This window comes from Eumetopias jubatus, unplaced genomic scaffold (assembly GCF_037043125.1).
Source record: "Eumetopias jubatus isolate StellerSeaLion01/CBP00866 unplaced genomic scaffold, mEumJub1_p1.0 scaffold_4, whole genome shotgun sequence".
In the NCBI taxonomy this organism is placed as follows: Eukaryota; Metazoa; Chordata; class Mammalia; order Carnivora; family Otariidae; genus Eumetopias; species Eumetopias jubatus.
In genome coordinates this window covers 28,662,062-28,802,728 of record NW_028274810.1, presented here as the reverse complement: position 1 = coordinate 28,802,728, position 140,667 = coordinate 28,662,062, and the positions used below count along the sequence as shown (strand labels likewise).

Genomic DNA, 140,667 nt, shown 5'->3' with positions numbered 1-140,667 from the left:
TGTGTTCCCTCTCTCACTATCTCTCTCTGTCAAATAAATAAAATCTTTAAAAAAAAAGTAATAGATACATATAGTATTTTACTTTATTTATGAAACTTTATATCTTAGGCATAATGTAGTAGATGTGGAAAACAATATAGTCCATGGCTATTCTCTTTCAATTTCATATTATCTAGTATGTTTCCTATGTATACTTCTTATGAATAGTACTCACATGTCACTGACGTGAAATACAGTAGTGGAGCCAGAAGGAGATTTTCCAGAAAAAAATTTTAGTGTGATGGAGGGGTTTTGTACTGGGGACTGGGAGTGGGGGGGAGGTGCTAGTATTAGAAAAGATGCATCTGGTGATGGAAGAAGAAACTATGCTTGCTGTTAAGGCAGCTTAAGATCCTCTGACTACTGAAGGAAAATGTGGCAGACTCAAAATTGTTTGGTTATGCAAGATGCTTTTCATAAGTTGTTTCCTTTATTGTGCCTATAAAAGATACCATTAACATCATATTTATGTCATTAATAAACTTCAGGATCCATGTAGTAGGGTGTAGTAGTAGAGTTAAGATACAAGAGACAACAATGGTACTTACTTCAGAAACATTTATTTGGTGTATTACACTGGATAGGGTGTATTCTATAAGCCCAAGGTTTACATATGCAGTTGAATCATACATTCAATAGTAGCCAAATTTTGGTCTGTCTTTAGTATAAACATTTTATAAATAAGGGAACTAAATTTAAAAGAAATTAAGTAATATGATAATATGTAGCAAGTGGAGGCATCAGAATTTCAACCCCAATCTAAGTAGTTCTAAGGATTATGTTTCTTCCACTAGATCATTCTGCTTTCCCTCTAAAATACTGGGACGAATCTATCTTTATTTGAAGTTATTTAAAAATTATAACCCTTCCTGAGGATAGCAAAATTGTGTGCTTTTGCAAGATAATTACAGAGCACATAGTAAGGAAGCAGAGGTAATGTCTGGTAATGTTTTTGGCTCCCTTTTTCTGCGTATGGTTGTCCAAATGATTCAGTGTTATGCAGAATATGAAATATTGTTAGAGAAGCTATTTCAGAAAGTTGACTTACTGTATAGGTTTCTTTTTGTTTTGTTTGCCTTTTTTTTTTTAGAGAGAGAGAGAGAGAGAGAGAGTGTGAGCAGGGGGAGGGGCAAAGGGAGAGGGAGAGAATCTTAACTCTCAGGGCATGGGGCTCGATCTCATGACCCTGAGATCTTGACCTGAGCCAAAATCAAGAGTCAGAAGTTTAACCTACTGAGACACCCAGGTGCTTGCTTTTTTTTTTTTTTGCCAGTACTATTCATAAGTATACGTAGGAAACATACTAGATAATATGAAATTGAAAGGAAATAGCCATGGACCTTTTTTTTTAAGTAGGCCACACACCCAACATGGGGCCCAATGCAGGGCTTGAACTCACAACCCTGAGATCAAGAACTGAGGTGAGATCAAGAGTCAGATGTTAGCCAACAGAGCCACCCAGGCACCCCTATTGGATAGGTTTTATATAAAACTTTTCTTCTGGTCAAAATACTTCAAAGATTATAGGAAAATATGACCTGGAATCAGGTTTCTAGAATTTCTTCTTATCCAAATATAGAAATTCGGAATTCTTTGGAGTAAGCTGTCAATCAAGGCCAAATTAAAAAATTTAATTGCAAGGCCCCTATTTGTTTATATACCAATAACAAGCTTACTGTTATATAAATAGGAAATAAGATCTGGTAGCTGGCCATTATTTAGAATTTTGAAATTAAGGATTTTGTTCTTAAGGGTACTGATAAATCAACAGCTTTTAATATATGATAGGGACACCTGGGTGGCTCAGTTGGTTGAGCATCTGCCTTTGGCTCAGGTCATGATCCCAGGGTCCTGGGATCGAGTTCTGCATCAGGATCCCTGCTCAACAGGGAGCCTGCTTCTCCCTCTGCTGCTCCCCCTGCTTGTGCTCTCTCTCTCTCTCTCTCTCTCTCTCTCTGACAGATAAATAAATAAGATCTTTTTAAAAATGTGTGTGTGTATATATATATATATATATATATATATATATGAGAATAAGCCTTGGAGAAGGTGCTGCCTCCACCTTTATTTATTTATTTATTTTAAAGATTTTATTTATTTATTTGACAGAGAGAGACACAACGAGAGAGGGAACACAAGCAGGGGGAGTGGGAGAGGGAGAAGCAAACTTCCCGCTGAGCAGGGAGCCCGATGTAGGGCTCGATCCCAGGACCCTGGGATCATGACCTGAGCCGAAGGCAGATGCTTAATGACTGAGCCACCCAGGTGCCCCCTGCCTCCACCTTTAATGTAGCAATTGTTTCATAGTATTCCAGTAATGCTGTTTTGGAGGTTGGGCAGCTATAAATCCTTACTTCACAGCCTCTTGATGTTCTCAGCTGAATCTTGCCGTAGCCTCCTAACTGGCCTTGCTGCCAGTCTCTCCTTGTTCTGATCTCTCCTTCACATTGCTAACAGTGTTATTTCTGAAAATACAAATAAGAGTATGAGACTCCTCTGCTCCTAAGTGATCATAGTATTAAGTCCAAACTTCTAAGCATTACATAAGGTATGTTTTGTAACATGATTCAACCTTTTCTACACTCTCAATTGAGCTGGAATATGGGCTGAATAATGCCATCTCTTTTACACTTTACTTCCTTTGCGTGTGCTTCTTCCCTAATCTGGATTGACCTTTCCTTCACCTGGCAAATGTCTAACCATTCAGTAAGATCCAGCTTAAATTTTAGCTCCTATGTAAAGTTTTCCCAAATGCCTCAATGCCTAGATACTCTTTCTCTGCCTATCTGCACCTATGATACATATTTCTTTTTTTTTTTTAAAGATTTTATTTATTTATTTGAGAGAGAATGAGAGAGAGAGAGCACATGAGAGGAGGGAGGGTCAGAGGGAGAAGCAGACTCCCTGCTGAGCAGGGAGCCCGATGCGGAACTTGATCCTGGAACTCCAGGATCATGACCTGAGCCGAAGGCAGTCGCTTAACCAACTGAGCCACCCAGGCGCCCACATATTTCTATTTTCAAATCCATAATACCATACTATAATTTGTTTACAAATTATTTTTTTTTAAGATTTTATTTATTTGACAGAGAGAGACAGTGAGAGAGGGAACACAAGCAGGGGGAGTGGGAGAGGGAGAAGCAAACTTCCCGCTGAGTAGGGAGCCCAATGTGGGGCTCGATCCCAGGACCCTGAGATCATGACCTGAGCCAAAGGCAGATGCTTAATGACTGAGTCACCCAGGCGCCCCTTTACAAATTATTTGTATTACAGTGGGAGCTGCTAGAGAACAGGGACCATATCATCATTATTTCAGTATCCCTAGCAACTGATATAGTGAAGTTTTTTGCAGTTGAACTTATAGATATCTGCTTGTGGTCAGCCCTCCTTTCACCTGATGTTCCATACCGTTTGCTCCTAGAGCTATAATACAATATACAGGTCACTCAGTAAATATTTGATGGTGATGATAACGGAAAAGAAGAAAAATTACAGGGGCGGCTGGGTGGCTCAGTCGTTGGGCGTCTGCCTTTGGCTCGGGTCGTGATCCTGGTGTCCTGGGATCGGGCCCCGCGTCGGGCTCCCTGCTCAGTGGGGAGTCTGCTTCTCCCTCTCCCTCTGTCTCTGCTTGTGTTCCCTCTCTCACTGTGTCTCTCTCTGTCAAATAAATAAATAAAATATTAAAAAAATAAAAGTAAGCTCACCCCTTTAAAAAAAAAAGAAGAAAAATTACATTTCATGTACTATGTTTAAGAAGAAAGGTCCTTTTATTTAAGAAAAACTGTCAGGAAGGGGCCCCTGGGTGGTTCAGTCAGTTAAGTGTCAGACTCCTGATTTCAGCTCAGGTCATGATATTAGGGTTGTGAGATCTAGCCCCCAGTCGGGGCTCAGCAGGAAGTCTGCTTGAGATTCTCTCCCTTTGCCCCTCCCCCTGCTCTCTCTCAAATAAATAAATAAATGTTTAGGATTTTATTTATTTATTTGATAGAGAGCACAAGCAGGGGGAGCAGCAGAGGGAGAGGGAGAAGCAGACTCCCCACTGAGCAGGGAGCCCAACACAGGGCTCGATCCCAGGACCCCTGAGCCAAAGGCAGATGTTTAACCGACTGAGCCACCAAGGTGCCCCTAAATAAATCTAAAAAAAAAAAAAAAAAAAAAGAAAGAAAGAAAAAGAAAAACTGTCAGGAATATGGTATTTCAATACCAAAAGGGTTGAAATTATCAGAAGCACCCCCATACCTGCCCCAGGTACAGCACATTCTCTGGTCCTAGGAATATAAGATAACAAAATGTTATACCATGTAATTAACTAGAAAAACAGAGGGCACTCAAGGTATTTCAAGCAAAGAGTGTTATAGTACAAGGAATTAAGTAATAAATTATTGGAAGAACTAGAAGAGCAAAAAGGAAAGTCAGACCATATTGCCCAGTGAGGAGGAATTATGAGAACTCCCTCAGAGCCTCCACTCATCTACCGACTTTCACTCATGCAGGGAGCCCTGTTACTGCATAAGAAATCACTTAAAACTCAGCAGCTTAAAACGGCAATCATATTATTAATCACAGTTCTGTGAATTGGCTGGACTCAGCTGAGTGGTTCTGCTGTTTGAAGCTGCAGTCATCTGAGGGCTCAACTGGAATGAAATATCCAAGATAACTCATTCACATGGCTGGTAGTTGGCACTGTCAGGTGGGATCTCATCTGGAGGGGTCATTTGCAATTCCTTGATTCTGCATGTGACTTGAACTTAGAGTATGGTAGGATTCTAAGGAGTGTCTCAAGAGTGTTCCCAAGGGAAGAAAATAGAAACTGCCAGTCCTCTCAAGCCCTGGGCTCAGAAGTCCCAGAACATTACTTCCACCACATTCTATTGCTCAGAGCAATTTCAGGGCCAATCTAGATTCAAAGGGAAAAGATACAGGTATCTCTCACTTTTTCAAAAGTTCAAGTTACACCACTCACTTAAGAAAGACCTACATTGGGGCACATGGGAGGCTCAGTCAGTTAAGCATCTGCCTTCGGCTCAGGTCATGATCCCAGGACCCTGGGATCAAGCCGCACGTCGGGCTCCCTGCTCAGGGGCGAGCCTGCTTCTCCCTCTCCCTCTGTGATCTCTCTCATTCTCTCTCTCAAATAAAATTTTTTTAAAAAGACCTACATTCGTACCTATTTTCACTAACCAAAAGAAATCTGAAGGGGCTTTTTGCTTTTACAAAAAAAGGTGAAAAGGGAAAGTAACATTCAGGGTTTGTTTGGCAGAGAGCCCTTATAGAGGCAGTGTGCACGCTGAGCAGCAGAGTAGCATCGCTAACTCCTTCCCGGGGAACTACACTTATAGCCTCTCAGCATCAAGCTGCCATAGCTTTGAACTGAGTCTGTGAGCATCTCTGCTTTATCGTGATTTATTTTGTTCATCTGTTAGCAAGATGTGTCCCAAGATGTCAGAAAAGCCTAAGAGAGGTTATTTTTTCAGTCTGGGAATGCTCAAAAATTTTTTTCATCTAAATTAATAGTAATTGCTTCTTTGCCTCATGCCCTTTCAGTTTACAAGTTTTCATGGGACTGCTCTACTTTTGGATAGCAGGGGAGACCTGTATAAGCATACAGGAAGAGGATGAATTGTTGAGAGCTGGTGTCTTTAGAGACTCACTGCCATACTTGTCTTTGCACATGCTTCTTGTTTGCTCTGAAATGCCTTCTTTTTTTTCTTTTCCTGGCAAACATTCAAACTGCAAGACCCAGCTTACATTTCAGCCCACATCTAGAGCCTTCCCAGATATCTTCAATGCACAGTCAGTAGCCACTTCCTCCGTATAGTCTGTGCCTGTAGTATATATTTCTATTTTTGTATCTGTCATTCCTTATTATGATTTGTTTGCTTACATATTTTTCTGTGAGAGTGTCTAGGGGACAGTAATCATGTCATCATCATCTCCCTATCTCTAGTAACTCTCACAGTAAAGGTTTTTGCAATTGAACTTATACATATCTGCTTGTGGTTAGTACTAATTTAGTCTGGTGTCCTACACCATCTATTCTTGGTGCTTCAATGTTGGGCCTAAAGGGAGATACTCAGTGAATATTCAATGATGATAATAATGGAAAAGGAAAAAATTGCCTTTTAAATATTCTGTTTAGGAAGAAAGGACCATGTATGAATCATTTAATAAAAAACTTCAGGAAAATTGGTATTTTAGTCCTGAAAGGACTATTCTGGACAAAGGAACACCAGATTAAATGTTATACCACATAATCAGAAAATGGAAGCTAATCCATCAAAATCCTAGAAGAGAACACAGGCAGCAACGTCTTTGACCTCGGCCATAGCAACTTCTTGCTAGACATGTCTCTAGAGGCAAGGGAAACAAAAGCAAAAATGAATCATTGGGACTTCATCAAAATAAAAAGCTTTTGTACGGCAAAGGAAACAATCAAACTAAAACACAACCTACAGAATGGGAGAAGATATTCACAAATGTCTTATCAGATAAAGGGCTAGTATCCAAAATCTATAAAGAACTTATCAAACTTAACACCCAAGAAACAAAAAATTCAGTCAAGAAATGGGCAGAAGACATGAACAGACATTTCTCCAAAGAAAACATATAAATGGCTGACAGACATATGGAAAAATGTTCAACATCTCTTGGCATCAGGGAAGTACAAATCAAAACCACAACGAGATACCGCCTCACACCGGTCAGAATGGCTAAAATGAACAACTCAGGAAACAACAAATGTTGACAAGGATGTGGAGAAATGGGAACCCTCTTATACTGTCAGTAGGTATGTGAGCTGGTGCAGCCACTCTGGAAAACAGTATGGAGGTTCCTCAAAAAGTTAAAAATAGAATTATCCTACAATCTAGCAATTACACTACTAGCTATTTATCTAAAGGATACAAACATAGTGATTTGTAAGGACACATGCACCCCAATGTTCATAGCATCAATGTCCCCAATAGCCAAAATATGGAAAAAGTCCAGATGTCCACCAACAGACGAATGGATAAAGAAGATGTGGTATTTATATACAATGGAATATTACTCAGCCACCAAAAAGAATGAAATCTTGCCATTTGCAATGACGTGGTTGGAATTAGAGTGTATTTCCTAAGCGAAATAAATCAGAGAAAGATAAATACCATATGATTTCACTCATATGTGAAATTTAAGAAACAAAACAGGTGAACATAGGGGAAGGGAAGGAAAATAAGATAAAACAGAGGGAGGCAAACCATGAAAGCCTCTTTACTGTAGGAAAGAAACTGAGGGTTGCTGGAAGGGAGGTGGTGGGGGGATGGGGTAATTCGGTGATGGGCATTAAGGAGAGCATTTAATGTAATGAGCACTGGGTGTTGTATGCAACTGATGAATCACTTAATTCTACCTCTGAAACTAATAATACACTACTATGTTAACTAAATTGAATATAAATAAAAAATTTCAAAAAGTGGGAGCTACTTGAGGTATTTTAAGCGGGAGGGATTTAATATGGAAATTAGATAACAAAATTGTTGGAAAGGCTGGAGGAGCTAAAGGAGGTCCATGTTGCCCAGTGATGAAGAACTATAGGAAGCTATATAATATATTATGTGGCAAAAAGATACTGTTCGAGAAAATGGAATTTTATTTTTGCCACCCAGTGACAGTATGACTTTGGTGGAGTACTGCCCAAAAGTTTAAATATAGCTCCACTAACGTTTATTGGGCATTGGCACTGTGCTTGGCACTAGGAACACAAAGATGCATATTATACATTCCAGTTCAGTGAATATTTATTAAATATCTATCCACTGAATATTTAGGTCTTGGGTCTACCAAGATAAACAAGGCCAGATTTTTTTTCCTAGGAGGTATTCATAATCCATGGGAAAAGACTGATAAGCAAATGATTGCAGAATTGTGCTAAGTGTGTTGGTAAGAAATTGGAAGTATTACCAAAAATGATCGAATGGTGAAATTTTAAAATTTATTTGACAATAAGAAACTTGGCATTTACTTAAAATTACTCAAGAAGATGCCATGTCTCAGGTAAAAAATACTGGCTCTGGAATGAAAACATCTTAGGCAGTTAAATTGAAGGTTTCTTGGTCTTTAAATGTGTGTAAAATGCTCACTTTGGGAAATACTGAAAAATATTTTCTTAAAGTCATGTAAATTCACCACAGAGATAGCCACTGGTAACATTTTGATGTATTCCTTTCTAATCCAAGGGCATCTTTTTTAAAACAAGTAAAATAAAACCAAAAATGAGGCCTATAAGTCCATAAGGCATAATAGATTGCATGTAAATTAGAAGGCAAGTAAAAGAGAGCGAAAGTGAGAGTGAGAGAAAGAGAGAAGGGTCCATTTGGGACTGGTATTTCAAACTTCAAAACACACAACTCAACTCGGTATCTTTTTCCCAATTCTCATTCCTCCACTTGTACTTGCCCTTTTTAGGAAGGGCATGACCATCTATCCAGTAATGTAGTCAGATACATCCACCTACTGTCAGAATAATCCTAAAACAGTCTAATTTGATAGTTCCTTTGATTAAAACCCTTCAATAACTCCCCATAGACTTTGGTATCAAGTGTCATCTTATTTTAGCATCCTCTTCATCTAGCTCCCACCCATCTTACTAGCTTGACCTGCCTTCCTGCTACCTACACAGTTCTCCACTCTAACCATGGTAAAAATTTCATAGTTCCACAAAGGTGTAGCAGTGTTCTCCAATCATCTTTTTCTTTCTACATGCTCTTTTCTCTCTCTAAAGTACCATTACTCACCTCCATCTTTTCTCTGTTTAATTGCTTCTCAAAAACTCAAGGGTTGCCTTTCCAGATGCAGCAACCTATTCTGTCCCCCTACTGTACCATGCACATATCTTGAACACTGCATTTGTCATGCTGTCCTGGAATTATTGGTGTTTTTATCTCTTACTCAACTCAACCAAGGGCTCTTTGATGATCTTGAGACTCCTGCTTCTATCACGGTACCCAACATATAGTAGATGTTACCAGTTTGAGGGAATTTATGTAAATTGGTAGATAAAAGGATTGGTGAATTTTTTTATTAGTAATCTTCAGGAAACACATTTAGAAATTGTAGCAAATGTTGTTAGTTGCTTATGCAGTAGCCGCCTCCCCTTTTTTATTATCAAAACTCAAGTTTCAATATGGCAGTGTACCCCAAGGCATGTATCCTGATAGATCAAGGCAGTCATGGCATCTCCATCCCCCTTTGCTAATAGTACATTTCGGTTGAGCATGATAAGTCATAGAGGGAAGCTGCGGAGGCTTCAGGGAGAGGTCTTTTTACTTTCTCTTCTTTTTTCCCTTCCTGCTATATTTACTGTTCTGTAAGGGATGTGAAGCCTGTAGTTGGGCCAGCTGTCCCCTGTAATCATAAGGCAAAAGGTTTGAGAACAAAAAATAACATGCTGAGAATTGTGGAGGGGGAAAGACAAGAGTCTGGGTCTTTGATGAGATCATTGAGCCTTACCAATCCTAAATTGCCTATCACATATAGACTTCCTTTTATGTAAGATAATTGAAATAGCTTCATTGTTTAATCCACTGTGTGGTTGAATGGTGACCCCAAAAAGATATGTCTATGTCCTAACCCCCAGAATCTATGAATGTGACCTTATTTGGAGAAAAGGTCTTTGCAGATGTAATTAAATTAAGGATTTTGAGATAAGATCATCCCGGATTATCTGGGTGGGTCCTTAATCCAATGACAAGTGTCCTCATGAAAGACACACAGAGGTGGGGTGCCTGGGGGTGGCTCAGTCGGTTAAGTGTCTGACTCTTGGTTTCAGCTCAGGTCATGATCTCAGGTCATGATCTCAGGTTTGTGGGATCAAGCCCTGCATCAGGCTCCGTTCCCCGGGGGGGGGGGGGTCTGCTTCTCTCCCTCTCCCTCTGCCTCTCCCCCTGCTCACATGCTTGCTCTCTCTAAAGTAAATAAATAGATCTTTTTTTAAAGAGATTTTTATTTATTTGAGAGAGAAAGCGAGCACGAGAGAGCATGCATGCATGTGCATGATGGGGGGAGGGGCACAGGAAAAGGGAAAGAACAAGCAGACTCTTCACTGAGCACGGAGCCCAAGATTCGAGGCTCTGTCACAGGACCCCGAAATCATGACCTGAGCCAAAATCAGACGCTTGACTGACTGAGCCACCCAAGGGCCCCAGTAAATAAATAAATCTTTAAAAACAAACCACACACACACAGAGGAGAAAACAGAAGCACTGGAGAAGGCAATGTGAACCCAGAGTCAGAAACTGGAATTATGCAGTGACAATCCAAGGAATGCCTGGAGCCACCAGAAGCTGGAAGAGGTAAGGAAGGATTCTCCTCTAGAGCCTCTGGAGGGAGAATGACTGCTGACACATTGATTTTGGGCTTTTGACCTGAAGAACTGTGAGAAAATTAATTTCTGTTGTTTTAAGCCATCCAGTTTGTGGTAATTTGTTATGGCAGCCTCAGGAAATAATACAAACTGTGGGTCAATTCTCTGTTGGTTTGCAGCCAAAGATATCTTAATTAATATAATGATTATTTTTAAGTTCAAGCTAAACATATGAAAAAAAGGTATTGGTAGTAATTCAGGGAAAGATCCTGGAGTCCCTGAAAATTCTTTCCATAGGATTTCAAACTAAGATTGATATCAGTGTTGTCAGATCTGGGATTTAAGCATATCTCTGACTCCACTTCACTCTCCCTCAGGAACTAATGGGTGGTAGCAGAGATGAAAGTTATACCCTCCTTAAGACCTTTTTTTTTTTTAGAAACTTTATTTTCCATCAACCTTCTTTCCATTTTGTTTGCCTTTGTGGAAGAGGAAGACCACTCATGGTTATTCCCACCCATTCTGTGGCCTGAGCAGTGGGAGCTGCAGACCAGTCTTCTACCGCCAGCTGGACGCTCCAGTCCTCAGTGGGGAACTGCTGAATAGGCACAGAGGGCACCTGCACGCCATCAGACCAGTCTGTGACTTCAGGTTGAATAGCAGTGAACTCAAGAACTGGAACAGTCCATTCACCCTGAAGGTCCTCCTCCGTCACAGAATTCTCAGCAGCGACCTGCCCTTCCTTTTCAGTCTCTTCAGGATCTCTGTAGAAGTAGAGATCAGGCATGACCTCCACTGGGTGCTCATGGGAAATGGTGCGACGCATGCACGGAACTTCCCAGGCCCACTGAGTGAGCTCCCTTGTTGTTGCAAGGGATGGCGATGTCCACGTAGTGCAGAGGAGAGTCTGTTACCCAGGGCGATGATAGGCAGGTTAATATAAGACGCCTCTGTAAGAGGCTGGTGGTCAGCCCTGGGCTCAGTAACCACCAGCAGTCTCGGCTCCCGGAAGGCTGCCTGGATCTAGGTAGTGAAGGTTCCAGGAGTGAAGCGGCCGGCAGTAGGAGTGGCTCCGGCAGCAGCAGCAGACCTCAGCACAGCTCCTGGCCAGTATTCCTGGATGATGATACTGACATCAGCCAGATTTTTAGCGGCAACCATGGCATAAGGCTGCCAGCAGAAGCTTCTCCCAGGTTCTCTTCAGATTTATGATGTAGATACCATCACTTTCCCTTTTGTAGATGTACGCTTGCATTTGGAAGTCAAGGTTGGTGCTACCTAAGTGGGTTCCTGCTGCAGGGAATTTGAGGACATCCTCCTCCTTCATTTGCAGGACGTCAAGGGCTCTAGACATTGTGAAAATTTCCCTTTAATTTATGACGGGAATGCAGAACAATGCCATATGGACCCCTCCCTGGGTAGCTCCTTGAGACTATTTTTTGATGAAGTTAGAGTCATCCGTGGTCCAGGTCAATATGGGATTTTTTTTTGTTCCTGTTTTTTTTTTTAAGATTTTATTTATTTATTTGACAGAGAGAGAGACAGCGAGAGAGGGAACACAAGCAGGGGGAGTGGGAGAGGGAGAAGCAGGCTTCCCGCAGAGCAGGGAGCCCGATGCGGGGCTCGATTCCAGGACCCTGGGATCATGACCTGAGCCGAAGGCAGATGCTTAACAACTGAGCCACCCAGGTGCCCTTGTTCTTGTTTTTAAATATAAGCAAAAGAGACTGAGATTTGAGGTAGCTTCAAAAACATGTATAATTTGGAACAGAAAAATAACATATAAACATTTAAAAATCAGGAAAAGAATAGAAAGAAAATCAAGACCAGGAAACATTTGCAATAAAGAGATGTAAACTATCAGGTCCTACCTAATTAAAGTTAAGCTGCAAAGTTGAAATTTTTAGGGGTCAAAGCAAAAAGAGTTAACAACATGATTCATGGTTTCCTCAAGAAAAAACATATTCGTTTCAAGAAAAGGAAAGCTTTGCTTTTCCTGGCGCTTACTGTTTAAGAAATAACCATGTAGGTCTCAATTTAGATATCATTTCCTCTAAGAAGAGAAGAAGAGTTTCCTAATGACATCCTCCCTCCACTGCTATGTGCTTAACCATTGTATCACTAGTAAGATCCCTACAAGACTAAATTCTGGGGCGCCTGGGTGGCTCAGTCATTAAACGTCTGCCTTCGGCTCAGGTCATGATCCCAGGGTCCCGGGATTGATCCCCGCATCGAGCCCCACATGGAGCTCCCTGCTCCGCAGGAAGCCTGCTTCTCCCTCTCCCACTCCCCCTGCTTGTGTTCCCTCTCTCGCTGTGTCTCTCTCTGTCAAATAAATAATAAAATCTTAAAAAAAAAAAAGACTAAATTCTTTGAGTACAAAGACTGATTAGCTTACTCTTGTATCCTTGGTACCTATTACATTGTCTGGCACGTTGCAATATTCGGTATTTGTTGAGTAAGTGGGTTAATGAGACTTCATGAGGGGTGGGTCTAGTTCTCATTTTTTATTATTTTTTTTAAATGACAGAGAGAATGAGAGAGGGAAGGGTCGGAGGGAAAATCAGACTCCCTGCTGAGCAGGGAGCCCGATGCAGGACTTGATCCCGGGACTCCAGGATCATGACCTGAGCCGAAGGCAGTCGCTTAACCAACTGAGCCATCCAGGCGCCCCATCTAGTTCCCATTTTAATGGTGCATTAAGTTATGATTCAAGCTGTGAGTGGGACTAGAATTTTCCTTAGAAAATAGCTTGGAGTATGTTCTAAGACATGAAGCAGTTAACAGTTTAAAGCCTGTTTAAAATTATTTAACACTACAAAACATTCCCTGTGAACTTAGCAGCTGTCCTCTGAAGTCACAGAACAGTGTTAGTAATGCCACATGGAACATGGTTTTTTAAGCAGCGCAGCTTCCTGTTAAACTCTCTGAGATGAACCGGCTGAACCCACTTATCAGTCTTAGTATCACTTCAAGCAGGACAGCCAGGCAGTATGTGTCTCCTAAAGGGATTGATATGAGGCTGACAACACTGCCTGTGAAGTATTCTTGCTCCCCCCAAAAATGGAATCTTCAAGTCTCTTTTTTTTAAAGATGTATTTATTTATTTATTTGAGAGAAAGAGAGTATGAGGGGAGGGGAGAGGGAGAGAGGATCTCAAGCAGACTCCCCACTCCATGTGGACCCTGAGATCATGACCTGAGCTGAAACCAAGAGTCAGACACGCAGGCGCCCCTGAATCTGCAAGTTTCTAAAAGCTAACTTTCATTATAGGAAATAGAGGAGATAAAGGAACAAGAAAGAAGCAAATAGACAAATCCAGAATGTGGTAACTTCAATAGGACAACTGATCTGGTTTCTGCAATCAAGTCAATGTTGTCAAAAAGAGGTGAGGAGGAAGAGACTGCTCTAGATTAAAGAGGCTTAAGAAACAACCAAATGCAATTAGTTTAAAAATCTGATTTTAACAAACCAATTATAAAAAGATAATTTTGATATAATCAGGAAAATCTCAATAAGATCTGGGTATTAGATGATACCAAAGAATTATTGTAAGTCTGGTTAGGTGAGTTTCTCCGTTTGGATTCTCCCAGACCCAGAGATAAAGATTCAAATACAAGTAGTATATTTGAGAAAGGATCGCAGGAAACATTGGAAGAGGAAGAGGAAGTGAGATGAGGAAGGAATAGAAGCCAATAAAAGCTGCACTATTAAGCAACTTGACCACTGTGGGCCCGTGGAACTTAATCTCACTGATGTGCTTGGGGAAATAGTGTGGACTATACCTCGGAGCTAATCCCCACCTCCAGACCAAGGGACATGGGTTCCTTATATACCAGCTCCTATCAGGCGTTGGTTCAGCTGTGCCCATGGGAGAGGGAGGCAGAGTGGGCTCTTCAGTGGCCAGAGAAAGCCCTCAGGCCAAAAAGGTACGCTGGAATGGCAAGGGCCAAAGTGATGTGGGGAAACGCACCAACACTATTTGCTACAATGTGATAATAGCGTGGTGGTAGTGTAAAAACATGTCCTTTCTTAAAAATGTATACTGAAATATGTGAGGGTGAAATGATGTCCGAATTTGCCTTAAAATACTATAAATCTTTTTTGTTTTTAAGATTTCATTTATTTATTTGAGAGAGAGAGCACGAGCGGGGGAGGGCCAGAAGGGCTCCATACCAGGACCCCGAAAGGTCATGACCTGAGCTGAAGTCAGACACTTACCTGACTGAGCTACCCAGGTGCCCCCTTAAAATACTTTAATAACAAGAAAATAAAATGGACAGATGAGGAGCGCCTGGCTGGCTCAGTCAGTGGAGCATGCGACTCTGGATCTAGGGATTGTGAGTTGGGGCCCCACGCTGGATGTAGAGATTGCTTAAAAATAAAATCTTTAAAAAATAAATTACTTAAAAAACATAAAAGAGACAGATAAAACAAATATGGTAAAACGTGATAATTATTTAGATCAGTCATGGGTACGTGGAAGTTAATTATGCTAACCTCTCTACTTCTGTGTTTATGAGAGTTTTTTGCTATAAAAGTACTTTTAATGTACATTTAGGTAATGAAGATATGTCAGTTGGGCTGCCTACAGTAATTGGATATAAATCATTTCATTTAGAGAACATCTGTCAAAAATAATGTTTTTAGTTTTAAAGATTTTATTTATTTATTTGAGAGGGAGGGAGGGAGCCTGAGCGGGAGGAGGAGCAGAGGGAGAGGGAGAAGCCGACTCCCCTCTGAGCAGGGAGCCTGACATGGACTCGATCCCGGGACTCTAGGATCATGACCTGAGCTGAAGGCAGCTGCTTAATCAACTGAGCCACCCAGGCGCCCCAATAATGTTTTTAGTTTTAAAATAGTGTACTTTAAGCTATTCTTTCTAGTCATAGGTTTGGCCTAAAATGTTTTCACAGTAGTACAAGCTGGCTGGGATCTGGTAGCTACCTTTTAATTGCTCTTTTGGGATGGAGTCAATCAATCACTGAACCAGACCAAACACATTTTACAGTTGGTCCAGCAGCTCAGGGCTGCTGTGGCCTTACCAGGCTGGTGTGTCAGGAGTCCCCCACCCTCTGTAATTGGGTTTTCTAGCATCTGTGAGGCACTCCCTTTTCTCAGCTGCACACACAAAACTGCCTGCTTACACACAAAAGGAAACCCAATACCAGCCCAACAGCAGAAGCCTTTGGTTCTCCTTGCCTTCATTGACACTCTTGGATTTAGACTCTTCTTGCCTTCCTGGACTTCTGACACTCATGTGCACAGATCTGATGATAGAATATTCAAACACTTTTCCCTGTGTCAAGAAGTCACTGAGCCTCAGAGTTTGCTTGCCTACATCAGCACTATTCACTATGCCCAACAACTTCATTAGACTTTTAGGTTTGGCCTTTTTACATGCTCCCCAGTACCACTTGGCACTGTTTTTAATTATTTCTTCATATCTGTTATGTTAATCCTTTGAGAAAGGATTATTAGTAGATGGCATTTTCTGTAGGTGACAAAACCCTGACATGACTACCTTAGGCAAAAAGAAGAATCTATTGACTCATGAAACTAAATCACGATGACAGAGGAATTGTTAGCAATATGAACAGAGGGAACTAGGATTTTTTTATTTGTTATTCTTGGAATCAAGATCTGGGGATTAACAGCCTAGCTTGCCTTTTACCATCATACCAGAATCACTTCCCCCAGTACCTCTACACTACCCTCACTGGCAGCCCTGATCAGGTACAGCCCAGCTCCATAGGCTGCTCTTGAAGACTAGATTTTCTTTCTTTTTTTAAGATTTTATTTTATTATTTATTTTATTATTTATTATTTCTTTTAGAGAGAAAGGAGAAAGAGAGAGAGTGCGAGCAGGGGGTGGGAGAGGAAAAATCTCAAGCAGACTCCACACTGAGTGCAGAGCCTGATCCCACAACCCCAAGATCCTGACCTGAGCCGAACTCGAGTCGGCCACTTAACCGACAGCCACCCAGATGCCCCCCTGCTTTTCTCAATTTAATTTTTAAAAACATTTTATTTATTTATTTGAGAGAGAGAGAGCAGGAGAGGGGCAGAGGGAGAGAGAGAATCTCAAGCGTGGAGCCTGACTTGGGGCTAGATCTCACAGTCTTGAGGCCATGACGTAGACCAAAATCAAGAGCTGGGCACTTTAACCAACTGAGACTAGATTTTCAGGTGAGCAACTGCGTTCAGCTGTAGCCAATACTTCAAATACTTACCATGTGCCTCTTACATGTCAGGCACTATTAGGTTCTGTAGTGAGAATATATAAAGGTTGTGGTCCCTGTTCTCAATGGGAACCTCAACATTATTATCACCTCAGCTACCACTTTAGGGAGACACTTCATCTGTCCTCAACAATCCCACTCCACCTTGGCTCTGCAAACTAGGGATCATAGTTATTTTCTTAAAGATTTTTCATTTATTTATTTGAGAGAGAGAGCATGCATGCACAAGCAGGGGGAGCCACAGAGGGAGAGGGAGAAGCAGGCTCCCCACTAAGCAAGGAGCCCGATGCGGGACTCAACTCCAGGACCCTGGGATCATGACCCAAGCCGAAGGCAGATACTTAACCAACTGAGCCACCCAGGCGCCCCTGGATCATGGTTAGTTTTAATATGTTTTGCAGTACAGTGTAATTCTAGCCAGGCTATATTAAGATTATGAAGTTTCTTTAAACATTCATTACAAACTCTAAGGGCTAAAATGAACAGAAGGTTTCCTAATTTTCTGCTAGGCATTGATTGTGTTTCCAGCCAAATTTTAAAAACAAATTTATTTTAAAGATTGTCATTTTTAGATTTTATTATTTTAAGATAATATGCGTTTCTTTTTTTTTTCAGTTTAGGCAAGCTGTTTTCTTTTTTTGTTTGTTTTGTTTGTTTGTGTCTGTGTTAGGCTAGCTTATTTTTCAATAACATCCTCAAAATCTTGGTGGCTTAAAACAGCAAGAGTGTATTTCTTACTCATGTTATATGTCCATCTTAGGTCAGTAGGGGCTCTGCTCCACGTTGTTCTCACTAAAAGATGCAGATTCACAGAGGCTTCACTATCTGAAAACATCCCTGGGAACCACGACAAGGGGAGGGAGAAGGGCAAATTGTGTAACATCTCTTAAAGTCTTCCTCTTGGGACTGGTGCTCATGACTTCTATTCAGTTTTATTGGCCAAAAAAAATCACATGGCCACTTATAGTTTCAAAGGGGCAGGGAAGCGTAGTCCTACCATGTGCCTGCAAGGAAAAAACTCAGAAATATTGGGGAGTAGCAATATTTTCTTCTGGTCACCAAATATTAATTTAATTCTCTCTCATGCATGCAAAATATGCTCACCCTCTTCCCAAGGTAGACATCCTCAAAGCTCTATCTAGCCAGGGCATCCAGATCAAAACCCAGAATCTCTGAGTGATGTGCAGTCACCTCTACAATTGGTACAGATGTGGTTCCTTTTGGCATAAAAACCTATGCCTGAAAACTCAAGGTATCTGTCCCATGGAAAAGATAACCACCGTAAAGATTCCCTTCAGGAAGGAGACATGGAGCAGAGACAGGCACCGATCTGTGGCAGTTCTGAAATTCTGTTTGGCAGCTCTTTTGAGGATCTTATATCACCCTGGGGAATGAGGAATATTTCTTCATGAGCCCTGACTCTGCCCCCTGGCAGTGACCCCCTTGTTCATTGTTCTCCATTACTCCTGATTCTTTCTGTGGATGACCTTTTCCATTATTATCCTTGGCCACATCTGGAATGGGTGTTGGGGGGGATATGCCCTCCTCCTTTCTTCCCAGAGATATTGGAGTTCTAAGGGTGAATAGTCATGATCTCTTTTATTTAGTCCAGTGTAGTAATTATTTTGAAACTGCAACTCTCTCAGAAACTTAATGAAAAGGGAAAGAAACCGAAACTAGTCATTTTCATCAGCTTCACATGGCAATAGTCACCTTCACGCTTCCTTCCGAGGCATAACTCTCATTTGGTATAATTCTTTGTTTTCTAGCCCCTATCCATATTCTATCTCTCTCCCTCCTTCTCTCCCTCCCTTTCCCTCTCTCTCTCATAGTGATTACATAGGTTTATCAGACTTGTGAGAGTCCCTTCCCCCCCTTAGTCTCTTTTCTCTGAGCCATATATAACCTTAGTTGGTTGGACTTTTGATCTGGGACCTATTCATCCATTCAGAGTTTTAAAAAAGTGGTGAACCGGCCATTCTCTTAATTTGATGCACTGCCTTCAGGCTGAGTTCTAGTTATCCTTTGTCATTGCAAGCATTTCTCGGTTTTCTCTTTAACTATTTGAGGTTGAGAAGTAGTTGCCTATTTCAACCCCATGAGTCCTCAAATTGGTGATTCTTTATTCTCTTCATTCTTGCTTGCAATCAATTCTTTTTTTCACCTCATATCTTCTTTGGAATGTCTTGTCAAATGCAAGCCAACAGGAATAAACACAAAACATTCCTTTTTTTTTTTCTATCTGCTGCTTAAGCTACAAATTTCTTATATGACCTGTCTCCCAAATCAACTGTAGGAAACAGTTTTATGGAATGGTTTTATCACCTCATAACATGGATTGCTATCTTTCCCTCCTCTGAAAATGGTTTTCCTGCTACCTGTCATCTGTCTCTTAAATATTTTAGGTTCTTGGCGTGACAGCACCTCCCTTTAGATAACAATTTCTACCTTCTATCTGTGATCTAGATTTTGCTGCAGTAACAACTCTTGAGCTCCCAGTGGTTCAAAATTATAAAGATTTATCTATCACTCGTGCTACCTGTTTTCACAGTATGGAGCAGAGCCGCTCAAATAGACATGTAGCCTACCTCTAAGTGTTCCCAAAGACATGATGCTTACCCTATGAGATACCTAAGACTTTCCCAAGGTACACAGGAAGGATAACTTTTAAGGAATCAATTTCTACATCTTCAACTAATATACACACTCTTTTTAAAGATTGATCTGCCTGAATATGAGCTTGTGATATAAGTGTAGATTCTCTTTTCTCACATCGCCTTTCACAATTTTTCTCTTAGTCTATAAAAATAAACCTTCCTCACATCCCAAATTCTTCTAGATGCATTTCCCGAGGTATTAAAAACTTCCATGCCATAGGGGCACCTGAGGGGCACAGTGGGTTAAGCTTCTGACTCCTGGTTTTGGCTCAGGTAGTGATCTCAGTGTTGTGATCTCAGGGTTGTGAGATCAAGCCCTTCTTCAGCCTCCACGCTCAGCTTGGAGTCTGTTTAAGATGGTCTCTCCCTCTCCCTCTGCCCTTCACCTTCACGCTGTCTCTCTAAAATAAATAAATAAATCTTTAAAAAAAAAAAACCCAAACAAACAAACAAAAAAAACTTCCATTCCATAGAAAGGGAAAACTTGAATATGGTTGTTGAGAAAGTGAATGACAGGGGAGCAAATCCTTTAAAAGTCAGGTGGTTTCAATTTTTTTTCTTTCCAGAAATTTAGAGGAGAACTTAATTGAGTTGTCAGTGGAGAAATCAGCAGAAATTATTATTAGTAGTAGTGGTAAAGATTTTATTTATTTATTTTGAGAGAGAGAGAGAGAGAGAGAGAGAGTGTGACGGGGAGGAGGGGCAGGGGCAGAGGGAGAGACAGAGAATCTCAAGCAGACTCTGCACTCAGCATGAAGCTGGATGGGGGGCTGGATCCCACAACCCTGAGATCATGACCTGAGCCAAAATCAAACTGACTGAGCCAATCAGGCGCCCCATGTACAAATTATTATTTTTTAGAATTTTTATTTTAGTTGGGGGGGCGGGGCTGGAGAGGAGCAGAGAAAGAAGAGAATCCCAAGCAGGTTCCACACCCAGTATGGAGCCCAACACGGAGCTCAATCCCATGACCCTGATATTATGACCTGAGGTGAAATCAAGAGTTGGAAGCCTAACTGACTGAGCCACCCAGGCACCCCTAAAAATTATTTTTGATGATAGATTATTATATGATTTTTTTTTTTGCCTGTAACTCAAGTTCAAAGAATTGAGTGGCATTACTCTGACAAAACTTCTTCCATTCCCAGCTACTTCTTTATGTAAACAGGTTTCTCAGTGCTTACATCTATTAAAACAGAAAGCTAAGAATAGAACTAAGGCTGAGGGGCGCCTGAGTGGCTCAGTTGGTTAAGCGTCTGCCTTTGGCTCAGGTCATGATCCCAGGGTCCTGGGATTGAGCCCCACGTCAGGCTCCCTGCTCAGTGGGGAGCCTGCTTCTCCCTCTGCCTCTGCCTGCCACTCCCCCTGATTGTGCTCTCTCTCTCTCAAAGAAATAAATAAAATAAAAATCTTAAAAAAAAAAACTGATGCTGAATCCTCTCTCATTATAGTAATAAGTTATATTCATCCATATAAAAAATTAAAATGGCCCATTCAACTCATTAAGAAATGCATTTCCAATAAAATTGGACTTGTATGTTCAATACTTATCAAAATGTATACTATATTTTCACTGTCTTCATAAGTTTAATACTATTGATCATTGGAATTATAAATATATACAAAAGAATTTTTTTCAACATTTAGAGCCTTACAATCAGAGGAAACATGACTTTTGTAATGAAAGTTTTCATGCTTATTTTGATTGCAAAGTAGTATGGAAAGACAAGCAATGAAAGGGGTGCCTGGCTGGCTCAGTCAGGAGAGCATGCGACTCTTGATCTCGGGGTTACGAGTTCAAGCCCCACACTGGGTGTAGAGATTACTTAAAAATAAATCAATCAACTTAAACAACAAGAGCAAAAAGAACATCCTTACTCTTAGAACATGCTTGCCCAACTATTTAGGAGTAAAGTGTCATGATTTCTGCAACCTATTTTTAAATGATTCAGAAAAAATATAAACTACACCCACGCAAAGAAAGTATGACAAAATGTTGACAAATGTTAAGTCTAATTCCAGGTAGATGCTAATGGAAGGTATATGGTGTTGAATTGGTTTTTTTTTTTTTCATTTTTCTGTATACAGTTTTTCCTAATAAAGTGTTAATAAAAATGATAAATACCCATAGTTATAACTTGCAAATTGGAGGCATTATAACCCTATGTAATAGTTTTCTGCAGGTTAACAACACCATAGTTGTATGCAGGTGTCACTGATTGCCACAATATGCCATTTCAATGGTAGGTAGCTCGACTATACATATTGCAATAGCTAGATATCATAAATACAGAGAACAAGCTGATGGTTGCTGGGGTGGGGGAGAAAAGGGAAATAGGGAAATGGGTGAGGGGGGGTGTAGGCTTCCACTATGGAATGAATAAGTCACAGGAATAAAAAGCACTACATTAGGAATATACTCAATGATACTGTAATAGTGATATATCAGGACAAATGGTAGCTACACTTGTGGTAAACATAGCATAATGTACAAACTTGTTGAATCACTATGTTGTACAGCTGGAACTAATATAACACTGAGTGTCAACTATACTCAAATTTTTAAAAAAATGGAAAAAAGAGAAAAAAGAAAATACAACAAAATAATTATTGAAATATATGAGAAAATTTTAAATAATACTTAAAATAGCAATATTAAGATTATTTTGCCCTTAAAATTGCACTTACAATGAATAAATTATATTACCTAGAAAAATTATGTGAAATTTGTAATTCTACTACGATATTGAACAAATGAGATTCCTTTCCATTTTCTTATGTATTAGACTGTCAAATTGGGCATGACAAAGTTATGCATTAGAGGCATGTTTATTTTTTGTACAAACTATGAATAAAAATATGTTTTTACATTAAAAATAAGCTAGATATTACATGTCTGGAATATAGTAAATGCCCAATCTATGTTTGCTGAGCTGGTACGATAATGGAAAGAATGCTAGATTGGGCGTAAGGAGTGCAGAATTTTCTAATCCTGGACCTGTCCCTATTTAGCAATAAGACCTAGAGGAAATCACTTATCTTTTCTAGATCCTACTTTCCTTAATAAAAAAGGAGAGATTTAGATAAGATGGTCTCTATGGTGTCTTTATTTTTTGTTTATTTTTATTTTTTTTAAAGATTTTATTTATTTATCCATGAGATACAGAGAGAGAGATAGTCAGAGGCAGAGGGAGAAGCAGGATCCCTGCAGAGCAGGGAGCCTCATGCGGGGCTAAATCCCAGGACCGTGGGATCACGACTTGAGCCGAAAGCAGACGCTTAACCAACTGAGCCACCCAGGCGCCCCTCTATTGGTGTCTTTAAATATTTAAGCACATGAAAATAAATTCCCTTAAAACTTGGGAAAGTTTTCATTTCTATAAGATGTCAGAAATTTGAAATTTTTTATCCTAAAAAGAAAGCTGGGCTTAACGAAAAACCTGGAGCAATATAGTAATGCCTTATAGTTAATCATAGCTGACACTTACATAGTACTTCCCAGTTTACCAACTGTTTTCACACATATGATCTCAGAATCTATCTGACAACTCAGACACTGATAATAAATGTCTTGGTATTATATGTAATTTATGAATTTATAAACTGAAATTATCTGACCAAATGTTCTCCAGAATAGGATAAAGATCTGTAGTCAACTAGTGTAAAGGGGGGAATGTGTCATGTATGATAGAAAAAAGAGTCAGGCTCTCATTCCATTGTGTGTAGGAAAGCTTATTATGGATATATCTATTATTTAACAGAATGGCAGCCTTCAAATGGACACTTAAATGGAAATAAAAATTATAAACCTAAAAGCTCTGATTCAGGAAGAAAACTATAGGTCAAAATAGCATTTGATGAAAAGGTTTGCTGGGAGGCAGCACAAGGCAATAATTAAGAACTTGGATTCTAAAACCAAGCCTACCTGTATCTAAATCTGTCCTTTGTTGGCCAAGTGACTTTTCGAGACTTACTTGACTTTTTTTTTTTTTAAAGATTTGTATTTATTTATTTGACAGAGAAAGAGACAGAGAGGGAATACAAGCAGGGAGAGTGGGGGAGAGGGAGAAGCAGGCTTCCCGCTGAGCAGGAAGTCTGTTGCAGGGCTCAATCCCAGGGCCCTGGGATCATGACCCGAGCCGAAGGCAGACGCTTAATGACTGTGCCACCCAGGCACCCCGAAACTTACTTGACTTCTATGTGACTCACTTTCCTCATTTATAAAATGGGGATAAAAATAATACCTACTTCTTAGAATTGTTAGGCAGATTAAAGTACTTAATATTTGTAAAATGTCTAGGATAGTGATTACATAAAATATAACTTGTGTTTGTTAAATAAAAATTTTAAATATAAGTACCTTCTCATTCAGCAGCACATTTTTTTTAAAGATTTTATTTATTTGTTTGACAGAGAGAGAGAGATAGAGCAGGAACACAAGCAGGGGGAGTGGGAGAAGGAGAAGCAAGCTTCCCGCCTAGCAGGGAGCCTGATGCAGGGCTCCATCCCAGGACCCTGGGATCATGACCTGAGCCGAAGGCAGAGGCTTAATGACTGAGCCACCCAGGAGCCCCTCATTCAGCAGCATATTAATAGAGGTATATGCCATTATCAAGTGGGATATATTCCCGGAATGTAAGGATCCTTAAAAATATGAAAACCGATTGGGTAATAATGCCACAGTGACAAAACGAAAGAAAAAAAAACATATGATCATCTCAACTGATGCAGAAAAAACATTCATCAACACCCTTTCACAATAAAACTAGTAATAAAAGAAAATTACCTCAACATAATGAAAGCCATACATGAAAAACTCACAGCAAATACACTCAATAGTGAAAGACTGAAAGTTTCTCCTTTAAGATCAGAAATAAGATAAGGATGTCCCATCCACCACTTCTACTCAAAATAGTACTGGAGGTTCTATCCAAGAAAAAAAATAACAGGCATCCAAATTAAAAAGGAATAAATAAATTTATCTCTGTATAAAGATGATATGATCTTATACGTGGAAACCCCTAAAGATTCCACAAAAAAACTATGAGAAATAATAAACATTCAGCAAAGTAGCAGGATACAGAGTCAAAACATAAAAATCTGTTGCATTTCTATACACTAAAGACAATGTGAAATGGAGATTAAGAAAGCAATTGCATTTACAATGACATAAAAAATACTTAGGAATTCACTTAACCAAGGAGGTGAAAGATCTGTATAATGAAAATTACAAATTATTGCTCAAAGAATTTAAAGAAAACATAAATAAGCCAAAAATACTCATGTTGATGGATTGGAAGACTTAATATTGTTAAGCCATCAATACTACCGAAAGTGATTTACAGATTTAGTGCAATCCCTACCAAGATTCCAATGAGATTTTTTTTTTTTTTTTTTTTTTTTTTTGTAGAAAGAGAAAAACCTGGGGCACCTGGGTGGCTCAGTCAGTTAAGCATCTGCCTTCAGCTAGAGTCTTGATCACAGGGTCCTGGGATCAAGTCCCACATCGGGCTCCTTGCTCATCAGGGAGTCTGCTTCTCCCTCTGTCTGCCGCTCCCCCGCTTGTACTCTCTCTCTGACAAATAAATAAAATCTTTTTAAAAAAGAAAATAAAAAGCTGTACCTTAAAACAAAATATCTTCCATGAAGTCACTCCAAGCCAAGGGAATATTTTCACATAGTGACTGTGACCTGCTCTATATAGGATGAGAGAGGATTGCTTAAAGTGTGGGTTCAGAAAAGACCCCTCAAATCGAGAACCAATATAAATGTTTTATCCATTCTCCTTGTTTGTTTTCTTTAGAGTTATCCCCTAGAAAGCCCATAGAAATATCTACTTCAAAAGATTCAGGAACAGGAATGTCTTGACTACATACTTTATACACTACAGTTCTGTCTATCCACTATATGTGCATTTTAATAGTTACATAGTAAAGGTAAATAAAGAAGACACAAGTCATCAATTTTAAGAAGGAGAGGAACAGGGCACCTGGGTGGCTCAGTCAGTTGAGCATCTGCCTTCAGCTCTGGTCATGATCCCAGGGTGCTGGAATCGAGTTCTACATCGGGCTGCTTGCTCAGTGGGCAGTCTGCTTCTCCCTCTCTCTCTGCCCTTCCCCCCTGCTCATGCTCTCTCTCTCTCTCTCACTGTCTCTCTCTCTCTCACAAATAAATAAAATCTTAAAAAAAAACCCGAGAGGAACAACACTATAGAGTCTATAAACATTGAAAATATAACAAGGAAGTATTAGGAATAGTTTTATACCAATAATTTCAACAACTTAGATGAAATATACAAACTACCAAAGCTTACTCAAAAAGATAATATTAAAAGTTTCATAGCTACTAAATCAAATTTTTAGTTAAAAACTTTCCCAGAGGGGTGCCTGGTGGCTCAGTCGGTTAAGCATCTGCCTTCAGCTCAGGTCATGATTCCAGGGTCCTGGGATTGAGCCCCACATTGGGCACCTGCTCAGTGGGGAGCCTGCTTCTCCCTCTCCCTCTGCCTGCAGTTCCCCTTGTTTGTGCTCACTCTCTCTCTCTCTATCAAATAAATAAATAAATAAAATCTTAAAAAAAAAACTTTCCCATAAAGAAAATTCTAGGCCCAGAGTGCTTCATGGTTGAAGTCTATAAAAATGTAAAAGCAAAATATTTAAAATTGTATAAAAATTCCTTCCAATAATTGAAGAGGAAGGAATACTTCTTAATTAATTGTATGAGACCAGCATTAACCTGGTACCAGACCAAAACAATAGAAGAAAAAAAGTGCATTCTAATATTCCTCATAAACATAAAAGCAAAATATCTTTAGACAATTTTGGCAAAATAAATCCAATAATAGATACAAAGGATAATACATTATGATTAAAGTAGTTTATCCTAGGAAAGTAAGACTGGTGTAACATTTGAAAATCACACACAACACTCACACATTCATCCCAATTGATAGAAATCATTTGACAAACCTTACATTCATTTTCCATGAAACCTTCCAGCAAAGTAGGAATAGAAGAGAACTTCCTCAACCTGACAAAGTCCATAGAAAAACCAAACCAAACCAAATCAAACCAACAACAACAACAAACAAAATGACAGCTAACCTCATGGCTAATCATAAAAGACTGACTACTTTCCCTCAAAGATTCCAAACATGGCAAAAAATGTCCATGCTCATTTTTTTATTCAACATTGTATTAAGGCCATAAAAAGAAACAAAAACCATGTAAATTGTAGAAGAACGTAAAATATATTTATACCAGCATAGTCATCTTTGAGAAAATCCTAAGGAACTAGAGTGCCTGGCTGGCTTGGTTGCTAGAGCATGCAACTCTCTCTCTCTTTTTTTAAAATATTTTATTTATTTATTTGACAGAGAGAGACACAGCTAGAGAGGGAACACAAGCAGAGGGAGTGGGAGAGGGAGAAGCAGGCCTCCTGCCGAGCAGGGAGCCTGATGCGGGGCTCCATGCGGGGCTCCATATGGGGCTCCATACGGGGCTCCATACGGGGCTTGATCTCAGGACCCCGGGATCATGACCTGAGCCAAAGGCAGATGCTTAATGACTGAGCCACCCAGGCGCCCCTAGAGCATGTGACTCTCGATCTTGGGTTTGTAAGTTCAAGTCCCACATTGAGTAGAGAATACTTAAAAAATAAAATTAAAAAAGAAAAGAAAACCCTAAGGAACTCTTTTAAAGACTTTATTATTTGACAGAGAGAGACAGGGAGAGAGAGAGAAAGAGAGAGGGAGAGAGAACACAAGCAGGGGGAGCAGCAGGCAGAGGGAGAAGCAGGCTCCCCGCTGAGCAGGGAGTCTGACATGGGACTCGATCCCAGGACCCTGGGATCATGACCTGAGCCAAAGGCAGATGCTTAACTGACTAAGCCACCCAGGTGCTCTAAGGAACTATTTTTAAAAAAACTACTATACCTAGGAAGTGAATTATCATCATTGAAATATACAAGGTCAATATAGAAAAAATATAAAAATACTAGCCATAGTAAGGATTCAAAATTTAAAAATCTCTACCAGTCTTAATAGCATTAAAAATATGAAGTATTTAGAAATAAATCTGATGAAAGATGTTGAAAGCTGATAAGGATAAAACATGGCTAAGAGAAATTAAGGAAGACCTAAATAAATGGGGAGATATAGCCTATTTATGGATCAAAGACTCAATATTGTTAAGATGGCAATTCTCCCCTTATAGACTCAGTACAAGCCCAATAAAAAAAGGCCAAAAAAATTGTTTTTGTAGAAATTGAGAAGCTGATTCTAAAATGTATATGAAAATAAAAAGAATCTAAAACAGTCAAAACAACTTTGAAAAAGAGTAAAGTTGGGGAAGATTTACACTATTTAATTTCCAGCCTTATAAAGCTACAGTAATCAAGTTGCTTTGGTATTGGTATAAATATAGATAATAGGATAGTGTAGAGAGTTTGTAATTAGAGCCAAACATAATATGGTCAATTGATTTTCACAAAGGATTAATGCAATTCACTGGGGAAAGGGTGATCTTTCAAACAAATGATGCTGAAACAATTGGATAGCCATATGTGACAAAATGAGCCTCACACTATACACATGCTGTACACTGTTATGTCACACTGTATACACACTATATACAAAAATTAACTCAAAATGAATCATAGACTTAAACATAAGAACTAACACTTTAGGAGTGCCTGGATGGTGCAGTCAGTTAAGCATTGACTCTTGGTTTCAGCTTGGGTCATGATCTCAGGGTCATGAGATCAAGCCCCACATCAGACTCCACTCAGCTTGGTGTCTGCTTGGGACTCTCTCTCCCTCTCCCTTTGCCCTTCCCCCTGCTTGCTATCTCTCTAAATAAATAAATAAATAAATAAATAAATAGCTAACACTTTAAATTTCTAAAAGCAAACATAGGAGAAAATCTTCATGACTTTGTGTTTGGCAAAGATTTCTTAAATGGGGCGTAAAAAACAAAAAGAAAAAACCCTACTGTATTATTTATTTGCTATTATGTAAGAATTACCTCCAATCTTAGTGATTTAAAACAATACACATTATGACTTTTGTGGGTCAGGAATCCAGGCATGACTTAGCTGAGCCTTCTGCTTCAGAGTCTCTCATAAGACTACAATAAAGCTGTCCTTGTGGCTGTGGTCTCATCTGAAGGCCCATCTGGGTAAGGATTCACTTTCAAGCTCACTGATATGGTTGTTGTCAGGATTCGGTTTCTCAAGTGTTGTTGGAAAAGTCTTAGTTCCTTGCTGGTTATTGGCCAGAGGCCAACCTCAGGCCACATGGACTTCTCAATAGGGCAGTCCACAACAGAGCACCCTGTTTCATCAAAGAATGAGAAAAAAGCCAGAGAGAGGCTACACGCAAGAAGGAAGTCAAGGAGTTTTGTAGCAGAATCTTGAAAGTGACGTTCCATCACTTTCCCCACAAGCTTTTCATTAGAAATAAATCACTAGGTCCAGCTCACACTCAAGAGGAGTGTATTACACAAATGCCAGAAGATGGAGATCATTAGAAGACATTTCAGAAACTGACTATCATAAAGAACAAATTGGATTTTGCAACAATTAAGAAATTTTGCTCTTCAAGAGACACTCTTATGGACTGGGAAAAAAATTGCAAAACATATATCCAATAAAGAATTGGTATCTAAAATATATAAAGAACACATACAACTCAATAAGAAGAAGATAAACCAATTTTTTAAAATAGGCAAGAGAGATTTTAATTATTACTTCACCAAAAAAGATATATGGATGGCAAATAAGTACATGAGATAATGCTCAACATCATTGTTCATCAGGGAAATGCAAACTTAAAATGCAACAAGATACCACCATACACCCACTAGAATGTTAAAAGTAGGAAGACCAATTATACTAAGTATCAGTGAACATGTGAAGCACCTGGAATTCTCATACACTGCCAGTGGGAACTTAAAATGGTACAATTTCTTTTGAAAACAATTGGGAACTTCTTAAAAAGTTTATCATAGACCTACTATATGACCTAGCAATTATATTCTATTACATTATTTCTATTGCTGCTGTAACAATTTATCACAAACTCAGTGACTTAAAACTATATACATTTATTATCTTACAGTCTTGGAGGTCAAAAGTCTAAAGTCACTCTCACTGGGCTAACTCAAGGTGTTGGCAGGTCTGGTTCCTTCTGGAGGCTCCAGGGGAGAATTAGTTTCTTTGCCTTCTAGCTTCTTCCTTGGCTCATGATCCCATCCTCCATCCTCAAAGCCAACAGCAGAGACTCTTTTTCCATTTACTTTCTCTGTCCTCTGCTCCACTATCACTTCATCTTCTGACTAACTCTACTGCCTACCTCTGGTAAAGATGTTTGTGATTACATTGGGCTTACTTGGATAATCAGGATGATTTCCTCATTTTAAATTCCTTAACTTAATCACATCTTCCAAGTAACTTTTGCCATGTAAGGTAACATATTCACAGGTTCTGGGGATTAGGACATGAACATCTTTGGCAAGTCATTATTCAGCCTGCCGAAACCTTCTAGGTAATCACTACAAAGAAAAAAATGAAAGTATATATTCACACACAAGCTTTTACATAAATGTTCATAGCAGCTTTATTAGTAATATTTACAAGTAGTTTATTTGTAAAACAAAAAACCTGTCAATCAACATAAATGGATAAACAAATTGTAGTATACCCACACAATAGAACAGCACTCAACAATAAAGAGGAATTAACAATATATATAGTAACAATATAGATGTATTCAAAATAATTACAGAGTAAAAGGAGTATGACAGTAAAGAGTACATACATCATGATTCCGTTTATGGAAAACTCTAGAAAATACAAATTTATTTATAACGATCAGAAGCAAATGAATGGATGCTTAAGGACAGAGCAGAATAGAGGGAGGAGGGTTTGGATTACGAAGGGTCATGAGGGAACTTTTAGAGGTGATGGATATATTTATTAACTTGATTGTTATAATGGTTATATATATCCCTTTTAAAAATGTACAGTTTATAATATTCCATTATACTTCAATAAAACTGTTAATATAAGCAAACAAAAAACCAATTTATTACTTCTACTTGGATTAAACATAGTATAAGGGGTTGGGGCATTTTGCTTGAGGTGAAACTGTGTTCATTTGGTTTCTTAGTAATCAAACTGGATTTGATCAGGAGCAGGGTGCCAAAGAAATATAACCCAAACTTCCTCTTTTCCAATTTCTATTTTTCAGTTTTCCATGGAAGTTGTTGAAATCCACCAAAAGGGTGGTAGTTATCTTAAGGCTTCTTTCAGAAGACTCTGCCTAGGGAAATTCTTTGCTTTCAAAAATATCTAGTTAATGCTTGAGGTTCAAAAGTGCTTATTCTCCCTAGAAATCTCACTGAAGCATTCTCTACCTTTTTCTTTTAGTCATAGTTTTTGTCACGGTACATGTTAGATGAAGAGTGACATGCCACATAGGCCTCTGCTTTCAAAATCCAACTGAAAAGCTAGAGTGCAAGTAGGATGCTTTAAGCAGTACATTAATCCAGTGTTTTGTACTGAGCACTGCTTATATTCAAAGAACTGAATTACTCATAGTCTATTTCTCCTTTTGGATTTTCATGGTAGCAGAAATACATGTTGTATTGCTGCCTGATATTTGCTGTACTAAGTGGGCTGTAATCTGTGAGGACTCTATAGTCTGGTCAAGAGACAGAATAAAAATTATAATAGGGTCATGAAGTTCTTACACAAAGAAATGAAAAATTCAGTTTTATTTCAGATTTAACAATCTTAAATGAATGTCATAATATTTACATAGTGTCCTAATATCTACATGTCCTAATATCACACCTAAATATTTACATCATGTCCAAATATTTGCCTAATATTTGCAGGTAATAAATTGCACAGAAAAGTAGGCCTGCAAACTGTAGCTGAAGTCAATGTTCTTTTGCTCACTGCAGGGACAGGTTCTTTTTGTTTCTAGATAATGCAGCATTCTCGCCATTAGATGGCAGTCAAAACTAATGTAATGATTAAACTCCCCTACCTTACGTTTAATGATTTGCATAAGTGTGGGTTAATGTTGTTCGGTGGACAAGTTTCTGAAAAGTTCAGTGAAAATTGTAAGACATTGTAAATGATCCAGCATTCCTTTTGGAAAGCAGAATTATTTTGCAAGGTAAATAAGTATCCCCTTAAAGAGGTCAGCTTTTTTCTTTTAAAAATTAACTTTCTAAAAATTGATATGTAACACAAATACAAAATGCACAAATCTAAGTGCCTCCAGTTTGAAGCTCATCACAAAGTGAAAACACCTGTATAAACATCCCCCATCTCAAGTGAAAGAACATTGCCAGCATCTCAAAAGACCCTCTCATTCTTCCTCCTAATCATCACCCTCTTCCTTCTCCCCAGAGATAAACATTACCCTGACTTCTGACATTATAATTTAGGTTTTCCTGTTTTGAGAAATTTTATGAGTATAATTATGTATTATAGATTCTTTGTGTCTGGCTTCCTTCACTTAACATTTTTGTTACTTTTGCTTATAGATGTACTTCATTCTTTTTCTTTGTGGTAATGTATTTTATTATATGAATATACCTCTATTTATCCATTCTACTACTGAAGGAAATTTGGAGTGTTTCCAGCATTTAGCTGAATAATTGCTGCTATGAACATCCTTGTACATGCCTTTTGGCCTGCATATGAATGTATTCATTTTGAATATATATCTAGGAGTAGAAATTTTGTTTCATATAGTATGTCATATTGCCAAATATTTCCTCAAAGTTGTAGCAATTCACATTTCCACCAGTGTGTGAGAATTTCCATTGTTCCATTTTTCACCGACACTTGGTATTGTCAGTCTTTCAAATTTTAGCCATTCTGATAGACATGTAGTAATATTTCCTGGGGTTTTTTAATGTGTTCTCTGATATCTAATAAGACTAAACACTTTAATACATTTGTAGACTATTTGAATATTTTCTTTTTTTTTTCTTGAGTAATCTCTATGCCCAACATGGGGCTCAGACTCATGACCCCAAGATTCAAGAGTCAGATGCTCTACCAACTGAGCCAATCAGGCACCCCTGAATATTTTATGTGAAGTGCTTATCCAGGTATTTTGCCAATTTTTTTATCATGTGGTTTATCTTACTGCTTTGTGGTTCTTCTCATATTCTTGATATGAGTCCTATGTTGGATTTATGTATTTCTAATATAGTTCTCCTGTTCTGGGCTTGTTTTTTCATTCTCTCAAAAGCATTTTTTGATAAATACTAATGAACACTAATTTGGCAATTTTTTCCTTTATGGCTAGTGCTTTTTTGTATCCCATTTAACACATTTCTGCCTATATCACATCATGAAGATAATCTCTTATAATATGTTCTAGAAGCTTCACCAGATTAATTTTGACAGAGCTAAAATCTACCTGGGATTGAATTTTTATGTATTATATGAGATAGAGGTCAAGATTTATTCCATACGGGTATCCATACAGGTATCCAGTTGATTGAGCACCATTTGATAAAGAGGCTATAGCTTTCCTACTCTTCAGTGCCAACATGGGTGTTTTATGTTCAGATTTTTAAAAGCTATATCAGGTTTGTTTAAAGTAGAACATATCCATATTTAGCAAAGTTCATCATTGGTAGAGTTTTTCTGGAAAAAGAAAGTCATTAGAAAACCCCATTAAAATCCTTTAATATGTAGACAGTTGCATGGTTTTGACAAAACCTAAACACATTTGATTATAATAGGGGATAATTTCATCATTATCCAAAAGGCATTGAATTTTCTGAGAGTTTAAAACTCTCCTTCTTGAGGGAATTTAAAGTAAAAGATAAACAAATTGTTTCAAGTGAAGCATATTATATAGGCTTAAAGATGATCCTGGTGACACTTTAAAAATCAATTAATCAACCTCAAAGCTAGTATTAATCTGCCTTGTGACTGATCTGATCCAAACCTGAGAAGGTGTTACCATCAAGCTGGGGAAACATGAACACATTCAACGGTTAGAAAACAAACACAATAATAAAAATCAAATGTTTTGTCTTTTACCTCTTCATAGTTGGCTTAGTAAAAGATGAAAAAAAAACCCCAAACAAACCATGAATACTGTTCCCAGAAATTCAAAAGATTTGTAATTTAAAAAATTTGTGTGGTTTTAAATAAGAGGTGTTGTATTCTAAAATTATTTCGGTACTTTATAACTTTTATACTTGAATGTAGATTAACTTGTTTACTACTTTTTGAAGTTTATGATTATATATTTTCACAGATGGCCTTATCTGGCTGTCTTTCTATTTAAGTCTTGCCAAATTATCTCTTGTATTTAAATACATTAAAATGTGTTGTTTGATTAATTATATATCTGCAAGCATAATTCTTTAGGAAAACAACAAAATAGAAAAAGATAAAATCTTTAGAAGTTTGGGAGTCATAATTGAATTGACTTTCTCCATACTTCAAAAAAAGCCTTAAGCTCACTTCCTTTTTGTAGATTATTCACTCTTTAATAAACACTTAGGAATGCCTAGCTGGCTCAGTTGGTTAAGCGTCTGCCTTCGGCTCAGGTCATGATCCCAGGGTCCTGGGATCCAGCCCTGCATTGGGCTCCCTGCTCAGTGTGGAGCCTGCTTCTCCCTCTGCCACTCCCCCTGCTTGTGTTCCCTCTCTTGCTGTGTCTCTTTCTGTCAAATAAATAAATAAAATCTTTAAAAAAACAAAAACATTGTCTTATAAATAATTTTCATTTTAAAATTTCTTTTGAATCACATTTTAATTCTAGTTTATTGGCAATTTGGAAGCAAATAAGAATGGGATATAGGCATTTGATGCAGAAGAATCTGAAAATCCTAGAAATATGATTTACTTTACATCTATTGTCAACCTTAAAGCTCTGTAGAAAGTGAATTTTGTTTTATTATTTGAGAACCTTTCATTTTCATTTATTAAATATAAATTGAGTACGTCAGGAATAGTCCTGAGCTCAGAGGAGACAGACAAGTTAGACTTATTTGAATTATCTGTTTAGATGTAGGTACTGAGAACAATAAGAACATACCAAGGAGCACCAAATACAATGTCAGGAAAGGAAAGAAGAGGAAAAGGAAGATTCGCAAAAGGCTTTTCAGTCCCATCACATGTGAGGTGAATCTTTGAGAATGTGCGTTAACCAGATGGAGAGGAACACGTGCACCAAGGCATGATGGGGTACCCAGGCAGTGGTGGAACTAAGTGCATTTGGATATGGCTGGAGTTTAGGAGTGAGGGCAGAGTGACGGGAGTCAGGGGATGAGATAGTATGAAGCCGTATCGTGAAGGTTCTTGCATGCTGACAAAATTCACAGTTCTGTAATATTTCTTTTTATTAAAAAAGAATTTTAACATGATCATCTGGATCCTTGTAGCCAACAAAATATTTAGTATTATCAGGGAAAATTTTGGATCACCCTCTTCCAAAGAATAAGTGAAATAGCCGTAACGACCTCAGAAAGTACCCAATTTGGAGGCTGAAGAAGAATCTCCAAGAAGCCCCAGGACTACTCTCAATGGAAGAACACCAGGCACCCTTTTCTACAATATGAGTTTATAGTAATGGCTAGAGTTGTATTTGTGAATGAAATCAAATGCTTTGCATAAATTGTAATGCAGTCTCGTAATTTGTGGCATTCCTTTTCTCTGAACACAATGGACCAGAAATAGAACCAGTAAAAATGGGAAGTAAAGTTTTTCCCCTCAGATTATATATTTGCTTATGAAAAAATTCTTTGCTGCCCATTTTGCTGAAATGGAGAGGAAGCATGATCAGAGAGGTGACACCTCAGGAGAACAACTCAGGCAGTGCTCTGGCACACTCAGCTGGGGGCAATAGATTGAATCCTGAAGAATTGTAGTCAGTCCACGAACACTGAAGGACGTTTGCTGGGTAATGGGTAGGATGAGGTAAATTGTGAACAGGTGGGACTGTCTCTTTGCACCAGGCTGGGCAAACTCCTACCATGCCAGGAAGAGTTTCTGGGAGTGGCAGGTCCTTGCTACTCCTGGCCTCACCCATTAGAAGTGCAGAAAAGGCAGGTTACTTAATAGAGGTATAAGCAGCTGCTCAATTACCCCCATTGCGTACTCTAGGGGCCAAAAACATTAATTAGGAGTCCATTTTCCTGAGCCTTCAACTTAAACACTGAGCAGTTTCCTGTCTCCCCACCCCTGAGTGTGGGCTGGTTTGATTCACTCCCTATCAGTTCTAAACAGAATCTCTCCAGCATAGCTTGAGGTGAGTCATTCATTTTCTGGGTCTTTCCTGAGAGATATAAAGGATGGTATTTGTGTGAGTGTGGGGTGTGTATGTTTGTGTTTGTTCTTTTTTTGGCAAATGCCATAGAACAGTATGTGCATGATTTTGATAAATAATCAGGGGTGCCTGGGTGGCTCAGTTGGTTAAGAGTGGGCCTTTGGCTCAGGTCATGGATCCTGGGGATCAAGCCCGGCATCGGGTCCCTGCTCAGTGGGGAGCCTGTTTCTCCCTCTCCCTCTGCACACCCCCAACTCCGGCTCATGCTTTTTCTCGCGCTCTATTTCAAATAAATAAATACAATCTTTAAAAAAATAATCAAAATACGTTGTGGAATTTAAAAATAGCAGACACAACTACATACAAATATCATGGCCCAACCACTGGAAATTAGAAATCTTGACTTAACAGGCTTCAGGTAAGGCCTAGCCACTGTTATTTTTTGATTCCAAACTCTATTTTTAAATACGTAAAACATGGGTAATGTAATAAAATTAAGTGGAAATTGTGCAAGAGTGATGAAAAGTGAGACTTCTCACTCCGGTCTCCCCCTTTCCCCCCTGCAGAGGAAACCCCTCCCTCCAGTTTTTTGTGTGTCCTTTCAGAGGTATTCTGTGCATATAAACACACAGCAAAAAGTTCCTTTCTTTATTAAACAAAAGTGATAGCATCTTCTACCAACTGTTCTGAACCTTCTAAGGCACACATTTTTCAAAACTCTCTAAGAAGCAAATTCTTCATGAAAAGCCACAGATAAAAGCTATGTCTCTGTTCTGAAGAAATGCTACAGACACATCTATTAAAAATCTTTTTTTAAAAAAAGATTTTATTTGTGAGAGAGAGTACACAAGCAGGAGGAGCAGAAGGCAGAAGCAGGCTCCCCGTTGAGCAAGGAGCCCGATGCTGCGGGACAGGATCCCAGGACCCTGGGATCGTGACCCGAGCCAAAGGCAGACACTTAACCAAGTGAATCACCCAGGCATCCCTAAAAATTTCTTACAGCCAATTTTAGGTGTTTATGAATTCCCTCAGACCCATGGCCAAAATTCATGGTTAAGAGTTTCTAATTGCTGGTGTTTAAGATTATCCTGAATAGTTAGTGTTGCCAGATAAAATACAGGATGTTCAGTTGAATTCAAATTTCAAATTTGATAGACAACAAATAAATAATTTTTAGTATAAGTATGTCCCATTTAATATTAGCTATATCAGAAATTCAAATTTAACTGGGAGTCCTGTATTTTTATTTGCTAAATCTGGCAACCCTACAGAAAATTTTGATTTATAGGAAGCTACTCCAACTAATTCTCTCTAGAACACCCTGTATTAGAGAGATGACCTAGATTATAGCTATACCACCAGGCTCTTCAGGATAAAGTCAAATTCTAATAGTTTAACCAGAAATTGGTTATCTGTTGGCTTATTTCAAAATAAGTGGCTTTAACTTGCTGCTTTATTTAAGGGATAAAATGTATTGTTACAATGCAATGGTCATTAAAATAAAAACTTACATTGAGTTTACATATAGTAGTTTATCTTACTTTCAAAGAACTTAAGATATCTAAAATCTGGGCTATTTTGGTCCTTAAAATGAGTACTAAAATTTTAGCTAATTGGGTTTGGACAAGGATGAAGAGAATCAGCCTAGAGGTAAGTTTTCATTATTGATTATTTAAATCATCTTTATTATCAACAAAAATAATACTAAGCATTGACTCATAGGTAGCATAATATCCTGACATGGAGGATGCAAAATTGTTACTTATGACTTTTTAGTAAATCAATAACATGTTATAGTAAATATCAAATGACGAAGACTTTAGAATCCGAATAGGTAAACAGTAGAAACAAGGATTACCATGATAGGTAGGATTCCGTTACACAGGAAATGAAGGAAAAATTATGTTAGAAACTGGTATCCCAAATGCATCTAAATGGAGTCAATAAAATTAAAATTTATCATTCCATTTCAGAATTGTTCTCCTTAGTATTTAAATTTTCATTTCCTTCAATGTTAACCTGTATCAGATTTCAACAGCAGTGTGCTGATGTTTAACGATTCCTTCTTCAAGGGAAAAGACAGCCCTGATTTGTAGCATTGGCCAATTCCATGGTGGAAATACTTTCACTATGACTGCTATCAAGTTAACATTTTTAACAATCTGTTTGCAAAACTCCTGAAAACTTAACAGTTGGCTCTTGTGAGCCTGAAAAGGCTAGTTTTATTTCTATAAGTGCATATGGTACACCTGACTGGATTTCATAAAAAGAAAATAGAGAACGAGGTGCTCTTTTTTGTTAATTGATGTGTGTGTTTTTAAATTTGTCAACACAGGCAAAAATCCCCACAAAAAACAAACAGACAAAAACAAATGAATACTTTAAGAGTTTAATTAATGGAAATTTTGAATGGATTTGGGAAGGTGCAATAATCAGCTGAAGAAAACTCTATGTAACTTTTGTTCTACTAGGTCTCCTGACTCTAAAGAGAATTTTATCTAAATAAATACCTAAATGCTTTTAAAGTCACATGGTTCTGTAATAACCAGTGGGAAAGAATCAATCATAGAAAACTGGCAATGAGTTACCTCTTTAAACAAATCTATTCCATTTGATTTACATAAGATTTTCTGTCTTTTGTTTTTTTACTTTTTTCTTTTTGCTAAGTTTCATTAGAGCAATTATATAAAATGCTTCAACTAGATTCAGTAACGCAGAGCAGAATCCCCAGAGACAAAATAGTAGGTGGTTTTCTTTCTTTCTTTTTCTTCAGTGAGCCACTTTTAAACTATCCTCTTGAAGTTTTGAATTTCTTCCAACTCTTGGTTAGGAAAATCGGCAGTGCAGGAAGCAGTGATGACTATTAACTCCCCAGTGCCATTCTTCACTTGGCTGGCATGGATCTGTATTCTGGCATGATCCTGTTTCTGCTGTGATGCTCCATTCGAAGCATTAAAATGGAGGTGCCAAGTACATCGTCTTGGTATTCCTCCTAAAATAGTGCTAGCTTGATTGTTCTGGCTTACCTATGTTGATAATGATTCTATCTGTGGACACTTGCTATAATTTTAAGACATAATCTTAAGATACTTAAATGGCAAGAAAGGAGTTCCTATTGTTTATACTAGAGATTTCCTTTCAATAGTGGAAATTCTTTATGATTGGTAACTGTATATCGGTGGAACATTGATACATGTGTGTTGAGAAAAGCTTTCCATATTCGAGGTGTTTAGATATAAAGTTTTGTTTTTTTCTTTGAAGACAATTTACATTACTAACTTTATTTTTTTTAAAGATTTTATTTATTTATTTATTTGAGAGAGAGAGAATGAGAGACAGAGAGCACGAGAGGGAAGAGGGTCAGAGGGAGAAGCAGACTCCCTCCTGAGCAGGGAGCCCGATGTGGGACTCGATCCCGGGACTCCAGGATCATGACCTGAGCCGTAGGCAGTCGCTTAACCAACTGAGCCACCCAGGCGTCCCTATTTATTTTTTTAAAGATTTTATTTATTTATTTGACACAGAGAGACACAGGGAGAGAGGGAACACAGCAGGGGGAGTGGGAGAGGGAGAAGCAGGCTTCCTGCTGAGCAGGGAGCCCGATGTGGGGTTCAATCCCAGGACCCCGGGATCATGCCGTGAGCTGAAGGCAGATGCTTAACCGACTGAGCCACCCAGGTGCCCCATACATTACTAACTTTATATATGGAATAAACTTTTGCAAAAATTTAGTTTTAAGACAAGAGATTGGTTTATGGTTGAAGGTTGATGTATTTGGGCTAGTAAATTATTCTATATTCCAGAATGCAGCAGTGAACAGTTATCTTTTATAATCTGACTTAATAAGGAAATTCATGCGGGGAAAATTTGGAACTAGAAAGGGCATTAGCTAAGTGTTTATAACCAAGAGACTGTAAAAGGAACTTACATTCGAATTAATACAAGATAAAAATACGCAAACGAAAATGTAACACTTCAATGGCTTATCATAGAGCAGAATTCAAATATATGCCTGAAGAGAAAATGGATTCAATAAAAATTATTTTTCATAATTAATAAAAAGTGTAATAATTTTTAAAATTGCTAATGAATCTGTGTAATTTGAGCTCTGTCAAATTTACTCAGTAGAGTGGCTGCATTGTAAAAATATGTGGAGAAACCTAAAATAATATTATTTCCTCAATTCCTTCTTAGTGTTGATTACTTTATAAAATATGTAAAAGAAACAGAAACTCTTTGGTAATGGATTATCAAAATAGGTCAAATAGCAAAAAGGTATAAGATAATTGGTTTGATGGAATTTTGTATCCCTTAATGATGCAAAATATGACTTGGGGGTAGTAGCATCTGAAATAATAGATTGCTGTTATGCAAAATCACTAAAGTGATTTTGCTTTCAAGATGCAAAGTTATGGGGTTTTTTTAGAGAGAAAAATGATGTTTGAACTGCCCACAAAGTGCCTTGTCATGGATCCATAAAGAATAAATCTTATATATATGAATAATTTAAAACCCAGTGGATTCTGATTATGTAAAAAATCAACATTCTTGGGTGCTTGGGTGGCTCAGTCAGTTAAATGTTCAACTCTTGATTTCAGCCCAGATCATGATCTCAGGGTCCTGAGATCTAGGCGGCTGGCTCTGTGCTGAGCATGGAGCCTGCTTAAGTTTCTCTCTCTTCCTCTCCCTCTGCTCTTCCGCCCACCCCCTGCCCGCCCTGCCCCCACACTCTCTCTTTCCAAAAAAAAAATCAACATTTTTAAGAACTGCCATGCTAATAATATATATTTGTGTGTGACTATATATATGTGTGTAAAACACCTCTGGATGTTTGTTAGCTAAAATGTGCCTATACTATTTTACAGATTGGTCATAGAAAGGAATACTTTGGAAGCTGATTAATCTTTATTATTTCTGTAACAAAATATAAAACAAAACATTCTTTTGTTGTGATAGTTTTCACTTTTTAAACATTTTTGCCTAAAGACTTTGAAGTAGTGAATTTTAATATAAAATTTTGCAAGTTACAAATACTTATCAATATTATCAAGGTAAGTTGGTTATATGAATTATATTTAAATTTTATAGCAATGTAGGATAACGGAAATTTTCCCTGAATTTGTTGGCCAAAAATCTAACCTTTTGAAGAGAAATGAATTGTTCTAAGTGTGGAGTTCTGTTCAGAAACTTCGGGAGAAGAAAAATGTTCATCTAGCAGATAAGACTTCATGTTCATTTGGGAAATTATGTAAACAGTATGGTTAAGGATAATCTTCAATGTGAATGGTAGATTATTTTACTTTTTAAAGGGAAAGCATGAAATTTTGGCTTAAATTTTGCTCCACATGTCTTAACTTTTATGACAATACTTAGTTACAGTAAACCTTAGTATTGGAATGGTTCTGAATAACGAGACATCCATTTAATAAATATACTTTCCATTACTAATCTTACTTGTAATTGCTAAATGCATTCATGATGTCTAGGGGGTTAAGAGGAAGGCAGAGGAGAAATGGATAGCTGCATTAGGTGATACAAGTAACACTGAAAGAATTCTATTTGAAATAGAGGCAGTATAGAAAAATATTGGAAAGAGAAAGCGTTCAGTCAGTGCTTTACAGACTTTTCACTGCACGGCATACTTAAGCATTTAAAATCGGCCATTGGAGGAGAGTATTTGTATACTTCAAGCTGGACTCAGAGAAAGGAGGCAAAGAATTCAGCAAGAATGGCGGCCTGTCAGGAAGGGACAGGTTATTTGCCTTAACCCCAAGAGGGATCACAGCCTGGCAGGGACAAGGACTGAAGCAGAAGAGATTAGGGCACCAGAGCAGGCCGTATAAGGGAGGAGTTTCAAATGCTGACACTCCGGTTTGGAGAACTTCTTAAGTTCAGCTGTCATAACACTGAGGAGTACTGTGCTAGTGACTGGACTGAACTGTGTGTGTGTTTGGGAGACAAGCAATTAATGCTAAAGCGTATGTTAGGAGTTGCTAAGTGTATCTGGTATCTAATTGTATCCGCCAAACCGGCTGATTGCTGTTAATGATTGCTCAGAAAGCCCGGGAATAACTCCACAGAGAAAAAAGGAAATGGTGGACCTGCCTCCAAGATTCGCATATTCTGAGTGAGAGGTGTCTGAAGTTGCAGTGGGCTCTTTGCACTACCGGAGAGGAATGCCGCGTCCAGCCCCCACAGACCAGGTGCCCATTCCTCCGCTGGGGCAACCTAGGTTCTCGTTTCCTGCAGGTGACAGCTCGGCTCACACTGGTCCGCCTCTTTCATCTCTTGTTACGGCAACATCCCAAAATGAATGCTGAAAGATCTGCCTCTTTTTATGATTTCCTGACAGCACTTATAAAATTAATAGAATCGGGGCACGTTGCATTCACATTTGACGTTCAAGCTCTACACATTTTGGTTATTCCCACGATCACCTTACCAATCAAGACTTTAAAAAAAAAATAAACACAAATCTCCGACTACGTAAACCCAAGGATTTTTAAGAGGCATCTGCCAGGATTTCTCCCAGGTGGAGGACGCAAAGGGCAGGAAGGGATGGTGACTGGAGTTGCCTCATCTAAGGGGTCTCAGGGCAGAGAAGGGTGGTGGGCGTCTTTCCCTTCTCTCCCTTTCCACCTTGGACACGGAGATGCGAGTGGCGGCCGCGGTGGGATTGTCCGAGCCCCAACCGGCAAGCGGGAAGAGACCTAGCGGGTGGACCAGCGGGGTGGGAGACCCTTCCGCGAGGGGACTCGCCCGCGGAGGCCCAGCGAGCGCGGGTCCGCCGCGATCCCAGGGTGCACCGCGCCCCGCCCCCTCCCCTCTCCGCGTCCCGCCTCCCCTCGGCCGGGGTCCCCTCCCTGCCGGCTCGGGGAGGCGGGGACGCGGCGTCGGCGGCGGCTTCTCCAGTCGCGTCTTTCTCACTCACTGGGGAGCCCGGCGGTGGCGGCACCTTCGGAGGCAGAGCGGCGGAGCTGCGAGCCCGTCGGTCAGCCAGTGGGAGGTCGGACAGACTAAGGGCAGATCAGACAGACGGACGGACAGCGGAGCGGCCAGACGCCCCGAGTCGCCTCAAGTTCCGCCATGAGCTGGGGCACAGAGCTGTGGGTGAGTCCGAGTGAGGGGCGCCCCGCGCGGACTCCGGCCCGCGAGCCGGGCAGGCGCCGCTGACCGTCGGCGGCCAGAGTGCTTTGGGTCATCCCCGCCCCTGGCGCTAGCGGAGGGCGGGGGTTCCACTCTTCTTTGTGTGCAGACCTCTCATCCCTCTCGGCCGGGGTTGAGTGGGCTGCTGGTCTGCGCTCCCGCCTCTGCCGCCGCGGCGGGGCTGAGGGCAGCGCCTTGGACGGCGGGGAGGAGCGGCCCCTGGGGCTCGCGCGTCCGCCGCCATCCTCTCCCTTTCCCTGTCTCTCCTTCGTCTTCACTTTCCGGACGCCTGGCTCGTTGCCGGGCCGCCCTCCTCTCCCTTTGTATCTCTTCGCCTGGAGGCGGGGGAGGGGGTCCATTGTCCCGAAGGGGCGCTGTTCGCGGGCGGGGAGGGGGCCCCGCTGTGGCCCCCAGCCCGGGCGAGGGTCCCCGGGGCGAGGGCGTCGCCGGGCCAGGACGGCGCGGGGAGCCTCGAGGCGCCTCCCACCGCCCTCGCCCCAGGTAGGGGGAGCCGCGCGGCTTTGTTCCGAGCCCGGCCTCCGGCCAGCCAGGCCCAGCCCACAAACCCATTTCCCTCTCCCAGTCTGTGTGCCCTGAACCCGCGCGTGGCTGCGGGGACTCCGGCTGGGCTATCCCCGGCTGCTACCTTGGGCTGGGGGGGAGGGGGGTTGGCTTTTGGAATCTGAATTAAATTGATGGATCGACGGGGAAGCCAATTTTGCCGAAAGGAGCGTAGGGCTTCCCGATTGCTTTACTTCCCCTTCCGCTGTTCTTTATTCCCACTCGTTCTCCCTGTTTTCTTTCTTTCCTCCTTGCCTTTCTTGGGCGCTGAAGGTTTGAGACAATGCCCAGTGTCTGGCCAAGGTGCGGGTGGACTGAAATAGGTTGGAGAATTTGCTCGCGACGCGGCTTCACAAGGGTGGAGGTGTGGAGGGTAGTGATTTCTCAGGTGCAGCCGAGGGACCCGGGGCGTGGGGGCGCTGTCCCGAGAGCTGCCTGGCTTCAGCCACTCCCCTTTTTATCCCACCTGTGCACATTTTCCGTGCCTTTTGTTAACGAGGGTCTTGTGAAACCACTGCAGAGAAAGGGGAGAAAGAACTTTTTTGTCTCGGTAGGAGCATGTAGGTTGCGAATGAAGGTAGATTAGTTAATTGAAGGGCAAAATGTTTTCTTTGGTTATTTTTCACCTCTTAACCACAGATTGGGAATCTTAGAACTGAAAGAGACTTTAGAGTTCATCTAGGAGAACACTTAGCCCAGCCCAGGAATCTCCTGCAACATTCAGGACAAGTTTGCCCAGTCTGTAAACACACCACCCAAGAGAAAATACCTCAGACATTCGTTTCTTAGATAGCATTAATTGTTCTTATATTAGAGGGGATTATGTAGTAAATGAATTATATAAAACTTAACCCTTTAGATTCTCAGGCGTTATTGGTCTTTTCCCTTTGATTTTGTACATTTTTATAATTGATTATAGTGCGTCGTCAATTAAGGTAGATGGATATGGTTTTTCCATTTTTATAATTAGAAAATATTTTTATTTTTACACACTTAAATGATTCACGTTTCAGAGGAAGCAAAAATGTACTGAGAATATTTTCTTACAGTACACATAGGAAGAATAGAGTAATATTTAGATTTAACTTTTAGATTTAAAAAGCACTTTCATACTGCAGAAAAACAGTTTTAAGGAGAAACAGTATTTTAGTGAAGATTAAAATGCGATTTTTAAAAGTTTTTTTAAGTTATAATTTAAGAATATAATGCATTCAGAAGTGATTAGCAATCCCACATTGTCTCCCATAATTTGGTTAGTTACTTTCAGCATTTGAATAGTTTCTCAGCAGTTTGGAAAGGTAAACTGTAGAAGAGATGGGAATTTCTGTTAACTAAAAATTGTTTTGTAGCCTTTTGGAAATTATGAAAAAAAGATTTTAAATTAAGTTTCCTCTTAAAATTTAATGCACCATATTTCAAACTTTTTAGTGGTTTTAGGATTTGAGGGAGAGATTTATTAGAAACTAAATGATAATCAACCAGTATCATCTGGATGTTTAAACCTTAGATAAGTAGAAGTTGGTGTAGAGGGCTATTGTTAGGACCAGAAGAGACCTTAGAAAAATTTGATTGGACTTCCTGTTTTTACTGTTCTGTTTTGAATAAGGATATTGTGCTTCCAGTGGATTGTAACAAACACCTATACTGTGCTCTTGTCATTGAGGAATTTGAGGTTGGGAGAATTCTCTTGAAATTCTGAGTTTAGAAACCAGTTCTGTTATTTCATGTTTAGGATCACATTACTATCTCAAAGGTTTAATTATTGGAACATGTTTTTAAAAAATATGATGAATGCAGTTATGCACTGAAGCTTAAGTTTTTTCCTTATATTCTTTGGAGTTTCATTGCTATTTTAATGCTTCTTAAGTCTTATGTTAAATTTGAAAATAAACTAATAAAATAGAGAACCACTTTAGTACTGACTCTGGGGGACAGAATTAATAGTGATAGGCTAAGTAGGTTATGTCAGACTTTGTTGTGTGTGGTTGTGAGGGGATATGAATTAACTGGTACTAGATTTGAGCTGTGCTTCAAGGTATTTCAAGTGTTCCAAATGAGCATTTAAGTAAGCATTGAATATATGCTAGAGATTTGGTTCTGTGTTCTGGGTAGTATCAAACAGAGATGACACTGTCTTCATTTCTTCAGGCTGCAACATAATTATAAGATAGCATCTTAAGTATTGTTTATTGTGTTGATTTTTTTATTATCACAGGAAGAATGGTTGGATCAAAAAGAGTCCAAGTATAAATCAATGATTTCACAAATCAGATTTTGTAATTAGCTCTTTTTACAAGGAAGAAAATTAGAGTTGGAGAAGTTATGTGTTTAGTCAATAAGTTTTATTTATTAGGAGATACTTTTTTGGTGTTTTGAGGCGCCAAATTTTGCCAGAAAAAAAAATCTGTATATGGATTATGAACGTGTATATAGATATGAAAAAAAAATGGCTGAGCACGTTATATTCATATCATGATTTATTCAGAAATTTGCTCCCCAAGGGAAATGAGGTGACTCTTCTGGAAGTTAGAAGGTAGCTTCCAATATCTGACTTAATTTATTGGGTCTTATAAACCTATTTTATTTATTTATTTAAAAGTTTTTTTATTTTTAAAAGATTTTATTTATTTATTTGACAGAGAGAGACACAGTGAGAGAGGGAACACAAGCAGGGGGAGTGGGAGAGGGAGAAGCAGGCTTCCTGCCGAGCAGGGAGCCCGATGGGGGCTTGATCCCAGGACTCTGGGATCATGACCTGAGCCAAAGGCAGAAGCTTAAGGACTGAGCCACCCAGGTGCCCCCTTATAAACCTTTTTTATGCCTTAGTTTCCTGGTCTATGTGATTTTTGGCCCTTAGTTTTAAGAGTGTATAATTTAAAAGCCATTGTTATTTTCATTAAATTATTAGTTAAGTGCATTTGACAAAGCCCGTGCCCTTTTTTCTTTTTAAGATTTTATTTATTTGTTTGAGAGAGAGAGAAAGAGTACAAGCAGGGAGAGGGGTAGAGAGAAAAGCGGACTCCCAGCTGAGTGGGGAGCCCTACTCAGGGTTCGATCCGGGGACTCTAGTCTCATGACTTGAGCTGAAGGTAGATGCTCAACTGACGGAGTCACCTGGGCATCCCGCTCATGCTCTTGACTCAGTGGATACCCCCAGTCTTAACCCTTAATGCTTCTTTATCTTTGTCCTTATAGCATTTATTTAATATCTTTGCTGTAAGTGTACTAGACTTTTGAGTCTTGGGAGTATAGAACTGGATTAATCTCTTTGTTTTCACTGACTAAAACAATGCCTGTAGCTGATCACGCATGTTTTGCCCAATTGAATTCATAGTTCATTACCTAGAATATTGATTACTGATTAAAAAATGCATCCTGGAGGAAGTCTTTATGGTTCTGAAGGCCTTTGTAGGTGATGATAGATTAAGTGGTCTACATAACAGTTCAAGAATGTCTAAATAAGTTGAAACCAAGATTATGAAGTTAAGGTTTAGTGTTTGGGTTAAAAACTTTTACAGTTGGGGGAAAACTGACCTAAAGGTAGTTCTTGTGACTTTACCTGACTTACAGCTCTGTGATGTGACTGTAAAAATAGCTGATGAAATAAATCTTAGACCACATTAATACATTGTCTAGAAGATAGCAGTGTAGTTCCATTGTAGTCCATAGTGGTTAGACTATCTCTGTAATATTGACTTGAGTATTACTTCACATTTTTTAGAAAATCTGTGCACCCGTGTAGAGGAGGTTGACAATGAAGACTCCTTGTTAATTAAAGTTAATGGTATTGCTTTTTTCAAAGGCCATGAAATTGCTGTAGGAATTTAGTTTAAACAATAAAGTAATTATTGAGTGTTATGGGGAAGCACTGTGAATGTATGGTGAAATTTATGAAAGTTTATAATATGGTCCTGCTATGAGGAAACTTAGAGTCATTTTGAGGTGATAATTCTTTCCTAGCTCCAAAATACTCCTCTGTGTTGGTCTCGCTGTCCAGAATGTCTTCAGCTGACCAGTTCCTCTGAACCCCCCTTTTTTCCAGAGTACACATTCTGGATAACATGTTTCTTATGGGACTACCACCTTATGTTACAGTTATTTCTTTTGTACATTCAAACCTTTGGAAAATGGTCATGGTATAAATATTTGTATCTTATGTTCCATTTTGTTGATAGGAATTGTTGTGTTCAATATTGTATTACAGCTATTGTTCTTAGTTAAGGAGGCTGAGAGTTAATCAAGACACCTATTTATGCCACCATTCTATCCTGACTGTATTAAGGTGAAAGCTGGAGAATGGCCTCTAACCAATATCTCTCCTCTGCTATTTGCTGCTTGCTTAAACCACTCAGTTCCACTCCCCTTCCCTGCCTTTATTTTGGAACACTTAAGCTGTTTCTCCTTCCCCCAGTCTATAATTGTGAATTGGGCTGGACACTTAAAAACCTATTTTACGGGAGAGCCTGGGTAGCTCAGTCAGTTGAGCGTCTGCTTTGGCTCAGGTTGTGGTCCTGGGAACAGGATACATGGGACTCCTTGCTCAGCGGGGAGTTTGCTTCTCTCTCCCTCTGCTCCTCCCCCCGCTCGTGCTCTCTCTCTCAAATAAATGAGTAAAATCCTTAAAAAAATTTTTTTTACCTACTTTTTCCTATCCATGAGCCCCTATTTGCAGGCAGAAAATCAGAAAATAGTAATGATTTATAATTATGGCACTTGTAGGTGCTATCTTATTTATTAGTCTTCAGTCCTTAAACATTTTTAGCTCAAGCAAAAAAGAAAAATTCTGTTTTGGGAACATAGTCCTACCTACAGCGTATTAAAAACTAGTGGGAAAAGATTATGTAAAGGTTTTGTTGTATAGGAAACAAAAGCTGTTCCATGTATTAGTCCAGGCTATGTAAATCAGATATAACATAAAGATGCTTGGCACGGGCTTTGAAATAAGGAAGATTTTGCATATAGGTGCCTAAGTTCCTAGAGGGCAGAGGTCATGTCTTATTCATTGCTTAATCATTGTCTGATTCATTGCTGTATTTTCCCGTGTCAGCACACCCCCTGGCATAGAGCCTGATGCTACTCAGATCTTTAGTAACTGTTTGCTGGATTGACCTGAGTGTGTAGTGGTTAGGTTTGGCTTGAATTTTGAGTATGGGATGGCTGAAAGTAGTGATGCAGGGTAGATTGGGACCAGGCTAAGAGGTTGATTTGGCTGAATGCTTGATTTACATTTTTTTTAAAGATTTTATTTATTTATTTTAAAGAGACACAGCGAGAGAACACAAGCAGGGGGAGTGGGAGAGGGAGAAGCAGGCTTCCCGCTGAGCAGGGAGCCTGATGCGGGGCTGGATCCCAGGACCCTGAGATCATGACCTGAGCTGAAGACAGACTGCTTAACTGACTGAGACACCCAGGCGCCCCTTGATTTACATTCGTGAACACACACACACACACACCCCCACACACGTATTATTTATTTATTAGCATATAATAAAGTCGATTTTTAGACCATTTAAAAATCCACAGAAGGAAGTTGTAGTTTGTGTTAGTAGAAGGGATTATTTCTTCCTTCTGAATGCTTTAGTGGCAGGAGGAAGAATCCCTCTGGGTTTTAAAAGATGAAAGTTTATTGATTTTTATCACCTCTGCAAGAATATTTGAAGGGTGTTCGTTCTTTTAACAATGTGTTATTTGTCCCGATATCAGCTGTATTGTTACTTCTGCAGTTTGTTTATACTGTTTTACCTTCTCTCCCTTATCTATGAGTTTAATATTTTTTACTTGTATATCAGTTTAGTTCCAGTGCTTTTTCTGAGGCTGAGAGGTGTTCACTGGGAAATGTAGTAAGTTTTGATCCTCCCGGTTTTGCTCTAATTAATAGCTTCACGAGCTGACTCATGCACTAATTTTCTCATATAACAAAAATATTTTGGAATATTTTGAGTTATCACCTTTAATTGTCGACAGAATGATAGATGCTTTAAAATTGCAAATTGTGCTTAAAAATAATCTGTTGATACAGTTAATTTTAATATTGTCACCTGTGCTTTTAAGCATTTTCCTTTTTTTCTTGTAATAAGTTGTATTCTGTGATTACTTTTACAGGATTTTCATTGACTAGTTCTTTTAAAACCACCTCTTACACCTTAGGGAGCTGCTGTAAGGCATTGTAAGATGGTGTCTGACTGCTTTTTGTAAGGTGGGATTTAGCATTTAGAATTTGGGTAGAGCCCAAGAGAAAGAAATCTAGAATAAGAATAAAAGTTTTTGTAAGATGTCCCTATTGAATCCAAATTAGTTATTAATATTTGGGGCTTAGGAGCAATTTTTCCTTAAGTTCTTGATGGAAAACTAATCATCAGACTTTCACAATGCTTCATGAAATATGTGAAGTATTAGTATTATATATTTCTTGTAGTTTGAAAAAATATAAATGTTTATAATAGAGTCAGATTTTCCTGTTTTTCCCACACCATTATTTTGTTGTTTCCAGAGTGAAAGTCATCTGTTTTGTTCCTGCTGTATCCCTAATTTGTTCAGAAGGAATGGGCATATAATAGGCACTGAATTATTTGTTGAATGAGGAAGTCAATGAATTGCTATAACTCTATCATCAGATTATGTTTTGAATACTAAGGGTATTTAGGCTTTTTTCCCCAGCATGTATATTTCTTTTATCTTTAACTTTAGGGATCCTTTGTTTTTAAGTAGATTCCACATCCACTGTGGGACTTGAACTCATGACTCCAAGATCAAGAGTGGATGCTCTACCGACTAAGCCAGCCAGGTGCCCCTTTAGGGATCCTTTTTATAATCTGGAAATATAACTGATTATGCCTATTCATATGAAATTTTTTTCTTTTAGGTCTGGAATTCTCATTTCCTTGATTGAGTACAAATGATTATTTTTTAGTGATGGCATATCTTATGACCGTTTGGATTCTAAAGATTTTTTTTATTATTGGAGAGAAAGAGCAGGAGAGAGTGAACACGAGTGAGAGGCAGAGGGAGAAGCAAACTCCCTGCTGAGTAGGGAGCCCCGATGTGGGGCTCCATCCCGGGACCCTGGGATCATTACCTGAGCCGAAGGCAGGCACTTAACTGATTGAGCCACCCAGGCACCCCAAACCTTTGGATTCTAAAAATGAGAACAGTTAACATTCTCATGTAAGTTGTCTGAGACTTAATGAATTGGGAAAACATAAAAGATTGGTTTTTAGTGAGTACAAGTGTTGATTCTGAGATATTTTTGACAAATGTTAGTGGTGGTTAGTTGAGATTTTTTTTCCATTAGAAATTATAAAAGTCAAAATTATTGAAACAGCTATGGTAAATAGCTTTTGAATAAATACAAACTATAACTTTTGAGTCAATTTTCTAGACTTAGATCACGAACTAAATAACATCTTTTACTGTTTGCCAAGGCTGAATATAATCAACATTTGTTAACTTTTTGAATCAACATTTGTTAACTTTGTTTACCTTCATTTTTTTAGTTTCATTAAGATAAAACATTCATACATTAAAGTGTACAGATTTTCCATGTACAACATTAAGATTTTTTTAAAAATAATGAACACATTTCTGTAATTCCCACTAAGATGAAGATACAGATGTTTCCAGTTTCCTTCATACCATTCCCAGTATATATCTGTCCAAAAGTAACCACTATTCTGACTTGTATTGCCTTTGATTATTTTGTAGGTTTTTTAAACTTCACATGAATATTATCATGCATTATATATTCTTTTTCGTCTGTCTTCTTTCATTTAACATGTTTTATGTGAGAATCATCCTTTATGGTTACTTTGTGGTATTCCATGTTATGTATAGGATTTGTATTTTCTTCTGTGTGCCTGGGGTCACTCCTAGTCTGGGACCACCTTAAACCAAGTTCAGGGCTTGAAATTCCTTTGTGTGGTTGTTGGGTTTTGATTTCTGTCCCCAAATCTTGTGCTATGTTATCAAAACAAAGATCCTGTTTTTCAGGATTGGCAAACATCCTCAGGGCAAAAGTAGCTTAATATGCTTTTTTTTTTCTTCCCATTTTGGGTTCTCATTTTTTGTTTGTGACTTTGTAATTCCTTGCTATCTTGGCTTGTCTTTGATGCTTTACATTTTTAAATATGTTTTATCCATATTTTAAAGTTTTTATCTAGTAGAATAGTGATAGGTGATCCCAAAAACCTAGCTTGCTACTACTGGAAACTGAAAATTGTTACGTTGAGTTTTTAATTATTTTGTTATTGTATTTTTAATTTCTAAGAGCTGTTTTTTGTTTTCTCAGTGTACTTTTTAAAAGATTTTTTATTTATTTATATGACAGAGACACAGAGAGGGAACACAAGCAGGGGGAGTGGGAGAGGAAGAAGCAGGCTTTCCACTGAGCAGGGATCATGACTGAGCCACCCAGCTGCCCCCCCCCCCCCGCTTTTTTTTCTTTTTTAAAGTAGTTTCCGTGCCCAGTGTGGATCCCAGTGTGGGGCTTGAACTCATGACCCTGAGATCAAGAGTTGAACTGAAGCAAGAGTCAGACGCTTAACCGACTGAGACACTCAGTTTTCTGAATGTACTTTTAACACAGCATCCTCCACTTATCTTCTCTTAGGTCTTTGTGTATACCAAAAATAGGTTTTTTGTTTTATTGTGTTTAGTTTTCTTACCCTTGCATAATATTTGTAGCCTCTAAGTTGCTTTGTTTCCCTTTTTGCTAGTTTTGGTTCTTGTTTTTATGTTAGAGACTTTACTTAAATATTTTGTGACCCCAGGATCCTGGAAAGATGTCTGTTAAGATTAGGGCATACTGAGGGGCTCCTGGGTGGCTCGGTCGTTAAGCCCCTGCCTTCGGCCGGGGTCCTGGGGTCCTGGGATCGAGCCCCGCATCGGGCTCCCTGCTCGGCGGGAAGCCTGCTTCTCCCTCTCCCACTCCCCCTGCTTGTGTTCCCTCTCTCGCTGTGTCTTTCTCTGTCAAATAAATAAAATCTTCAAAAAAAGAAAAAAGATTAGGGCATACTGAGTTCTGATATGCCCTACCTGTAAGTTTAGGGTTTGGGCCATTTGAAGTTTCTGATCCCTTTAAGGGTTTTTGCTTAATAGTTCCCCCTGGGATTGTTCACATCTTCTACCTCCTTTCCAATCCTATTGTGAAAGCTCAGAAAGTGTATACTGTAGTGTTTTGAAGTCACACTTAATCACTGCTGTTTATGCTGTTGGGGGCTACAACTTGGTATTTTTTTTTAACAGGTGCTTAAACAAATAGTTTGTTTGTCTTATATAACAAGGTATTGGGTAGGCAGTCACTGGCTTGGGTTTAGAAATTAGCAGGACTGTTTCGGACGTTCCCTCAGTTGCAAGTTCCAGCTCCAACAATCTTGTCTGTATTTAAGGCCAAAAAAAGAAAAAAAAGGAAAGAAAAAGAGAGTAACAACATCAAATATGTCTGCCTCTTTGTCAGGAAGGCAAAAGCTTTCCCAGTGTTTCTACAACAAACTTCCCCTTAGGTCTCATTGTCCAAAGCTGGGCACATTGCCACCTGAACAAGAGTAGGGTTTTATTAGAAAGGAAGAAGGGGAATAAGTATAAGGTACCTCAAAATAGAGAATTTATGGTGTCTGTCCCCAGGGAATTAATGATTGCTTTGTAGAGGCAGACACACACATGCCTATTTATTTATTTATGGATATTTGAATAATAGCAAGAGGGTTAAGAAAAGGCAGTAATACAAGTGAGGAAGCAGATATTTTAGAGTTGAGGTCTTTCAGAGTCTAACATGCCCCACCATCATTTAAGAGCTTGATGGTAAAGGGCATTTGTGTCTCACCTGGAATTTATAGCCCCACCTTTTGTTTGCCATACCATGCCATGTTGACATCACCTGCCAGAATAAATGGGTGTTTTGCATAATGGTCAGAATTGATGGTCAGGGCTTGTTGAAGTTTACCTAACCTCAGGCTGAGTGAAGGAAGTTCCGAACTACAGGGACTGAGGAAGGGGTACTGAAAAAGAAGTCCAGAAGTTTATTTTGTGAGGAGAAAGTTTTCCTGGATGTTGGAAACAATAAAGATCTCCTGTAATGACCCAGGTCTCTTAGTCATGTAGATATAATACCAAGCTATAAAATTAACTCCAGGAAGTAAGAGGCCATCAGCCTGGAGTTACTGGCACTCGCTTTTCTTTTTTTTTTTTTCCTTTCTTTAAATTGATACAGCAGAATGGTACATTTCTTACAAATAATATTAGTATATTATTAACTAAAATCCAAAGTTTATTCAGATTTCCTTAGTTTTTACCTAATACCTTTCTGTTCCATGTTACATTTAATTGTCATGTCTCCTTAGGCACTTCTTGTCTGCTGTTTTCTCAGACTTTTTCTTGACCTTGAGAATTTAGAGGAGTATTGGTCAGGTATATTGAGGGGTGCCGCTCTACTGGAATTTGTTTGATGTTTTTATTTGTGATCAGACTGGGGTTACGTATTTTGGAGAGGATGATCATGTGCCATTTTCATCACATCATTTCAAAGGTACATATTATCAACAGGATTTATTACTGTTGATACTGATTTTGCTCACTTGGCTGAAGTAGTGTTTGTCACATTTCTTCCCTGTAAACTTATTTTTTCCCCCTTTTTCTATACTGTACTCTCTGGAAGGAAGTCACTGTTGTAGCCCACACTTAAAGAGAAAGGGGTTATGCTCCCTTTTTTTATGATTGGAGTAGCTACATAATTTATTTGGAATTCTGCATGGAAAATTTATCTCCCCCATTTATTAATTTACTCACTCATTTATAGCAGTATGGACTCAAGGATATAATCCAATGCTGCTTCATTTATTTTGCTCAGATTGTTCCAGCTTTGGCCATTGGGAGCGCTTTCAGTTGGTTGCTGTGCCCCTGTAACACATCTCCATCAGTAAGGACTTTTTTAAAAAAATATTTATTTATTTGAGAGAGAGAGAGTGTGCATGAGCAGGAGGAAGGACAGAGGGAGAGGGAGATAGGGGAAGCAGACTCCCCACCGACAGGGAACCTGATATGAGGCTCGATTTCTCAGGGTCCTGGAATCGGATGCTCAACCAACTGAGCCACCCTGGCGCCCCAATAAGGATTTTTTTAAAGAACAACTTTACTTCCTTGGGCTATAAGATGGTCCAGGCTCATCTTACATATTTTCTGTCCCAGTCCTAGAATCAGCCATTTCTCCAAAGAGCCCTGGTTCCTTTTACTGGAGAATGGTATTAGAGACCAAAATACAGGTGGTAGATGTGCTTGCTACTGCAGTTTTATTCTTTTAGTCTCTCTCAGCTGATAAAACAAAGAAATACATGTGTAGGTGCACTGTATCTATAAATAATTCTATATGTCATAATATGTGTCTATATTAAACATTTAATGATGTCTCCAACAGTAATCCATTTGTATATGTATCCTTCTAGCCTCTTCTTGCTTCTCTGTAAATTCCCACTTGAGACAACTCCCTTTGGCTGCCATCCATTTGCTTAATTGTTCCTTTTCAGTATAGCTGTAGTATAGCAATAACAGTTATTAACCTGTAGCCCTGTGGGGAACAACTTTATCAACTAGAGTACAGTGCTTATATGCAGTTCCTTTTCCCTCTAGTTCTACAGACTCTTAATTATTAAAGTTACTTAGGTCAGCACCATTTACTCCCCCCAGCCCCCTCAGTGAACTTGTTTCATACATTTATAATACAGTTAGATTTTTTTTTTTAATTTCAGTCTGCATTCTGTCTTGGGATCCTCTGACTTTCTCAATGATTTTTTTAAAAAATTGCATAAATAGGGGCACCTGGCTTGCTCACTTGGTTAAGCTATCCTCTTGATTTCAGCTCAGGTCATGATCTCAGGGTCGTGAGATTGAGCCCCATATGGGGCTCCAGGCTGGGCGTGGAGCCTGCTTAAGATTCTCTCTCCCTCTCCCCTTGCCCCCACCAGTACCTCCCCTGCTCAAAGTCTCTCTCAAAAAGAAAAAATAAAATTAAAAATTGCATAGACTAAGGCTCTGACTAATAGACTAAGGCTCGTTCCTTGTGCTTTGAATTCTGTAGGCTTTGACAAAGGTATAATGTTATGTATCCAGCATTCCAAGATCATATAAATAATAGTTTCACCTCTTAAAAATCCCCTGTGGCCTATCTCACCCCCGTTAGGATAGCTACCGTGAAAACAACAGAAAAAAACAAGTGTTGGCAAGGATGCGAAGAACTTAGAACCCTGTGCAATGTAGGTGGGAATGTAAAATGGTGCAGCTACTGTGAAAAACAGTATGGTGGTTCCTCAAAAATTAACCATGGAATTACCATATAATCCCGCAATTCTATTTCTGAGTATATACCAAAAAAATTGAAAGCAGGGTTTTTTGTTTATTTTAAAGTAGGTTCTACATCCAAAGTGGGGCTTGAACTCAAGACACTGAGATCACAAGTTGCATGCTCTACCTACTGAGCGAGTCAGGCGGTCTGAAACCAGGATCTTGAGAGAGATTTGTACACCCACATTTATAGCATTATTCACAGTAGCTAGAGGGTAGCAGTCCAGGTATTGATCAACAGATAAATGGATAAGGAAAATGGTGTGTAGATACAATGGAATGTTATTAAGCTTTAAAAAAGAAGGAAATGCTGACCTTTGCTGCAAAAATGGATGAAACTTGAGGCCATTACGGTAAGTGAAACAAGCCACAAAAAGAAAATACTGTATGATTCCACTTACATGAGGTCACATTCATAGAGACAGAACATAGAATGGTGGTTGCTGGGGCAGAGAGGAGGAGGGTATGAGCAGTTACTGTTTAATGGGTATAATTTTAGTTTTGAAGATGAAAAGAATTCTGATAGATGGTGGTGAATGTACTTAACACTGAATTGTACAGTTAAAAATGATTAAAATGGGGGGCGCCGGGGTGTCTTGTTAAGCGTCTGCCTTTGGCTCAGGTCATGATCCTGGGGTCCTGGGTTCGAGTTCCGCATTGGGCTCCCTGCTCGGCGGGAAGCCTGCTTCTCCCTCTCCCACTCCCCCTGCTTGTGTTCCCTCTCTCGCTTTGTCTCTCTCTGTCAAATAAATAATAAAATAAAATCTTTAAAAAAATGATTAAGATGGTAAATTTTGTCTTATGTATATTTTTACTCCCCTCCACCAAAAAAAAAAAAAAATCCCCTATGTGCTGTTTCCTGTTCATCCCTCCCTACCCAACTACTGATTTTTTTTTTTAGTAGACTTCTTTTTAAATTAGCAGTTTTAGGTTCGCAGCCAAATAGAGCATAAGATAGAGATTTCCCATATGTCTCTTGCCCGCAGGTATGCATAGTTTTCCCCATTATCAGCATCTTCCACCAGAGTGGTACATTTGCCACAATTGATGGACCTACATTTACAGATCATTATTACCCAAATCCATAGTTTACATGAGGGTTCACTCTTGATATTGCACATTCTATGGATTTAGGCAAATGTATAATGACATAGCCACCATTCGGAGATCATACAGAGTAGTTTTACTGCTCTAAAAGTCCTTTGTGCACCACCTATTAATTCTTCCTCTTTTCTAACCTCTGACTACTGATCTTTCTTTGGACTTTTCATCACCCTTAAAGCCAGTACCCATTAGGAGTAACTATTTCTCTCTCGTCCCCAAACTCAGGGGACCTTTAGGAAACCTTTAGGACCTTTAGGAAACCACTAATCTACTCTCTTTCGCTAAGCATTTGCTTATTCTGGACATTTCATATAGATGGAATCATACAATATGTGGTCATTTGTAACTGGAATTTTTCAATAAGCATAACGTTTTCAAGGCTTATCTATGTTAACAGTGTATATCATTAAAATTCACTTTTTTCGGGCACCTTGGTGGCTCAGATGTTAAGCGTCTGCCTTTGGCTCAGGTCATGATCCCAGGGTCCTGGGATCGAGCCCCGCATTGGGCTCCCTGCTCGGCAGGAGGCCTGCTTCTCCCTCTCCCACTCCTCCTGCTTGTGTTCCCTCTCTCGCTGTGTCTCTCTGTCAAATAAATAAATAAATAAATAAATAAATAAATAAATAAATAAAATCTTTTAAAAAATTCACTTTTTTCATTACTCAGTAATATTCCATTGTATGCATGCATATACCACGTTTTATTAACGTATTTATCAGTTTATGGACATTTGGGTTGTTTCTGCTTTTGGCTGTTACAAATAATGCCATGAACATTTGTGGATAAGTTTTTGTGTGGACATAAGTTTTTATTTCTCTTGGGCATATACTTAGTGGAATTGCTGGGTCATATGGTAACTCTGTGTTTAACTGTTTGAGGAATTCCCAAACCGTTTTTGCATTTTACATTCCCACCAGCGAAATAGGAGGATTCTGATTTCTTCACATCCTTGTCAAAACTTGGTATCATATGACTTTTTGATTATAGCCATCATAGTGGGTATGAAGTGATATCTCATTGTGGTTTTCATTTGCATTTACTTTATTGACAAATGATGTTGAACATCTTTTCATGTGCATTTACATATCTTTGGAGAAATGTCTTTTGGCTTCAGTTATTAATGTTCACCTTAATTTGCTGTGGCAGTATGTATTAGTGAAATATAAATAACCAGTATTGATGGCAGTGATACTATTGAGAAAAAAAGAAACTTAATTGCAAAGCTAAGAAGATACTATATTTATATTTGATGTTTCTCGTTGAAATTGTCAGCCACTCAGACTAAGAGATGTTTGATTTTGGCATTTAATTTGAGAAACTTAAAATCCAAGTGTAAATGTTAGCTATGCTCTCTTTTTTGTTTAAGAAGCTTTTCAGCTAAGTGGCACTCCACTTGGCTTTCTTCCCTTAGCTCTGACCATGATGGCAACGCTTGTCATTGTCAAGTAGAAACTTCATGTTGTTCGATCTCAGTAGTTTCAGCTATAAAAGGCAAGGAAAGGTGGGGTCTAGGAGATACTTAAAAATAATGAAAACTTCGTATAATTCATACATGACCCTTTGAATTTTGAATTTTACTGCAGAATTTAGGTTAATGTCTGGAACTAAGATAACTGTTCTTTAGATCTATTCTAAAAAGACTAATGGCAATGTTCTTTTTTAGTGATGCAAGGTAACAAATGCTGCAGTAGTATTTATTTACTTTTTACTTTACTTATTCTATTGTAGCTTTGACATTAGTTATTAACCGAAGTCACATTTTTGTTTTTCTTAGTATTTTGACTATGTTATCTAGGTCGAGTACCTAGGTATGTTTTTTTTTTTCCTTTCCTTTTTTCTTTTCCTCTATCCTAATTGTTTCTTGGTTAGGTAAAATGTTGGATCTGTTTCTGCATTCAACTTCTGATTGTCCAGAGGATATTGTTTATTTTGTGGATTTCATACCCTTGAACAACAACAGCTCCTCTCTAGTTTCACTCAGCTTTTGATTATTTGGCCAGATTGGCCTGGAGATCTGATTTATTAAGTTGTGGGGGTGTAGGTTGGTCAGCCATCTGGAGTTTTATAAAACTTTGCTGGTGATTGTGGCTCTTACCCCTGGCTGAGAAACATTGTTAATTAGCAGTCCTTAAAACTAACTTGGTGACCATTAGAATCATCTTGGGAATTTAAAGGCAGTAACAAGAAAACAAACTCCCAAGCTCTACTCTAACCTCCTTGATCAGAATCTGAAATATCTTTCTCCATTAAAAGCAACCAGAGCTCCCTGGAGAAATAGCTAATTCCAGGGCTGGGGCAGGGAAAGTACAAGATGAGCCTGAACTACATTGTTCTACAGGTAAGGAAGTGCTCAAAGTATGGTGAGGACATGTCAAACAGATCCCAGCTTAAAGGAGCTCCCACTGGCCAAATATGGGACAGTTTAAAAATCAAAATAAATAGGGGCGTCTGGGTGGCTCAGTCGTTAAGCGTCTGCCTTCGGCTCAGGTCATGATCCCAGGGTCCTGGGATTGAGCCCCACATCGGGCTCTCTGCTCAGCGGGAAGCCTGCTTCTCCCTCTCCCACTCCCCCTGCTTGTGTTCCCTCTCTCTTTCTCTCTGTCAAATAAATAAATAAATAAAATCTTTAAAAAAAATCAAACTAAATGATGTTATGAATGATAATCTATGAAATAAAATGGGAACCCATGAGTACTGGCAAAAATAAATGAATAAATTGAAAGTTTGATGAAAAAGATAATTCATAGTTTCACAGTTAATCACAAAGGGAAAAAGAGTACTTTACACTGGAGAGGGTTGGTAGTTATCACCTAAATCAAGTGGTCAGTTAGCATCACCAGTAATGGGACTAATTGAAGTCATGTGCCACCTGACTGAAGGCAGTGAGGAGACTGCATCATTTCCTGTGAAAGATGCTTAATCTGAATCATGGGAAAAGATCAAACAAACAAAATTGATGGTCATTATACAAAATAACTGGCTTGAAACCTTCACAAGTGTCAAAGTCATTAAAGATAAGACTAAGGAACTTACAGATTGAAGAACACTAAAGAAACATGACAGTATTGTCACATATTCTAGACTTGGTCCTATTTTAAAGGACATTGTTGGACCAATTGACAAAACTTGAATGAGGTCTGAGAATTAGATGGCAGTATTGCATCATTGTTAACTTTCTGATTTTGATTATATTTTCATGTAGGAGAATTTCCGTGTTTGTAGAAAATACATAGTGATGGATTTGGGGGTGAGAAAAAAAGTAAATGGGAGGTGCGAGAAGTAGAAACAGCAAGTACACAAACAGCTCTTTGGAGGAATTTGCTAAGAAAGGAAAAATAAAGTGGGACTAGGTAGGGAAATAGAGTAACCGACTTTCTTGGTTTTTGTCTTTTTTTTTTTTAACATGGATGATATTAATGGGATGTATGTTTATGATGAATAGGAAAGATCTAGAGGATTGGGGAATTGATAATGTGGAAGAGGGTACAGTTTTAGAATGTACTTGAGTAAGAAATGGATGGGGTGCATGCACAAATGAAGGAATTGATCTTAGGAGCAGGGACCAAAAGAGCAGAGAAGAAGGTAGAGCACAGGCAGAGAGTTTAATAATGTGAAGATGAGGTAATCATAGATGGCTTCAATTTTCCTAGTGAAGACAGAATCTAAATTAGTAGTTGAGAATGAGGAAAGATGGCATTGGAGGTTTCACGAGCAAGAGGAAGTGGCAAATTGTGAAGAGTAGGAGAGTGAACAGACCAGGAAAATGTAGGATTAAAGGTCACCCCTGAGGGCCCTCCTGAGTTTTGTGGTCAAAAATTTAAAAGTGAGACCAAGTAATATGGATGGCTGTTTTTCTCCAACTCTGTTCAGCTGACTGAGTACAGGCCTATGGAGGAATTAGACAACTGTATGTAACCAGGGTTGGATTTTATCAGAAGTACAACAAAGCAAGAGAAGGGCAAAGGAATTGAGGATGCTTGCTGCAAGGGAATGATTACTGTGATAGACCAAATGAGACTACTTAACATTGACCCTCTCACCGTTGATGTTTTATCAGAAATGGGGACTTATTTTACATTGGCTTGCTTACCTCTAAGACTTATGAAAAGAGGTAAGTAGTTAGGTTCTCTCCAGCAGTAACTAACTGACTTTCTCCACAGTGCTGTTTTAAGATTATTCATTTAGTACATTGAAGAATGGGAATCCAAAGAGTTCAGTTCAAATACTGAGTAAATTTAAAAGATTTTACTGGCTTTTTTTCAATAGTTCATGAGTCGGGCAGGATCCAGTCTAGCAGATAGAAAGGACCTCCGAGGAGCTGTACAAAATGAGACTTTTATAGGCAGAAGGGAGCAGGAACAAGGAAGTTATACACTAGTCAGAATAGCATATTGGTTATTGCAAGGTTACTTTCCTTTAGGGGATGACAGGGGTCTATCACGCGGATTATCTAACTATGCTGATCAGGTGATTCCTGATTGACCAGTTTAAGATTTCATTTCTGGGAAAGGCAAAACTGTAAGTCTCAGTTTGGTTATGTGTGACTTAGCATAAGCAAATCCATTTTGAGCTATCTTGTTTTTAACATGCCCTGTTGCCTTTATCTTGAGGCAGAAACATTAAATGGTGTATCTCTGGATATATTACAATTTTGAAATTGTTGTATTCTCAGATTCTATTTCCTTGCACTAAAAATGTTTATCATGGAGATAAACATCTCCCTTACTACTGGTTTTCATTATTTAATGAACATTTCCAATTCCAAGTTTTGGCTGCTGTCATCTTCTCTTTAACATCTGGCCCAGAATCTCATCACCCCCATTTTTCCATTCTTTAAAGTTTAATTTAAAACTCTCTTGGCTTTTTCTCATTTATGTGTGTTTTCAACCTGTGAGGGCTCATAAAGGGGACACCCTGTTTCTCTCATGTGTCTGTCCTTTGCACCCAGGTCACTTTAGAGCATTCATTCCTGTTCTTTTACGAGTTTTCATATAATTTCTGGGTTTCCAATCTTAAGATTACCAGCGTATCTTCTAGAAGAAGCATAGACTAGGTTTCTCAAACTTGGCTGTATTGACATTTGGGCTGGATAATTTTTTATTGTGGCAGAGTAGGAGCTGTCCTGTGTACCCTAAGAGGTTTAACAGCATCCTTGGCCTCTACCCACAGGATACCAGTAGCATTTCCCCCTCCTGCTTCTCACCATTGAGACATCCAAAAATATCTCCAGACATTGTCAAATGTCCCCTGGGTGGGGAGGGGTCGAAATTGACCATATTGTAGACTGTTGAACTTTTTTTTCTTTTCTTTTTTTTTTTTTTAAGTACGCTCCGTGCCCAGCATGGAGCCCACTGTGGGGCTTGAACTCACGACTCAGATCAAGACCTGAGCTAATATCAGGAGTCCGATGCTTAACAGACTGAACCACCCATGCACTCTGTAGATTGTTGAACGTTTAATAAAGATTGTTGATCTACCTTCAAGTCTGGCATAAATCTGACCTGTATATAACAATTTAGATTTTCAGAAAAAGTGGGATATAAGCTTAAGTTTTGTAAACTTTAAATCATTTTAAGTGAACTGGATGAATATATCTTTAATATGATAGCAGGCCATTGATAGATTTTTACTGAGCTGAAATAAACGAAAACAACTTATTCTCAAAGAAATTTGCTAGTGCTTCTTAAAGCAATTAATTTGTCCATTTAGTTTTTGTAATTTAAAAAACTCTGAATTTCTTCAAAGAAATTGCATATACAGGGGCGCCTGGGTGGCTCAGTCGGTTAACTGTCTGCCTTCTGCTCAAGTTATCCCAGAGTCCTGGGATCAAGTTCCGCATTGGGCTCCTTGCTCAGCAGGGAGCCTGCTTCTCCCTCTGCCTGCCACTCCCCTGCCTATGCTCTCTCTCTCTAACAGATAAATAAATAAAATCTTTAAAAAAAATTAAAAAAACAAGAAAAATATCCAAATTATAAAAAAAAGAAATTGCGTATACATACGCATGTATAATGACAGCAGTAGTCTTTCTTAATGACCGTGAATGCATCTTTTCTATGTTCGTATAAAGCCACAAAATGGGTCAACATTCAGTATTAACTGATACTTACTATTAAGAGATAAAGTTTCTATGTAGTCTTTATATTTAATTTTTATAGTGTCTATGTATTATACCTTGACATTAGCAAGAATAAAAATAAGAGTAGAAAAATGTAACTCAGTTTGCTTATAGTTAAAAAATTTGACTAACAAACTCAAATACTAGTCTGTAAAGAAAGCATTCTATTTTTACATATATATTTATATATGCATATGTAAATTTTTAAAAAAATTTAGTCACAGAGATCACTGAATGATCTAATCTGTAATCTATATTTAATCCTAAGGAAGGACAGTCATTCCTCCTCAAAACTTTATGCCATAGATGACAACACATAGCTCCTTTAAAAAGTTAAAAATCAAAAGATTCTCAAGTCCATTGAGGACTTGCATTTTGGCATATCCAGTAAAAACGCTTACAGGTGTTCAGGGCCATGTTAACTTGCTTTGCCCACTATTAATCTCATCTGGTAGAATGTTTAAATTGACCTGAAGGTGGAGCACATGGCACCTTTTTAAAAAAAAAATCAGTTTGCTTAAAATGAGATCAGGAGTTTTGATGTATTGAGTGTTTGATACAACTTAATTGTTACATCATTGTGTATGTGACGACTTCATGAGAATTAGAATAATATCCTTATTCAGTTAAAAAGAAGTCAAAAAGTGGGGTGCCTGGGTGGCTCAGTTGTTTAAGCATCCTACTCTTGATTTCGGCTCAGGTCATGATCTCAGGGTTGTGAGATGGAGCCCTGCATTGCATCTGGCTCTGGGCTCAACGGGCAGTCCGCTTCCCCTTTCTCTCTGCTCCTCCCCCTGGCTTATGTACTCTCTCAAATAAATACATAAATAAATAAATAAATATTAAAAAAGAAGAAAGGTCTGTAAAACTAGAATCAGTGCTTGTTCCAAATTAGTCAAAGCAACATATTGAACACTTACCATACATGTTTTACACATACCCATTTACTTTTAATAAAAACTGTAAGAGGTAGGTATTATTATTATTCCCTACTTTACAGATAAGGAAAATGAGACACAGAGACTCAGTAGTTTGAACAATGTGCAAAAGCCAGTAAGAGGTGGGATGGGGACTCAAATCCAGATGGTCTGGCTTCAGGATCTGAATTCTAGACTGCTCTGATATTCTGTGTCCTACACATACTGCTGGTGGCAAATGTTCAATTTTGGATTAACTTTCATCTGCCAGCCAGGTCTCCCAAAATGAACTGGTATATACTGAAAAAAATGCACATTAATATAGATATCAGTTGAAGAAAAATGTTTGGAAAGTAAACCTGATATAAAAACTTAATGTTAACTGTGTTGCAGTGTCACTTATTAGGGTCTTACAAAATTATAAACAATTTTGTTCTTTTCTACAACTCTTGATAACTGAGAAAGATCTGTGTATTATTTACTTTTATTGTGAATGTTTTTTTCCATAAGGAAAAGGTCCTTGTTCTGAACTCATGAGTGTGATATATTAAACCTGTTACCCTATCTTGTTTTAAATTGTGTATATTTCCCAGAATCGCAAAACCTTTTCCAAGTGTGGAAGAAAAATAGTTTAAAAAAATGTTTTAAAGTAAAAATTGACTTTACTCAGTGCATCTATATTGAACATTTCCTATGCATAAACACTGTGTCAAGCACTTTCTTAGTTAATCCTTAGGGAGCTTAAAATCACAGGGCTTAAAACAAATGACATTTTCCAAACTTGGGATTTGCTGAGATGGTAACTCTAAGTATATGCCACGGTGGTCCCAGTGAAAAACCTATATTTTTGCCTTAGTTTCTTCTTGGTTATTTTGCCTGCGTTGAGTGTTTTAATCCCCCTGGAGAACCATGGCCCTACTACCCTTTCCTAGTTCTGCCACCATTCTAGCTCCTGGCATACTATTGTTTTTAATACACCTGATGCATTGAGGTAAGTTACATGTACTCTTCTTAGTACATCTGCCATATAAACATAACTGAATTCCAAGCAGCACTTCCACTGACTTCCCAAAGGATTTCTTACTGGAGCTTTTGTTGCCTGCATCAACCAGATTGGACATAACTGTTATGAAGAACTGCCTAAATTATACTTGTTTATGAAGCACTTGGCTGGCTCAGTTGGTGGAGCATGCATCCCTTGATCTCGGGGTTGTAGGTTTGAGTCCCAAGTTGGGTGTTGAGATTACTTAAAGATAAAGTCTTTTTTTTTTTTTAATTTAAATTTTACTTAGCATATAGTGCAATATTGGTCTTGTGGAGTAAAAATAAAATCTTAAAAAAATTGTACTTATTTATATATATTTTGGACCAATGTTCCCAAATCAAGCTGTACATCAAAATTCCTGGGTACCTAACTCCAGAGATTGATTCAGTAGTTCTGGGGTTGAGTCCTAGGATTCGTTATTTTTAAAACTCCCTAGGTGCTTCTTAACTAATGATCATGTTTGGGAATCTTTGCTTTGGACTGTTGATTCTCAAATGCTGGTCTCACAATAAACATTTCACAAATAATTGCATAAAAGAAAAATAATGGTGATTTTTTTAAAAGTATAAGTGGCTAATACTAATTTAAAGGACTGTCTTATTCTGAAATTATATTTTCTTTTGGGGGATTGTATTAAATTATTTCTTTTATAAAATTGTAAGTGAAGGCAGTAATATGGATTTTATTTTTTAAAGTAAAGACACAAAACAAACAGTGTTGACAGTCTTTTGTCATTTCCCAAATCTAATCTGAAATTGTAGTGGTCCATGAAATTCAAAAGTCCAGGAACACCATGTCTTAGACTACTCAACTGCCAGGTCAGGTAACAAACCCAGGCAGTTTATCCAGGGGCCATTTCCCCCAGTTTGCCTTGGCTGTTCACTCTTCCTGCTTTGAACCCCAGATAGCCTCAGAACTATTCCCCATGCTTTATAACTTGGAAACTTGGAAGTGTCTCTACAGCGGGAACCTCATGTTAAAAAACTTAATATGAATAGGTCCTTACATTTTTTTATTGATAACAGTGATGATCATTAGACTGTGAGATATATGAATTTTTAGTAATTAAAAAATTTAAAAGCGGCAAAAATGCCATCAGCTATATTCATAGAAAAGTGAGTCAGTACTTTTATAGAGTTGACTGTTACCAAGAATTACAGTATTAGGTTTAGGGCCCGAATCCATGCTAAGATTTGGATATTGTATCTTTCAGCTTTTAGCAGTTTTATGAAGGAGAATGAACTTCCCAAGTCAGGCGGACACAAACATTACACAGAATTTAGCCATTCAGAAATTCCTGGGGAGTGCTGAGATTTATATAGCAATTTTGAAAAATCCCAGAAATAATATTTCTTCTTATGGGAAGTTTAATTTTGACTCAAGTTTTCTCTAGTTCATACAGTCACATTGACAGGAAAGATAATTGATGATTCAGACACATACTGAGGTTTGCTTTCCAGAAGGCAGCCATTGAATCATACATCAAAATTTTAACTCTTCTAAATCTCTTTATTTCACACATTCCCTAAAGTACTGCAGTTCTTCACAGTTTATGATTTTACTGAACTCGGAACGATTTAGCAAGGATAAATGAGTAAACCTCTATTAGCCACAATACCAATAATACTCACGCACATCATACCGGCCTGAGTCTGAATACAAATACAAATCATTAATGCTTTTGTCTTTTCTGCAGTGTCAAATGGAAAGACTCCCAACTTTGTACCACTCACAAACCGCTCAACTTCTGAGAACCCATTCCTCTCTCTTATACAAAATAAGGATAATACCACTGACTTCATAGGTTTGTGGGTTAAATGAGATAATGCACATAAAGTTCCTCCATGCTTTGGGGGCACTGGAGTGTACATCCCTTCAAGTATCTTTATACATCCTCACTCATGAACCCTGGGGGCCCTACAAGTCGGGTCTCTCAGGATCTTTTAATTCTAAATCCTCCTAATTTATTTATTTATTTTTAAAGATTTTATTTATTTATTTGACAGAGAGAGCACACAAGGAGGGGTAGCGGCAGGGAGAGGGAGAAGCAGGCTCTCCACTGAGCAGGGAGCCCGACATAGGGCCCAATCCCAGGACCCTGGGATCATGACCTGAGCCAAAGGCAGATGTCCAACTGACTGAGCCACCCAGGTGCCCCTAAATCCTCCTAATTTAAAGAAGCAGCTTATTAAATCTCTTCAACAAGTTTCTACGTAATAAAGTTTCCAGACTGTATTTCAAGTCTTCCAAGAGCAAACAGTGGTTTAAGGTAGAACTGTGGAAAAAGATTCATAATCCTGATGATCACTTCTTCCGGTGCCTGTTATTAATAATCTTACCTGTGTTACCATAGAATCACTCCCAAATAAATGCTACAGTAGAAGAGGTACATAACCAATAAGGAGCTGAAGCTTCCGCTCTTTTGTTGAGGTGTCTCTCCATATTGTAGAACAGACTTCTTAATTTCTATATAAGCAGTTAGATAGGCCTCAGTTTAAATAGGCCTATATAAGAGATTTTGGCTAAAAATCTCAGAGTCATCTGCTGAATACTACTCTCTGAATATTTTAGTGACCGCACACTTTAGACCCAATCTTTAGCACTACCAGCCTGTCAATAGTCATTTGGTCTTAATACCATCAGAAAGGAAGACAGTGTTGACGGCTGAAATGATTAAGAATTTTTAAGAGGAAAATTCAGGAAACTAATGGACCATTAATTATGGGATAAAATAACAGTTCTCAAAAAAATTGGTAAGTCATACAAACCTGTAACTGTATTCTGTGCTTAAATGAAGGCATAGTAAAACTCAAGAGAAATTGAGGTTCAAAACAGATTTTACCTCTGAGCTGGGAATACAACAAAAAGTAGCAGACTGCTGTCCATTTATAACATCTTTTTAGCACTTTATTGTATTTCCTTGCCACCTGTGAATAAACAGTCTAATTCTGAATAACTGTTGGTCATTTTCCTTAATCCTTTTTGGAAGTAGAGAAATAAATTGAAAGAAAAAAAAGGGAAAGTATTTGTATGTAAAATTTCAGTCTATTCCATTTGAATACAAATCTACCAGAAAAACAGAGTGCTAACCTGAAAGTTTTTTGTTTGCCTTATTTCCAACTTTTCTTAGCTGCTAACCCTCTTTTAATTGTTACTCTAAATATATGATGTAATTTACATTAACAAGTACAAGTCATTCCTTTCCTGTTGACGTCATTTTGCTGTAGACATTAAAAGTCTAGGTAAGAATTTTAATAGTCCCTCTTTAAATTTATCTCATAGATATAATACTTGTTAGTACATCTTCATGTGCAGTATAAGGTTTACTCCAGTGCTGTTTTAGGAGTAAAAAAGAATCAATCTTAATAGGAAGTTTTTTTTAAAAAGTCTGAAGTTATGTATTATTCACTCAGAGTACTATGCACAGTGATGGTATATGGGAATGAAAGCTAGTATTAACTACCCCACCTGCTCATAAGCCAGTTTTTTTGAGGTTGAAGAATCCTATAGAATCAGTATGAAAAGGGCAAGGTGGCCATGTAAATTTAAAGTGGTATTAATAGTACCTATTTTATGTTAACATGCAAGAGAATTCATTTACTTGACCGTTTACCTTTTATTCAGTGCCTACCAGCAATATAATTGCATTATATACAAGAAAGAATAAAGAATAGCTAAGTCATGTATGTTTTCTGAATATTCCTGCTTTTGGATCTTAGAGACTCTTCTGAGTAGGTTAATGTACACTACTTTTGTGCCATATAAAAATTTACTTTAATATTAACAATTATAATTTGTTGATTCTACAGATTAAGATTTTCCAGTACTATTTAGGAAAATAAGCCATAAAAGTTCAGTGTGGGCCAGTTCTCCTTCTTCCAAATATAATAGAGCATATATAGATATAGCTAAATTATCTCAGTACTTAAACCATAATTATATGCTAAGAATAGTATGAGGTCACTCTTTGGAGTTATTCCCATGAATATACCAACAACTAAGTAATTCTTCAGATTAGATTAGGGCCAGGAAGCCCATTTGCTCTCTAAATAATATAGTCTTTGAGCATTTACTTAAGTGTACTAATTTTTTTTTTAAGATTTATTTATTTTAGAGAGAGTGTGGGGGTGGGGGCAAAGGGAGAGGGAGAGAGAGACTCTCAAGGAGATTATCCTCTGAGTGAGGAGCCCTACACGGAGCTGATGTGGCTTGATCCTGTGATCTGAGATCATGACCAGCTGAAATCAAGAATCAGTCGCTCAATGAACGGAGCCATCCAGGTGCCCCCTAAGTGTACTAATTTGAAGGAAGAAAACAGGAACAACTAAGACACCTGTATCCTTAATTCAGCTGTTACTCAGCTCTATTCCCTTGGACAAATAGCATAATCTCGGCTTCAGTTTTCTCATCTGTAAATAGGCTGACCTTTGATATCCCTTCTAGACATATGATCTGTGATTAGATTTCATACTTAAATTGTGCTCACAATTTTAGATTTAAGAGTCTGAAATGGGGGAAAGGGAAAGAGGCTAGGATAAAAAGGAAAATGAACTCAGGGGGAAGAAAGCCAAGAAATCAAAGGGGGATTATGCAAAGGGATGCTTAGTACTGTTCTGGAGAATGTTCATATTAAAGATTTGAATGCGTATATATAGGGACTGGTTCTGCTCTTGACTCTACCTTTTGTTAATCATGTTCTTTGGTCTGAGGACAGAGGAGAAAATGTCTGCTCCAGGGGATTGATACTGTATTATTGGTGTGAGGGTAGAGGAACATTGGCAGGAAGTTGTCCAGGATAGAAGGTAGCAGGGACAAGGTTGAAAGTTGATGACCAGAGAATCTGAGCCAGGGCAAAAGAGTATAACATAAAACTAGATTTAAAGCAGTTAATCCTGGGGCACCTGGGTGGCTCAGATGGTTAAGCATCTGCCTTCAGCTCAGGTTAGGATCCCAGGGTCCTGGGATCGAGCCCCACATCGGGCTCCCTGCTCGGTGGGGAGTCCACTTCTCCCTCTCCCTCTGCTGTTCCCCCTGCTTGTGCTCTCTCTGTCAAATAAATAAATAAAATCTTAAAAAAAAAAGTAGTTAATCCTATTCTGTAGTCTCAGTTTTACCCTTAAGTAACCACTGAATGACCCTGGGCTCAAGTTTGAGATTTGGGAAGCAGAGCAGTGCTAAACAAGAGGCTAATGTGAAGCAAGTGAAAGTCAGTAGGATCCTCAAATTACAAAGAACTGTGAAATGAGAGGGACAGGTGGGAAGATGGATCATCAATATAGATGCTATGGTATTGTCAGAAATTGTAAAATTAAAGAAGACGTTAGATAATTTACAGGTGTAGTCCTTGCTTCGAACATTGTTTCATAGAACAGATATGTTCTGATAGTATGTAAATTTATTTTGGATCAGTAGAATCATTTTAAAGGTATTTTAAAAATTTATTTTAAAGGTCTACAGAGAACAGTTATCTTGTAATTTAAGTGTCTTGTAAACATGGCATTTATATGTTGAGTTTGCTTAAAGACATAAAACCTGTATGTTGATGCACGTTCAGATATACAAATCTGACCACTGAAAATTAACCATCACTGCAGTATTTAATTATTCTGAGTATTATTCTGAAAATACTAGCCAATGAAGGAAGTTAAAGAGAAATTGTGATTATTTAATTATTAACTCTCCTTCCTACTAAATATTTTTGCTCACATTGTGTCCCTACTGCCTAGCTCAGCACTCGTTCACTTGTTGAATAAATGAATAATAATAGACACCAGTGCCAAGCACTGTGTTGAATGCTTTATATCATTTAATGTTCTCACTTTGGAGCCTGTAATTGCACCAGTTTTATAGTGTGGAACCTGAGGCTCAGGGGTCAAGAGCTACTAAATAATACTAGTGTATGTGGGGGGCACCTGGGTGGCTCAGCCGATTAAGTGTCTGACTTTGGCTCAGGTCATGATCTTGGGGTCCTGGGATCTAACCCTGTGTGGAGCCCCGCATTGGGCTCCGCACTTATCCGGGAGCCTGCTTGTCCCTCTCCCTCTGCCCACCCCCCCCAACTTGTGCACGCACACTCTCTCAAATAAGTAAAATCTTAAAAAAAAAAAAAAAAAAACCACCCTAGTCTAGGTGGGAGATGCAAAGAATTATAAGTAGATCCTGCACTTAGAGCTTGTAGTCTACTGAAAGCTGAATAAATGCTTTAAGTGAATGCAGGAAACATTAGTAGTCTGTTTGCATAGTTATTGAAGTATTGATGTTTGGTCTGATATATCATGTGCTATTTTAATGTACTGATGTGCCACTATTTTTGTTAGTATAATACAGTTATTTTGGAATCTAAAAAATCTGAATCATTTGCATCTTGAGATGTAACCAGGTAGTTACATATGTACTCCACATTAGAATTTCAGATTAAACAAAGGTCAGAGTTCTATAATTACATAATTTTCAAGAGGAAAATGAAAATCATTATAAAGTGTAACTGTAGCAAGAATAATTGTAATTTAATTCAGAGAATATGAGCATGAAAGTACTAAAAATGTTGTATAGATAAATGTGTTGGAACCTCCATCTCTACATGATGAAACTAAAGGAGATAAAGACCAATCTACAAATTTTTTTTGAAGTAAAACTGTAACTTTCTAACAGTAAAAACGGTTTTAGTTCCTGTTAAAAGTTCAAAAGATTTTCTCAAAAGCTATTCAAGAGATGAGATTACTTGAAGATTAAAGCATCATAGGAAAATATGTGGTGGTAGCTTGTAGCTATCTCCTCACTGCTCTCTTCAGGCAGAAAGTGTATCAGCAGCTGGAAAACTGCATAAAAATATGCACAACAAAAAAATGTTATTGGCTCTTTCAATGAAAGATTACTTTTAAAAAGTCAAATGAAATTTTATTTTCAGGTGTCATAATTAAGTGATCATCAGTGTATGTACTGTTCAGTTTGTTTTAGAATATTTTTATTAAATGTGCTAGTTTATGTTAAAAATAACCATGTGTGTTTTACATTCTGTTTTGTAAATTTATATTTATGAATGTTGCCATTTTGTGATGTTTAGTGTTATATTTATAAAAATGTATTTGTAGTCTATATTTTAATTTTTTAAAAAAGATTTTAGAGAGCATATGCATGCAGGGAAGAGGGGTAGAGGGTGGAAAGGGAGAGGGAATCTCAAGCAGACAATGCATGGAGTGGGACGTGGGCCTTGATCTCACTACCTTTAACCAACCGAGCTACCCAGGTGCCCCCCATAGTCTATATTTTAAATGCTTTAGTTTCATTGACTTTTTTTCACCTAATTTTTTTAAGGAGTTGCTAAATTGTGAACACTTCTAAATACTGGTATTAAAACTAATGTTTCTATGGTAAATGAAGTAAATGCCAAAATAAATAAATACTGGTATTAAAATTAGTATTTTAGTATTAAATAAATTCTGAAAGTATTTTTGTAGTAGAAACTACATATTCATTGCATACATTCTTTTGCATGTTGGGTATATTTTGCAATAAAAAGAAAAATACATAGTTGGAAAAAATGTACTGTATAAGCTGTACCTTAGATTTGGGTATTCAGAGAAAAGAGGAATTTTATTTATTTTATTTATCATTTCTTGTTTTTTTTTTTAAGATTATTTTTTTGGTAATCTCTATACCCACTGTGGGGCTCAGACTCATGACCCGGAGATCGAGAGTCACATGCTCTTCTGAATTTGGTTATTTTAGAAGCATATAGATTAAGGTTTTTAAAATTTTGTCACTTTTCTGAAAATATTGTATGAAGTTTTGTGTGTGCTGTTCTTTAGAAATTTGTAGCTTATAATGATGTACTGAATGGTGACTAACATAACATAATTAAAAAAAAATTTGTAGCTTAAAAAAACCCTTCGAGTGTGACTTACGAAAGAATTACATCATTTGCTTCCTTTGTGTACATAGTGAACTATTCAGAAGTTAACCGGATATTTTTCTTTCTAATGGCCACTTTTTAATTTTTTAAATTTTAATTCCGATATAATTAACATACAGTGGCATATTATTTTCAGGTGTGCAGTATAGTGATTCAGCAATTCTATACGTTACTCAGTGCTCATCATGATGAGCTCATTATCAGGGAGCTTCACCTATTTTACCCGTTGCCTTCACCTACCTCCCCTCTGGTAACCATCAGTTCTCTATATTAATATAGAGAGTCTGGTTTTTTGTTTGTGTCTCTTTTTCTTTGTTCATTTGTTTCTTAAATTCCATGTATGAGTGAAATCATATAGTATTTGTCTTTCACTGACTTACTTCATTTGGCATTATACCCTCTAAATTCATCCATGTTGTTGCAGATGGCAAAATTTCATTCTTTTTTAAGACTGAATAATATTCCCGTGTGTGTGCACGTGCACGTGCATATCACATCTTCTTTATCCTTTCATCTATCAGTGGATAGTTGGGCTGCCTCCATAATTTGGCTGTTGCAAGTAATGCTGCAATAAACATAAGGGTGCATGTATCTTTTCAAATTAGTGTTTTTGTATTCTTTGGGTAAATACTCAAAGTAGAATTACTGGGTCATATGGTAATTCTATCTTTAATTTTTTGAGGAACCTCCATACAGTTTTTCACAGTGGCTGTACTGGTTTGCATTCCCACCAGTGGTGCACTAGGGTTCCTTTTTCTCCACGTCCTCACCAACACTTATTTTTGTGTTTTGATTTTAGCCATTTTGATAGGTGTGAGGTGATAACTCATTTGTGGCTTTGATTTACATTTCCCTGATGATGAGTGCCGTTGAGCATCTTTTCATGTGTCTGTTGGCCATCTGGACATCTTCTTTGGAGAAATGTCTGTTCATGTCTTCTGCCTATTTTTAGTTGGATTATTTGATTTTTGGTTTTGTATAAGTTCTCTATATATTTTTGGATACTAACTCTGTCAGATACATCATTTGCAAATATCTTTTCTCATTCAGTAGGTTGCCTTTTAGTTTCCTTGTTTCCTTCACTGTGCAGAAGCTTTTTATTTTGATATAGTCCCAAGAGTATATTTTAAATTTTGTTTCCCTTGTCTCAGGAGACATATTAGAAAGAAGTTGCTGTGGCCAGTGTCAGAGAAATTTTTGCTTGTGCTCTCTTCAAGGATTTTTATGGTTTCAGGTCTCACATTTAGGTCTTTATTCCATTTTGAGTTTATATTTGTGTATGGTGGAAATAAGTGGTCCAGTTTCATTATTTTGCATGTAGCTAACCAGTTTTTCCAAACCATTTGTTGAAGAGGCTTTTTCCTGTTGCATAGTCTTGCCAACTCCTAAAGATTAATTGACATTATATAATTGTGGGTATATTTCTGGGCTCTCTGTTCTGTTATCTGTGGGTCTGTTTTTGTGCCAGTACCACACTGTTTGATTACTACAGCTTTGTAATATAACTTGAAGTCTGAAATTTTGATACTTCAGTTTTGTTCTTTTTCAAAATTGCTTTGGCTATTCAGGGTCTTTTGTGGTTCCATACAAATTTTAGAATTATTTGTTACAACTCTGTGAAAAAAGCTGTTGGTATTTTGATAGGGATTGCATTAATGGACATTTTAACATTATTATATTAAAGGCATTACTATAAAGCATGGAATATTTTTCCATTTGTGTCATCTTCAATTTCTTTCATCAGTGTTTTATAATTTCCAGAGTACAGGTCTTTTACCTCCCTGGTTAAGCTTATTCCTAGGTTTTTTGTTATTTTTGGTACAACTGTAAATGGAAATTTTTTTTGTTGTTTTTTCTGCTGCTTCATTATTAGTGTATAGAAATTAATGGATTTGTGTATATTCATTTTGTATATTGAGACCTTAATGAATTCATTTTTCAGTTCTAGTAGGTTTTTGGTGGAGTCTTTAGGGTTTTTTATATGTGGTATCCTGTCATCTGCAAATGTTGACAGTTTTACTTTTTCCTTGCCAATATGGATGTCTTTTATTCTTTTTTCTTGTCTGATTGCTGTGGCTAGGACTTCCAGTACTATGTTGAATAAAAGTGGTGAGAGTGGACATCTATGTCTTGTTCCTGATCTTAGGGGAAAAACCCTCAGTTTTCCACCATCAATTATGATATTAGCTGTGGGTTTTTCATATGTGGCCTTTATTATGTTGAGATACGTTCTCTCTAAACCTTTGTTGAGGGTTTTTTATCATGAATGGGTATTATACTTTGTCAAATGTTTTTTCTGCCATCTACTGAGATGATTGTATGGTTTTTATCCTTTATTCTGACGTGCATGTATCATGTTGATTGGTTTGCAAATACTGAACCACCCTTGCACCCCAGGAAATAAATTGCACTTGATCGTGGTGAATGATTTTTTAAATATATTTGTTGGATTTGGTTTGGTAATAGTTTGTTGAGGTTTTTCGCATCTATCTTCATCAGAGATATTGGCCCATAGTTCTCTTTTTTCGGTAGTGTCTTTATCTGGTTTTGTTATCAGGGTAATGCTGTCTTCATAGAATAAATTCGGAAGACTTCTTTCCTCTTCTATTTTTTTGGAATAGTTTGAGAAGAACAGGTATTAACTCTTCTTTAAATGTTTGTTAGAATTTACCTGTGAAACCATCTGGTCCTGGATGGGAGTTTTTTGATTACCGATTCAATTTCATTGGTGGTAATTGTTCTGTTCAAATTTTTTGTTTCTTCCTGATTTAGTTTTGGGAGATTATATGTTTCTAGGAATTTATCCATTTTTTTCTAGCTTGTTTAATTTGCTGGCATAAATTTTTAATATTCTCTTCTAATCCTTTGCATTTGTGTTGTTATTTCTTCTCTTTCATTTCTGATTTTGTGTTGTGTATAATTTGAGTTCTTTCTTTTTTTTCTTTGATGAGTCTGGCAAAAGATTTATCTATCTTGTTGATCTTTTCAGAGAACCAGCTGCTGGTTTCATTGATCTCTTTGTTCTTTCAGTTACTATATCATTTATTCCTTTTCTTAATCTTTATTATTTCTTTCCTTTTACTGGTTTTAGATTTTGTTTGTTCATTGTCTAGCCCCTTTAGGTGTAAGGTTAGGTTGTTTGAGATTTTTCTCACTTCTTGAGGTAGGCCTGTATTGCTCTAAATTTACCTCTTAGAACAGCTTTTGCAGCATCTCAAAGATTTGGAATGTTGTGTTTTCATTTTCATTTGTCTCCATGTATTTTTTTATTTCTTCCTGATAACTTGGTTGACCCATTCATTGTTTAGTAGCATGTTATTCAACCTATCTATATTTGTGTTCTTTCCAGATTTTTTCTTGTGGTCAATAGTTTCATAGCATTGTGGTTGGAAGAGATGCATGGTATGACGTCAGTCTTTTTGAATTCAGGATCATGTCTTACCATGTATCTTCATGAGGACCACTTCTGTTGAATTCCAGATAAAGGTGTTTAACTGCCTATTCAACATATCTTGGATATCTAAGGATATCACAAACTTAACTGCCTAAAACCAAAACTTTTGTCTTCCCCTTGACCAGACTTGTTTACTTAATTGCCTGTTTAGTTCAAAGCAAATTTATCCTTCTAGGTCATGGCGCTCAAAATTGATGTCTCTCTTTCACAGCCCACACTGAAAATGTCAGGAAATTTTGTTGCCACTGCCTTCAGAATATATCCAAAATCTTACCACTTTTCACTCTGCTCTTCCACCTTGGTCCAAGCTAACCTGATCTCTGGTATGGTTATTGCAGTAGCCTTGTCCAAAAGTCTCCCTTGCCCAGAATCTTTTTTTTTTAAATCAACATAGAAGCCAGAGTGATCTGTTTAATAATCTGAGTCAGGTCATGTTAGGCTTATGCTCAAGAACCACCAATGTGTTTTCATCTCAATCAGTGTTAAAGCCAACGTCCTTATGATGGAAGATAAGGCTTGTGCAATCTGCATTCTGACCCCATACACTTCCCATTTTAACGTCTACTCTTTTCCCTCTTCATTCATCTGTAGCTTGTTTATTCAGCTTCTTACTCTTCCTGGAATACATCAATCATATGCAGGCTCAGGGTCTTAAACATTTTAACAACTACACCTGAAATCGCACTGATTCTTCAGGTAGGCTGAAGTACTAAGACTATGGATGGTGTATCTAAAGTAGTAAGCAGGAGGGCAGAATAAAAGCACGTAGGTGTTCATGGTAAAAATAGAGTTGGAGAATGAGGAATTATCTTCTGATTTTGTCTTTCATTCAGGTAGGAAGCAAGGTTATTGACTGAGAGTGAAATGGATAGAAAGTGGTGTGAATTTAAACTGAAAGTGTATAAGATAGTTGGCTGGGATAATGGGCTGGGGAATGGGTTCAGGCTAAGTAGTATTTAAGCCTTTTGGGTTGATAAGCACACATTTCAAAATGTGACCAGTCAGTGTGGTTGGTTGGTTGGTTGGTTGGTTCTTCTGCCTGTCCTTCCTTCCTTCCCACCCCACCTTTTTCCAGCAGCATGAGGAAGGGTTGGTAAAGGTTAAGTATAAAACCAGGGTTGAAATTTGACAAAGCAAGAGAGGGCAAAGACAGTATAGGCTATTTGCATGGAGTGATTACAGTGATGGCTTATGGAATCCAAGCTGTGTCAAGATGGAAATGCAGACAGGAGGGGGATTTGTCAGGATCAGTGGATTGAGGTCTCTGTGGGGTCAAAAGTTACTCACCCTGGGGCGCCTGGCTGGCTCAGTAGAACATGTGATTCTTGATTTCCGGGTCATGAGTTCAAGCCCCATGTTGGGTGTAGAGCTTACTTAAAAAAAAAAAAAAAAAGTTACTGGCCTTGGGGTTTGTGGGAGTTTGTGAGTTGGCAGACAGGGTTAGCCATCTGAGAATGAGAGTCTTGAAATTTATTGGAGGAGGAGATGTTGTAGTTATTGCTAATAACAATGGGGATGACCATTGGAATGAGTTGCTGAGATAGAGTGGAAGAGAAAGTCATGAGAAGAGAAGTAAAATAATGTGCAGTAGGGTATTGGAAATATTATCTGTATAGATTTTGAAGTCACTGAGAGCTTAATTTAAAATTTAATTGAAAATTAAAACGTAATAGGTAAGTTTTCCAAATATACAAGTTTACATCTATTTTTTAAAGAACGGGGGCACCTGGGTGGTAGCTCAGTGGGTTGAGTGGCTAACTCTTGATTTCGGCTCAGGTCATGTTCTTGGGGTCCTGAGATTGAGCCCCGCATCAGGCTCCTTGCTCAGTGGGAGTCTGCTTGAGGATTTTTCTCTCTCTCTCTCCCCCTCTCCCTTTCCCCACCACTTGCTCTCTCTCACTCAAATAAATATTAAAAAAAAAACCCACAAGGAAACAAATCCAAATAATTAAGTCATTTACTTTAAAGTATCCCTGTTTACTTTGGGGGTAGATGTTGTTGACTCTGAATTATGAATTGATTTTTTAGCTCCATGAGACTTAAAAAAAAAGTTTCTAGTTTGTATGAATCCAAGAATGAGAAAAGTCAGTTGTGTTAGATCTTAAAAATGTTTTTGGTAGTACTTTGGTATTCAGAAGTGCTGGAGAAACTTTGGCAGAAAATCAGAGCCATAAGAGTAAGCCCAAACTAGGACAGCAAAGTCATTATTCTGGTTTTTAGTGAAGAAAGTTTTTTTTTTTTTTTTTTTTTTTTTTAATAAATAGTTGTGACCCTTGGTGCTTTACCAAAAGTACTTTACTGGGACTTCATTTGGATGCAAGGCTGTGTCAAAGTAATTGGGAAAACAAGGATTGAATATAAAATAGTGACTTCTGAAAAAAATTACAACATTTTGTGATACATAAAATACTTATTTTTAGTTAAATTGCATTAAAGATATAATTTTATAGATAAAAGGTGACTGAGTAAATTTAGTATTTATTATCACACATCACTATACAGTAGAACCAGTAGAACCTTGGAGCAACATATAATTCATTTGATTTATGCTGAATAGTGTGGACATTTAGTTGGTGTTGATGCCAACTTTAATTTAGAATATTTTCCTTGTGTTCCCAAATGAAAAGGTAAAATAACTAAACATTTTACAGAATTAAAAAACAATACCTGAAGGAAACAGAGGAAACAAAAAGTAATAGCTTTCTTGAATTTAAATATGAGATAACATTTAATTAGGGCATACCACTGAGGGGAGAGAGCACATTTCACAGAAGCTGTGTAAGAACGAATGTGTTGGAAAAGGAAGTGAGGGGTTAATGAAGGCAAGGAAATGGAAGAAGTTGGACTCTGCTAGTAATCTAGAGTAAATCCATAGAAATAGGAGCAATGCTAAAGGTAGGGAGAATGGGGGAATAAAGATAAATTGCCTATTTTGATAACTGAATATTATTTATTTGTAATCCATAGGTGGTTTCGGAATACTGCTTAATTTCACTTCTTTAGTTTGCTTTAAGCATTTCCTGACATTTTCCACATATATAGTCCAAGGTATTTGCTGGCATGGACTGGGGAAAAATGTGATCTCAGGCTTTGAAACCAAAGAGATTAGAGGGTTTTACCTATGAATACATAAGACTTTATGATTGATTCTTATTTTTTGATTTAAGAGTTTTCTACTTTATTTTGTGTTAGTAAAAAGCATTCCTCGATGTCCAGCCATGTTCTCTCATGCTTTTGGAATTGTTCTGACCACTAATGATATGACTGCTCAAAAAGGCTGAACAACTTACCAGGGATCTTGTAAAGAGGGTTTAAATATTCAATGTGTGTTTGTGTTAGGCAGTTTCTAACTTTGGGATTTTTTTAATTTGTTCCTTTCATGGTGCTCAAAGCTCCCCAATGACCCAGAATTTTTTTTCAAACCATCTATTTCTTTCCTGGTGAAAGAAATGCATCATTTTTAGTAATAATATTCATTAACAGTTACTCATTTGGTTATTAATATAAGACTGGCAATGATTTTAGAAGATAATCTTTCTAGCCCCATTTTGATTGCTAGCCAGCTATGGGCAAATCACTTAAGCATTCTGGGCATCAGCTTTTATATTTGTTTGGAGTATACGGTATTTATACTGTTTTTAAACGTATTGTAATTAATATATCTAGTTGAAAACCCAGATACGTTATTCAATGGATTAAATAAAATTTATCTTTAAAATAAAGTGTTTCTTCTGCATTTTAAGTGTCATAACATTAAGTATATATTTGACATAAATTTTTATTTATAGTTCGTGGATTGACTGAGGCAAATAATCATTTATAATATGGGTGTATATGTAATAGTACTTAAAATTCTCTATTTTAAGACTTCTGTCTTTCAGATGTACTTTTTTTCAATTCAGATTTTTTCCCCCAAAGTAGTTAAAAAACAGAGACCTTTGTTTTACTTTCAAACATGTATATCTTGCCTTATCCTGCCTTTTAATGCTGATTGGTATGTTTTTTTAGCTGGCCTTTATTTGGGATCTATTTACTTAATAGGTATATGAAAATCTTAGTTAAATATAATTAACTCAATTATTTGGCTAATTTTTTACTTGTACAGTTGTGTCCAGTGATATTTTTGAATATTTAAAAAATAAGATTAAAAATTTTATCAAAAGAGATTTTATAGGTTGTAACTTAACCTTCAGTAGCTGAAAAATAAAATTTTACTATACTTTAATATTCTGATTGGGCTTTAATACATTTGTTATGGCGACCAACTCTAAAAATACCTTTTGGTGAGTTAATATATATAGTCTAAGATTCTGTTCAGTGGAATTATAACATAAATTATTTTGAGTATTGGAGGAAATAGGAATGACATTTAACTTTTTAAACAGTTTGACATAGGTCTTAGATATGAAGTTCTTTAGATTTAATTTTTCTTTGAGAATCAAAGAGCTTGAAAGAGACCTGGGGTATATATAAATTTGGACCAGTATTCTTAATTTAATTTGGAAGGTGATTAACTAAAATAGAAAAGTAGAATTCTATGTGGATACAAGAGAAGGTAAAGATCACAAAAAGCAGTAAGACCATATAGTAGATTAGGGAGGACTTGATATTGGTCAGATGATAATGCATACTTTAAAGCAAGGGTCTTCAAAGTAGAGCACACAAGATGATCCACTGAGATGAGAAAAGAGCTTAGAATTTCTACTTATATATGTTACCTACAAAAGAAGAACTAGGGGCTAGCCCAACTAGGGTGGCTCTGTCGTTAAGTGTCTGCCTTTGGCTCAGGTCATGATCTCAGGGTCCTGGGATCGAGCCCCTGCATCAGGCTCCCTGATCAGCAGGGAGCCTGCTTCTCCTTCTCCCACTCCCCCTGCTTGTGTTCCCTCTCTTGCTGTCTCTCTCTCTGTCAAATATATTTATTTGACAAATTTGATAAAATCTTTAAAAAAATAAAAATGAAAAAGAAGAACTGTAACACTTTACTAGTATTTTAAATATGAATTGACACTGGAATTTTGTCTTTGACTTAAAGTTTCCTATAAAGAAATTGTGGGTTAAATATAATACTACATGAGCATAGGCAAACAGTAAGAAATGACATGGCTGATGCTTCTCTTCCTAATACTTTTGAGAACAAATATAAACAATGGTTATTAACAGTGTTTATTAAAGAGAAAAGATACAGTGGCTGTATCATAATCATATGGACTAGATGTGGTTTCCCATAATGAGATTATTTGAAATATGGCTACTGATCTGTTACTGTTAGTAATGAAGCTTGCCCTGAATGTATTTTGTGTCTTACGATAATCAGATAATAACATGAAGCCATCAGAATAAGCAAGAGTTTGAAAAATAAGAATACACATTGTGACCTCTGCAGTTTCTTAGTGATATTTAATGTCACATGATCAAGAGTATACTAAATTTCACTGAATTTGCTGATAAATGTTTGGAAGCCTCCTTCCTTTTATTGTGGTAAAATACAGATAACATTTACCATTTTAAATGTACAGTTTATTGACATTAAGTATATTCATGGTGTTATACAGTCATCACCACCCTCCATCTCCAGAACTTTTTTCATCTTCCCAAATGAAACTCTACTCATTAAACAGTAACTCTCCATTCTCCCCTCAGCCCATTGTAACCACATTTCTATTTTCTGTGTCTATGTATTTGACTACTCTAAGTACTTCATATAAATGGAATCACAGTATTTGTTCTGACTGGATTATTTCACTTAGCATAATGTCTTCAAGGCTCATCTGTGTTATAGTGTCAGAATATCCTTTTAAAGGTTGAGTAATATTCCACTGTATGTATACACCACGATTTGTTTATTCATTATCTGTTAATGGACATGTAGGTTGTTTTCACCTTTTGGTTATTGTGAATAATGCTGCTATGAACATGAGTGTACTGGAATCCTCTTCAGATTTCAGACTTAGTGGTAAAAGCATGCTATTAGAAATACAGTTGCTCTTCCTTTTGTGGTAAAAATAGTGATATAATATATGTAAAACAACATGGTGACAAACTAATGATCTCAACAAATACTGTGAGAAGGCTCATAGGAAATACTCCTAAAGAAATATTTTAGAAAAAATTATATTCTGAAAGCATGGCTATACAGTTTGATTAAGGTATAGATGTTTCTAATATTTCAGTGTATGTTTTTAGATTGTTTCAATAATAAAGTGTATTTAGAACTACTTGTGACCTGCTAAAGGGAAGATGTGTTGAGGACTTAATCTTTTTTTTTTTTTAAGATTTTGTTTATTTATTTGACAGAGAGACACAGAGAGGGAACACAAGCAGGGGGAGTGGGAGAGGGAGAAGCAGGCTTCCTGCTGAGCAGGGAGCCCGATGCAGGGCTCGATCCCAGGACTCTGGGATCATGATCTGAGCCGAAGTCAGCCGCTTAACGACTGAGCCACCAAGGCGCCCCTGAAGATTTAATCTTAATAGTAAATGATTTGAACAGTGTTTTATGAAGAAATCATATAACCAGTGATACAGCAGTGCACTGACTGGAATTTTAAAAAGGAAATTGGGATATGGTTGCAATTTATTCACTTCATCATTTATTGGTAAGCAAAAAAAGTGAAGCCAGAAGTTCACAGAATATTACAGCATATTTTTATTATGGTCATTTATAAAAATGGTCATTATTTATAAAAATAATGCCTTTATAATACAGTAGATAGACTTTTTACAGTATCTCCAAATGAAATGGGGAGGGACCACTGAAAATCTTTGTTTCACACAGGTTTGTTATTCATCTCCTGGGTATTTCAAATTTGTTGACCATTTCTTTTTTCTTTTTTTTTTTTAAGATTTTATTTATTTATTAGAGTGAGAAAGAGAGCACAAGCAGGGGGGAGGGGCAGAGAGGAGAGGGATAAACAGACTCTCATCCCTGAGCAGGGAGCCTCATGTGGGACTTGGTCCCAGGGCCCTGGGATCATGGCCTGAGGCAAAGGCAGACGCTTAACCGACTGAGTCACCCAGGCACCCGCTACCATTTCTTTAATAAGTGGTGGTTAGTAATATGCTTTCTTAGCAAGTATTTTTGAGAAGATTTAATCTGTTCCTTCAAGATAAGGAACATTTTAATAGTGAGTGAATAGCTACTTTTCCAAAGAAGTTTGAGCTGTGGAGAAAGCATTTTGATGATGAATGTTTGGGGATGCTTCCATCATTACATAATTTTGTTGCTGAAAATGTGTGTACCTGCAAATATTTTATCTGTAGTACCAACAGGTGTGTGTGTGTGTGTCTGTGTGTGTGTAGAGAAAATAAGAGAGATTGGTTTATAAGGAATTCAGTCTCATGATTTTAAAGGTTTGGCAAGTCCAGACTCTGCAAGGTAGGCCCAGGGAAGAGTTCCAGTTGCAGTTCTAGCCCAAAGGCAGTGTGCTGGCAGTATCTGTTCTTGCAGGATAAAGGTCAGTCTTTGTTCTGTTAAGGCCTTCAACTGATTGGATGAGACCCACCCACATTACAGAGGGTAATGTTTTATTATAAATTCACCAATTTAAATATTAATCTCATCTAAAAAATGCCTTCACAGAAACATCCAGGATAATATTTGGCCAAATATATGGGCAACGTGGCCTAGCCAAATTGACACACAAAATTACATCACAGTTTCAGTGCAGTTTGAACATACGTGTTAAAAATATAGAGATGCAGTGCTTTCTGATTAGTTTGTAAAAATAACAGACTAACATCAAGAACCTTTATTAGCCAAATTTTAACACAAACCGTTGCATATTAGTGAATGAGATTGAAAAAGGATTTGGAAAGTATTGTCAGTAGTGATTTTTTTCCCACTTAGATCTTTAGATCTTTGTGAGGTGTTTTTTGTTTCTACAACTATGACAGCCCCTAAAAACTAAATGCCACAGTTTGGAACCAAGGGTTTAGATTTCTTTGCCATTAAATTTTTTTTTTGTTTTTTTAAGATTTTATTTACTTATTTTAGAGAGAGAGTGTGTGTGAGTGCATGTGTGGGCAAGTGGGGTGAGGGCAAAGGGGGAGGGAGAGGGAGAAGCAGACTCTTCACTGAGCTTGGAGCCTCACTCAGGGCTTGATCTCACAACCTGAGATCATGACAATGAGCTGAAATCAAGAATCCAGTTGAGCCACCCAGGTGCCCCGCCATTAAGTATTATACCAAGATTTTAGAAATAATGAAGCATATTTAATTCATGGATCTCACTAAAATTGTTAATATTTTAAAAAGTCAAAGCCCAATGACTTTTGTTTGTTAAATAAGTTTTAAAAACTATTTAAAACTAATATTTACCTCATTTTCATTTTTTAAGATTTCTATTTTTATGGGTTTCACAATTACATAATTTATAAATAAACACATATGGGGATATTTAGATTTTTACTGATAAGGGTCTGTAATTTTAAAAAATTGAAGATTTTATCTAGAAGATAAAGAAGTATTAATGTAAAATTTGATGAAGAAACTGGTGGGAAGAAGCCTTTGAAGCATTTTGGGAAAATGAAGTGTGATTGCTTTAGCTTTCAGACTGTTCCTTTTTGGGGGAATGTATTTTGTTGAGAGTTTTAGTTTGAAAGGGAGTTTAATTTATACTAGGAAATATTAATAATATGCCAGTTAAGTTCACTGGGCAGTGCATTCTCTTGCTGTTTTCAAGTCTACTTTAGAAGTCAAATGATAATGAAAAAGTTGCGTGAAAGAATAGAATTACAGTACTAATACCAAACTATGATAACCAGATGAATTCTATTTCTGCTGTTTAGGTAGAATTTACCTTTACCAGTAGAATTTTAAAATTATTTAAGGTAGGGAAAGGGATAAAAGGCAAAGAGTTGGAGATGATTATTTGTAAATAACGAATCCTGTTAAACTGTGGGTGATTTAGAAAAAGAACAATTAGAGGTAATAGAAAGGGATGATTTTTGAACATTTTATCAACATTATAGACTTTTGTTATGGGAGAGGGAGAAAGCACCAAGTTATTCGTCAATCCTGGAGATTATTCTTGAAGGATAGGAAATGATGGTTTCTTAGGCAACAGGTAGAAAGGAGTATCATTTGAGGATTGAAAGAGTTCTTCAGGACAATGATACTTTGTGATGTATTAGTATCATGCTTACTGCATTGTAGAACACTTAGTAACATCACCATAACTCTATTGAGGTGTGTGTTGGGACTCCCATTTTAAGATGGACAGAGTTTAGAGAACCTTGGTAACTTACCCACATCTGGGCAGAATTTGAACCCAGGTATATTTGATTTTATTTAGCTTCATTGGGTGCCTGCTACGTTGCCAGGCATGGTGCTTATGCCTTCGGAGTTCAGAGTTGAATAATAGGTGGTTTCTGCCCTCAATAGAGTATGGCAAGTAAATAAGATAATAATTTTTTAACTTCTGCACAGCAAAGGAAACCGTCAACAAAACTAAAATGCAACCCATGGAATGGGAGCAGATATTTGTAAATGACATATCCCATAAACGGTTAGTATCCAAAATAGATGAAGAACTTAGAAATCTCAACACCCCAAAAATGAATAATCCAATGAAAAAAATGGGCAAAGACATGAATAGATATTTTTTCAAAAAAGAACTACAGATGGCTAACAGAAACATGAAAAGTTGCTTAAAATCACTGATTATCAGGGAAATGCAAATCAAAACTGTGGTTATCACCTCATACCTGTCAGAATGGCTAATATCAACAACACAAGAAACAACAGGTGTTGGCGAGGATGTGGAGAAAAGGGAACCTTGAACCCTCTTGCAGTGTTGGTGGGAATGCAAACTGGTGCAGACACTGTGGAAAACGGTATGAAGGTTCCTCAAAAAGTTAAAAATAGAACTATTCTACGATCCAGCGATCACGCTACTAGGTATTTACCCAAAGAATACAAAAATACTAATTCAAAAGGATACATGCAACCTGATGTTTATAGCAGCATTATCTACAATAGCCAAATTATGGAAACAGCCCAGGTGTTCATTGATTGATAAATGGGTAAAGAAGATGTGTATACACACACACACACACACACACACACACACACAGCCATAAAAAAGAATGAAATCTTGTCATTTGCAACAACCAGAGAGTATTCTAAGTGAAATAAGTCAGAGAAAGATATCATATGATTTCACTCATTTGGAATTTAAGAAACAAAACAACGGGGAAAAAGGAGGGAGAGAGAGGCAAACCTAGAAACAGACTCTTAACCACAGAGAACAAACTGATGTGTTCCAGAAGGGAGGTGAGTGGGGGATGGGTGAAACAGGTGATGAGGATTAAGGAGCACACTTGTGAAGAGCACTGTATGTTGTATGGAAGTGTTGAATCACTGTACTGTATAACTGAAACTAATAATTACATTGTTAACTAATTGGAATTTAAATAAAAACTTAAAATATAGTAACTTTTGGGAGCCTTGGAGACCCAGACAGTCTGAGAATTTAGGGCCATTTTCTGGAAGTCATAGTGCCTGAACTAAATCTCAAAGGAGGAGTAAGAGAAAATTGTAAAAAGGTAACCAGGGGAGGGTGTTGCATCCAGGGGAAAACACATATATATAAGGCATTTAGACATAAAGTAGTGTGAATTATGCTAAGAAGTTTAGCATTTTAAGAAATTTAGCATTTATAACGTATTTCTCTGTAGATCTTAAAGGATGAGGTGGGTAGAGACCAGAAGAGCCTAGATTTTTTTCCTTTTTTACCTCATTGCCTCTCTAAATAAATATCTGAAGCTGATTAAAATATTTGTGGATAAAGTTTTAGACTTTTCAATGTGTTTTTACCTTCTTTTTCTAGGATCAGTTCGACAGCTTAGACAAGCATACACAATGGGGAATTGACTTCTTGGAAAGATATGCCAAATTTGTTAAGGAGAGGATAGAAATTGAACAGAACTATGCGAAACAATTGAGGTAAGTTAAAGTTTTTTCAGTTTTCAGAAATGAAATTACATTTTTAAGTAGTTGAGTATTAGATAAATGTAAATTCTGTAGGGTTTTTTGGGTCAGAATCAGATTGAATTAGGTAACTGATTTTTTAAATGATCAATTTAATTAAATCATTGCTAGTACCACAAGGAATATTGGCTAGCTAGATCATGAACAGACATCATTCCAGAAACATCTTAAAATCCTAAAATCAGGAAGCAAAATGCTAGGAAAAAGAAATACCTGAGTAATAGTTTTTCCCTGTAACTTTTTTGCTTTAGTAATCTTTTGAAAGCACTGACGATTTCTTCAGTTTCTCAGATCTTTAGAGTTTCTATAACTTGGAAATCCAAGTGTGTTGAGCTGCGTTTCTGTCAAAAATCAGATATATTTCACTGATGAAAGTGATGTTGGAGTAGGTGTTAGAAGATAAGGGTTTTTAAGGGAAAATTTTAGCCTTAAAACAAATGGAATTTATCTTAAGATTTTGTTCAAGTGGAAAATCATTGTTAGACTACAATTTGACAGTTCTTGCTAGAACTTAATAAAAATGGTGCTTGAGGGGTAGAGAGAGAGAGAATCTCAAGCCAGCTCCGCGCTGAGTGTGGAGCCTGACACGGCTCGATCTCACAGCCCTGAGGTCAGGGCCTGAGCTGAAAATAAAAGTCATCGCTTAACCAACTGTGCCACCCAGGTGCGCCAAGTTTCCAAGTTTTTCAGTGGAAGTGAGGAGAAGAAATAGACAATGCAGTGATGGCAGTATGAAGTGACAATAAAGGAAAAGTTTAACATATTATAAAAAATGGATGAAAACAATGTTTCCAACCTAAAAGTACTTTGTCAGTAAGGGTATGATGAAAAATACTATGGAATATACAGTTTAAACAAATCAGGTGTAGCAGGGTAAACTTAAAAGGCTATTCAGTCCCTCAGTGTAAAAAGCAAGTTTTAGAACTGAATGTATAGCAAGATCTCCTTCTTGTTCATTCAAGTTTGTGTATACAGTTATATATAAAAATTGTATGTATTCTGAAGGGATCTAGAATACACCCCAAACTATTTTACAGTGGTTATCCCTGGGGAATGGGAGTGAGGGGTTGCTAAGGGAAGAAACTTAAAACACTTTTTACTTAGACTTTTGAATTACTGAAGGTTTTTCAATGATTGTATATTATTTTTATAGTTTAAAACACTTGTTCTTAAGCAAAGAAGATGATATACTCCGAAAGAAAATTCTGTCACAAATTATAAAATAAAAATTGGTGATTTATAAGGTGAACTTCAATCTGAAGTTTTTTTTTTAACATTTTATTTATTTGACAGATAGAGACACAGTGAGAGGGAACACAAGCAAGGGGAGTGGGAGAGGGAGAAGCAGACCTCCCGCTGAGCAGGGAGCCGGATGCAGGGCTTGATCCCAGGACTCTGGGACCATGACCTGAGCCGAAGGCCATGCTTAATGACTGAGCCACCCAGGTGCCCCAATCTGAAGTATTTTAACTATCTAGAATATCTCTGGACTCAAGAGTTTCAGGAAGGCCAAGATTGAACTAGAGTAACAGAACTAATCAAATCGCAGATTTCTTTGCCTTTCTGTTTTGTGACTGATAACCATTATAATTTTCACTTACTTGTCAAAATTGATGTTTAGAACACCACTTCACTGAAGCAAGGATGACTAGACCCCACAATTACATGATACAGAAAATATAATTTTGTAGTGAGAAAGTAGGCTTTTTTATGTATAGATGCTCTCGATCAGTGATTTGCATCTTTCTTCTGTCCCAGCACACTAAAGAAATTTGGCACATTTCCATTTTAACAGTGGCTCTCCAATGTAGTGATTTTCAACAAAGGCAGGATTATTGGAACGTGTTGAGAAATTCCAGTAAGGAAGAATTGGGATGAAGCACGTGTAGCTTGAAACCACTACTCCCTTCCCTCCCTCTACGTTGAGATTTGTTCCTTTGGCTGAATACTTAGTGGATGATTGAATTATCAGCTGCTCTTTATAGTATCTGTTTGTCCAAAGGGAAGAAGTTTGCCTTGTTTATTTCCTTTTCTTTAATGTGAATAATTCTTTTGGTTAACTCCCTCCTGTTTTTGCTACTACAGAAGACAGTATCTTTCCTAGTGAGGCAGCCTTTTTTTTCTCCTAAATAATAACTATATTCAGAATGTTATACATTTACATTTTAGATATGTTGTAAGATTAAATTTGTCAGTCTTTAGTACCTTCAGTTTATTCTCTTTTTCCCCTTCTTTTGTCTGTTTTGATGGTTCTGGTTTAACTTTATCTTGATTTTTGGTTTTGATAATGATTTTAGTAGTGGTTTGAGGATGGGAATAAATAGACAATAAAGCATCTATTCAGTCATGTTTGGAGACAGATAATTGAAATCATGTCTATTTTAATTGATGGTATATGATGACTTCAGGTTACTTGGTAAAATGCTTTTTGGTTTGCAGGCATAAAAACCTGAAATTGGTCTTTCTTTTAATAAACTTACACTGTTTGAATGACAGAGATTAAAATTTGTTTAGTAAAAGAAGCTGAAATGATAGGTATGTATCATTTTATTTATTTATTTTGTAAGATTTATTTATTTGAGAGAGAGAGAGGGCGGGGGAGGGGGGCAGGGGCAGAGAGAGACAGTGCCAAACAGACTCCACACTGAGCGTGGAGCCCGATGCAGAGATTGATCCCAGGACCCTGAGATCACAACCTGAGCTGAAACCCAAGAGTTGGATGCTTAACCGACTGTGCCACCCAGGTGTCCCATTTTATTTTTTCCTGGTAAAGATAATTACAGTATTAAGTTCCATCATAGAGATTGCTCTATGAAATTATATTCCTCTACTTCCACCCCAGACCATTCCCTTTTGGTTCAAATGTGGCAGTGTGGTATACTGGAAGAGAAATAGATTGGACGACAGAAGCCTGATAGCTACTTTTATTTTAACCAGAACAGAAATCTCCAAATTCCTTTTGATCTTATGTTCTGTACCAATGCCAAGCCTGGCCAACATAGCTGGTCCTTCTAGAGCTGAGTGACTATAACTTGAACGAATAAATAATTGAATAATCTGTATTTCAGTTTAGTTAAGAAATTAGGATCTCTGGGAGCTCCTGGGTGGCTCAGTCGGTTAAGTGGCTGCCTTCAGCTCAGGTTGTAATCCCAGGGTTCTGGGAATGAGCCCCCCACGTTGGGCTCCTTGCTCAGCAAGAAGTCTGCTTCATCCTCACCCTATACTGCTCCCCCTGCTTGTGCGCTCTCTCTGTCAAATAAATAAATCTTAAAAAAAAAAAATAGAAATTAGGATCTCTGGTCATATGCTGAACCTTTGACAAAGTACTGCTTTCTATCCATACTAGAGTTTTTGTCATGTACATCATTGTGATGAGGTTGTTCTACTGAGAGCTGTCCCAGATATTTAGGGTAGGCTTAGATATACAGAATAATCCAAATAAAACCAGTTTTTATTTTCTAATTAGTCTTTACTTTCTCATGCCGCTTTATCAGAATTTTCTGTTTGTCACTTTGTTTAGTTTCACAAGAATCCAGGGAGCTCTTCTTAGTACTGATTTTTCTTTTTTTAAGATTTTATTTATTTATTTGACAGAGAGAGACACAGCGAGAGAGGGAACACAAACAGGGGGAGCCGGAGAGGGAGAAGCAGGCTTCCCACTGAGCAGGGAGCCCGATGTAGGGCTCCATCCCAGGACCCTAGGATCATGACCTGAGCTGAAGGCAGACGCTTAACAACTGAGCCACCCAGACGCCCCTTCTTAGTACTGATTTGATGGAAGTGGAGGTTACTTTAATTTTTATTATTTTTCTGGATTTATTTATTTATTTTAGAGAGAATGCGGTGGGGGGCGGTGGCGGGGCAGATGGAGAGAGACTCTCAAGCAAGACTCCCCGCTGAGCACTGAGCCCTAGCGGGGCTTAGTCTCATGACCCTGGAATCATGACCTGAGTCGAACCAAGAGTCCACACTTAACTGACTGAGCCACCCAGGTGCCCCTAAAGTAGAGATTACTTTTATTCTTTGGTTAGCCGTTGTTTAACTCTACTGCTTTGGTCTCTTCTGAGTTTTTGATCAGCTGCTTAATGTAGTAAACCCTAATAGTGCCATCTGGATAGAGGCAGGAAGAACTGTTCCCCATATTTTGGGGTTTAGATGAACTTTCTTCATAGAATTAGATCCTGTGGAAATTCGTTCATTCCTGTCAATCCCCAGTAGTCACTGAGCTTGCCTGAATACATATATCCAGGTGTCATGTATTGGATGATTTATTGGCTAAATAATTGTGCTGGTTAATTCTAGAATATCATCACCTACTTACTAAAATGTAAACTTCATGGGGTGCCTGGGGTGGCTCAGTTGGTGAAGTGTCTGTCTTTGACTCAGGTCATGATCCTGGGGTCCTGGGATTGAGCCCAGCCTCAGGCTCCCTGCTCAGTGGGGACCCTGCTTCTCCCTCTGCCTCTGCTGCTCCATCTTTCCTGTGCTCTCTCTCTCTCTCTCTCAAATAAATAAATACAATCTTAAAAAAAAATAAAATGTAAACTTCACAAAGGAAAGAGATTTTTGTTTGTTCTGTGTGTTGCTTATTCCTAGCTTCTAGAACAGTGCATGGCACATAGCAAGCACTTTTTTTTGTATTTACTGAACACTTATATAGCATTTAATGTGTTGGTACTGTTCTAGTGCTTTTACACATACTAATACGTTTTGTTTTCATAAAAACCCAGTGAGATGTCAGTATTATTTTAAAGACTAGGAAACAGTTACAGAGAGGTGAAGAAAGTTAGCTGGATTCAGACTAGCTGCAGAGTCTAGGCTCTTGCTAGTACATCATGCTGCTTCAGCATAGGGAGAATGAATAATTCTCTATTGAGGATTTTTTTTTTCCTATCACCAGTGCCTAGTACCACAGAGACTTCTTTGGGTCTTGAGTATTTTACTGGAGACAATAATAAATTATTTAAAAACTATATAACAATATTTATAACTAACATATCTGTTTATTATGTTACAGTTAACAGAAATTTGATTAAAATGTAAATTATTATGTACTTCATAAATTTAAGTCTAGTTGGATGTTTTCCATAAAGATAAGAATAGGTTGGGAAAAAAAAGGTTAACACCTTAGAAGTCCTTCTTCCTTTTGAGAAAAAAAAATTTTTTTTAAAGATGTATTTATTTATTTGAGAGAGCGAGAATGAGAGAGAGAGAGTACATGAGATGGGGGAGGGCCAGAGGGAGAAGCAGGCTCCTTGCCGAGCAGGGAGCCCGATGCGGGACTCGATCCCGGGAGTCTGGGATCATGACCTGAGCCGAAGGCAGTTGCTTAACCAACTGAGCCACCCAGGTGCCCAAGAAAATTTTTTTAATTAAGGAGAAAAAACCTTTCAAGAAGCCCTATTTATTTTCATTTCCTTCTTGAGACATTAAGAATACTTTTGGGGGCACCTGGGTGGCTCAGTCAGTTAAGGGTCCTGGGATTGAGCCCCTCGTCTGCTGGGCTCCCTGCTCCCTAGGGAGTCTGTTTCTCCTTCTCCCTCTGCCCCTCTCCCCAATTGTGCTTTCTCTCTTGCTCTCTCACTCGCTCTCTTTCAAATAAATAAAAATCTTTAAAGAAAAGAATACTTTTGGGTATTTTTTAAACTTCATGTAGAAAGTGTTTCTTTAATTATGAGAATTTAAATTCTTTTTACTTTTATTGTTCCCATAACCTATTATAAATTGGTGTGAGGGATAGTATAATGTTACTTTAGTTCTCTCTGATTCTTGCCTTTAATATTTTCCTTAACTCTTTTAGCTCTTTTCTCCTGATGACTTAGAGAGTAAACACCATGACAGCAGGAGAACCTTTTCTTTAATGTCACGTAACTATATTTTCTTGATATGTTTGGATTGGACTTCATGTAGTTATCATTAGCATATTTTAGCTTTTTTGATGTTTTGTTTTTTGATTATTGACATTTTTCTCCTTCTTTGTACTTTTCGTGAGCCATAGAGCTCTATTTTTTTAATCTCATTTCATACTGTTATATCTAAAATGCTGCTGCATGCCCCTAGTCCTCCTAACTTAATTATCATAACCCCAAACTACCAGCCTCCATTTTTAACACCTGGATTGTTTGAGTGTCCATTTCAGTATATATATGCTGCTGTCTTATTTAATCTTCACAAGAGTTTGATGATATTTGTTACCATTGTATTTTTAAGACCTGTAGAGTATTTTCCCTATAGTAAACATCCAACAGTAAACTGTTGAGGAATAATGTGGAATGATTCATTTAACTAGTAAAGAAACTCAGGCTCATCACCTTAATGAGAATCACAATCCCTGTTCCTGATTTTTCTATTAAAATGTTTTAGATTTTTTTTTTTTTTTTTGGATTAAATGATGAAGCAGAACCTAACAAGTAAAACACAAAGCTCTTAGGAAAGAAAGTTCAAATCAGTTGTATTAAATATTTTGATAGTAAACTTTCCAGTGAAAAGGATTTAAAGACCTCATTTTGTTTAAACAACTACAAAAATAACTTGATAATGGTGTTGGCTGTGTAGATCACTTCATTAATCTCTTGGCTCTTTCATAATGCCTTGAGTAGTTTCATTTCCAAATTATTTTTTTACTGTTTGAATTGTGTAGAAGTGATTAAAATGAGGTAAAATGTTTATTTCATTATCCTGTATATATAAAATATAGGTAAATCAGATTTAGCTGCTTATTTGAATCTGGACTTTGAAGACGTTATATAGTTGTCTTTTAAGAATCTGATATTTAGAAGGGTCATTTTAAGTGTACATTTGAGGTGCCTTAAGTATATTCATACCATTATGCAACCAATCTCCAGAACTTACTCATCTTGAAAAACTAAAATGCTATACCTAATGAACAGCAACTCCCCATTTTCTCCTTCTCCCAGCCTCTGCAATTCTACTTTATGTTTCTGTGAATTTGACTACTCTAGGTACCTCGTAAGTAAAATAGAGTATTTCTTTTTTTGCGACTGGCTTGTTTCACTTAGCATAATATAAGGGTAATACATGTTGGAACATGTTCAGAACTTCCTTTTTTAAGGCTAAATATTACTCTGTTGTATGTATATACCACATTTTGTGTATCTCTATCTGTTACTGGACATTTGGGTCCACCTTTTGGCTGTTATGAATAATGATGCTATGAACATGTGTGTACAAATATTTGTTGGCGTTCCTGCTTTGAATTCTTTTGAGTGTATTCCTAGAATAGGAATTGCTGGATCATATGGTAAATCTGTGTTTAATTTTTTGAAGAACCATCATACTGTTTTCCTCAGTGGCTGTGAATTGTTTTACATTCCCACCAGCAATGCCCAAGGGTCCAATTTCTTCACCTTCTTTCCAACACTTGTTATTTTTGTGTTTTTGTTTTTGTTTTGTTTTTTAAGTGGTCTCGCACAGCATCAAGACCAATGTGGGGCTTGGACTCATGACTCTTGAGATCAGGACCTGAGCTGCTAAAATCAAGAGTCAGGTGCTTAACCAACTGAGCCACCCCTTTGTTTTTGTTTTTGGTAACAGCCCTCTTAATGGGTGTAAGAGATCTTATTTTGATTCTGATTTGCATTTCTCTAATGATTAGTGATATTGAGTATTTTTTCATATGCTTGAGGACCATTTTTGTATCTTTGAGGAAATGCTATTCAGGTTCTTTGTCCAATTTTTAAATCAAATTATTTGGTCTTTTTGTTACCGCATTTTAGGTGTTTGAATATATTTTCTGGATTTTAACCCCTTATCAGATACATGAGTTGTAAATTCTTTCCATTCCATTGGTTGGTTGTCTTTTCATTCTGTTGATTGTGACCTTGGATGCACAGGTTTTACATTTTGATGTCCACTTTACTTTTTTTTCATTGCCTGTGCTTTTGGTATCATATCTAAGAAATCATTGCCAAATCCAGTGTCATGAAGCTTTCCCCCTATCTTTTTAAGAGTTTTGTAGTGTTAGCTCTTATGTTTAGGTCTTTGATCCATTTTGAGTTAGTCTTTGTGGTGGAAGGTAAGGGTATACAGCTTTATTCTTCTGTACATGGGTATCTTTTCTGTTTAATTTTACACTATATGAGAAAGGATTCGTGGCTGTAAATGGTGGAAAACCCAGTTTGAATGTTAAGTATAATGGCAATAATAACATTTATAGGTTGGAGACTGTAGTTATAATCAAGGTGCTCATAAGTTAGTTACCTTGTAATTGCTAAATTCCATGGATATTTTTAGTACCAGTGTTTTTACATCTCTGTGATGAATTGACTATTTCTTCTTAGAACTTAAAAAAAAATCATCTTCAGTGATAAGCTTTTTTGGGTTGTCTGAGTTATCTCTCCTAGGGGTTGGAAAACTTTTTTTTATAAAGTGCCAGATAATAATTTTGGCTTTTTGCACCATATGTTACAACTATTCAGCTTTGCTGCTGTTGTTCATCTCTGCTATTGTAGTGCAAAAGCAGCCTTAAACAATACATAGATGAATGAGTGTGGTGTGTTCCAGTAAAACTTTATTTATAAAAACAGGTAGCTGGGTGGGCCATAATTTGTTTACCTCTGATCTACCTGACTGTTCATCCTTATTGCTCTTCTCACGCACTTTGTCTTTCCCTCTTAAATGTGTATTTCTAGATTATTTTTAGCTACCTTCTCGTTTCGTACTTTTTGGGTAGCCTCATTCTCATTCATTATTGTTTTAACTATCTTAGGTGTTGGAACAGATTTGAGGTGGGGTTTGGTGTTGTCCTCCCCCCCTTTTTTTTAAAGGGGGGGCAGGGCAGAGGGAGAGGGAGAGAATCCTAATCAGGCTCCGCGCCCAGCACGGAGCTGACCCAGGGCTGATCTCAACAACTGAGATCATGATCTGAGCCGAATCAAGAGTCAGACACTGTACTGACTGAGCCACCCATGCACTTCTGGCATTGTCCTTTATTAGCTATTTGACCATGTCTTAGTCCTGTAGAATAGGGCTAATAATACCTGCTTGTAAGTTTGCTGTAAGTATAAGATTATAGAGTGCTTAGCATAGAGATTGGTAAATAGTATGTGGGTGACAAATGGTCGCTCTCGTTTTTGTTACTGTCCTGTTACGTGTTAACTCTCACATCTGTATCTAGATCCCAGAAGTTTCTTTAGTGTTCCAGTTTTTACTACATTTCTCTGTTAGACATTTTTGTTCAGCTCTTCTGTAGTGTCATTTAAGAAGCATTCCTCTTCAAGTAGGAGTCTTCCCACATAACAAGAAGTTTGGAAATGGGATTCTAGAGCTTAGTAATGTCAGCGGCATTGTGAATTTCTTGATCTCGGTTGCAAGATGTGGTAGGAGTTTCAGTCATCCTATCCTCACACATCTGTATCCAGAGCAGTAGCAAAGTGTGAAGAAGGGACTTCTTCTGAGGTAATTTTTTTCCTTTTTATTGTTAAAAAGTTAGGAAATAGAATCTCTAGGACTTGAACACCCTAAGGTGTTCACCTTAGTAAAGTTAGGGTCATTGCCAGATTTTTGGCTGAAATGTCTAGGTTGATGGTAGTACCATTAATATAAGAAAAGAATAAGGTTTATAAAGAAAATAAATTCCATTTTAGACTTGCATTTGATGTACCTGTGGCAGATGGACTGCTGTCCTGTAGCCAGTCCTCCTCCTGTAACAGCTTTATTGAGGTATCATTTACATACCATTAAATTCACCCTTTTAAACAATTCATTGGCTTTTAGTATACTCAGAGTTTTCAAATCATCACCAATTATTTAATTTTAGAACATTTTTATCATAAAAAGAAACCCCTGTACCTATCAGCAGTCATTCCCCATTCACCCCTCCTTCAAGCCCTGGCAACCACTAATCTATTTCCTGTCTTTGTGTATTTGCCTGTTCTAATTAACTGAGTTTTTTGTCTTTCTTTCTGTTGATATAGTACCTGAAGTAATTAATGTGTAGCACATAGATTTGCTCATGTTTGAATCAATAAATTCATTCATCCACAAAAATAATTTTCGGTGGTGTTTCAGATAACCATGACTAAGAACTACAGGTAGAGGGTATTTAGTTAGACTTCCTTAATATGACATAGAAACGCCTCTGCTGCCCCCCATATACCTTTCCAGCCTCACTGATTACCATAGTTTGGTTCATGGTTGATGTTCCAGCAACATGAACCCATTCATAGTTATTCATAAATGCTGTAATTTTTCTCTTCCATGCCTATGCTTATTAGATCTTCCCTATTTAGAATCCTCCCAGGGCTTTCCAGTTGTCTAGTTCTTGTTCACCTCTTAAGGGTATGTCAGGGAATCAGAAATTTCAGACTTTCTTCTCTGGGGAAGCCCCTTTATAGAGTCCTCTGTTGTTCTTACCATATTACATTATGTAAAAGTGTTTTATATATTTGATTTCTCTAGGCCAGGGATCTCTGAACTTTTTATTGCTTACTTTTAAAAACTGAACAGTGCATGCACAATTTTTTTTATAAATAATATACATGTACTAGTGTAGTAATGTCAAATATTAAAACTTAAAATTTATTTTTAAAGATTTTATTTGAGAGAAAGAGAGACAGCAACAGAGTTAGCGAGAGAGAACACGAGGTGGGAGGAGAAGGAGAAGCAGGCTCCCCGCTGAGCAGGGAGCCCTACAGGGGATTCGTTCCCAGGACCCTGGGATCATGACCTGAGCCGAAGGCAGACGCTTAACCAACTGAGCCACCCAGGCACCCCTAAAATTTATTTTTAATTGTAGTATAGTTGACATGTTATATTAGTTTTAGGTGTACAACATAGTGATTTAAACATTTATATGCATTATATAATGCTCACTCTGATAAGTGTAATTACCATCTGTCACCATACACATATCATCTTTTTATAATTTTCAGAGTAGGTCTTTCACCTCTTTGGTTAACTTTATTCCTAGGTGTTTTATTCCTTTTGATGCAATTGTAAATAGGATTAATTTCTCTTCATGCTACTTTTTATTAGTTTATAGAAGCACAACAATATGCTAATTTCGTATCCTGCAGCTTTACTGAATTCATTTATTCTTAGCTCATTTATAGTTTTTGGTAGAATCTTTAGGACCTTACTATATATGGTACTGTGTCATCTGTCAATAGTGACAGTTTTACTTATTCCTTACAAATATGGTTGCTTTTTATTTCTTTTTCTTGTCTGATTACTCTGGCTAGAACTTCTAGTATTAACGTTGAATAAAAGTGGCGAGAGTGGTCATCCTTGTCTTGTTCTTGATCTTAGAGGGAAAGCTGCTTTTCACCATTGAGTGTGATATTAGCTGTGGGCTTATCATATATGGACTTTACTATGTTGAGTTATGTTCCCTGTATATCTGCTTTGTTGAGTTTTTATCATGAATGGATGTTGAATTCTTTTCCTACATCTCTTGAGATTATCATATGATTTTTATCCTTCGTTTTGTTAATGTGATATATCACTTTTATTGATTTATGGATTTGAGCCATTCTTGTATCCCTGCTATAAATTCCACTTAATTGTGTTGAATGATTTTTTAAAATTTATTGTTGAATGTAGTTTACTCATATTTTATTGAGGATTTTGCGTTATGTTCTTCAGGGATATTGGCCTCTAATTTTCTTTTTTTTGTAGTGTCTTTGGTATCAGGGTAATGATGGCTACATAGAATGAATATGGAAGCCTTTATTTAATTTTTCTTTCTCTAATTTTTTGGAATAGTTTGAGAAGGATGGGTATTAATTCTTCTTTAAATGTTTGGTAGAATTCACCTGTGAAGCCATCTGGTCATGTACTTTTTTTGTTGTGTGTTTTTTTTATTGTTGTTACTGAATCAGTTAAATTACTAGTAATTAGTGTGTTCAAATTTTCTTTTCTCCTGATTCATTCTTGAAAGATTCTTTTTCTGGGAACTTGTCCATTGCTTCTACATTGTCCAGTTTGTTGGTGTATACTTTTTCATAGTAGCCTCATAATCCTTTGTATTTCTGTGGTATTGGTTGTAACTCCTCTCCTCTTTCATTTCTGATTTTATTTGAGTCCTCTCTTTTTTTTCCTTGATGAGTCTGGCTAAAGGTTTATTAATTGTTTATTTTTTTTGAAGAACCAACTATTAGTTTCACTGATATTTTCTATTTTTTTTAGTCTCTATTTCATTTATTTCTGCTGTGATCTTTATTATTTCCTTCCTTCTATTAACTTTGGGTTTTGTTCTTTTTCTAGTTCCTTTAGATGTAAGGTTAGAGTGTTTGTGATTTTTCTTACACCACTATAAACTTTCCTCTTAAAGAACTGCCTTTGCTGTGTCCCAGAGATTTTCAGTGTTGAGTTTACATTTTCATTTGTCTCAAGGTATTTTATTATTTTCTCTTTGATTTCTTTGTTGACCCATTGGTTATTTAGTTGCATATTGTTTAGCCTCCACGTGTTTCTGTTTTTTCCATTTTTTTTTTTCTTGTGATTGATTTTTAGTTTCATACTGTTGTGGTCAGAAAAGATGCTTGATATGATGTCAGTGTTTTTAAATTTATTGAGACTTGTGTGGCCCTAAATGTGATCTATCCTGGAGAATGTTCCATGTGTACTTGAAAAGAATGTATTCTGTTCTTTTTAGGTGGAATGCTGTATGTATCTGTTAAGTGCATCTGCTCTGATATGTTGTTCAAAGCCAGTGTTTCCTTACAAATTTTGTGTATACATGAGGTATCCGTTGATGTAAGTGTGGTGCTACAGTCCCCTACTATTTACTGTATTACTATCGATTTCTCCCTTTATGTCTATTAATGTTTGACTTAACATATTTAGGTACTTGCTGTGTTGGGTGCATTGATATTTATAGTTGTTATATTCTCTTGTTGGATTCATCTCTTTATCATTATGTAATGGGCTTCTTTGTCTCTTGTTACAGTCTTTGTTTTAAAGGCTGTTTTGTCTGATGTAAGTATTGCTACCTCAGCTTTTCTTGTTTGTTTCCATTTGCTTGGAATATCTTTTGCCATCCCTTTACTATCAGTCTGTACGTATCTTTAGGTCTGAAGTGAGCCTCTTGAAGACAGCGTATAGATGGGTCTTTTTTTTTTTTTTTATCTATTCAGTCACCTTATGTCTTTTGATTGGAACATTTAGTTTATTTACATTTAAGATAGTTATTGATATGTATATACTGATTGCTGTTTTAATAGTTTTCTGGTTGTTTTTGTAGTTCTTGGTTCTTTTTTTCTTGCTTTTTTTCCCTTGTGATTTGATGACTTTTTTTTTTTTTTAGTGTTTTGCTGGATTCTTTTCTCTTTATTTTTTGTGTATGTGTTACTGGCTTTGAGTTTGTGGTTACCATGAGATTCATATATAGCATGCTATGTATATAGCAGTCTCTTTTAAATTGATGGTCACTTAAGTTTGAACACATTCTAAAAGCACTACATTCTTCCCCTCCCTTTGTTTTATGTATTTGACATATATTTTACATCTTTTTATTTTGTATATCCTTTAATTATTGTAGATAAAATTGATTTTACTACTTTTGTCTTTTAACTATCATAGTACTTTTATGAATGATGTACCACTTTTACCATATATTTGCTTTTACCAGTGAAATTTTTTTTCTTTTTGAAGATTTTATTTATTTATTTGAGAGAGACACAGTGAGAGAGGGAACACAAGCAGGGGGAGTGGGAGAGGGAGAAGCAGACTTACCGCTGAGCAGGGAGCCCGATGCGGGGTTCGATCCCAGGACCTTGGGACCATGACCCGAGCCGAAGGCAGACACCTAACAACTGAGCCACCCAGGTGCCCCGAAATTTTTTCTTTCATAATTTTCTTCTAGTTGTAGCCTTTTCTACTTTAAGAAGTCCCTTCAACACTTCTTGTAAAGTCAGTTTAGTGGTGATGAAGTCCTTTAACTTTTGTTTGTCTGGGAAACTATCTCTACTTCAATTCTGAATGATACCTTGCTGAGTAGGGTATTGTTTATAGGGTTTTTACCTTTTGGCACTTTGAATATATCATGCTGTGGGCTGCAGAGTTTCTGCTGAAAAATCAAACAATAGACTTAGGTGGTTGTTCCCGTGTACATAACATTTACTTTTTTGTCTTGCTGCTTTAAGATTCGCTCTTTTAATTTTTGATATTTTAATTATTATGTGGTTGGTGTGGACCTCTTTGGGTTTATCTCCTTTGGGGGTTTCTTTCCTTCCTTGACCTGGATATCTATTTCATTCCTCAAGTTAGGGAATTTTTCAGCTGTTATTTCTTCAGATGATTTTTTCCCCTCTCTCTTTTTCCATCTGGGACCCTGAAAATGCAAATGTTGGTGTGCTTGATGTTCCCCAGAGGTCCCTTAACCTATTCTTTTATTTTTATTTATTTAAAAAAGATTTTATTTATTTATTTGAGAGAGTGGGAGAGGGGCCAAGGGAAAGGAAGAAAATCTCAAACAGACTCCCCACTAAGTGTGGAGCCCGATGCCAGGCTTAATCCCAGGACCCTGAGATCATGACCTGAGCCAAAACCAAGAGTAGGATGCCTAACCAACTGAGCCACTCACATGTCCCAATCTATTCTTTTAAACATTCTTTTTGCTTTTCAGCTTGATTTCCACTATTCTGTCTTCTAGATTGCGGATTTATTCTTCTTCCTCTAGTGTGTTTTTCATTTCATTTTTTTTGTATTTTTCAACTCTGGTTCTTTTTTTATATTTTCTAACTGTTCAGATTCTGAGTTCATCTACTCTTCTCAAGTCTGGTAAGCTTCTTTATGACCATTATTTTGAATTCTTTATCCAGTAGATTGCCTATTTCTGTTCCATTTAGTCCTTTTTCTGAGATTTTGTGTTCTTTCATTTGGATCATATTCCTCTATTTCCTTGTTTTTGTCTGTTTCTCTGTGTTTGTTTCCATATGTGAGGTATGTCAGCTATGGCTCCTGGTCTTGAAAGCAGTGGTCTTAAGTAGAAAGTGTTCTTTGGGACACAGTAGTGCCAGTTCCCCCTGCTCACCAGAACCATGCACTCCAGGAATATTCCCCGTGTGGGTTTTGTGCAGCCTCCTGTTGTGACTGGACTACAGCACTGCTGGCTGAGAGGCCTGGTTGGCCTAGCTGGCCTGCTGTGAGTGTCCTGGTAGGCGGGGTTAGCTCCTGCTATAGCTGGCTGCCAGGCCCAGCTGTGACTGTTGCAGGCATGCTGAGGGGTGGAAGGCTGAGTGGCTGGGCTCCAAACCCTTCCAAGGACAGGAGTTGCTTTGGAGAGGTACTCTTCTGGCTAGGGTTGCCCACTGGGTGTGGTGGGGTGGTAGTTGTTTTGGGGGATGCTGGTTCTAACTGAGGCTGCCTGCCAGGTGTGGTGAGTGGGAACTGCTTTGGAGGGCTACCTGCCAGAGCAGTTAGGTTGAATGTGGTAGGTCTGCAAGGGAACACAGGGCTGGGTGAGCACAGCTACCAAAGTAGATGGAGAGTTTCAAAACTGGTGCCCGCCTTCTTAAGACCAAGTAGGCTGAAGGAGTGCGAGAAAAATGGTACCTGCCAGCACTTCCATTCCTGGAGAAAGTTCCTATGAATCCTTGCCCCTGTGCACACATCCTAAAATTAGTCAGTAAATGAAATCCTTTACGTGTGGCCCAGGCACTTTTTAAACTTCTGCCTCTGTGCTGTATCTCCCAGTGATACAGACTCTTTGAAGAGTCTTGGTTTCCTATAGACTTCTTGCTCTCCCATAGTTAAGTCCTGCTGATTTCCAAAGCCAGATGTTATAGGGTCTTGTTTTCCTGTGCAGATCCCCAGAGTGGGAGGGTATTTTATGTGGGGCTTCATCCATTTGCTCCTCAGGGGGGACTTCTACACCTGTGATATCTCTACCACTTGTGCATTGCCATGATGGGGTTTCGGTTCCTGACTGTGTATCTGCCCCTAATATCCTTTTTGATGTGGCTTTTTCTGTATATCTTTAGTTGTAGAATAGGTGTTCTGCTAGTCTTGAGGTCATTCCCAGAGTTGCACTGTATATAGTTAGAGCCTTGAGTGTTGTGGGAAGAGAGAGGCTCAGGATCTTTCTTCTCCATCTTCCCCTCCTTTCTAGTAAAACTTTCAGTAAACAGGTATATATATGTAAGGCCTAAGGCTTTCATTCTGTACCTTACTTTACAACCAATGATGACTGTGAGTTTTTTTTAAAGAGATTTTATTTTATTTATTTATTTATTTATTTATTTATTTTAGAGAGAGCAAGCAGGGGGAGGGGCAGAAGGAGAGGGAGAGCAAGAATCTCAAGCCGACTCTGTGTTGAGCACAGAGCCTGACTCGGGGCTCAATCTCATGACCCTGAGATCATGACCTGAGCCAAAATCAAGAGTTGGATGCTTTACCAACTGAACCACCCAGGTGCCCCGACTATGAGTTTATTTTGATTAATTCGGTAAATATTAACCCTTCTCAGTGTCTTGCCTGTTCTTTTCCCCTGTTGTTCAGGGTGTTAGGACCTCCTTCTGTTGTCTGTCATAGCACCCTTTGTATACTTTTATCATAGCATTTATTATGCTGTATATTGTAATTATTGGTATACGCTTATCTCCTTTCAGTAGAGTATAAATCTCTTGAGCATGGGTAGTCTCTCATCTCTAATGTTCCCAGTAGCTTGCCCAGTGCCTAGCATATAGTAGGTAATTATAGAATGAATAAGCTGAATTAAATGGAATGAATTGATGATTTGAGAATTAAGACAGTGATTCTTTTGAAATATTTATTTGAAAGACCATAGGGCCATTTATTTTATAAATGCCTACACGTTAAAACAGTGTATCTTATTATTTCTGTTGATGGACTAGTTTTCTTTTTAAATTTCCAATCCATTGTGTATTAATGCTTTTGTAAAATACAGTAAAATTTTAATGCTAGGAAAATGACATAAAAGGAGACAAAATATAGGCACCAATTTTTTTATTAGATTCAACAGACAAAATTACTCTCAAGTTCTGTACTTAGCTTTTTGTGGATTGGCAACAAAGAGTCTGTGGACCTTTACTTGTCCATTGACCATATTTTGAGAACTGTACAAAGCACTGGTAAATGCTTTACAAATACTGTCCGCTTTAATTTTCATTACCCTGTAGGGTGTAGGTACTGTTATTGCCATTGTTAGGAAATTAGGCAAGTAAATTACCCAAGGACACATAGATGTCACACAAAACAGTTAGGATTCAAACCCAGGTAGTCCAGTCTGACTTCAGAGTCCATGTTCTAGTCTCCTTCTGAGTTTGCAAAGGTGAGATGAGGTAGTATTTTAGGCTGAGACTGTGTAGACTGAACACAGATGCAGGCAAAGAAAGTTATAAGTATAAATATAATTAATTTGTCTAAAGAGAATGTTAAGGGTCATATAAAAGCAGAGTTATGGAGGATGCATGATCATTTAGGCAAATTAATTTGCCTAAAAAAGAGAATGTTAAGGGTCATATAAAAGCAGAGTTATGGAGGATGCATGATCATTTAGGCAAATTAATTTGCCTAAAAAAGAGAATGTTAAGGGTCATATAAAAGCAGAGTTATGGAGGATACTGTTCTTTTATCCTGTTAGTGAGTCAGTATCTTGTTTGCATGTTACCTTACTTAGTTCATATTAAAATTCCTGATTTGGAAAACAAAATAGTGATGATATTTCTTTGAAATACATGTCTTTTTGCTGTCACTCAGTTTCATATACTGAAATTTGTTCTGTGTACTTTGTTTCTTCTTACCTCTCTCATTTGATAGCATAATCATCCAAATTATTATGATTACACTCATACACACCAAAAATAACACTTCTTTTTAACAGGTATCAGTATTTCAAGAACAAAATGTAAGGATCATATGTTAATGGTAGTAGAGGATTATGTTGCTGTCCTGTTTTATGTCATTAAATTCTTGATATCATGAAATTGGCAACTTTTAGAATATATTTCAACAGTAGTATTTTTTATACATTAAAAAACTTGTTTTCTTCCTATAGAAATCTGGTCAAGAAGTACTGTCCCAAACGTTCCTCCAAAGATGAAGAACCAAGGTAAATTATATACCTGTTTATTATTGCATATTGAAATTTAAAAAAAACTTATATTTTTGTTATTTAGTAAAATAAATATGCTGTTAGCTCTTTATAATGTTTTTTTAAGTTTTAATTTAAAAAAATCATAGGTTTTTGAATAAGAAACTATTCTAATAAGAATGAATGTTTCAGTGGGCTCAGTTTTCTGAAATAGTTGGAAGTATGGGTTTCCAAGTAAAATGTGGACTGGGACTTGAGTGATTTAGTTTTCAAAAGAAAAGGGTATTTTCCCCTTTATTTTGTAATTGTTAGCTTGTTAGATTCTTGCTTTTACTCTTACAGGTATTAAAACAGTTTGGCTGGTTAGTTTAAAGGGATATCGAAATGGAATGAGGTTTTCAGAGTAACCTTGGAGCTCTGAATAAAAGTTTAGGAATTGCTTATGAGCTTTTTGGTAGTCTTAAGCAGGCATATGTGGATGGCTCTAAAATACAGAAACAAAGAGACTAGCCTTAGAACAACTTTGTATATAATTGTTAGTTGTTAGGATTCTTAGGTTTAGTGTTAATGGAGTACTGAGTTACTTGCTTTCTACTGAAAGAGTGTTCGGGCAGTGTATTTAGAGTAGATCTATACATGTTAATACAGCAATTCTCTTTGTTTCTCTCCTTCCCTCCACATGCATTTTTTTACCCTTATTGCCCCTTTTTACTCCTCTTTGGTGCCAACCATAATGGCACTTTACTTCCATTCAGGATGTGGGCAGGCATATAAGCAGCTGTATCCAGAGCTGATAGCAAAATTGTTCTATAGATCAGCCATCGAAATGCATTTGAGTGGTACGATTGGCAGGTTCTGTCCTCGAGAGCAAGCACATCATCTCTGCAACAGGTTCAGCTGCCAGTCCTAGGAATCCAAGCTCATTCCCCAGCTCAGGCCAGTCAATTGGCTACTTAAGAGATTCCAGTATGCCAAAAGAGCCTGCAGGTAGTATTCTTACTATTTTTTGACCCCATATACCCCTTTATTTATAAATTAAGACTACTCGAAGATATCCAAACATACACAACTTGAGTTAAATACGGTATTCTTTTCATACAAAGTTAATTTGGAGCTACCAGTGGAGAGTGAGGTTGAATATGTTAAAATGTGTCAAGTGTCAGGCTCATCCATACCTCACAGAAAATATTTGTAAAGAAAAAATACATAAATTTCACCATTTTTTAATATGTTTTTGTCAGGTTTACCTCGTGTATAGCCTTTTTTAACATCCTTAACGAGTTAAATGACTATGCAGGACAGCGAGAAGTAGTAGCAGAAGAAATGGCGCACAGAGTTTATGGTGAATTAATGAGATATGCTCATGATCTGAAAACTGAAAGAAAAATGGTAATTATTGTTTTCATCCAGCTATATAGTATATGAAATATTTTCACATAATTACTTTGCTTTTTAAAGTAATGTTCAGTATAAACTGATTTTCTATTTTAATTTCTTTTTTTATTTTAAAAACTGAAATGAATTTTAATACAGAAAATGACAGCATTTTGCAAATTTATCGCTCAAAGGGGTATCTCTATTTGAGGAAATCAGCGTGTTACACTTTGAGAGATGAAATGTTACAGCTTGTACACCAAAATTAAAAAATGAAATTAAATTAAAAAATGAAATGGTTACCAAGGTAATGCAGGTCAGGGGATCAAAGGTGAAGGGTCACACGTTATTAAAAAGAAATCCAAAAGGACGGCTGCATCATGATCTCTCATTAGTGTTCCACCGGTGCCTCTCTTTGGGTAAACTTGAACATTTCGGCAGACATTCAAGCAGGTTTTTCGGTAAAAAGATTTTTACATGACTACTATTGCTGTTCCCATGATCATCTTCTAGAGGTGGCACGGTGTTGAGAACACAGTAGGTGCTAGTTCCGCAGAATACACTTTAGGAAACGCTCTTCCGGCTTGTTTTCGGCAGCCATTTCCCCTCCGCGCGCCACATTCTCCTCCTACCTCGCGACCGGGACCACAAGCGTGCGCCTCGTACCGCCGCCCTATTTTAATTTCTTTTAGCTAAAATTATCTTAAGATACTCTTGCTAATTTGTGATCCTTTTGGATTTAAGACCAAGATTTTGGTAACCTACAGCCCATGGGCCAAATCTAGCTTACTGCCTGTTTTTCTTAGTTCCCATGAGCTAAGAATGGTTTGTATATTTTGGATAGTTGAAAAGAAAATCAAAAGACTATTTCATGGCATGTGAAAATTGTTTGAAATTCACATTTCAGTGACTGTAATTAAAGTTTTATTGAAACAGACCCACCCTTATTTACTTATGTATTTCCTGTGGCTGCTTTTGTATTATATCAGCAAAGTTGAGTATTTGTAACCGAGACCACATGGCTTGCAAAACTTAAGATATTTATATCTGACCCTTTATAGAAGACATTTGTCAACCCCTATTCAAGACAAATCATACATTTTTCTAGAGATTATATCTGTCTTAAAGGATATACTTAAAGTATTCAGATAATACTTATTAAATGCATTTTAGAGAGTTTTGCTTTACTAATAATCTCTTCCTAAGTGTTGATAAAATTACATAATTAGTACGTTGAAAAAATAAAGTGAAAAATAAAGGTTTTTTTGGATTTTTAGACTTTTAGTATTTAAATCTAATTTTTTGTTTGTTTTATTTGTTTTGTGGTTATGATCTCCAGCATCTTCAAGAGGGACGGAAAGCTCAACAGTACCTTGACATGTGCTGGAAACAGATGGATAATGTGAGTTACAGTGTTTTCATGCTTGTAAAGTTTTATAGACTAGTTTAGCTTCAAATTCTCCTATGCTTCACATCTTTTGAGTTTAATATTTCTCGATGTATTTATAAATATTTAACATTGGTGTAAAGAATATGAGATCATTTTGTCATTTTTCTTTTTTTTTTCCCTATATGGCTTTATACTTGTACCAACTCCGTAATCTTCAGATAACTCTAAAAGCTTAGGAGTATACTTTTTTATTTTTGTAATAGTTACTATAAAATATTGATAGAAGGTAGGGGTAATGAGAGTATTAATAGTGCCTGGGTGGCTCAGTTGGTTAGGCGTCTGCGTTTGGCTTGGGTCATGATCCCAGGGTCCTGGGATTGAGCCCCACATCAGGCTCCCTGCTCAGCAGAAAGCCTGCTTCTCCCTCTCCCACTCCCCCTGCTTGTGTTCCCTCTTTCGCTGTCTCTCTCTCTGTCAAATAAATAAATAAAATCTTTAAAAAAAAAATAGTGATGTATCTCAGAAGACCATTTGACAGAAACTGAGGGGACCTAGATTCTAGTTCTGCCTTTTGTGATTTCTCTTGATTTCATCTTTAGCATATGAAAAATGAAGACAGTGGACTAGATTATATGAAATGTTTCTTCCAGTTCAGTGATTCTGTAATAATGTAAATATTCCTAGTACTGGGCTCTTGGTCATAGACCGTTCAAATTGTAGGAAAGAAAATATTTGATAGTATTTATAGGTAAAATTATAAAAGTATAATAATTATTTACTATAAAAACTTTCCAAGGGTAGGGGCGCCTGGGTGACTCGGTTGAGTGGCTGACTCTTAATTTCAGCTCAAGTTGTGATCCTCAGGGTCCTAGAATCGAGCTGAGCGGGGAGCCTGCTTCAGAATTTCTCTCCCTCTCCCTCTGCTCCTCTCCCGCTCTCCCTCTCTCAAATAAAAAAATCTTTAAAAAAATCCCAGACTTCAAGGGTGCTTGCTAATGTGCTTTCTCTTAAATATACTGGCATACAGTCATTTGAAAAACAAGATGTCTACATAGAACATTGTCTGCTTTCCTTAAAATTCTCTACCACATGTTCTGTAGTATAAGATTAATATTCCTTTTGGGGGCACCTGGGTGGCTCAGTTGGTTGAGTGTCTGACTCTTGGTTTCAGCTCAGGTGCGTTGGGCTCCCCACTGAGTGCAGAGTTTGCTTCAGATTCTTTCTCCCTCTCCCTCCCCCTCTGCCCTTCCCTACTCTCACAGGCTCGCTCTCTCTAATACATAAATAAAATCTTAAAAAAATACATTCTTTTTGAACTCTCAGGTTAGTAAGCAGCTTATTCTTTACTCTTTTACTTGCATATTTTTATTATGGACACTGTATTCGAAAGGATTTTTTTCCATGTCAATTTAGTTTGTTAATTTAGTTTGGGAAACGGACTTTAAAGTTTAAGATTAGAAAAAACCTCATGTATATACGTGTTTTTGGCCTTTTTTTCTTTTTTTTAAAATCACATCAGAGCTTCAAATCACATTCTAAGAGTAAAGTCTTGCTATATAAATGTCACTGATACAAGATTCTAGGCAAATAGTGCTGATTGAGAATTCTTATATTAATAGTCCCTTTCATTTTCGTTTTCATTTTCATTCTAACTGGTTTTAACAGGACTTTTAGGAGTGTTTACATTTATTAAATTTTAATTTACCTTAACTAGCATTCTTAGTATCTGTCACCTAATGAGTGTGTATATATGTGTGTTTTCATATACACATAATAATAGACTCCTACACTTGTGAGTCACTGGTCCCTTTAAAAACTTGTGTTGGCACAAATTATTCCTGTTAATATGTGCTGACTTGCCTTTAGAACAGTTGGCAGTTACTAAGCAAAAGTTAGAGGGGTCATAAGAAAGAAGCATTGAAAAAAAATGTGGGAGTGATTTCTTTAAGTCTAACAATACCTTTAAAGATGAGTTCAGCTTAACTCATGTTTATTGAAAGCATCCTTGACATGTACTGAGTCCTGGTATAGAAGTGAACAGTGGAAAAAAAAAAGTGAATAGTGACATAGTCCTTGTTTTTGTGGAGCCTGCAGTCTAGTGAGGGAGACAGACAAATAAAATTTTTGTGGAATATGTAGAAATATGTGCAGGATCCCATTTCTTAGTTTTCTATCTTCCTGTTTAATCAAGAAAATGAAATTGCAAAATTCCTAACATTTTTGAAATAATTGAGAGGAGATTTAAAGAAGTGGGAGAGGCAGGCTGAATTAGTGACAGAGTATTGAAAATTGAGAAAAATAGTTTAAAAAGATAGTTATTAACCCCAGGATAATGAAAATAGGCCATACTGGCATTTAAGATGAGGGCAGAAGAGAGTAGCCTACAAAGATTTTGAAGGAATAGTGAGAGATTACCAAGATTAAAGTATCAAAGATGCTAGGTCTATCAGGCGGCTCAGGTAACAGAGCATGCAGATTTATAAGAACAGAGCTCAGAAATGGAGCAGTTTCAGAGTTGGTCAGTAGCTCAGTGATGTCACTAGAGCTGCTTCTCCTTTCTCTGTCCACTTTTTATGTCTTGACCATGTTGGCTTTTTCCTCAGGCTTGTCCCCTTATGGTCAACAGTCAACTTAAGCTGCCAAGCACCACATCCTCATTCAGCTGCATGCGGAAGCAGGAAAAAAGAGGGCATCTCTCTTCTAACTGTTCCTTTTTATCAGGGAGGGAAAACTTTCAGAAAATTCCCAGCAGACTTCCTAATGGGTGCCTTTGACAGGATTAGATTACTTGACCATGCTCCCGTTGTGGGGAGGCTGGTAAAGCAAGTATCAGCTATTTTCAGCCTTTACACTGGGAGGTGGGCTCTTCTAAGAAGGGGTGGGGGAGGTATGTCTGGTTCTAGCTATATGACAGTTTGAGCTAACTCAGAAACCTCTTGGCTACAAATACTTAGATATAATAGCTAAACTGTTTTTTATTGTATTTTTTAAGTTCTTAGAGCTGAGAGAAAGGGAGATCTGTAACTGCTGGAAATTAAGGGTAAACTAGAAGCCAGAGCAATAGGTATATGATACAGTGGCATTTGAAGAATGAAGGCAGAGGTATTGGAGTGTGGTGGTTTATTGGACCTTGCTAAGGGCTTAAGTTTTAATATACAGGGACAGAGATGATGTTTTAGCTCTATATGTTGTAGAGAGTTGAAACTGATACCCCTGTATAAAGTTTTGAACCTTCAAAGGACTAACCCTCTAGTAAAAGATGGACTATACGAACTCTGCCCACTGGTCAAGGAAGGCAGCAAAGAAACTTGTCTCTATCTGAAGGTCAAAGGAGGAGAGGTATCTTGTGAAAAATTTAAACCTTGACCCGGTAGTTAAGAGGTTTGGAACCCAAATTTGTCCCATTTATAATTTTGTAATCCCCAAGATAAGAAATTGACATCTAACTTGTTCTAATAAGGGGGTTAGGTACATAGAAAATGTTGACATCCTCTGCTTTCTTCTGAGCGATTCTGAGAATACAGGTAGCAAGGGATATGTTTTTCCAGGTAAGAAATTGAGGAGTCTCCTCTGGGGAATCTAACTAGCTTGAGAGAAAAGACTTACAGGTAACAATAGTAGGGTTTCTCCAAGGAAACTACCTGGCCATATTACCCTAGAGGAAGAGACAATAATCCTCAAGCCCCACGTGTGGAACTTTCAGTTGGCTTTTAAAATAAGAACAGATAGGCAAGGATCCTCATACATTTAGAGAAAACAACTAATGTAAATACTAAAGACCAAAACTAATATGGGGGTGGGGATGGTAGCAGCTTTGAAGAAACAGTGAAAATAGCAAAAACAAGCAAAACATATGAAACACTATTAATATTGAAAGGGAATAGAGAAGATAACTACATCTGTGAAATAGGAATAAGATGCTGTCAAAGGAACACACAAAGAACTTTAGAATAGCAGAAATTAAAAACTCACTTAGAAAAAATAAAATTAAAGAAATCTCTAAAAGTAGAGCAGAATGATACAAGTTGAAAATACAAGAAAAGTAGAGGGTTCATCCTGTAGATTCATTTTCAAAATAATAAGCATTCTAAAAAAGAGAAAACATTGAAAATGGACAGACAAAAATAATTTAAGAAAATTTTCCCAGAACAGAAAGACATGAGTTTCCAGATGGAAAGGATTTTCTAGGTGCTCCACACAGTGGACTCACAGCAAGACATACCTCCATGAAATTTCAGAACAGTTAGGAGAGAGAGAAGATCCTTACCAGCCTCCAGAGAGGAAAACAAAACAAACATGTTTTATGCAAAGGATCAGGAATCAGAATGGGATCAGGAAGCCAGAAGATAGTGGATTAGTTAGTACTTTTACATTTCTGAAGAAAGACAGTTTCAGACAGCATCATACCCAGCCAAATTTTATCAATTAAAAGTGATGGTAAAGGTATTTTCAGCCATGGAGATGTGAAAAGTTATCTCCCGCAAATCTTTTAGGAAGCTATTGCTAAATGTGTTCTAGCAAAATAAGGAAATGAACCAAGAAAGGGGAAGGTGTGGAACTGGGAAATACGAATTTCAAATCAAAGGGGAGGTGAAAGGAATCTCTGCGATGATGGTGAAGGGAATTTTTAAGGAAGCAGCTATGCAATAGGTCTAGTTTCTATAAGCAGTCCAAATTTCAATAGGTCAAAGCCTTTGGAAGAGATTTCATTAAGAAAATAAAATGGATAGAATTCTGAATATGTTTGAATTAACTGAGGAGAGATTTTTAAAGAACTGTGTACACTAGGGTGGAATTAGAAGAAAATACGTTGAAAACTAAGCAAAGGTAAAAAAAGAAATTAAGTCGAGGAATTAAAAAAAAGAAGTATGCCGGGAAGGAAATATGGTACATATCACATGGCTCTGTTGTGAATAGCTTTTACAAAGTCATAGTAATTTGAATTAAGTAAAAATTTTAAAGGCCTGGTTCTGGGCTAACGGTATTCCTGAGACTCCTGGAAGAAACAATATGAAGCCACTTTGGAGGGACATTTCCACATTCCACCACAAAAAAATGAAAACAAGCAAACACCAAAACCAAGCAGCCAAACAAACCTACAAAACCAAACACAAAACAGCAAACAAACCAAAAAAGTCCTGCTGAAGGTGAGCTTATAATAAAAAATTACCAAAAAATATGATTTTTTTCTTATTGGCAAACGATGAGGTATATTATAAATATTAACTCAGTCATGCCAATGTTTTTTTTCCTAGACAGTCTATAGTGTCTGATATTTAAGTCACATGGATTGATTGTAATACTAACATTTCTTTTCTAATTTAGAGAAATTTTATTTTTAGTGTGTAATTCTATACAATATATAGTGGCAGCATTTTAAATTTATTTTTTAATGAGAAATTAATTTATTTCTCAGTGTGATATTTTAATTTTTTAAACAGAGTAAAAAGAAATTTGAAAGAGAATGTAGAGAGGCAGAAAAGGCACAACAGAGTTATGAAAGATTGGATAATGATACTAATGCAACCAAGGCGGACGTTGAAAAGGTAAGAAACAATCCAAACTAACTTTGATATCAAAACATCATTACTTGCGTATGGAGGGTAGTTAAAATATTTGTATTGGTACTTTCCCCAAGAGAAAAACTATGTCTAAATCTAAAATATACAAATATTTGTGTACTTCAAATCACAAGTTAGTCTGAGAAAGTAGTTAATATGTGTTACTTTATTGTAATGCCTTAACTGCATTCAGAATGCGTAGGAAAGACATGATTGCTATTGAGAATGAGTTTCTATCCGATTCCAAAACAGAATAGAAAGTCTAAGGTAAGTTGATGGGGTGTGCAAGTGGGAGTTGGGTAGTGTGCTTCCCCAACTTGACACAAGGCAAAACAAGATCAGAGTGTCAGAGGTATGTGATGTTAGTTGTTTATGTGTTTGTTTCACTCATTCATTCATTTTGGGAAGCTGAACTCTCTTGTCACTAACTGATCTGGGTCAGGTGTTCTGTAACATAACTATTTGTAGGATCAGTCCTGTAACTGCTGCTGCTTTGCTTTTCCTTCTCCCCTGCTGTATGCTCTTTATCTTAGAACATTTGACATAGTGATAGAGTTGACATGTTGGGATTTTGAAATACAATTGAACCCTACTCCACATTTTTGTATATACAAAGGCCCACCATTTGTATATTTTCAGTTTAGGATTTTATAATTCTCTATGCGATTAGAACAAGAAAAAAGTAAAAAGGAGGGGAGGAGTAATTTATTTTCTGCATTCCATTTTCTTTACCACTTAAAAGCTATAAAATTATATAAAATCCAGATTTTGCAAATACCTTAAAGGCCTTCTAGTATAACTTGTGAGGCTTTTATGTTTTTCTACCTGATTTTTAATGACTTTAAACCTCTAATGATAGTAAGTTCCATCTCGTTGGAAATAAACAGTCTTAAGGCAGTTTGTTCTTTTTTCCCCCCAACTCTAACATTTCCTTACATTGATCTCACTCATCCCGCTGTTTAGTTTTAATTTCTTTGAGGTACCAGAAAAGTATCAAATCTGTATTTTCCTCATTATAGCTTTTCAGGTATTTGTAGCAGATTCTCTACCCTTAGATAAACCATTGTGTTTCTTTGTTCTATGTAGGAAATAGCTTCAAGTTACCTTTCATTATAAGTATTTTCCTTTGGATACCTATTAATTTGTCAATATCCCACATAAATTATGTTACTTCCAATGGGATGTAATAATCTAGCTATGGTCTTATCGGTCCTGAGTTTGATTACCTCCCTTGTTTTGAACACCAAATTTATGTTAATTATGGCCTAAATGTATATCGACTTTTTGGGCAATTACATTGTTTGGATGGACTCCCATTGAGTTTATGGTTAACCCAATGTTTTTTCACATATGGTGTGGTATGAGAACATGTGTCTCAGAACTTGTACTGTTGGTATTTTAAATGCATATGTACATCTCTATCAGTTACTAGACTTAACTCTGCTGTTTAGATTTTGGACACATAATGTGTGTCACATGTGATAACACAAATAATGTGTTATCATTATTTGATAAAAATGTGGACCACAACAGTTGGAAACGGCACTGTTTTATACATGGGAGACATCCTTGCTGGTTGACACTGGTTCCAACTCCCTTGACCAAACATTGATTGAATATATAATTTATGTACTAGACAAGTTAAGGAACTCTTTAACCGGACTCTTCATTTAACTTATTTTTTCATTTTGTCCGTAAAGATATCTTTAGAGACTAATTAGACATTTTGAAATCCAGATATAACGTGTTTAACCTAACTTAAGAATTTTAATGTTTACAGTTTTTTATGCTCATTTATTTGTAGTCTCCTTACTTAGAAAATTTGGAAAACTTTGAGGATTTGCTTTAGGAACTATAGAGTAGAGGAATTCTGTTGTAAGTGACCAGGGAGGGAAGGGAACATAGTTTCAACTGAGCAACTACTGATAAAAGTTAAAAAAAAAAAAAAAGGTGAAGAGGGAGCAAGCTAGTTACTGATCTTCCTTAAGAAAAGGAAGGCAGTTGCACAGCATACATATACCATACCACTCCTGAACTGTACACTTAGAAATGATTAAGATGGTCAGTTTTATGTTAGTGTATTGTGTGTTTTACCACAATTAAACATTTAAAAGATTTTTTAATGCAATGTTAAAAAAGAGAGAGAGAAGGCAGTTAGTATGAAGCCCACAGTACGCCAGAGGAGAATTCAGTTGTATTAGCTTTCTAGCCTTATACTTCTACATACCCTATGGAACCTTTGCCCTAGGCTTTGGGAATCACAGCCAGTGACTTTAGAACAGGAGCGGTTTCTCCTGACAGAACCATTGTGGGTAAGGAATAATTTAGAATACTATATTCCATCATAGTTTGTGGGAGCAGGGAGAAAGGGGGAAGAAATAAATGAATGTGTACTTAAGGTCCCAGGTTGGAACTTCAAATGTATTTTTCTGTAGAAATATTTTGGGCTGTGGTGTTTAGTTTCCGTAGCACTTAAGTATTGTAATCTTCAAGTACACTGTGGATTAAATGCATTTTTGTGGGCTTATTTGGTATCTTGGCTACCATGTAATTCCATAGGTCAGTTTGTTTCTGAGTTCGGAATAACTGACTTGTGGACCTCCTGTTAGAAGGTTAGAGACTACATTTGCAGAAAGGGGAATTAAAATATTGAAGTTTATTCACAATGTGCTTTACAATTTCGAAAGCACTGTCGTATAACATGATTTATTCCTTGGAACACTGAAAAATTGAGGTCAGTTCTTATTTTGTTTTTTTCTTATTACTTTAGAACAATTGAGAAATTTATTTAGATTCTCTTTCATTAAATCTAGAATTAATGATTTTACATTAAGTTTGTATTCTAACATTCTTATCAGTGTAGATGATGCTAACCTGACTCAGTCAAAAAGCATTTCTATAAGACCTTGAGATGAACGGAACTGTATTCTAAATAAACATTTTTTAAAGTACTTCTGGTTTTGTATAGAGCTGGAAATTATTGTTGAGTATTACTTTATCCAATATTAACATTTTTATCATTATTTGGTTTCACTCTGGTTCTAGTTGGATATAAGTGGATTATGTTTAAAGGAATGTTTCACTACTAACTTTAACTATCTAAAATATTTCTGTACTGATTTTCCCTTCTGATTAAGAGCATCCTATTTCAAGTCAAGCCATAATGTCATTTATTTAATTTTAAAAAGTCTGGATTTGGTAAGCAGAAACTTTATTTGAACAGATTGTTGCAAGGGGGAGGACTGTTGTAGTAAGAGAAAGAGAATGTTGCAAAGGAGAGTGCTCTGGCCAGAAGATCTGCAAGCATATCCTTAAATTTTAAATGATACTAATAGTTAGAAAAAGTCTGGTTTTAGTGTAACTTTTAGAGAAGCGAATTAGCTGTAATTTTTTCGTTGTTATTTTTGTTGGTAATGATTTGGACCAATTTGTCTCTAGGCCAAACAGCAGTTGAATCTGCGTACACATATGGCTGATGAAAATAAAAATGAATATGCGGCACAGTTACAGAACTTTAATGGAGAACAACACAAACATTTCTACGTAGTGATTCCTCAGATTTACAAGGTAAAGTTTAGGTATATGAAATTAATGTAGTTTTAGAGTTGGAAGAACTATTCTTTAAATGTAAAACTTGAATTTCAGGAATCAACCAGCATGTTTCTAGATTTACTAGTCATCAGAATTAGTGATACGAACTTCCTTTATGATTATAGATTTGAAAAGTAAATTTTTCCTAACTTTGAAATCACAAATTTTCCTATAGATTTATTATTAGTGTAATAAACAGTTCACTAAAACAATGACATTTTCTGGATAAAGTTTAATACCATGTCAGTGAGCATTAGGACATGGGGAATTCACTGGAATTGTACATTGTAATCTGCTTGACAAGAATTGGGATGTAGCTTTTTGACACTATACCAGAATCATTGGCATTACTCCATGTAGCAGAAATAAATCTTATGAAATGTATTTATTAGCCCGGTTTTTACCTGCTTGTCTTCCTAGCTGCCAGATCATAAATGTAATTCAGGCCATAAGTTTGCTTACAAATCCCATCCATTATCACTTGATGATAAACAGTTGCCAAACAGCCTGAGATAAAAACCCAGAATTTACATGATGGTTAAGTTATTTACTACTTATTCTAGAAAGATAAGAAATTAGAGAAAACATTTTAGGTGAAATGGTGTTCTAAGTAGTTTCTGGGAGAGCAGAGCTTATATGGAAAGAGTTGTGAGCCCAAATACATTTTTTTTCTTTTTCTTTTTAAGCAAATTAGCAGTACAAAGGGAGCATAGTTTGAGGTGGTGGCCTAGAGTGGGTATCGTATTCCAGTCATTTAATCCAGAGTATCTAGCCTGCCAGTCCTCACTCTGGGTGGGTGCTTTTCTAGGCTCTCCAGCTAAGCCTTCATGTTCTAGGGAGATCTTAACTTGGGAGATCAACCACTTTCTGTGTTTGGGGGGGGTTGATCCTTTTGTTTGGACCTTGCTATGGAGCAGTCTTGCCATTTTGTAATGCTGGGAGCAGTTCCTTTGTGAAAATGTGGGTGTCAAACCCCCAGGCTTCGGGAAGTAATTAGAGAGGAAAAACTAGTATGAAGGCTATGGGAGTTTGGGGATTTGAACAGTGTAGCTACTTCCTAGGAGGAAGAAAGGCTTAGTAGTATTGGCAAATATTAAGTGTCAAAAATGCCATTAAGTTACTGGCTTCACTTGTCACAGTATAATTCTTAGTGGCATATGTTAGTGAATTTTTGAATTGTGGGAATTCCATTATATGTACCATTTTCACCATATAGCTTCCTGTTTTTCATCTTGTGTCCCCAATCCTTTAACAGTCACTCTGAGCTGTAGATTGACTGGTAGGTCTGAGTACCTGTTGGTATTCAGTCAGCTGTGGATCCTTAGTCCAGCCAGATCTTACCAAAGTAGTCTGAACTAACTTAAGGGCTTAGAAGTCTTTAGATTTATATATGTTATAGACCAGTTGCTTTAAAGGGGTAGGGGGGAAGGCATCAGAATTCTCTTTTCAAGTGCAGCTTTTCCTGGACACGTAGACAACTGCTCTGACTGAAGAATGAAAGGTGGAGGTGGTGAGGGGTAGGGAGCTGGTAGCCTGTTAGGGGGTGCCTTTAGAATACTTGAAAACCAGTGTCACTTGGTTTTAAGATGGGCTAAAAGGCTGGATTTTTTTTTCTCTTGTTGTATGACAAGTCTCAAGTTTTAAGTATTGTAAGTCTGTAGCACTGAAAAGGTATTAACAACAGTGTAACTATTTCTGTAGAATCCTTAATTTGGAGGCAGGTTTTGCTTCAGCATGAAAAGAAAATTCAGTATTCCCTTTTTAAAAAAATTTCTGATTATTAGCAACTACAAGAAATGGATGAACGAAGGACTATTAAACTCAGTGAGTGTTACAGAGGATTTGCAGACTCAGAACGCAAAGTTATTCCTATCATTTCAAAATGTTTGGAAGGAATGATTCTCGCCGCAAAATCAGTTGATGAAAGAAGAGTAAGTGCTATATAATTACATTTGAATAAATGTATTTGGTTTACGTATGCAGCTGGAGTTGGTGAAATGAATTGGGAAAGGGGTGAAGTAGTTGATGAATAGCTGATTCTAAATTATATTCTGTAGAAGTCTGGCAGTAGATTGGATTCCTTTGGGCTTTTTTTTTTTTTTTTAAGATTTTATTTATTTATTTGACAGAGAGAGACACAGCGAGAGAGGGAACACAAGCAGGGGGAGTGGGAGAGGGAGAAACAGGCTTCCCACGGAGCAGGGAGCCCGATGCGGGGCTCGATCCCAGGACCCTGGGACCATGACCTGAGCTGAAGGCAGATGCTCAACGATTGAGCCACCCCGGCGCCCCTCCTTTGGGCTTTAAAGACCATTCTAAACACTAAAATTCTAGTTGTTCTGAAGGAAAAAAGTTCTAATCCTTCTCCTCCCCTCACTAAATTTTCAGTTCTGTTCCAAGAGTATAACATAACCTGTGAACTGTGGGTTACAAACTGTATTATATTCTTACTCTCGTGAAAGTTAAGAGAAAGATCTAGAGTTACTGTAAGAATTGCTTTTAATATATGACTTGACACTTGAAGCATGGGTAGTGTATGGAATAATGGCCCATGGGAAAAAGGAAGAAGGGCGTCATGAGTAGAAGGAACAGCATAGCCCTGCTCCCCTTGAGGAAGAATATCCAGTCACATTCTGTCTTGATTAAGGTCTAGTAAGACTCTGGTACCTGGTCATTTTTCAGTAAATGTTGATAGAGTGACCAGAACGGATGGTTGGCAGAAACGGAGATTATGAGGAAAGAACAAGAGAAGAGAACCAGTGTTTGGGGAGTACCAAATATTTACCATATATTTTAGTCTTCATAGCAAGTTGGTATTATATTAATTAGCATCCTTCCTGTAATAACACATAGAATTCTAACTTAAATTTTAAAAATAAAAGGATTTTTGGGGTGCCTGCATGGCTCAATTGGTTAAGTGTCAGACTGTTGGTTTCGCTCAAGGCTCAGGTCATGATCTTGGGGTCCTGGGATCAAGCCCCGGACCCCTGGCTCTGTGCTTAGTGGGGAGTCTGCTTGAAGATTCTCTTCCTCTGCCCCTCCCCCCACTCACCAGCTTCCCCCCCGCAAAATAAATAAATCTTTAAAAAAAAATAAAAGGACTTTTGGGTTCTTTAATTGGGAATTCAGAAATCACATTTATATTTCAGTATGGCTGGATGCAAGATTACAAATATAGTTATGTCCCTTCTCCTTTCTCATTCTTACCCTTTAGTGAGTGATTGGTAGGGGTGGCATTAAGGACAAAACTGAGCTGTGACTTACGGATAACTTTTGACTAAATGACAGGCAAAATGCACAATTAACAGAAATAGGCAATAAAAAAGTAGCTAGGGGTTGGGTTGGGAGGAGTTTGTAGAGATAAAGTATTCTGTTTGAAAATAATGAGCTTAAGGTGTCAGTAGCTAACGTTGGGATAGTGGTAGGTATGTCCAAAGACAATATACAGTAGTTAAGTGAGTTTTAAAGTTTTAGGGAAATCATACTGAACTTTTAATTTTTTAAGTTGCCTTTTGTATTTAATACTGTGTGTGAGATCTTTCTCTTTTGCTTGGTTAACATTCCCGAGTATGTGTTTAAGATATTTTGTTTATCCTTTCCCCTTTTGGATGAATGAAAGCGTTTGTACTTGTTTCTTACTCTCTTTTACAATTAGGTGTCTTTTCCCCTGTTCCAAAGATCATCTTTGGAGATATCCTGTAAGCAAAAAGACCTTTTCTTTTGAAACTTCTTAGAATTTCTACATGAGAATAACCTCTTCTTATATTCCTTTCATCAGTTAGATCTTACTTATCCTTGTCCTCAGATGAATTTCAGTGGGTTGAAGCTATGAAATAAAAACATTCATGAATATTACAAATTAATAATGGGTTAATTTGGTTATAAATTAGTATCTTTATTGGGATTAAAATATTTAAGGTTTATTACTAATCCACAGGGACAAATTATTCACTTTAAACCTTTAATGATAACTATAGGATTATTTCCTTTAAATATTTGTATTCTTGAATAAAGTTTTAAAAGCTGATGGTATTAAAAATAAATGAAATGGTTTTAAAAACATGTTTCATATGTGTAGGACTCTCAAATGGTAGTAGACTCCTTCAAGTCTGGATTTGAACCTCCAGGAGACTTCCCATTTGAAGATTACAGTCAGCATATTTATAGAACCATTTCTGATGGGACTATCAGTGCATCCAAACAGGAAAGTGGGAAGACGGATGCCAAAACCACAGTAGGAAAGGCCAAGGGCAAGTTGTGGCTCTTTGGAAAAAAGCCAAAGGTAAAAGTCATAAAATTCTTCTATGCTAATAATTTTGTTTTAGTGTGTCATTTAAATCAATGTAGGTGTTGATTGGATAATGGCTTACTATTAATAGAGAATAAGCATTTTTATTTGAATGATTCAGTTAACTTTTCACTTATTAGAAACTGTTTTGTATCTTAATAGTAAAAATTATTTCTGGATTTAACATTTGAACACCACTTGATAAGTAAAAATATTAAATAGTTGTTAATATTTCTTGAATTGTATGCTTTTGCAATTTCACTTGTTTGTAGTTTCCAATCAGAATTTCTAAGGAATCATTATGATCTAACTATAAGACCACTAAAATTGCAGTTTCTCTATTAGAATGAATGGTTGACCATAGCAATAATAAATGTCACATTAGGTCTTACAGGTTATACCAATAAGGTTATTTTTATCATTCATGTGAATATTTAATGGGAAGGGCTCAATGTTTGTGGTTATTTGAAGTTTAAAAAGTCTCTAGTTTACTAAAAGATCCTCACTCTTGTTGGAATCCTTTTTTTGATGTGTTGTATATGTTAGATAAGTCTAGCTCAGCAGATGAGCAAATGGAAAAGATGAGTGCTTAATCTTAACCAATTTAGTGATTATAACAGTGTCTATCTAGTTTGAGAATAGATATGTACTTTTAATCTGATATGCTCTATTAAAGTACACATTGTAATTCATTTTTCTGCGCTTGACATAAGAATGTAGATAAATTTAACTCAAATTATAATATACCTATAAATATCTTTAGAAGTGCACTTAGAATTAACTCAAGCATTATTCATGCTTTTAATAATATTTTCCAGGCGAAGAGTTGAGAGGTGAGACTTTTAAAGTAGATAGGAGAGCTTAGAAAAACAAGGACTACTCAGTTTTTTTAAAAAAATGAGGTGTAATGAAGATAAAATAGAAACAGTCTGAGAGAAAAACCACAAACGTAATGAAATTTGTCTATTTGTGATAATCAGTTGCAATTTTAATATTTTAGTAGACATTACCTGTTTAGATAACTTTACCTGTAGCTGCCACCTTTATCTCTGACAAGTACAGGTTAAGTATAACCAGTTAGGTAGTGCTAATATTCTAGAAACCAGAAGAGAATTTTTTTATGTAGGTCATATTGCTCTCTCTAACATTATAATTTGTGTACTCTATATTTTTAATGTCAGCTTGTAAAAAGTGATCAAATGAAATGGTGCATTTTTAAAAGTAAATTTGACTTTTAAAATGACAGTTTTGGCAAAACTATGTTAATTCTCTTATTTTTATAGAAAACTTTGAGATTTATTTTGTGAAAAGTGTGTTGCCAAAAATAGAATTTTCATTTAGGAAAAAACTATGCACATTTGGCTTATTGATTCCTTTCTTTATTTCCATATTAGCCACAGTCCCCACCCTTAACCCCTACTAGTTTATTCACATCCAGTACTCCTAATGGGTCCCAGTTTCTCACATTCTCCATTGAGCCCGTGCATTATTGTATGAATGAAATAAAAACAGGGAAGCCCAGAATTCCTTCTTTCAGAAGCCTCAAAAGAGGGGTAAGTTTAATAATGGGTTAAAATGCATGATGGCCTATTGTGTGTGTAGTGTGGCTTTAATACTCTCCACCCTCATTATAAGGCTCTCTCCTGTAAATACGTAGATTAAAAACACCGCAGAATTAAGTATAGATGCCCTCAAGTTAAAAATAACTCCTCTTTATAACATTTGAAATGCTCAACCATAAAAGAATGGTATTATAAAGAGGGTGCTGGGTACAATCATATTAGCTATTTTTTTTGTTTATGTGAAATCATATGTCCACCATTGTCTTGTAATGTATTTACATTTTTAAGACTTTCAGTAATTTGTCACTGGAGTTACTCATGTAATAATTTGTCACTAATAATGACTTCTGCCAATTTATATTTTGTTGACAATAAAAAAAATCAAGTTCAATTTTAATTGCCCTACTTTTAGAAGTATAAAAACAGTTTCCAGTAGTTAAAGAATTAAAGATAGGCATGTTAAATATCAGGATTGTAGATCAAAGTAAGATAATACATCAGTAGGTATTTTGTAAATTAAAAAGCCTATAAAATACTAGATATTGAGTAATGTTTACATGGAATTTGTGTTCTTGAACTAAAACAAAAGTATTTTTTATCAGAATTTTTCCTTTTAAAAAAAAATTGGCCAGCCTTTGATGTTTACTTAAAACTAAAGATATTCTCTGCAAATGAAAAATTTTAGAATAGTAAAAAGCAAATAGTAAACCATTTTTTAGCAACAGCTGATTATACTACTGATAAATATTAGCGTTATTCCATTATGTTAGTAAAATTAATTTCTCTTATGTTTGAATTTAAGGTTGTGCTTGTAATATTCATAGCTCATAATTTAGATATATTTATGAAACTTGAGCATTTGTTTGGACATATGAAAAACAGGTTTGAAAGCTCACAGGTGAGAACTTGAGTCTATCAGTGCCATAAAAAATCTCATCATTAATGGTGGTATACTGTAGTTGGGCTCACTGTTGTTCTTGCTGCTCACTCTTCCCGCACTGTCCCTCCTCCTCCCTCCCTGTCGTCCTTCCTTCTTTTTCATGCCTTCTCTTTCCTTCTCTGTCTAGCCTGTCTGGTTTTATTACATTTTGTAGCCTTTTCTACAAATTGCTTTAGTTGAGTTTCTCTTTTCGCCACATGTAAAACAAGATATATTTGTTTAGGGCAAGATTACATTATTCTCTGCATTTTCATTAAAACAATATGACAAACCAAAGTGATGTCAGTAATGCAGCAGACATGTTCTAGTGTATGGTGTCCCTTTTTGGACTTCCTTTTTTCCTATAATGTCATGAACATTTTTACATCCATCTTACCTAATTCTGTGTGAATGATAATATAGGAAATTAATGATATTCTGAAAAGTCGCTAGAAATAAGTCTGTATTATATTTACAAGCACTTATAGGTACCTGTGTTCATTTTTAAAAGCCCTTAACACTTGTTTGAAGGACTTTTAAGAAATCATATTTGGGATTTCTGTTGCTTGAATTATGAGGGTAGAATTCTCATCTTTATTCTCGATGATTTAGACTTAATTAAATACTATGTGCTACATAAATCATGAAAAATTACTATTTATAGCTATAGTTTTGTAATTGTGTATGTATCTTACACACTGAGTCTACCAGACCCAGTTACAGTAATCTACACGGTAAAGTTACAGAGAGATGAAATAAATGTAGTTCTGTGAAAAAAAGTTAAGTTAAAACTGTGAGCCCTGGAGAGAGAATTTTAAATATGTGACATCTTCATTCTTACTGAGTAAGTTTATAGGTGAAATTTTATAAACTGTAGAACTTAAAAGTATCTGCTTAGTCATTATTTGTCTTATTTACACTTACTGCTTTAATTTTAAACATTAGTTGTTCGGGGGCGGGGGGCAGTTCCAGAAGGCCAAAGTCTTCCTCCTCTTGTTATTAGTTATCATACCAAAGGAAAAAAGTAATATGCAAGGTAGAAAATATGACAGATAAATTGATGATAGGGGATTAGAGGAAAGAGCAGAAAAGCATGTTTATTACAACCTTGGCTTTGAGAAATTTTTCATTTTGATTGGTATTTGGTAGTTTATCAGATTCTATTTCAGAATTAACCTGTAGAGATATTTTTCTGCCACTGAAGAATTTTCTCAATGTAGGAAAATCCAAAAAGAAGAGAAGCTTTAAGAGGCCAGATTTTTTTTAAAACATGGATTTACAAGTCAGTCCGTTAAGCTTACAAAATAAGTCTTAAGGTTTCTTAAAGCTGATGAGTTGTACTGTTCAGATCAGAAACTCTTGCTTTGAACTATGTTTGCTACATTGTTTTCCTAAATACCTACTTTTGGCTTTTCTAAGAAGTTATAATTTTTTTCTTTCCTTTTTTTTTTTTTTTAAAGAAACCTAGTATGTATAGTTCCTAATATTTTTAAGGATATGAGAAATGTTATATTGGGCTGATGTTTTTGACCAGTAGACTTTACTGAGGGCTGGTGGTGTATAATTTCCTTCTGTGACATCAGGATCTAACCATTAAGGGGTATTTGGTGCACACCTAAAATTAACTACTTCATACAGAAACAAATAATTTTACTCTATAACTGTTTCATTTGAGATTCTGCATAATTCTTTTTTGGGGGAAAGATTTATCTAGCAATAGTAAGTCCATGTTTTCTGTCTAAATTATTCATGGTCTGAAAAACCAGGAGTCATATTTGTAAGCTTTTATTTGTTCAGAATACAGTTATCAGGATTTTCCTGTCTTTAAATGAAATACATCTAATAATTGTAATTGCTTGATTTCCTGTTTAGTTCCTTTGTGTATTTATTAAGGTGTGGGGGTATGTGAAATATTCTAGTTATAGGTACGTGATAATTGTTTATGAGAGTCAGATATTTATGCATTGAACATGAATTACTTAAAAATATTTTAATATATTTCTAATATTTTTACAAAGAACTTGAGTTTTTTGTATCCCCAAATCTACCGTTATTGAACTATAAATTAATTTTCTAATTGGAAACTAGATTAAAAACTGAAACATTTGATACTTCAGTTATAATCATCTTAATGTTTTCTTTAAAATATAGAAACTGGAAAATAATTTTTATTTCACTTAGAAATTTAGCTGGGGAAAATTATAAAAGATAAATTCAAATACTTCACATATTTTGTTTCTTGTGCTCTGTATAATTTTGTATTAGTAACATTAAAGAAGATCATGAATATCTTTTAAAAATTTAATCCTTTTAATCTTTTTATCAGGAATTTTGTGATACCAAAATAAGTTGTGGTTTTGTTCCCTGAAACTACTGACAGTCTAAAGAATGTTAAGCTTAATTTGGAAAGATAATGGATAGTAAATGTCATCTTTCTTATCATCATAACCATCAATATATATAGCTAATTCATTGGAGATAAGGGGTAGATATTTTTGTCAGTTATTTATTAAAGTTCAAATTTTTTATGTGAAATTCTACCTGACATCCCCCCCACCTTCTCTAAAACATTACGATTTAGAAAATAGGAAAAAATAAGTTTTAGAGGTTGCAAACCAAACACAGTGAATGTGAAGATTAACTTTGTAAAGCTGTATTGCATATTATGGGTCTCAAGGGGTGTGTCTGTGTGTGCGTGTGTGTGCATAAGCGTGCACATGTGTGCACACATGTGTTTACTGGGGATGCTTGATAGATGCGATGTCAGTTGCAGAGCCCTGCTAACCCACGTAATGTGGGTTATATATACTAGTGGTATATATACTGTATGAGAGCACTCTGGCTATGTCATTTCATATTTTCAGAAAGAAATTTTATCCAGTTTTCTAAAAATTGGCATTATATTTTTAGTGTTGCTTATTGAGCATATGGATTTCAGAATAAAATTTGAAAAATAGAAGCTCTTTCTTCAAAACAACATTCACCCCATATAGTTGTGTCTATTAGGAAATACATATGGGAAACTTGGATCTGTGTGACTCGTTTATTATTTTGATAATGTAATTTTCTTAAAAAAAAAAAACAACAAAAACCTTAAAACTAAAGTAGAAATGTTACCTTTATCTACCCTTGACATATTTAAATTCAAAATAGTATTTTGAACTATAAAAATTCCTGTGATGGTGTTTTGTTTAATGCATTGGGAAGAGCCTTTCATTTTTTAATACTTCATATAAGATTTCTTTTAAATGGCTCATATTAGATCTTTATATTCAGCTCTTCAAATATTAGTATTTTGAGAATAAAGAGCTAAGTGAATCCACTTAAGGAAAAAATTATCTTTTAAAGAAAATAAATGCTTACTGATCAAATGATTTCTATTTACTTTTGAGTTTTAGTTGCATTTAGAAAATATCTGCCCATTATCATCAGTGTATTTTTTTTTTTGCAAGTAATTTACTTTCCCCAAAACGTGCTTAAAATTGTTTTTCTGGCATAATTGTTTGGATTGTGAAATGTTCATGATTTATTTTAATACTGTAAAAAAAAAAGTATAAGTTATTGCATCTTCTGTATTATGATTTCATGTGAATAATTTACCATTTCTTTCTGTTTTCCATTGAACTATTCAGTGGTCGGTGAAGATGGTAAGCCTTATGTGCTGATCTATATACTGTGCCAACATTAAATAATTTCAAAACATTGTGTTTTTTTTTAATTCAAAATAAGTGGTAAGGTACAACCCCACATTTTCACCTTGTATGCGTCTTTTCTTTTTATAATTTATTCCATAGTCCAATATATGCCAGTACTTCTTGATGTCATAAAATTAAAAAATAATGTGATTAACTGTAATCAACCCATTAAGTTCTTAAATGTTACTGAGTGGAGTCTTTGTCATGTTACAGAGCATAAAATTATAGTTAATCATTATTTTTAAAAGTTACATGATAGAACAAAAGTTCCTATTTTTACAGGAGGAAAATTAAAAGTGATTTTTCTTAACATCTTTTAAAAAGATTGTATAAATTTTTATTCGTAGTTTACCACAAGAATCATTAGATTTTCAAAACAGAAAGAAAATTTCCTACTAATTTCATTAGAGAGTCAGTGCTTTCTTCTTCTGTACTACTGAATGGGAATAAAAGCACATATAACCTAAATATTTGTGTGTGTGTGTGTGTGTGTGTGTGTATGTGTACATGCACGCGTTGTATGTGTGTGATGGTCCTTTATACATTTCAACACATTAATGGAACTACATTGTGAAGGCCTAACCCCCAAATCTTTGGGTGCTTGCATAGTTTCTTATTTTTGGAAAATAGACCACTCTCTTTCAGACCACTTTTTTCAGACTTGCAGCCTAGCCTTTTAGAAATTAATTCCCTTGTAGTAGGAAAAGTTGTTAAATGCCTCAGAGGTCTTTATATCCATAGGAAGTAGAGTGTTTAGTTCTCATAATCTGTAAAAGAGCAGGTTATAATGTCAAAATGGGATATCAGAAATGCCTAGGTATCCACTGTTAATAAATTTGAAAACAAGGTTTAATTAGGGATAAGTGGAAATCTGGAAGGTTTACTTATAGATAATTATGAGTTTATTGTAATACTACCAAAAAGCACATTGAAATATATTTCTTTACTTCAATAAATCGTTTTTCAGAATTTTAAGTATTTTTAAAAATATAAATTATGAAGTTTTGTCTTTGGCACATATATAATAGTTTTCAAAACCTGTACCTGAAATTAGATTAAATCTGACAACTTACATTAGTAATTGACCACTAAATTCCAATCAGAATCAGGAAATTCTGCCATTCATTTATTTAGGTCAGATTTAGTTGATTGACAGATTCTTATTTCTGCTACCTGGTAGATTAAAAAACAAAAGCCACTTAGACAAGATGCCCTACTTTATTTAAGGCAAGCTTGTTAAATATCCATAATGTGTAGGCCACTTGGGGAAAATTCTGGAGATTCTATTTATTAATTAAGTGTTACCTTTGGTCATGGCTCTATCCTAAAAGTGAGTTTTCTAGAAGTCAGGGAAGCATTTTATAGATGGCGAAATAAAGCTACTTCACATATGTTATAGGCATAAGTGGCCCAAAGAGCAAAGATGTGTTTCATTTCAAAAATACTTGAAAAATTGAACTGGCATATTCCTAAAATCACCAAAAGAAAAATGTCATCAGTTTTTGGAGTGTATAAAACTTAATGTAAATATGGGTTTATAGTAAATGGAATCAGTAGTTGCTAATATTGGTTCTGTTGTGTAAGCTCTAATAAGATAAATAAGAGTGACGTGATTAACATTTAAGATGAGAAAGACATAATTTGAATCAGAAGTTTACATCTAAATACTAGTACTTCTTCTTAAATGATAGTTTCTTGACTATTAAAACATTAAAAATTTTTCAAACATTAAGCATTCCTAAAGAAGGATCCCATCTTTTTTTGGATTATATCTTTCTTTCAGGAATAACGGAGGAATGTTATTAGGTTGTACAAAAGGATAATTGAAAATAAACTCCTTATTAGAATAATTTCTTACATTTCACACAGTGGATAGTTCTACCTTTTGTTTTTTAATAATCACGTAATGTTTTGGTTCTAAAGAGTGGCTTAATAATGTAATCATTGGAAGACTATGCAATATTAAACTATATTTCACCAATTAGATTATCTTCATGAGGTAAGTTGCTTATTTGTATAAACTTTCCATATTTGCAATCAACATTTGCAATATTTGGCAATGTGATGTTATCTATAAAACAATAATTTGTATAGGTGAGAAATGTTATGTGTTTCCATTTTGTTGTTGTTGCTGTAAGAAGGTTCATATGTATTTATTTTAACTGCCAAGACCTGAAAATAATGTGATAGTGGTCATTACCAGTTTTCTTTATCTGGTTATATTTTTACCTGTTCTTTTTCATGATTTTATAAACTGACTGGAATTCGAGCTCTTTCTTCCATACAGTTGTTTTAATTAACATACATACATATCTGTTTAGATTTTTTCTTAAAAAAAGTTGTTTGGGGGCTAATTTGAAATTAAACTTAAAATTGATATGTATTTTTATTTTATAGTGGGTGTATTTAAAAAATAAAATTTCCTGAAGCTGTCTTTTATAATGATTTAGATTCCCTTTTCAGGGCCCAGCACTAGAAGATTTCAGTCATCTGCCACCAGAACAGAGACGTAAAAAGCTGCAGCAGCGTATCGATGAACTTAACAGAGAACTACAAAAAGAATCAGACCAAAAGTATTTTTCCATTATCTTTTCTACCATATTATTCCTTAAGGGGTCAACTTTGAATAATGTGTTTAAATGTGATGTATAAAAGGTTTAAAAATCATATATCCTAATTGACATATCTTTTGAGGGAGAAACTCCTAAACTTTGAAAAATTTTATGGTTGCCATATCACAGATCAAAATGAAATGTTAGTTTCTTAGGTTGCAGATTACCTGTTGGATGCCAAGAGTCTATGCTTTCCCTAATATTATAAAATAGTTTGATGATTCATTATCAAGAATAGTTTCACCAGCACTAACCATCTCTTATACTTTGATCCATTTCATTTTGCTCCGATATATAAATTGAGTTCAATAGAAACCTAAAGCTATAATTATTTTGTTTGCAGCAAATGTGTTGGCAAACAATACTTGATTACTTATAGCATTGGTTCATAGCTGTAATTTTTTTTAATTTTTTTTTAAAGATTTTATTTATTCAACAGATAGCACAAGTAGGCAGAGTGGCAGGGAGAGGGAGAAGCAGGCTCTCTGATGAGCAGGGAGCCAGACGTGGGGCTCGATCCCAGGACCCCAGGATCATGACCTGAGCGTAAGGCTGCTGCTTAACCAACTGAGCCACCCAGGCGCCCCAATTTTTTTCAATTTTATAGAAGTTTCCTTTAGTTCAATTTTGTTTTCATGAACAGATAGTTATGAATAAAGGGTTATTCGAGTGAATCGGTGCCCTACTATCTGATTTTTATACTGAAGATAAAATTGGAGCTTAAACTGTAGCATGAGTGATTGAAGGTTTTTTAGGGGGGCTGTTTTTGTTTTTTTGCAGCTCAGGCAGTTTTATTCCAGATTTAGTGTTTTTTCTTGTTATTGAAGTATAGTTGACACACAGTGTCACTTTAGTTTCAGGTGTAGAAGTGATTCAAGTTTTGATCTTAAGAGTTTTACATCAGGTATGATAGGATGCTTAATCATAAATATTGTAATATAGTCGATTCTCATTATTTGTAGTAGTTCTATAAAGTCACTGTGAATGCTGATTTAGTGAAAACTAAAATGGAAAATACAGGTCTAGGCTCCATTTAGCCTCTGGTCACATTTTCATCAACTGATCGATTATAACCTTGTTTTGTTTTTTTTTAAGATTTTATTTATTTGAGAGAGAGTGAGTGGGGAGGGGTACAGAGGGAGAGGGAGAGAGGAATCTCAAGCAGATTCCAGGCTGAGCATGGAGCCCAACACAGGGCTTGATCCGAGGACCCTGATCATGACCTGAGCTGAAATCAGGAGTCGGTTGCTTAACCCACTGAGCCACACAGGTGCCCAGATTATAACCTTGTTTTATGTGTGTTTCTGTTTGAAGACACATAATTTAATATATACTGTTGATTTATTAACTTTGAACTCAAGACCAATAGCACTGTAACTCATGTGTGAACAAAGCCTATCTAACCACATATATTTTCTCCATAAGGCACCTCACAGCCTTCTTGCACTTGGAAACACTAGACAATACTTCAGTACACTTAAGGGCTTATTTTAAAAAGAAAAATCAACAAAGAGCACAAAATTTAAAAAAATATGGCAGTAGACGGACCACAGAAAGGATACTTGTTCAGGGTATCTAGAACTTAGGAAAGAAAGAAGACTGGAGATATTTGAGTATCCTCTGAAGATAGTAAGAGTCAATTATATCTCAATAAAACTAGAAAAAAAAACAAGAAATCATTTTCAAAAACAAGTGTAGGATGAGGTGAGAAGAAACCTTTGTCATTTTATGTAACACACAAAGTTTGAACAGAGGTAGAGAAGGACGCAGGGAAGGAGATGAGACAGTAGAGGTGAGAAGGGAAAAGAAAATGTAACCTTCAGGAATTAAGAAGGACAAGAATATTAAGAGTGTTAGTCAATAATGTCAGATGTTAGAGGGAGTCACAGAGTGCTGATTGAGGTATAACCAGCAGTGATATGATAAGAGAAATGAAGAGGAGATGAATGAGCTGTGAGAGGGGCAAGTGAAAGATGGCATTCCTATTTATAGCATGGTTGAGTAGGAGGACAAAGATGCTATGATTTAAGGTGAGGCACACTGGGGAATGTATGGCTACATGGGGACATAATGATTTGATTTGGGACATGAATTTAAGAATATTGAGGAATATTCTTCCAGGCCTTGATTAAACCTATATATACAAAGGCACACGTAATATATATATACATACACACACAATATACATATATACAGTATATATACTCTATGTATAAAATCTCATGAGAAGCAAGAAATGAGAAATCTATTATTCCAAATATTTTAAAAAACTCCATAAATTCCTAACTCTATACACATTATCATCTTTATGCAGATTATCTTTAAGCAGGTTTACGTTTGATTAAATTTAAAGAGAGAGCTCTCTTTTAAGATTAGCTTACGTGAGAGTCCCCAAAATCAAATGAAACTCTTATATCTGGGAATTCCTATATGAAGTGAATATTTAATTCTATGACTTCTTTTCCATTTCCAGAGAAGCACTCAACAAAATGAAAGATGTGTATGAGAAAAATCCACAAATGGGGGATCCAGGGAGTTTGCAGCCTAAATTAGCGGAGACCATGAATAACATTGACCGCCTGCGAATGGAAATCCACAAAAATGAGGTATATTTATTGTTTTGCAGTTGTCTAAGGTAAAATCATTTTTATAAGCTTCATTATGATAGATTGGTTTTTGCTACAAGTTCATCTTCAAATTTTTATTTAATTTTAGGGTTTATGATCTGAAAGGAATCATTATGGTATATCTTTAGAATTAGTTCCTCATTCAAGTTTTTCTTAATTAAAACTGTAAAATTAAACATGCTTTTCTTACCAGCTGTAAAGTTGCTCATTGATCAAACTGGAATAAATGTTTCCCTTCTCCAAGAATTATATAATTATAAAAACTTAAAGCACATTTTAAATGTAGACTATCTCGGGAGCTTTTAGAAATATTGAGCTCAGTTTTACTTATTTTTTTCCTAAGGCTTGGCTCTCTGAAGTTGAAGGCAAAACAGGTGGGAGAGGAGACAGAAGACATAGCAGTGACATAAATCATCTTGTAACACAGGGACGAGAAAGGTTACTTTTTGCATTTTATTTGTATTTCTTCTTTTCCGTCAAATTTTTCTCACCCTTTTGTCCTAACAATTCTTCCCTGATTTAGCAGGTTTGGCTTTTAATAACATTAGTCTTCTGAACCTAAATGGTTTTTCTGTTTCCTTAAGTAGCTACAGGTAAAATATGAAATTTCCTATTTGCTGGTCTGTTCTAGATTGTCATGCATCCAGAAACAGGGGTCGGAACAGAAAATTCATGGAGCTACAGTCTGGAGGCATAGGCTCTTCCGACCTGGGAAGATTCCAAGGTTTAGATGGAGTTGGGTGGCTTATGCCAAGGAAAAGTTTAACTGTTAAGTTGCTCAAAGTTTTGTGAAGGAAAAAAGAAATCTGTATTGTTAGTTTGAATCAGAGCTTCCAAAGGGCATTTTGCTAAGTTTCCATGTTTTCATACCATTTATGACATTTCCCCCTCTGTGTATATGTCTTTCCCCCTCCCCCACTAATATCCAACAAATTAGGATTCTCCTTAGAGAGGATTTGAGAGATCTAGTATCAAATCTTGGTTTACTACTTAATTACAGTATAATTTGAACAAGTTCATTTTTAATCTGAGTCTCAGTTTCTTAAAATATAAAGTAGAGATTAAAATACCTATCATACAGGGTTATTAGTAATAAATGAAATAATGTACATAATCACCTCATAGTAAAATACCTGGGAATAGTACGTGCTTGACAAATACTAGTTCTTCCTTCTTTTATGTTACCACTTTTTGAAAGAGTACTTATCTTTAGTATATCAAGAGGTACTCACAAATATACTGCTTTTTTGTTACTAGGAAAGACCTAGATTAAAGTAATCTAATCTCTGGTTTGTGTTATCTAAGAACATGGCTTCCAGGCGTACTGAAAGTGCTTTTAATTTCTAATCATACAGATTTTCCTATTTTATACAGTCATTTGATTCTTCAGCAAAATTATTAACATTTTTCTCTTTAAGAAAATTTTAAGGAAATCGATACCTTTGGATTACCTGCTCTTTTGAATTTTCTGAGTTTTACTAACTTCCTTGTTAGCATGGTTAATTGGGAGTTAACTTTATTAGGAGTCTTTTTGCTTTCAGTGACAGGATAAATACTCATACTGGCTTAAACTAAAAAGGGATTTTATTGGCTTGCTTTAGGGAGAGCTTGATCTAGGAACTTAGAACTATTTCTCTCCACCTCACAGTTCTGCCTTCCACTGTGTTGGCTTCATTTGAAGACTTCATGTGATGGTCTTCCAAAGTTCTGGGCTCATATATCTCCAGGTTCAAGTCCAGTGGAGAAGGCAGGGAGGGAGCTTCTCTTCAGTCCCTAAAGAAAAGTCTCCATGGGTCTATTCTACCTGATTGGTTATAAGCCTATCGTGAACTGTTCACTCTGGCCATACAAGTGCTGTGCTGAGATGGGCCCTCTGGAGCCAGGACACAGCTCTGCCTGAAGCCTGGGAACTGAATATGGGTGTGGGTGGGTCCCCCATAGAATTTTAGGGTTTTTTTGCCAGAAGAGGAGGTGATAATTCTGGGATGATGAAAGACAAGTGTCCCCTACATTTCTCCCATTTTATCTCTGGGCCCAGTGATACTGAGACATATTTATTGAATGCATGCCATATGGCTAGAACATTGTAATTTTTTAATTTCAGGAAATTCAACAAAGAAGTATTTTGTATTACCAGCAATTTATGTATGTCCATCATGATTTAAGAAAATAAAGGCTTAATCTGGAACTGTGTCATTGATATTTAGTTGTCTGTATTGATCCTGAGGAGTTCAACTTGGGAAAAATTTCCCATGTTTGTGATACTTGATGAGGTATACTTTTTATGTTTTATAGTCCTGAGGGAAGTTACACTGATGATGCAAACCAAGAAGTCCGTGGGCCACCCCAACAACATGGGCACCACAATGAGTTTGATGATGAATTTGAAGACGACGATCCTTTGCCTGCTATTGGACACTGCAAAGCTATCTACCCTTTTGATGGTGTGATTTTTTTGTATTTGATAAAACTGGTTCCTTAAAGTCTACCATTGAATCATGTACTTTAGTGTCCTTAGTTATATAATTCATTGTCAGCAAATTGTAATCCCAGCTCATTAGTATGAATATTTTTGTTTTAACTATATTGCAAATAGAGGTTTTTCTTCTGTACATGACACTGAAAGAAAATTACTTGTGTTATCAACATCCTAGTACAGATTTTAATTATCAACTTTGGTCGATACAGAATTTAATTTCCCCCAGAGATCTTACTAATACTATATGTACTCATCACAATTGAAGCAGCTTGAGCATAGTGCAACCTAGGAAGTGGAAAGCTAGTAGATGCCACTTTAAGCTCTTCCTTGTAACTTGCTGTCATTGAGAGAGAGGTACAAGGCACATGGCATAACTGAATGTCCCTACTGTATCTGTACTCTGTAGGCCATATTTTCAAGTGAGAGGAGAGAATGTGTCACTTCTGACTACACCATCCTTCTGCTGTGATGGTTGGAGAACAGTCCCTGTGAGGGAAGGAAGACATTGTGGTTCTCTCTTGGAGATATTTTGTTGCCCTTCCCTCTCTTGGACTGTGAAAAATTCTTTTCCTCAATTCACAGAGGAGTAGAGTAATACTTTCATCAACCATTTGTTATAAAATGGTATATGGTTTAAGGTCCTTCCCCAACCATCCATTGTATTAGTTTTTTTGTTTTTTAAGATTTTATTTATTTGACAGAGACACAGTGAGAGAGGGAACACAAGCAGGCAGAGTGGGAGAGGGAGAAGCAGGCTTCCCGTGGAGCAGTGAGCCCAATGCAGGGCTCGATCCCAGGACCCTGAGATCATGACCTGAGCTGAAGGCAGACACTCAATGACTGAGCCACCCAGGCGCCCCCATTGTATTGGTTTTAAAGTTGAGTAAAGGGGCGCCTGGGTGACTTGGTCGGTTGGGCATCTGCCTTCGGCTCAGGTCATCGAGCCCTGAGTCAGGCTCCATACTCAGTGGGGAGCCTGCTTCTCCTCCTCCCTCTGTCTCCCAGCTCATGCTCTTGCTTTCACTCTCCATCTCAAATAAATAAATGAAATCTTTAAAAAAAAATAAAGTTGAGTAAAGCTTTTAGTTACTCCTCATTCTGTGAAAATAGTATTAAATAAGATCTTGGAATAATGTTACCTAGAGAATTTAGGGTATGTTAAATGAAGATTCATTTGTGAAAACTGTTAGTGCTAATTGGGTTGGAAGTAGTTGGCAGTGGAGAAGAAAGAGAGCCCTGAGTCTGATGATATTTCGAAGAAAGTTCGTGCTTTGTGGCTGTGACTATTCTGCCTCCACCATCACCAGAGTTGAATCTGTGTTTTTCTCTGTTCCCTCTCCAAACTATATTCTTTTTTCTTCCCACCCTCCCACAGTCAGTAATATTTTCCTGATCCACACCTCATGAATTTTTTAGATAGCAATGCACTCAAATTTGGGAAAGGATTTGGAGTAGTGAAATAAGAGTATCCTGTCAAATCATATAATGTCATTGTAGCTCAGATACTTCATCTGTTACATGGGGGGGTGATATTAATGCCAGTTTCCCAGGGTTATTGTGCATTTCCAGTGACATAATGTATGTGAAAGTGTTGGATAAACTACAAAAGCATTATAGAGCTGTTGCTAATGAGAGTCAGTGGGCTCTTGGTTCTAGGTACATTGAAATCTAGTAGGGTATTGTGTCATTTTGTGTGTTGTATTTGTAACTTTTATTTGAAATTATCACTTAATTATGCTTGTGCTATTAAAACTCTCACTTAGGACATAATGAAGGTACCCTGGCAATGAAAGAAGGTGAAGTTCTGTACATTATTGAGGAAGACAAAGGTGATGGATGGACAAGAGCTCGGAGACAGAACGGTGAAGAAGGCTACGTCCCCACATCATACATAGATGTAACTCTAGAGAAAAATAGTAAAGGTGCAGTAACTTACATCTAAACTAACCAGGCAGCTTTGTGACGTGTATAACATAAAACGGAAACACATTCAACGGGTGGGAAAACATAAGAAAACTTAGAGGCATCCAAGATAGATTGTTCACTATGTGAGCTGAGTGTAGGCTCGATTTTAAAGATGTGAATATTACCACAAGAAACTGTTCTCGTGATGTTTTACCATTTGAGTGACGTCGGTGTGAAGCTTAATTGATGCCTTTTGCTTTATGTCCTGCTTAAGTCTCTGTGAAAGATTTGTGTTTTTCTGCCTTATAAGTCCTAGAATTTGGTCTTTTGGGCAGGAATCCAGATATAGGAAGCCCTCCTCCCCCAACACACTCTTTGCTCCAGAAAATGCAGTGACTGTAAGTGAATTCAAATAAGGAAAACTGCTCTGAAAGCTAACTCCCAAAAGAGTGGTTTGGCCTAGGAGTTTGAATTTTTGTAGCTACAGTTTCCAGGAAGAAAAGTAATAGTTGGCTAATTGAAAAAAATAAATACATTCATTTTAATTTTTCTCCCTATTCTTAGCTTTGGTTTCTTAAAGGAAGAAAACACCTTGAACACAAATCTATTTTAGTAGTAAGCTAATTAAGAGACCTGTAAAAAAAATCAACCTGGTCTAGCTCTTATGTGAATAAAATGGTTTTCTTTTGAGACCTGAAAATATTTTCATCTAGTGTACTAATTGTTTTCAGTAACATACAGACTTCCTTCCAGGTTAACACTTGTATTTTTTCATCTTGAAAATGTCTTTTGGGAAATACCACTTTCGTGATGATTTAGCATTTAGCAATTATACATAGGAAAATAGATTCTAAAAGAGGAAATCTTGAGTGGAAGGAAAGTACTGGCAAATTTTACTTCGAAAAGAAAAAACTTTTTTGACTGGGTTGCAGGACTATATCTGTACCATTGTTTAGGACATTTCCTCATTTTAGCTCAATCGTCAATTCAAGATTTTTTTCCAATTAATTTCAACAAGCATTTCTTGGAAAATACTGTATAATAAAGGATTGTGCAGTGCTGGTCATGTGGGGAAGTAAAGTGAAGAAGCAATTAAGAGACTGGTCCTTAATTTTGCTCATGTCCAGATTTTTCTGGTGTTTTCACATAGCTGACTATTAAAATGATTTTAGACATTTGGGACAGACACTTTGAACTGAACACCCCTTTTGGTCTTACCAAAGGTCTTCAGTAATTGTTCTTTTCTTTTTCCTCCTGGACTACAGGTTCCTGAAGAGGGTTTCTGAGGAAATGGGCAAGATGTTGAAGGAGGTTACATGCAGCTGCTTTTAGGGGGAGGGTATTAGAGTTGTCAGGCTCAAACAGAGTGAGAGAAGCAAGTTGCATGAGTGCATGCAGACATCTTTTTGTTTTTTTTACTAACTTCATTATCATTTCCATACATTGTTTTAAAGAATCATTGTAATACCAATCCTTAAATTCCTCATTCACAATTATTCACATAAAGGGAAAAAAGCCAAAAATGGCTAACTTTTTTTTCCATTTCTTTTACTGATGTTTAAATCAAAAAGAATGCAGAGCTACCATGAAATTTGTCTTACATTGGCTGTCCCAGCAGGACTGTCTATACCAGCTCTGTTGTAATTGGCTTTTAGACCCGTTGTCTGTCAGAACCCTTGCCATTTGTCAGTGTCTGCCTGCGCCACCTCTGTGCTTGCTTAACATCCTGTTGCATGTCTAGAGCGATTGGGCTAGAGTTTGCAGGCATGTCTTTATAATCCCTTGTTCTCGTCAAAGTCTTTGTTTTGTTTTACATTTGTAGTGCAAGTTACTTTGTCAGACATCTCCAGCACTAATGTTTCCATCCTAGTATTCGTGTACGCTGCTATAACTTGCCCACTGCAAACATTCCAGTTTTGGCATTATGAAGAAGTAGTTTGTGAACCTGAAGTATTTATGATAAGAAAAAGAAAACATCTCTGCTCTAGCCTACAGCCCAGTTGAAAGAACTCTGAACCTGATACATCTTCACCTCAGTCTGAGAAGAATCTATAGTCAGCACTGAAATCCTGGCATAATAAACACACAAGATACTCACCACCTCAAGACAAAGGACTGTTGTCAGAAGTCAGCTGCTTCCATTCAAATGCTGCCTTAAACTAGAGTGCCTAAATCTGTCGATTGCCAACACTACCACTACAGTATCCCACAAAGGGCTTTATGTGTCAGCTCAGTGCGACCTCCTTTAACTCGGCAGCGCTGCTGCGGATGCCGATGTAGCCTTGGTAGGTGGCTTTTAGAGCTCTACCATGTTTGATGGTGCATCTTCAAATTTATGCATCAAGCTAAAGACATATCCAAGTCCATTTTACTTTACTCAGTGTTTTTATGAAGAAGTTTTATGGACCCCCCCCATTGTTTTAATTTGGGGTGACCGTGTTCTTATTTGATTATTAAAACAATAGTCTGTTTCCAAGTGATGCTTTTGTTTGAACCAGATAAAATTTAGTGAAACTTTGTAATGATCTCTGTGCACTTTTACTTGTAAAATGGAAATTTCTGTATGTTTATACTTGTAAATATAATTGTCATTACTTCCCCTGTTGCTCATGTTGTCCTGCCTCGCATTTGTGATTCTGTTAATGACTTGTATCTTAACTAATTTCTTAGTGGTGTTTAATAGGAGATGGGCATGGGTTCGGGGAGGGGGGTAGGTATTTGTACCACAGAAGCTTCATTAATTTTGTTCGTTACTGTTTTGAGGGAAGAAGGAATGTGAAATGGTGTGTGTATTATTGGATTTTAAGCAATATTTTAGAAGCTGTGCGACTGCTTTAATAATTTTTTCCCCAGTGTTATTTGAATTGTACTACCAGTTATACTAAAGCTGAATGACAATTGTGTGAAAGTTAATGCCTTCATAAGATCAAGTACACCCGTTACACAGCTGACATGTAGTGTATTACCTGTGCGGCTAGTAAACTATAAAGTTTAGACTTTGAATCTCTTTACAGGGTTATTTATATAATGTGACATTATTCAATACTGACAGACTACATAAAGTAGTTTTAAAATCTAGTGCTATTTTTATTTTAAAGTTTAGCATTGAGGAGGAAATGTGATCTGGCTGTGTTTGTCCTCTGTACAAAGCCTGAAGTGCTTGTGTTTTTTTGGCTGACAGCCACAGAGGGCAAAGTTTAAGGCTTTCTTGTAAGGACTGACTGTTCTTTTCAAGCTACTGTTTGTTTTTCTCAAAGCAGGATTTGCTTCCGTAGGAGGCAAGGTCCTTCACGTGGAATAGTACAACCTGTATATGGGTTAGTACAATAGGACAGACATTTGTACTTGCACAGTTTAAATCATTCTTAAATTTTGAACATGTGAATCGTCCAAAAGAAATCTTTAATTTTTCAGTAATTTTTACTCTTTTTGTGCACATGTTGATTTAATGGTAAATGCTTTGTTTAAGATCGTGTTCTCTGTTG

General features: G+C 36.9%; 1 protein-coding gene and 3 pseudogenes across 1 annotated transcript; 1 reads left to right on the top strand and 3 right to left on the bottom strand.

Annotated features, from left to right (window-relative positions):
* Window positions 1-10,835: 10,835 nt before the first annotated feature.
* LOC114196857 (small ribosomal subunit protein uS2 pseudogene) lies at window positions 10,836-11,735 on the bottom strand (annotated as a pseudogene).
* A 30,433-nt stretch (window positions 11,736-42,168) lies between these two features.
* On the bottom strand, window positions 42,169-56,696 carry LOC148164503 (uncharacterized; annotated as a pseudogene).
* A 2,345-nt stretch (window positions 56,697-59,041) lies between these two features.
* Window positions 59,042-137,434, top strand: FNBP1L (formin binding protein 1 like). Its single transcript, XM_088022839.1, has 16 exons — window positions 59,042-59,068; window positions 87,003-87,118; window positions 105,144-105,197; window positions 106,421-106,568; window positions 107,893-107,955; window positions 113,385-113,489; window positions 116,943-117,071; window positions 118,880-119,026; window positions 121,174-121,377; window positions 122,778-122,936; window positions 127,497-127,511; window positions 130,023-130,132; window positions 132,645-132,777; window positions 133,142-133,236; window positions 135,094-135,242; window positions 137,041-137,434. The coding sequence occupies exons 1-16, from the start codon at window positions 59,042-59,044 to the stop codon at window positions 137,217-137,219; spliced, it is 1,833 nt and encodes a 610-aa protein (XP_087878965.1). The 3' UTR covers window positions 137,220-137,434.
* Window positions 106,724-107,174, bottom strand: LOC114196829 (calmodulin-binding transcription activator 1 pseudogene; annotated as a pseudogene).
* Window positions 137,435-140,667: the final 3,233 nt, after the last annotated feature.

Bases quoted from the DNA above. Each gene is read 5' to 3' on its own strand.
- FNBP1L (XM_088022839.1), top strand. From the start codon at position 59,042: ATGAGCCTGAACTACATTGTTCTACAG. The intron at 105,198-106,420 runs GTAAATTATATA...TGTTTTTGTCAG, and splicing joins TCCAAAGATGAAGAACCAAG to GTTTACCTCGTGTATAGCCT. The intron at 107,956-113,384 runs GTGAGTTACAGT...TTTTTTAAACAG, and splicing joins GCTGGAAACAGATGGATAAT to AGTAAAAAGAAATTTGAAAG.